General features: G+C 40.9%; 4 protein-coding genes across 5 annotated transcripts; all 4 read left to right on the top strand.

Annotated features, from left to right (window-relative positions):
* Positions 1-3856: 3856 nt before the first annotated feature.
* LOC119721938 lies at positions 3857-36635 on the top strand. The gene is made up of 12 exons (XM_038191894.1): positions 3857-3943; positions 15287-15564; positions 19576-19630; positions 21738-21820; positions 22990-23130; positions 24318-24415; positions 25250-25391; positions 26256-26323; positions 27083-27114; positions 28234-28278; positions 29420-29530; positions 32383-36635. Exons 2-12 carry the CDS (start codon positions 15446-15448, stop codon positions 32575-32577), a joined length of 1089 nt encoding a protein of 362 aa, XP_038047822.1. The 5' UTR covers positions 3857-3943; positions 15287-15445; the 3' UTR covers positions 32578-36635.
* A 1975-nt stretch (positions 36636-38610) lies between these two features.
* LOC119721937 (mitochondrial uncoupling protein 3-like) lies at positions 38611-57652 on the top strand. Its single transcript, XM_038191892.1, has 7 exons — positions 38611-39010; positions 45025-45255; positions 46562-46929; positions 48622-48850; positions 50740-50949; positions 52558-52840; positions 53974-57652. Exons 3-7 carry the CDS (start codon positions 46804-46806, stop codon positions 54068-54070), a joined length of 945 nt encoding a protein of 314 aa, XP_038047820.1. The 5' UTR covers positions 38611-39010; positions 45025-45255; positions 46562-46803; the 3' UTR covers positions 54071-57652.
* Positions 57653-57761: 109 nt separating this feature from the next.
* On the top strand, positions 57762-73136 carry LOC119721936 (sulfotransferase family cytosolic 1B member 1-like). 2 transcript variants are annotated; one of them, XM_038191890.1, is made up of 7 exons: positions 57762-58184; positions 68578-68823; positions 69652-69884; positions 70144-70267; positions 71066-71160; positions 71851-72043; positions 72750-73136. In XM_038191890.1, the coding sequence occupies exons 2-7, from the start codon at positions 68604-68606 to the stop codon at positions 72860-72862; spliced, it is 978 nt and encodes a 325-aa protein (XP_038047818.1). In that variant the 5' UTR covers positions 57762-58184; positions 68578-68603; the 3' UTR covers positions 72863-73136. The 2 variants fall into 2 exon arrangements, with proteins under 2 accessions (XP_038047818.1, XP_038047819.1); XM_038191891.1 differs by lacking the exon at positions 57762-58184 and adding an exon at positions 58576-58696.
* On the top strand, positions 61951-62928 carry LOC119722234 (uncharacterized protein K02A2.6-like). Its single transcript, XM_038192279.1, has one exon. It carries the CDS (start codon positions 61951-61953, stop codon positions 62926-62928), a length of 978 nt encoding a protein of 325 aa, XP_038048207.1.
* Positions 73137-121896: the final 48760 nt, after the last annotated feature.

Genomic DNA, 121896 nt, shown 5'->3' with positions numbered 1-121896 from the left:
TCTCGGACAGAGATCGGAGCTTCGTTGCACAGTCGGAGAGTGTCCAGATGGATGGGTGAAATTCCGAGATCATTCCTGCGTTAAGGTAAAACCAAAATACTCGTAACGGAAATTTATTGTTATTGAAGGGCCCATGCAATAATTTTTTGAAAATAAAAATCCTTTTAACCTCATTTTCAATTTTTGTTTTGCCATTTCAAGGGTATTTTGGTGCCTTTGTGGATTTTTATGCAATTTCCATATTCATGAGCAAAAGTGTGAGCAGAAACCTCAATGTTACAGCTATTTCAGTACCAAAAGTTGTCAGAATTTCATATTTTGCTGTCGTAAATTTAATATGTTCTTTGTTGATTCGTTGTTGTGTCAGTACATGGAGTCATAAGCCAGAGGGCAATTTTTTTTCATGGATGTTTTCAATGAGCAAAGTTTTGGGTTCACAATTTGAACAGAAAAACCTTAAACTGAACACTTTCTCCCCGAAATGACGCCACAGCAACAGTGCCCTTAATAGTTGTCCAGAAAAACATGGACGATTTGAAATGTTTAAAGTTTCTAAAAGGTGCTTTTTTCAAATTTTGATTTTCTTTTCCGAACGATATCTATAGGAATTGGTAATGTCCTATAACAAATACATTTTGCTTGTTTCTATTTGCAGGCCTTAGAGTTTTAAAAATTGGTTTTAAATGGCGCGCTCCAGTTAAGAAATTGCGCACATCAGGAACGTTTTAGGAACGTCCCGCTAAGTTACAATTCAAAAGTTAAAATTGATTCATTGATTACTTTTCATGGGCAGATTTTTTCGTTCGATGTCTCATTGGAAAGCTCATAAGTAATGTAGCCTAATACTGGAAAATTATCAATTCAATTTGAAAATCATTTTGCATGTGCCAAAGCACGTATTTTAACCAAAAATGGATGTCAAATTGTTTTCATATACATAAGAAGAGTAGAAAGTTGCGCAAAATAATTATGTTCCTTACAAAAATATATTTAATGAACCCTTCAAGGCTTTGGTCATGCTGCCCATTTCCCCAAAACTCAAGAAGCCGGGGGGGGGGGGGGGGATGGGGAGGGGCAGGCCACCCGTTCCACCCGGGTGAAACTATGGGGACTAGACGATTTAGAGCGTTAATAAGTTTAACTCTACTTTGGATTGAAATAATCTGAAAAGAAGAGGCAGGCTGGTCCCTAAACCTCCTGTGCAGTGGCGTAAATCTGTGCCGGCGAGTTGGGGGGGGGGGGGGGGTCGGGATGACCAAAATCCAAAAATTGCCCGGCTGTGGAAATTCGAAAAGCGGGGAAGGGGGGGGGGGGCTAGGGATGGACACCACAGCTTTTGTACTTTATTTCTCCACTTTTAATGCTATTGAATACGTTTTGGTTGTTGATGTTCGAAAAATACCTCAATCCGCATTTTTTTTTCTCATCACGAAAAGTGTGTATGTGTGTGTGTGGGGGGGATGATTCAGGCCCCCTGGTCAAAAAGTGGGGTGGGATATACCCCCCCCCCCCCCCCCCGCCCCCCCCCCCCCCCCCCCCCCCCAACCCAACCCACCCTCAGGATTTGCGCCCCTGTCCCTGTATAGTTTCAGTCGGTGGGAGTGAAATGTCACATGATTATGAAAAGGGTGAATCTTTAAATATTGGAAATAAGAGTGTATAGTATGTAGGCCTACTGATGACGTTGCTTTGAATAGGTGGTTTAGAGGAACAATAGAGTCATTAGCAAATGTTGTAAACAAAATCTATGCGCACTGGAGATTAGGCCTAAGGGGATATCACCATTAGCACGCCCCAGCAATTATGGGATCGCCGCCCCATGATGTAATATTCAAAGCTACCGTTTATTACTTCCTTAAGTGAAAAAAGGGTCATTCGTTCTTGTTCTATCTTCTAATCTTTTTACACCTTTCCACTTCTCCCCTCTTTCCATAAGATGTTCCTGGAGGTCGAGAAGACTTGGCCGGAGGCTGAGGCAATCTGCCGGCGAATCGGCCGAGGCTCCTATCTTATCAAGATCCTGGACGCCGCGGATAACGCGGCGCTCGCTAACCTGTTGCAGCCCCATGTCCCTGCACATATATTAACCTGGATTGGGCTCAATGATATCATACAGGAGGGAGAATTGAAGTGGGTAGGCGACCCGCAAGTTGGCATGGAGAACTTTGACAAATTTATACCTGGTGAACCCAACAATTACATGGGGTTGGAAGATTGCGTCGGCTTTTCACCTTACTATTGGAACGATTTCAGATGTGACGGCACACGTAAATTTATCTGCCAAAAGCCCCTGTATAATACCGTCTGAAGACTGAACTGATTTTCAAGAAAACAATACAGTCAAGCGGTGGACATTGTTGTGTCGTTTCATCAGCTAGGCTATACGATTAATTTTTTGTGAGTGCTGAAATCCAGCTATAATCATCCGTGTTTTCTATCTATAGTGCAACATTTTGTCTTCAAAAAATTCCCGGACGCGCGGCCTTTGCAAATTCGAAAAATCAGAACTTGACTTTAAAGAATTTCGTTGTTACTCTTTATCATTCGACAAATTTGGTTAAAACGTAATATCACAGTTTATGGCAATTTAAAATAATAATCAATACCTCATCAACAACTCAAGAAAACGATGGTACGGCCTATGTTTTAACGGTGAATGGAGAAAATTTCTAGTGCATCACAAAGTATTAAGCCTATAGCATAATGTTGACAGTAACATAATTGTCAGTAAGGGGTAACCATGGTAATCTTATTAAATAGTAACATGCTGTTCCTCCTCTTCACACCAGCGCGATAGTAAGGTTAACACCGATGGGTGGGATTCACACGAAGGGTAGGCCTAGATCCACTACCCTCAGGGGCGGACCCGGGGTGGGGGTGCATTTCCGGGGTCGACCCCCCCCCCCCCCCCCGCTCTGGCACAAAACAAATTATAAGAAACAATGTGCTGCATTACCTTTATGTCCGCCTGGCCGTAACATTCGGACATAAACAACATTTTGACGGGCCTGACCCCCCTGCAAACATGAATTCCTGGATCCGCCCCTGACCCTGGACCTGAAGTATGATCGATAGAATAGATTTATTTGAAACTGGGAATCAACATATAAAAATAGGCCTAACAATGAATGGATTTTAAAAAGAAAAGAAAAAGAAGAAATCATATTATTTATTTATTTATTTATTTATTGTTTATCCTGGGGAGACCTTTCAGTGGAACACTGTTTTTCAAAGGTGCCCGGCAGTTACAACATTATGCGATAGTATAAAAATAGAAAACAAACAATAAAAGCATTACAAAAATAAAATTAAGAAGATTAATAAGCAGTAGAATGAGACAAGGTTAATCACGGTTGTTACAATTCATTGGCCTGAAAAAGACAAAAACAAGACATACACGTACCATATAATATTAAAGTGTCAGGTTCCTGTAGAGGCGCTTAAAAAAGGCAAGAGTGGGGTGCAATGGATGCATCAATGGTTTACTTAATTATAAAGTTAATACAAAACTACTGCCCTCTGGCTCCGCCTTAACGTATAAGGTCTATTGAGATGAGATACCTCGACCATTTAATTATAGGCCTACATGCTTTATAAGTGATCTTATAGTTGGCATTTCGCACAAGTAGAAATGTTGAGGTGAGTTCTTGTTTTAGAGCCATCAGGCCAATTATTTAACCAAATTGGTAAAAAAAAAATGAAACGACAAGGCTCGTCAACGCGGTGCCATTTATCTTCAATAGCGCCCTCTTGTGGGCCCGTGATAATAATTAATTGGCTGTTGTCCATGTCCCATATGACGTCATCTCGGTATCACAACATTACACGCCGCCCACGAAATGCGTGATACTGATGTGTTTACAACACTGGATTTGGAACACACACAATTTCCTCTCTGTTGATTTTGATGCAACAGGATTGTCAACAATCATTGGTATTTGCAGTAAGTAAAAGTGTTATTTCGTCATGTTTGTATGAAATTTGTTATGTTTGTGTGCGATTTGAGCACCTACGCCACGCAACATGCGCTGAACATGCTGAAGCACGGCCACGGAGTTGGTTAGCTTAAGACGTTTGGTTTATCAATAAATAGCAACATGCTCCATGGTTTAGTGCAGTGGCATTGGCGCCTGGCCACAGAGAGTCCAGCGGTTTGGGACCTATACGCAAAATTAGTCAATTTAAAACCGTGATAATAAGTAATAAAGTATCAACATGACTCTAAAAATACAAAAAGTATCCTGACCTAGACCCGTGAACGTGGCTTGTAAACTACGCCACGCTGTTGTGTATTTCAGAACCTGGCGAAATTGTCCCTCTGACTCCCTCCATTACACACACTGGACGTTATTTTGTAAATGTAATAAGTACTCACAATCCATATGAAGCTGTATTGAAATCTGTTTGTACATCAAAACTTGCATTTGACGAAATTTGAAGAAGTCGGTTTATGAAGTCCTGCTCAGTGCTAGCTGCCATTTTCTCCCAAGTGACGCATGCGCATTGAGTTTTATTGTACTGTCCTTCGTATAATTCGACGGCTGTTTACTGTCGCAGCTAAAAGAGACATCGTTTTAGACAAGTTTCAAGTCCTTTCCTCTCTCACCGCACCGCACGCGGGTGCACGTGTGCCCACGTGCGTGTGCCCACGTGCGTGTGCGCACACGTACACGAGATGAGCCGAGCAGCCAATCGGGTGCGGGTTTTTTTTTCGGGGTTGCGACATGAAACAGCCGTCAATCTGTCCAAGCGACTCGTCCGGGGTCATTTGTCAGGGTCACTTGTCGGGTTAAAATGAAATTTCTACACGTTCATATGGGTCTTTACTGATGGGCAAATTTCGTCGAAATTACACAGCCTAAATAATCGGACGGGCAAATTTAGATTTCTAGGTGAGTACTCAACACCCATACGGAATTATGTATGTCGGATCGATTTTGCTAGGTTTTAAAATACACAACAACGTGGCGTTGTATACAACGCCACGTTCACGGGTCTACCTGATACCAAGAGAAATGCTGACTCCTATCATCAAAAACATTTATTCAGAACTTTGCATTCATTTGGATGGAAAAAAATGAATTCTTATTGAGAACTCGCACTTTTCATATCGACAGATGCCACAAACATTACCGCGTGAGCCAGCACTTTCACTTAAACCACCGTGTAAAATTAAAATCTTCTTGATAAATCGAACTGTTTTGATCATATCTTTATAAATAAAAAAGGTACGTACTGCATGGTACACTTGTACCCAGAAAGTTCAGACTTTTATTAAAACAGTGGTATAAAAAGAAATGATTAAAACTAAAAGCTTTCCACACCTTTCCGCAAAGCATTTTTAAAGGTCGGGGTACAGAGGCGGGCGATCAAGATTTTTTTATTACTGAAAAATGACATTGTCAACCTAACCCTCCTATGGAAACATGCATTGTCAGCCTGGTTATTACTTGGGTCAATATTGGTCAAGACCCCCATTGGTTTGTACACAGTATGCCAGGAGGTGAGATACAAACATTTTGACCATTGGTGACGTCTTAAATAGTAGGAGGCCAAGGAGGGCTAAGGCAGACTTCTCTCAATGTAATGACACCTTTTTGGTAATTTTTGAACATTTTTTTGGGGGTAGAAATTACGTTTTTTTAACGCGGTTTACGTGCCGGTTGGTGCCGTGCAGAGTGACTTGTATGCTCACAGTACATGTACATGGCGCGGTAATCGCCATCTTTATTTTTGTGTTGCGTTCTGTTGTCATCGTCATTTTCCCCCGAAATTTCCCTCAAAATTTGAAAACCTAACCCTTTATTTAAATCTATGACATACCTGTATGTTCTTAATGTCGTCAACTAGTTTGGCAGGTCAACTAATTCAAAAGTGGATTTTGTTCCCTGGCCCGTAGATACACAATTGCCCAGAGGCGAAACAAGAGAATTTTGTACAACGGCGAGACGCCATTGCATCCAGACTAGTCTACTACTGCATGTTATTGTACGCTGATGGCATTGGTGCCAGACTTGCATGTAGTCTGGCACACGGTAACAGTAATAACGCGTGCACGCAATTTGTTCCGTGTTGATGTGTTGTGTGGAGTTTTGCCCGTGCGTAACGGTAAAGTATTTCCGATCCCAATCCACACAACGCAGCACACAGAATATGTGTCTACGACTCCACGAATTATCCCTGTTATAAATACCACGTGCCAGACAAAGTCTGGCAATGGCCGATCCCACTCCAGTGGACAGTGCGAAGGTCCAGGCAAAAAAATGTAACTTTTTTGTTATGAATGGTAAAAACCTGATTCAAAAATCAACTTTATGTTTATTTTAAATGGGCATTCATATGATACCAAACATTTTGATAGGTTCGGAAAATAAGAAATTTATAAAAGATGCTTTATAATGTAAAGTAGTAAATCTTACTGAATTGAAACTCCAAATTCAGCCATTTAAATTGTTGTATTTTCAAAATACAAACACCTATGAAGCTGATTCAAACGTCATTGATTTTGTTGTGTAATTCTCTTTTCAGTGATACAAAACATGATATTTTTTTCGCTAAAAAATGAAATTCGCCGGACTCCCTACATCGAGTGCAGTGGGGCTATGGGCTATCGTAGCTTGAGCTGTTGAGTAACCGTTCTAGTTACCTCAGTCCTATATTTTATCATTGGGATGTTGTATTGGCAATCGTGAAGTGTAGGGCCCCTGTTTAGTTTCGATCAAATAAGAGTCGAGGGTGGTTTTTATTACTTAAAAATAACCTTTTTAACATAAAGCAGACTTCTCTCAAAAACACACTTTTTTGGTAATTTTTGAACAGTTGTAGAAATTACGATTTTTCTAAGCCGTTTACGGTGGTTGTGCCGTGCGATTCAGCGCGCCTTGCGGGTTCACGGTACATCGTGCGGTGATTGCCATCTTTATTTTCGTGTTGCGTTTTGTCGTTGTCGTTGTCGTTGTCATCGTCATTTTACCCCAACATTTCCCTCAAAAATTCAAAACCCTGCACTTCTATGGAAATGTTCTTAATGTGGCCAACTAGTTTGGCAGGTTAAATAATTTAAAAGTGGATTTTGTTCCCTTATAGGGACCGGGCCCCTAGATACATGTACATGATCGCCATTGTCATGGAATCCGTGTACAAGTACCCCATCAATGGCCAGAAAAGGAGAGTTGGGGGTGACTGGTTCCCAATCTATCCACTGCATATTTCGAATGTATCCAAAGTTATTGGAGGCAGGGATTAATCTCGGAGACCAACGCAAGTTGAATTCGAACGTATTCGCGCGCCGACGACGCCTGACGCACACGCGAAGACGCAGTGGCTATAGCTTTTGCACATTCAGGAAGTCGTGCGTACTTTGCGCATGAACCAGTACAGTTCAGAGGTAAAAATGCCCCTCTTTTGTTGGCGCACGGAGACCATAGGGCTGGAGGAAACTTTCAACAAGAATCTCTAAAAATTGAATTCCAAAATGTGCCATGTTGTGCCCGTGACACACTAATTCCCCTTGAGACTCACCCAAACCTTGTCAGGAATAACCACTACCCAGGTCCCTGAAGAAAATAATGATCCATGATGAAGATTCAGCCTACAATGGACCGATCCAGTAAGCACCGCCCCATGGTATTCTGACCAATCACAGCCGTTATTTATGTCCGACATGCGTGCACAAAAGTCCGACATGCGTGCACGCGCGTATGATGGGCGCGGCAGGAAAATGCAGTGTGGCATTGGAGAGAAGCTCGTGTTAATTTGCCCACGTGTGCAGTGGGAGGGGCTTACTGGATCGGTCCATTGCAGTGAAAAAGGAGGCATTACTGACAGCTGATCAAGGTGTGATCGCTGGCCAGAGTGGTCATTGGTTTTGTGTACAAACAAAATTTGGATACAAAGGAATGGCAATGCGCGGTTGATTACCACGCACAGGGTGCGCACCGGTCAAACTTGCCAACTGGGCGCTGAAGTGCACACCCGACGACTGTTTGATGTACTACTGCTGCACTAACTATGGCTTGTGTCACTCACATCACGGCTGCGGTAGAACGGTAGCCAAAGCCTTTTCATTTTGTACATATATGGAACTTTCCGTACAGAAAGAAACTTGTTATGGGACTTAATACCTAAACATCTGGCTATCATACCGGTACAAGCTTGAAATGTCACTTTATGTTTTTGGAATCATCTAGATAGTTCGCTAAGATACCATGTTGAATATCAGCTAGCTTAATTTTGTGGAAAGAGGGCAGGGTTTTGATTTATGAAGGGAACTTGTGAAACACGATTACCGAAAATACTTTGAAAATGCATTCAACCATGGCGACTCTCCACAGACTTTGAACACAACCACAGAAGTGGGGTCTGGATGATACAATCTTTCCCTACTTTGTAACGGGTAGGGCCTAGGTACTCTCAACGTGTACGAAGGACAATGTGTAGCACTTAATGAAATTGCACTTACTATGAAATTTGACGAAAACTTTTGCTGTAGTGAAGCACTAGAGGCGAGAAATTGAAAGTGTGCCATGTTAGGGCCGCACCACAAAATCTCAACTTAAAAGTGGAATTTCCAATACATTGACCTATCGCCGTTTGAGAGTTAGCCACGCCCTTTAGACAACCCTATGGAGTTTTTTGTACACTAATTTTTGTTTGTCTCAGATTTTGTGCGTTCCGCGTCCATTTGTATATCATGTACTTGGACCATATTTCACAAGCTGCGTTGACGCGATTCTCACGCGATTCTACCACGCTAGGTCAATTGTGCCTTTGAATTAGTTGTAATGGCCGAGGCCCTAACTTGGAACCGAATGAATCCCTAATGTTAATGTTAATCCCTAATTATGTTAATATTAGGCCTACAAAAAAAATACTACCGGAATGATTTACAATCTCACATAATTTATACAAGTACCGTATTATAAATGTGCTTTATTTGTTTTATCTTACATTTGTATTGCTGTTAGGCTAACTCTCACACCACGACTACCGGTATGTATACAAAAAATGAAAATCAGATTTCCAGAAAATCTCGACATACATGTGTAATAGTGGAATTCCCCATACACGAGTATAGCCTAACATTAACTTAGCTTGGGAAACCCCAGCTCTCGTGCTCATTGGAAATTGGACAATTAGAGCAACTGGGGGTAGATTAGCTTGGGAAACCCCAGCTCTGGTACTCAAGACATTGGAAATTTGCCAATCAGAGCTGGGGTAAAAACCACGCACAACCTTTTGATCACAAGACTTGATTTCGTCCATACCCAAAAGCCTGATTGTTGGAAATCACCAACCTTTCTTGATGTCTTGTTAAAGGTAGGGTACATCATTTGTCATTTGTGCGTTTCTTTCTTATGAAGCAACAAAAGTGCTCAAAATCTAAAGAAGGGTGCTTCACAACTAACCTGATGAAGTTTTAGCTCAGTGAATGCTGTGTATTCTGAGAAAACAGTATTCTAGGAACTCATTTTCTATTCAAAATTTGCCAAGTCATGTTTTGAACTGTGCCGGAAATCAGCGTCCAGGACTTGTTCTCATTCAGCCGATTGCAGCTACGCGGTGCCACGCACTGAACCGACGAATAATAGCAACCGCGTGCACGTGTTCGTCGGTCCACGGATTCGCCAGATTACAAACCAGTTACTAATGGAAATTTCCCCCAAAAATGTATCACCTGACCTGAGGCATCTTTGGAAATGGCCTTAGAACTTTGATTGTTTTCTTCAAAATGACAGCATGCCAGAACGAATAATTTCACAGGGATTTTATGGCCATATCTTTTAACCAAGTAAGCTTTTCAACAAAACATGTAATTTTGTCAGTTACTTTTTGGATAGCTGCAAATGATCTACTCTACATGTACCTTGACAGCATGCGATCTTTAATCCAAACAAGGTTTTTGATGATATATGGGTGAGTTATTTCTAAATTTATAAATGCAAATGATCCTATATCTTTAACTAATTTGAGTTAAGCAGCAACCTTTGGTACAAAATACCGAATAGGCTAATAGTAAATATATTTTACCTTATAAGCAAAAGTTTTCTCCTTTTTTTTGAAAATTGGTTTTAAAATAAATGTTTTCTTTTCAATTTACACTTGTTTGTTGAATAATAATAGGGCCTATTGATTTTTGATGGAGCCTCATTGAGGGATTTGAGGCAGTGTCTAGAACACAGGGTGCAACAGTGCAAAAAAATTCCCATAGACACTAGTGCTAAATGCCCATACTTCAAAATTCTTTTAAAGAATACTCGGAACTCTCATAGGTATTTAAGCTGCACAGAAAAATGATGATCAACATGTCATCTTTCAAATTCTTTTCATTTTTTGGTGGGTTGACCATTGGCTTTTCGAGAAATTCTCGCCCAAAGAAGACAACCCCTATTTTCCCCAAAGCAGAACGGTAGTCATCTTGAAAAACAATCCCTCCACAACATGGCAAAATAGTGGCACTTTCGAGCCCAATTGTATCCAAAATGCTCAGAATTGGAAGCCCTGAGTCTGGGCCAGAGCTTCATTGCCATTTCTCTTCAATTCCCCAATGTTATGGCTCTCAGAACTCTCTAATGTAGAGTATTTTGAGGGTATAACTTTTATTCATGAGCTCGGCGGATGGGTTTAGGCCTATTTACAGGTGTGCACCCCAAAGGGTTACCTTTAATTTGGGGTCAAAGGTCAATAGATTAAGTCCTGCATTTCAAAAGGCCAGGGATTTTTTCAACAGCTTCAGTGTTTGTACAATTAGGCTTTGAATAAAATCTAATGCTTTAACGTTTGGAATTCTCTAGACCATTCAGAATCCACTGGGAAAATTTGGGAGACTTTGCAGAATTTAAGAAAATATAACCAATCCAGTTTTGCTTTTTCATGGGGCTTGATGCTCCCTTAAATTGCGAGTAGAAACTATGGGCAATGAACGGGCCTTGTATATCAGAGGATTTTAGCTGGTTTAGGGCAGTTTCAGCATAAAGCTGAGAATATTACCCTGGTAGGGTTTATGATGAATTAGAGGGTTTGTGGTTTTAGTATGAACTTAAAGATAGTATTCATTTAACCCAACTTGTATTTTATGTCATCTTCAAGATTACATGTAAGGGATGTTTATCAAAGTATTCCAGTATTTTTGCAGCGTTTGCTGAAAATGCATTGAACAAATGAACTTATTTCATTGGACACGTGTTATTTTGTATCAAATGTAACGTGTCAATACACAAGAGCTTTTCCATTCCAGCTATTATCAGGACTTCAAACATGAGTGTTGGAGCTCCAATAAGATATTATTGGATCAACAGTAAATACATTTTTGAGATTAGCAGGTCACAAATGGCATTATCACAAAGTCTCCAGTAGGTTATCTGTAATGTAGCTGGAATAAACCAGTCTATGATCCAGTATTGATAATAGGTGTGTTTAGCTTTCCACATAATTGTGCTGTAGGGACTCAACTCCATTTTTTTTTAAGATAGTCTACTCCCAAAATAAATCCACACAAACACAAAGATCTGAGCACTGTAAATGTGCATTATCTTATTTTATCTCACTTCATCCTGCACAACTAGGTTTGTTTGACATACATTATGCAAGGTTCCTGCTCCATAGGCGTGCACACACGCAATTTTCTGTGTTGCTTGTTATTTTTTATTTGTCTGCTTAGTATGTAAAACATTGTGTTGCAGATGTGTCGATTTTTTTAAAGGTGGCCATGAAATGAATTTAACACTGGAACATACTTGTAGCCATTTTCCATTCCTCTTAAATCTATAAAAAAAACTATGAAACAAAAGTTTTGCAAAGCACTTTTCAACCATTTAACATGTTTCATGCTTTTCCAGACAACTGAGGGTGCTGTTGCTGTGATGTCACTTTAGGAATATATATATATACATGTATGCTCTTCAGATTAGAGGTTTTTTCTTCAAATTGTCAGCCCAAAATTCTGCTTAGTGAAAACATTTGTGCATGAATGTTCTCATTGTCTGTCATTTACTGAAACAACAATGAGCCACTGAAAGCAGGAAAATAACCACAGCAAACCTCTAAAATTCTGGTGACGTTTTATTTTGAAGCAGACATGAAACTAAAGTTTGTGCCTTGAATGATATCACAGTTTTGCTTATGAACATGGGAATTTGCATATTAGCATAAAAAAACAAAAAGGCACCAAAATGGCTATATGAAGAATACAAATAATGTTAAATAGCAGAGTGGTACATTTCAAGGATAACTTTAAAAAAAAAAAAAAAAATCCTGTTACATGGGCCCTTTAAGCATACATGTACATGTGTAACTCTGCTTTTACTGTCAAGTGCTATAGTCCTATTGAGACATTTAATAATTAAAACAAAATATTACGCCTTCTTTCCTTGTTGACAAATTCCACTTGGCAGTGACTTTCCTTTTCACTCAGGTTTCAAAACACACAGCTGAAGAATGTGAAGTTTGTATACAAAGAGAAACTCTTTAGTTCTATGGAGGTGATGCAGGAAATGCAGCTGGCACAGTGTGCGGTAATAATGCAGTGCAAGGACACACATTGTCTGCGTGCACTGGATAGCTACATGTACAAGTACAAATAGTAGAAAGTGTGAGCAAGCAGTTTTTAACTTAATGGGCGTAAATTCCTTTTCAGGCTATTCTGTAAATTCCTGCTCTTTTTGTACGTCCTCCAACCACATGATATTGCAAGGTCATAAAGGTGGAAGTGCTTTGGTTTGGCCCGTAATTGTTCTCTCTTCATGGGCGCTTTTTGGGCACTTTTATTTTTGTTTGAAGCAACAAACTCAGAAGAAGGGTGCATAAGAACTAACCAAAATGGATACTAATCTTGAGAAATCAGGGAAAATGTATGCACATTGTTGTATCTCTTGAGTGGATTCCTTTGTTGCCTCGTGGTCTGGAGCATTGAATTCGCAGTCTGGAGGTTGTGGGTTCGAATCCAGCCTGGGAGTTGTGGTGCGTGTGTGCCCTTGGGCAAGACACTTTCTCACTCATTACTTCTCCCCACCGAGGAGTACTTGGGTACCTGTGAGGGCAGAGGTGGTTATTGTAACTGATTTTAGCTGCTTTGCGCCGAAATGGCAGCATCGAGCTGTATATCCCCTGAGGAGCTGAGGTTATTTGGAATGTTTCACTGGCCCAATGATCAAGGGTGATAATAATGTAAAGTGCTTTGATCTTAGTTAAAAGTACCTGTCATTATTATTATTAGATGGTTCTGATTCCTAAATTGCAGTTTTCTATTTTGAATTGCACCCTCTAATCCCTTAAAATCAGCACTCGGGATATGATTCTCATTCAGCCAGTTTCTATGATCTTGAAGTCTCAGTGGACGGGTACTTCTTGAAAAATCTAACGAATATCAAATTAAAAAGAAAACACCTTCAAGTATTTTTTCCTTTACAACAAAGACTAATGGTGCAGGGTATGGTATACTGGCTGTATCTTCACTTTGAGCAAAGTTTCCTTATTAAATCTGTTGGTTCGTTTCCGGGTTCATATAATGACCAATGTTTCTACACATTTGAGAAATCCCCTTTGCGATAAAGTGAAACACCTCATTCAAGCAGCAGTTCCTGGTAATGTGAGTCAGTGCAGTTCTTCTATGGAAAATTTCAGCTGTGGGAAATTCCAGTATTGTTTTATATGGAGGTTCTTTTGATCAATCTGACTCGCGTAGGTATGCTGTGGTTTTTATTCTTAATAACTACAACATTTGTGTGGCTACTTTCAAGTCAAGCATTGTCATCTATGGTACATGTAGATCTGTTTGACATTTTTCAGAATTTGTTGAGGGAAGTTTCAATATTGGATTTGTTTACCCTTCGCTGGTGTAATTTTATAAACAGTGTAGGGGCCTATACTCGGTGTTCAAGGGCCCATGAGAAAAAAGTCACAAGCTTACTCGGGTTGGACTCGAACCCATGAAGTCCTGTATACTATAGTGCAGACGTCTTGCCACGCAATCACTGAGCTTTGCCATTGATTCTATACATGTAGCAGCACGTACCAAAACTGATGACTATTTTGTGTGATGGAACTTTGAATTTTTGCCCTTCACTAATATTATTTCAGTGGATGAATAGTAAGATGTCTGCATAGTAAGCAGGAGGTCATGGGTTTGCATTCCACCCTAGAAAGCTTGTGATTTTTAAGCTCTGGCAGGAGCTTCTACAAGTACATGTCACTTGGTGGTCAGTCGATCTGTCTGTCTGTCCCCGAAAATGGACCAAAAATAATTGAATAATTGACCAAATGCAATGCCGTGGTCATAAAATGCACTCTTGATGATGGTTTTCAGAACAGCGATTTTGTTTTAATTGATGTGCATACACGTTTATTTTGCACATGTCTGTCCCCGAACATTTACCAAAATGAGCCCCATAAGTTTCCCATTCTACCAAATTTTAATTTAAAAGAAAATAGCAAATAAAATAAATTAAATACTTAACAAAAAAATGTTTGTAACAATTGGGGAAGATGTTCATGAAATGTTTGAAAATGGAGGCAAAATATGTGCGGTAATGTTCATGAGGTATTTATCACAAATCGCTACAAATCTAGGTATACATCTAAAGTATGGTGTTCCACAGTGCCATCGGCGTGGCATTTTTAAGCTCTGGAAGGAATCAGTTTGATAGATTTCATAACAGACTCATATGAAAGACTTTCATGCAAGACGGCCAGAGCTCACATGTACATGTATTGTGCACTCGCACTTGTGATTCTTGCATAGCCCATGGACAACACTTAAGTATTTGGCATTTATTACGTCATTAATGGGAAAAACAATGATAAAAACTCATCATCTCCACAAAGCAGAAATTTTCCATCATGCAAATATAGAGAGAGAAGTTTTGTTAAAGTTAATCGACAGGAAGTCTCCCCCCTCTTCCTTTCAATAACATGTTTGTGAATGTACTTTGGAGTATCTGAAAATGGACTCTACCGCATCTTTACACATACATGTACACCCACGTTTGTTTATGGTGTAAATCAAGGATTTTCTATTGTTCCTCTTCCCTTTTCCTTTGTTTATACTCTAACTTTTTTGCAACAGCTCTCATTGATTTTGTACCGTACTTTTCTAATCGAGGTCGTCCTCGATTTGGTTCCTGTCCTCGATTCACCGATGATGTTGCACGTGTGTGTCCTCGATTTACACCATAAACAAACGCATGTAACTCCCCATGTCTAAAATGTTAAAAGGCATTTGCTGTATAATTTTTTTGAAACAGAGAATTGAACTTGTGTCTGCCATTATCTCTTGTCTTTAAATGTTCAGGTCTTATTTGAAGAGATAATTGGACATATCTGTAACTTGTACGTCTGGTGGCACGACACACTGAGATTTCTTCGGGACGGTCAAGATGTGAATGTATTGCATTGCCGTTGCGTGCATTATGTCTTGACATCATGATGTGAGCAATCCTCTGGGCCCAAGATGACTTCCACCATGGTGCCTGCCAATGGCATCTCTCCAGACCCGGTCAACACCAGTATCCATCCTGATGTTGTGCGTCAGGGATGCTTCTGTGACTTTGATGCTATCGCTTGCACAAGGTAAATGCTGCTCTGCTTGGTCAGTCCCGGCTGAATTGTCAAGGGCAACGTCTTGTTTATGGACAATTGTGTAGTTTTGGGCCCCTCTTTAGGCCAACAAAAAAAATAGTTATGCTTTTGGTTACCCTACCTACCCTATTTTGACAGCCCCCACCCTAAACAATTCAAAACCATCAATTACTACAATTTACCCTTGACTACACACCTCCATATGATCGTAAACGAAAAATGCCCAAAAAATTAAATTTCCCTACCTACCTACCCTATTTTCAGATGCCATGTAATCGGAAGCAGAACTATTTTTTTTGGCCTTAGTTTTGGTCAAGTTAGAGTCAAGAGTGTTTTTAATCATTCCAAAATGGCTTCTGCAACCTAAAGTAGAGTTACATGTATCTTAATTCTAGTGTCACTATTTTTTTATACTTTTAAACATTTTGGTAGAAAATGTGGTTTTCTCACGCATTTTACAGTTGATAGGGCCTATGCCCTGCAAAACAATGTGGTTTTTGCACATTCCCATGCGGTGATCGTCATCTTTACTTTCGTGTTGCGTTTTGTCATCTTCGTCATCGTCTTACCCCAACATTTCCCTCAAAAAATCACCCCGCCCTCTTTATGACATTCCTGTTGGTTTTAAATGTCGCTAAGTAGTTTGATAAGTCCAATAAACTTGGATTTTTATTCTGTAAAAACAGGGCCCATAACTACACAATTGCTTGATTATGCAGACAAACTGCTCAAGAAAATGTACTAGACTCAATAGATTTCTTTTCAACATGACCAAGTGAATGTTCAAACAAAAAAGTCTTTCAAACGATGGAGAACATACAATACATATATGTACATTTTGTATGTGTACTTTCTGAGACACCACACCAACTTGGCTTTTGAATGATTGCATGATTTATGTAAAGAAACGTGAGAAATTTGCGTTGCTTAAGCTACATACGTTCAAAAGTTCTTGGATATTTTGTGCTGTATGGTTCGGCCAATGAGATGTAGTCATCTTGTTGAGGAAACCTCCAAGACTATTTTTGTAATGATTTTTTTTTAGCAAGGCAGAGCAAGACAGAGAACTTCCCTGAGTTTAAATTAAGCATCTTAGTAAACCAGGCAACATATCACACACAAGTAAAAAAAACCTGTCTGTTTTTCCAGCCCAGATATTGTGTTCACTCTATATAATATATCGTTCGTTATCTGATCTTCTGCATTATAATTATATATCAGGCATTTATTATCCAATTTTGTTCCGGTTGTTTATTGTGATAGTTTTTTTTTTTTTTTTTTTTTACATGTATCATGCAAAACGTTTTGAAGGCATTTGTAGTGTTTACATGTATACATGTATGAAATGGTACATGTAATTTAGTTGTTCTTCAAAAAAAAATTTATCGTGTACATTGTGAAAATACAGGAGGTTTTTGAAATCTGCAACATCCATTGCTTTACTTATAAATTTAAGTTCACATAATTTCCAATTTGTTATTGCAAAATGGATCTTATTACAGTACATTGTTATTATGACACACTAGTACATGTACATGTACATTGTTATTATTGCTAGCAATAGCAGTCAGGAAGTTGATATGAAGGACAGCAGATTTGACAATGTGGGTCTTGACTTGAAAGAAATTCATGAAAGAACCGAACTTGTCATCTTTTTCTTCCTTTTTTTGCCCAAATAAAATGACGTGCCCAAAATGTCCATGACGTGCTTTCAGGGATGGTTGACTCGAGACGCTCCATACATGTTAATACCACTGGTGACCTCAGGAACAATAGACATTGCCAGGGTGTGTTGGCATGCAACAATGGAATTTTTTATTGATATTTTACAAGTACACTGAACTCAGAGTTTGCAGAAATAAAAATCAAGTTTGTGTGGTTCCATCATATACATGTATGACGCTATTATTTTTGGGCAGAAGCTACCCCATAGTACAATGCATGTAAAGAATTGTATCTTCTGTGTTTAATATTGGTTGCATTAATTTTCCTTTTAAGCTTTTTGTTTTGTTTTGTTTTGTTGTTAGATTCATGTAGGTTTTGGTGACTCCATAACAGAATTGCAAAGAGTTCAAAAGATTCAATAATAATAATAACAAGCATTTGTATAGCACTTTTAAATGGGGTATCAAAGCGCTTTACAATTGTTATTACCCCTGTTCAATGGGCAAACACTCCTGAAACCTTCTCAACTCCCTGGGGAGCATACACGGCTGGTAGGCAACCATTTCGGCGCTCTTGGACGTAATCAACATCTCACATTAACCATCTCTGCCGTCACAGCCCATCTATCATGTCTATTCCTGGGTGGGGAGAAGCAATGAGTGACAAAGTGCCTAGCCCAAGGGCACACGCACCATAACCCCAGGCTGGACTTGAACCCACGACCTGCAGAATTACCCAAAACCCACAAATTCAATGCTCTAGACCCCAAGGCCACAGCACTCCACAAATGAATTGAAAGGAATCCTGATTCCACCTTTTAATGAATAGACTCCAATTTTCCTGGAGATGTGATTTCATGCAGATCGACACATAAAACAAATTTTCTGTGGTAAACGAATAAAGAGAGAGATACAGTTTCGTGGCTCTGCAAACCACACAATACCGCGCTTTACGATCAGTAATTCTGTGCTAACAGTGCTAGTGAAAAAAAATTCTTTGCTAACCAGTCAGTACAGAATCCTCTAATAGTTACGGGACACTTGGGCATAGGCCAACATTCCTCCCTAACCAGGGAAATATGCTAATTGTATGCACATTTATATTTTCTTCTACGTTCATTTAAGCAGGGATTTTTTGCTAACGGATAAGCACCTAGCCAAGAAATTGCCCTGATTACACCTGAAGTGATATATATGTATGTAAAGTGAAGGGTTTTCACAACACTTTGTGCTGGTCAAATAGGGTATTGATTCCAAGAAGATGTGTGACTCCCAGACAAAATTGGAATCGAGTCAAAAGTATTTGCCCAGAAGCTTATTTTTATCGGGACATAATTATTCCTCCCCACAGTTATCATCACTTAAAACCCACTCATTGCATGCAAACATAGATTATATTTCCCAGAAACAATTTTTATAGGAAAAGAAAACAACTTAGTTTTTCAAGGTTTTGTACTAATTTTACATGGCTGGAAATTCCCTGTCATACACCGAGCAGATCTCAAGTACAAGGAAAAAAGCTATCTCTTACAATTGTACATGTATGTGGAAAGCCTTCCTACATACAATGTACGTGTACATCACACTTAGCATGGATTAACATGTACATGTACATGCTAGTGTAAACAATTGGGAAATTTTAAAGGGACGCTCAACTTCAAGAATCATGTTGTAAATTGGGGATCAAACAGTAAATGTACACGTAGTGAAGTGGTATGATTTTAAGTATTAAGAGGAGGCAATCTAAGTTCAATCATGATATTAAATCATATATTTTTCTTGTTTAAATATTGTGAGAGTTTGTGTTAAAAAATATGGTAAGATTATGGTCAGATCAACTACATGTATGTCATTTTTGTACAACCCTAACTCCCTAATAGTTCCCCAGGACTACCCTGCTAAACTATCCAACAGAGTCCGATGGTCACTCATATGACTTTCCCACACAACCCAACTTGCCAAGTTGTTGGATACCTGAACATATAAAATGACTGGCATGCTCAACCCAACAGAATCCATCTGTGCCTTATTTTTCTGCTTCCTGCTGGATCTGGATCCAACAGAGTCCAACTTGGCGTTTTTTACCAGTACCCAACAGAATCCGACTCTGAATGTTTTCAGTTGCCTGCTGAATCCAACAGATTTCAACAGGATTGTTTATGCAAGGGGTTTACTGCTCAATTCAACAGAATCCAACGGGTATGTAAAATAGCTGGATGCCGTTGGATTGAGCAGGGTAAGGGTTTGAATTCTAGTTAGAATGTTGAACATGTCGAAACGATTAAGTTATAGTCTCAATGATTTTGAACATAACGTAAATATTTCTGGTTTGTTTCAGGAATGGGATTTTGTCACTATTTGCTGGTGTGTTAACTATCCTGTGTATATATAAGGTGAGTGTGACAATATAAATTAAAGAGGTTGTGGAATGCTCGAAGACATTTCCGTCATTTTTTAGGTATATGTAGCCCAAGGTGTGATGAAATAAAAACGACTATTGTTTCTGTCATGAAATGAATACAAAATGTAATTTTGAGAGCTGTTTTTCAGGTCCTGTTTCGACCCGAACGTGCAATTTGTGTGAAAGTCGTCGTTGGGGGCAGCAAACAAAACATAGTAAATCGTGACGTAATAAACAGGACTTTCTATGCAGCGAAGTATAAACGAGTCCTGTTTGTTATGTCACAATTTTTCTGATTTTACGAAGAACCCGACGACTGTTGATTTCAATTATGCGCTCGCCGACCAACAAATTACTCGATGAATTTCAGTTTTATAAACATATAAACGCACATTACAAAAGAATGGGAGTTTGTCATTATGATATATTGGTCTACTCTACAATAAAAAAATATAAAAAACAAAATGACTTTCAGCTTTCCACAACCTCTTTAATGTACAACATGTTCATATATAGCTGTGTAATTTTTATATTCTAAAGCCGTGTTTACATTGAACTTATTTTTGTTTTAAAGATTTCATCGACATGATGGTAAAAACCAAATGGGTAATATCTTACTAATGTGCACACTTTGATGTTGACTTGGGAAAAAAAATTTCTGAGACTCTGGTTACAGGAACCAATCTGGGCATAAATAATTGTCCATGCAATGGGTCGTTCTATATCTGCATCCTAATGTTTGACATTATAGACGTTCACTAATGTCGGTGAATAATGCCTTGTTACCGAATACAGTAAAGTGAGTAAACTTTCGTTAACTCAAATTCGGATAACTCGAAAGTCTGTTTATCTCAAAGTAATACTCTATTCCTGCCTCAAGAATAGGATATATACGTACATGATTATCCCCGTAACCTGAAATGCCCACACCAGTACCTCCGCTTAACTCAAAAGTTTTGTTCGACTGGTCCATAGAAAATGTTGCCAAAACAGTCACAAAGAAGCGTAAAAAACATCCCCTAGGAACCTCGGCGTCATGTACACTAAATGACTGAATGAGGATCATGTTCCAAGTGCTGATCCGGGGATTTTACGTGAGAGGGTGCAATTCAAAATAGGAAACGGCAACTTTTGAATTGGGGCAATAGCAACGGAATCCACTTATGAAACTATAAAATTGTGCTGAGGTTTTCTCTGTTTTCTGAAAATGTATAGTATCCAACTTAAGAGGTTAGGGCCCATCTCAGTTCATATCCGGGATGAGTTCCGGACAAGTTGCGGACATTGTATCGGGTATAAGTTGCAGGATTCCCCGCAATCTTCGCGCCATGAAGTTATCAGTATTGGTGAGTCAAGCAGTCGCTAATGAAAATTTCCCCGGAACATTTATGGTGCAAATGCAGAGCTGCTTCTGGACAAAGTGAATGATTCTCCCTGCGACTTGTGTGGAACTCGTCCCCGGATATGAAATGAGGCGGGCCCTTGTATAGTACCCTTCTTAAAACAACAGTCCATTATTTGCACCTATCCAAAAAGTACTGTTGAAGAGCATACTTGGTTTAAAGATAGTAACTCCCTGTGAGTTTACTCTTTCCGGCTAGCTGTCGTTTTGAAGAAAACAATTAAAGAAGGCCATTTCCAACGATGCTTCTAAAGACACATTCTTGGAAATTTCCATTAGTAGTTCGTTTTTTAATTCGACAAAGCGCACGCAAGCATACATGACGCACACACGTGTGGTTGCTATAATTCGTTGCTTAGGTGCGCAACAACGCGTAGCTGCAATCGACTGAATGAGAACTTGTCCCAGACGCTGAACTCAGGTGCAATTCAAAACATGACTCGTCAACTTTTGATTTGAAATTGAGATCCTAGAATATTGTTTTCTCGAAACGTACAGCATTCGCTGAGCTAAAACTTCATCAGATTAGTTGTTAAGCACCCTTCTTTAGATTTTGAGCACTTTCATTACTTCAGTACTGTACTCTACCTTTAAGATGGAGCACAAAATGGAAAACGATCCTATGTACCATTAATGTTGTGGTGTGCTTCAAGTGAAGAAACCATTTGTAAATACCCTTGTCATTTTTCGCCCTCAGATTGTTCGTTTGCATCAGGCCTATGAGCAGTACTACCATCAACTCCTGGTGTTTTACTGTGCAACAGCAGAATGCCTTATTGTGTAAGTCAGGAGAAACCAACAGTCGGCCAAGAATCTCTTCATGACTTGCCAGCTGATGGCGGGGAATGGGGGAATGAGGGATGGGATACAGATTTATGATAGGCCCCCGTAGCTGTCGCTGCATTTACACTGAATCAAAGCAAGAGGGATTGAAGGGGGACTGGTGACCAGTGTTGTAGTCGAGTACATTTTATAGTACTTTGCCATGAGTCTGAGTGCAAGCTCTTTACAATGAGTACAAATACAAGTACGACTACAAGGCAATATTTTATATGAGTACATTACATTATCATGATTGTCAGTAGGCCCAAAAGAAATACTTGTATAAATGGTAAAGAATCCTTAAAAGAAATCCTGGATCAAGATCCAGATCCAAATCACTTCCAAAATCTAATCGATTTGTACTTGTACAAGGACCACCCCTTAAAAGATTTTCATGCAAATCTGTCCATAAGTTTTTGAGTTATCTTGTTAACGGATAAACCAATCAACCAACCAACCAACAAAATCCGATGAAATAATAACCTCCTGGGAGGAGGTAAAAATGTACTCGAGTATGGGCACCGGTACGAGTACAAATATAACAGCACTGCTGATGACTAGGTGTGATCAAGATCTGATCCAGCTAGAGCTTATCTGACTTTGATTTCCTTTCCTGGAAAGAACAGATCCATGGTTAATCTGGTATGAATTCCATCATGTTTGATTGTTAATGCAATCGCCGTATCGGGGCCGATTTTTATGGCCCTGCTAACCACAGAATTCTGTGCCTACCAAAATGAAGTAGTGCACATATTAGCCAAAGCTTACAAATAAAAAGGATTCATTAACCCTAACTCCCTAACATAATTTACTAGGAACCATACCCATCCTGGCAAATTCCAACACCATATGGTAAACTGCACACACGTATTTCTAACTTTGTTTCTGGAGGTGTGCCAACCAATGTAAAAGACTGTAGGTTTAGGGGTGCTGTACCCATCCTGACAGATTCCAACAAAACATGCCGTTGGGGTTCAATGGATTGACTTCTGTTAGGGTAAAAGAAGTAGGGGAAATAATGTTACCTAAGAATGTAATTATCACAAATATTTGAAATATCAGGTTAATAAGATTTTTTGTTTCTTTCTCTTTTTGAATTAATTTTTTTTTTTTTTAACCCTTTGTAGTATTGTCCATTGGGTGTATATCCACTACCCTCAGATGGAGTTAGCTGCAGAATATATGAAGATGCTACAACTCCTCATTGTGTGCCATTTTTATCTGTCTCGCTCAGTCAGACTGCTGCGAAGAGACTACCTCGGTATGAAGTAAGTGCATAAGGTTTAACAATGGGCCAAATTCTAAGGCCAATGGGGGCATTATAAAGACCATATTATCTGTTCACAAACTGTACAAACAGTTGTAACGAGTCACTGAATTTTGTGACTCGGGTCTAGTCATTTTAAGGAAGTGACTCGAATCAAGTCGAGTCATTAGGTCAAGAAGGTTGAGTGGAGTCACAGTGTGTGGTCGGGTCAGGTCGAGTCAAGTCAAGTCCAATTTGTGCCTGAGTCATTTTGACTCAATGATATTTGAACACCATCTAATAAATTAAAGAATGGAAGAAGGAACACAAGGCACTAGTGTATTATGAAGATGCAAAGAATGTAAAATGCTGTGTGGTACCCAATAGACATGTTCTGCTGGACGTTTCTACCATCAATCACTGGTTTAAAGATCTACATAACAACAATTAGCAAGAAGTGAAACTTCAGTTGTATCTCTGGTTTGGTTTCGGGTCTGGAATAATATTTATGCTGACAACATCAAAACCAAATTGCAACATACAAAACAGTACAGTTTGTGATTACATGTATATAGAAATGTAGGGCCTATCTAAATATTTTTTTTAAAGCAGGACATAAATTGTAGCCAGAATTATCCCAAGAATTGGGAAATGCGTTTAAAGTCTGGTTCCGGGATACATGAAGTGGTTTGTGAGCTACATATAAAACCACGAGGTGGGAATCTGTGATACAGGTATATATATGTGCGATAAGCGGCCACAACTTGGGGGTAACACGAAGTACGGGAACATAAATAACTTTGTACCGTAAGCCACTGAAAATATATTTTTGCACAGTTTTGGGACTCGATTCCTTTTATCCTTCGACTCGAGTCGAGTTAAGTTTTTTGACATAGCGGGGGGGGGGGGGGGGGGGTTTACCCCCTAATAATTTGTAAAAAGACTTCCTTTTTCCATTCAAATGCCCTTTTTTCAACGGGCTTACCCTGAGCAAGTGCCCTTTTCAAAAAAGAAGTGGTGCCCTTTTTTGTGGTATCTGCCGTTTTGGGTGCCTTTTTCAGAATTGGGCACATGTATCGCCCTGAAAAGCACCATATATTGGCCCTTTGATACAGTTTGATAAACACAACAGATATTTTTAGTTCAAATTCTGTTTGGAGGTTGATAAAGTTTTTCTTTTCCTTTTTTCCTTTTCTCTGTATCTCCTAGGCTTGTCCTTCCTGTCTTGGTATTCTTCTTTGCCTACTTCAGTGCTGTGGCTGTTACTGCCATCGCTGTTTCCAAAGACACAAACATGGAGTGCTTTGGTAAGTATGCAGCTGACCGACTGTTAAAACTGCCCAACACACACAGAACTTCATCTAATAACATTTTGTGATAGGGTTTGTTTTCATAGATGTGTAGTCGAGGTTGTCATTTAGTGGAACATCTCAATTATTATAAACCAAACTTAGCATACATTCTCGCATCTTGCCGAGTCCAGCTGCTAACGTAGAAATAAAAAGTCTTTTTGCTCAGTTTGAGTTTTTAAAAAGAAGACAAAAAGAGAAATACTTTCCACTTGAGCATGGTTGATTAAAGCAGGGTTAGGATCCATGAATGGGAGGTTTATGATAACACCATGTGAATGAAAGATATCTCTTAGTGAGTTGTTTGGTTCAGAGAAGAACCAGTTGTTTAAACTTCACGTTTCGAACAGTAGTATGCTCTGCTCATCATCAGGAGACTGCCGGACTCTTTCTGTTGTAGTGGTTTAAGTAGTGGATGGAGACCGGAGATTCTGACAGGATGCTGGGATGCTAAGGTGTTGGGTAGGATGCTGAAGTGGGCTGTGTGTGCTCAGTGCAGCAGATCAGAAGGATGGAGGTACAGCTATGGTGAACATCAAGCAGAGTGCTAATGGTATAGGGGACCCATAGGCCAAAACTAGTGAGGGGGGACTATTGTGATTGGATGGGCTCTGTGGGTATAGATACCCATTGGACCTATGATTAAGGAGTGGTCTCCATGTATCACTGATGTGAATCTCCTAATTCAAGATTTTTGTTCTGCATTTTATGAGGTGACTCTACTTTTGCACAAACTTGCATCCACCTTTTTTTCAAAGCAGCCTTTTTTGGTCCTGCATTGTTTTGTTGTAGATCCATATTGGGTGATGATGTCTGCCGCTGAATGCTTCCTAACACAGCTGTTCCTATTGGCTGGTATTCTGATCACCAAGAAGATGAATGAAGTCACAACATTGGAGAGTGCGAGATGGCAGCAGAAACGCAACTTATGGAGGTATCAAATATCTTGCCAAGTTTAGTTATTCTTTTTTACCCCTCAGCCGAGAGGCTCGAGGGGTATTGTCATCGCCTACGGCGTCTGTCCGTATGTCCGTCCGTCCGTGCTTACCACGGACTACTTGTGGGGTACCCGTCCTTTGTTCGTGGTACCCCGCAAATAAAATCTTTAGAAAAAAGGGTACCCAGCAATGAAATCTGTAGAAATTGGGACAATGGGACAACAATGGAGGTACCCGGAAGTCCATCTGGCTGGGATGTCTGTCCGGGCAGCTAAGTTTCCGGATAATAACTTGAGTTAGAAATGAGATTTTGGTGTCTAACTTTGGCAGGGGGTTGCCCTTGGGAGTAGGCAAGTTGGAATTGGTTTTGGGGTCAAAAGGTCAAAGGTCAAGGTCACCGTGGTGAGTTAAAGGTAAATGGTTTGTGGATGATAACTTGAGTTACAAATGAAATTTTGGTGTCTAACTTCAGTAGAGGGTTGCCCATTGGTACAGGCATATTGGGATTGGTTCTGGGGTCAACGGTCAAGGTCACCATGTTGAGTTGCTGAGGGGTTTCAACAGCAACGCTGTTATTTTTATAAAAGTGAAATCGCTGCAATTTATTATCACATTTTTATTCCATATATAAAAGTCCATAAATGGACTCTGTGCATGAACAATAGTTGTTATAACACCGTCTTGAATACTGTATTTTTATTGGCCCAGAACGATCACGTGTTAAGTTTATAAAAAGTGTACTTTATAAAAACTTGTGTACTTCGCCAATCCTCTGTGTTACAATTGTTTCAAACTTGTTCTTCCAGTGTAAATGTGGTATAATCGGTATTGATCAGTTGCACATATGTGTTTTGTTTCAGCATCATTATTGCCTTTGAATTGTCTTCCTTGACAACGATGCTGTTTGACATTGTTAACCTGGGCTTGGGTAAGTACTCATTGCTTTCTAAATACGTTACATTTCAACTTACACATATTATTTCTTACTAACTACAGAATTTGTCATTATTTGAAAATACATTTGATTTTTTTTATACAAATGGCACAATCAGGTTGACGATAAAGATTAAAGACGTCCTTTATTGACAAAATGTTTTATTTAGTGCACCTGTAGCAAATTTGAGTTGGCCAATACCAACCTTACCAGCTAGCTCAGTAGTCAAGTCCAATTTCTATGTCTATAATTGTAATCAAGAGGTTGTATTGAGAGATGCAAACTAAATGTGTAATTCTTCCGCAACCCAGTTGGGCCTGTAAAACTTAACGCTGTGGAGTGTTAAACTTACAATTGACACTTGACAATTGCAGCAGTGTACTAGCTGTCCGTGCTGGACTTAATTTGGTTAAGTTTTGCCCCCAAAAAGCCCAATGTGAGCATGGCTTTAGACTTCTTATCGTCGCGTCAGTGCAACAAGGTCGTAACTCGATTCTGCAACAAATTCGTATCTCGTGCGAATACGCTCCGTGCAACAAGGTCATATCTCGCGTATCGTGACGTCCATTGACTTTGTGTGTACATCTGGGTTATTTTAAGCAAGATACGACCTTTTGACATTGAAAACTCACATTTCATCTACATGACAAATTGATACTTTTGATTGGCCCCTAATTAAAAGAAAAGTTTCACTTAAAATACTGTTTCGTTCTTCACCCCCTAACGTTTATGGCTTTTTTAACCCCTTTTCAGATCCATGGAATGACAGTTGTGCTGATATTTACGTAAGTCAATCATAATATCATTTGAAAAAGACTAAGGGAACCACTGCGGAAAATATGTCTAAAAAGACAATATAATGAATGTGTGTGAGTGCAATGGTAAGAATAATTTCATGAGGTGACAGATGAAATGTTCCATTCCACGACGCGAAACCGAGTGGAATGGAACATTCCATCTGTCACCAAAAGAAATTATTCTTTCCATTGCACGAACGTGAAACATTCATTATTTGTTTTATATAACACCTGAATAAATCCTTGTCATCTGATTGGTTGACTTTTAATAGCAAATTTATTCAGGTTAAAAACTGTTTAAAAGTTCGACAAGTTCATCATATTAAATTTATGCAAACTGTTCAACAGGCTGAGAACAATCATATTCCATTTATCTCGATTTAAAACAGCGCCACCACCAGCAGCAGTGACACCGTGCAATGAAAGTTCTATTCAGCGTTAAATAGAACTTCCACTGTGCGCTGCATGCCACGCGTTGGGACGAATAATTCAATGACATGTGATTAACGATCCACCAATCAGATAACGGAGATTTATTCAGGTGTTGTATAATTATAGATAAAAAAAAAATGAAAATCCACTACTGGCAGTATCCAAGTTGCCAAAAACAACAAATTGCCAAGTGTAGATTTTGCTTTTGGATGTACCTGACCTTGGTGAAGAGAGATATGTACAGACAAATTTTCTTCGAATATATGTTTCACTAAGACTTGTCTCCTGAATTCTTTTTATGCTTAGATCCTGGCAATGTTTCCCCCAAAAGCATTATAGCGGAGCAGTCCCGCTATGCTTCACCAAATGGCTGCTACTTGTTCACTTTGAGCGCTACTCTTTGATTCTTACCACTATGCTATCAAAATGGTTACTCATTTCTTGAGAGAAAATTAAATATTAATGCCACGTTCACATTTGAAGTTCTGGCTGTAGCTGAAATCCATTCCAGCCTCAGCCCCACTGTGCTCCACCGGTACCCTCCTCGGCCCGTCCCTGACCTGACCCATACCCTCTGAGCTTTAACAAATTCACAGTGAAATACTGCCTGGGGTTTCACTGAGGAGCTAGCTATTCTAATAAAATTGTCTTTTCTGTTTTTATTTTTGTTCACAGAATCGTAACCAGGTTGTCTACAGCATTATCTACCTGTTCCTGATGGTAAGGAAAGTCAATTAATCTTGTCACCTGAGCTAAGAACTTCAATTAAAACCTTAAACTGGGCAGAATCAGATTGGAAAGGTTTCACTAGCAGTTAGTGTGCCTTATACATGTCAGTGAGAAATGTATTATGAATTGTAAATTTTCACCCTCTTCTGTGTTAAATTATTTAATCATGTATAATTTGCTTGGAAGAGGATGAAATGCTGAACGTATATGTGCAGGGTTCGACCTTAACTTTTTTGTTCACTAGCCAGCCAGGCTACTGAAACGGACTCTTAACTAGCCCACGGGCATTTTCACCAGCCCGCATTTTTTTTTCTGATCTCAAATAAAAAATGGGGTATTTTCAGGCTCAATTCTGAGGCAATTTTGTTTTTTGATTAACAGATCTAATAATTTAACCCTTTAAAACAATTGATAAAATTAGACACAAATTGATGGGGTTTTCTTTTTGAATTTAATGATTTATTTCTTCCTGTACGTTCATCTTTGCCGTATCCCAGTAATTGATCACTCACCAGCCGGGCTAGTTAAAGAATAGTTTGACTAGCCCACTGCTGTTTTGACTAGCATTTGATTAGCGGGCTACCGCTAATTTCGAACCCTGATATGTGCCATTTGTCTGTGTTTCAAAGCTGCAGACGAGGCTTTCTTTGCAGGCTGGCATTTTGGATCACTGGTTTTATTGGTAATGGTGCCTGGCTCAATGAGTAGGCCATAACATTGTTAGTAGGCCATAACTAGGAACTCGACGGGCTCAGCGTGGTTTGATGACTGTCTGTGTGTGGTCGATCGGTCAACCGGGGGGCCATTGAGCGATCATAATAGCACGCTGTAGCTAACTAGCTCTGTGCGTGTATTGTACAATACATTGGGTTTGCTTCAGTCCACGAGCCTCAGTCCACAAAGGGAATGAGATAAGTCCCAACATTGGTGACCCCACCCCTCCCCTATGGTAACGCTAAATATTCGCTTATTACATAATTTGCCATGTAATTATTTTCTGCATACTAGCTTCATGAAATCAGGCCTTATAATTTTCTAGTGTAACCTGAGTGCCTTCCTTGCTTCATGTTTTCCCTCAGTGTTTCTGTATTCATCTGTGTTTTTGTATGTTTCTTTCTTTTCCCCATTACAGCTTTTCAAGATAGTGGTGCCTATTGTGACGCTTCTTGCCGTCTTTCATCCCGTGTCTAGACACAGCAATGGTAACCAGGACGAATTCTTAACCAGTGATACACAATATGGGGTGAGTTCACTTAAACACCTCAAATTTGAACTTGGTTGTCTTCAGGGAGAGGCTATTGGAGGAACTCATTAATTGTGGCTGTGTCATTGGGGGAGAATGGTCCTGCTAATCTGATGCTCAAAATGGCCATCTTGTGCCAGCAGGGAGGACAAATTACCTTCTATCTAGTTATACATTCCCGACACAAATATTGTCACTCTGGCCACAACTACAGACAACAAACGGGGCTCAAAATCATGGCACTGCTTAGCACACAATTGTCTGACTAATCAGTAAGAATAGCAAAAATCCTGTTTACCTCAGAGAAAAAAATTGCTGAAAGATATAGTCCATTATTTGCAGTTATCCAAGAAGTGCTGGGTTAAAAATTAGTAATGGGACTAAATTCCCTGTGAAAATATTCTTTCTGGCAAGCTGTCATTTTGAAGGAAACAATGAAGAAAGGCCATCCAACGATGCATCTAAAGACACATTTTTGGATATTTCCGTTAGTAGTTCGTTTTTAATTCGGCGAAGCGCGCACAAGCATTGACACAATGCACACGCTCGCGCGGTTGCGATAATTTGTGGTTTCAGTGTCCGACATCGCATAGCTGCAATCATCTAAATGAGAACGTGTCCTAGACGCTGAATTCGGGCGCAATTCAAAACATGACTTGGCAACTTCTTATTTGAAATCAAGATCGTAGAATATTGTTTTCTCAGGATATACTGCATGCACTGAGCTAAGACTTCTTCAGGTTAGTTGTTCAGCACCCATCTTTAGATTTTGAGCACTTTTGTTGCTTCAAACGAACATAATGCACAAATTACAAATGGTGTACTCTACCTTTGAATTGTGCCATAACAATAGAAATCTCCACGGGTGTGCAACTGTTAGCACATCCATTTTGTGAAAAAGTGCGTAAGATTAGCACAATAGGTCTCTCTCAAAGACGGCCATCTCTGTAGGAGAACTGCAACTGCGTATTTTACGCAATCAAGCACGCATTGCGCAGTGTTGAAAATGTTCCAAGCACGCGCGCTCGTTGAAATGTGTTCGAAATACGATGCAGCTGATGCGCGTTTTGCAAGTTGAGGCTCAAAATGCCGATTGCACGTGGCATGGTCTGTAGGAAATGACGTCACTTGAGAGAGACCTATAGACCATTATCATGTTGCGGCCATTTGGATTTTTCCCATTCAAAACAACGTAACCAAAGCGAGGCTGGAAGGAAAAATAGTCTGGTTCCTTTTTGCACAACAAACACTATCATTTATTACTGTTATTGGAGACAGGGAACATAACGGGAATGGTGGCAGCATGATAAAGGTCTTGTGCAAAAACATGTGCGCCTCTTCAATGCCACACTGCATGTTCCAGGGACATGCATCATACACATGTGTATGTATTTCAGTTTTTGTGTGCAGGCATGCCAGACATTAATCACGGCTGTGATTGGGCAAAACAGAGAGGGGCAGAGCTTAATGGATCAGTCTGTTTTCAGCTATAGTTGGTACAACTCTTCTGCTAACCTGTTAAGAATTGCCATGAAATTTGCTCCAACTCCTGGCCATGATTTTATGATTGCCACCAGTTCATTGTAACTACCAGTTCATTCTGGCCACCACATCATTCTAGCCATCAGTTCATTCTGGCCACCAGTTAATGCTCAGGCTCAGCTCCAGTTCATTCTGGCTGCCAGTTCATTTTGGTCAGCAGTTCATTCTAGCAACCAGTTCATTCTGGCCGGCAGTTCATTCTGGCCGGCAGTTCATTCTGGCCGGCAGTTCATTCTGGCCGGCAGTTCATTCTAGCCGGCAGTTCATTCTGACTGCCACTTCATTCTGGCCGGCAGTTCATTCTGACCGCCACTTCATTCTGACCGCCACTTCATTCTGACCGCCACTTCATTCTGGCCGGCAGTTCATTCTGACAACCACTTCATTCTGGCCACCAGTTCATTCTGGCCACCAGTTCTCTCTTGCTACCAGGGGCCATATTCATGAAACCTTACTAAATTAGCAGCCAACTAGGCCTTTGTATGATACTAAAATGCCTAGTGGTCTACTATGGAGTTGACAACTAAATTGTTATTCATGAAACCTTACTAAGAACCTTGCTAACTAGTTACATACTATTATTATTATTGATGCGAAGCATAAAGATGCAAACACTAACAAGAAAAAAAGAAAGATGCATGGGCAGCTTTTCTCAGCCAACACCGTGCAAGATTTCCACAGGTTGAAAGATCATTGGATGATTTAAAATTAGATTATCCAAATTAAAATCTGAGTCAAGAGAATTCCTGTCAAGTATGAGAAAGTCCAAGAAGGCAACCAGAGGGGGAAAACCACCTAAAAAGCCAAGTCTGGCACAACAAAAAATGATATAGTTGCTGACTAGTGACTTGGGGTTGCCCTGGATCTACACTAACTTAAGTAAGAAACTTAGAATGAAACTAGCATTAGCAATGTTTCATGAATATCAATTAGTTTCCAACTAGGCTTAGTTAGCAACTACATGCCTATTTAGTAAGCAACTAGGCTTAGTAAGATTTCATGAATATGGCCCCAGCTCATTCTCGATGCCAGTTCAATCTGGCCACCAGTTCATTCTGATGAACAGCTTTTTCATGTCACCAGATCATTCTGGCTACCAGTTCTTTCTGGCCATCAGCTCATTTTGGCCGTCAGTTCAAGAAGCCAACAGTTCATTCTAGCCGCTACTTTTTTTCACATAATTAGATTATTCTGGCCACACACTCATTTGACCAACAGCTCATTCTGGCAATATATCAAGTGCATATTTAGTGGCTTTTATCCAATTTCAACATTTTAATGTAATTTTCCTTTTTTTCTCTCTCTCTCAGGCATTCCAACCCCGTTTCACATCTCTGGGCAGCTACCGTCGCCTATATCAACCAGGCACAGATGACCATGGTATACCCTGGGTACCACCCTCACAGTACGCCAGCCCTGCACGCAGGTCTCAGTCCTTTCCTAAGATGCCAAGTATCAGGGAGGAACATGAACCAGCGAGCCTGTCGCTACCGGTAACCGCATAAATGATATGGAACCCTGGGATTGGCTGGATAGTTGTGAAAGCAACCATTTCAAGAGACCTTTTTAAGGGGAGGATGAGTACCGCAAATATGATTGACGTCGAGTCAATATTGCGTTAAACATGGAATTAGTGCAACTTATTTATCCAGGTGCTTTTGCCAAAGGCCGCTTTCATTTTTATACCAATGTAAAACATTTTATAAAAAAATGGCTTTTTTAGTTTTCAAAAAGCCTTTGTCATGGATTTTTGAAAGAACTGTACTGTTTTAAGGCTGTAATGTGATCTATGGTGAATTAAGCATGAAAAGGAAATCAGAACAATTACTGCTAAAAATGCCTTGTCTGTTTATATATTTTGTTTTTGTTTGTTTTTGTTTTTTCAAGAAAAATTTACCGTACAAAGGCTTTGAGTGCCTCGATGGAGCACCTTGAGCACCAAATACTGGTGGATACTTGGACTTTAAAAATACACATTGTTTAAGGCAGTTACTCAAAAAGATAAGCAGAACTAGTTTTGCTACAACCAGTTTGGTTGTATGACTGCACACGTTTTCATATATTCAGATTTTACGATTTTAATCTTGGTGAACACGGCAGTGTACTCAGATCTACATGTATTGGGGATAATGCTACAAATATCAATCAAAATTTTAAATAGAAGATGAAAAGACAGTTCACACACAAGTAAGAGAATAAAAAGTACTGTAAAATGTCGTGCGGTCTAAAGCCACGTTCGCAGTGGACTCAAGTTTGTAAAAAGTTACCGCAAATGATTGTTAACATTCTATCGTGGTTACACTTCCGTGCATTCTCACTTACATTAATGTCGGACTTCGCAAAGTCATTTGTTATGTAAACTATGCCCTACCATGCTCTCTCAGCATCTCGTCATTTGCTGTACATATCATCTATCAAGCGCAGTCTACAAGTTGGTCATATGATCACAACGTAAATTTTACATAGTAGTGGCCGTCGGCACATGACTTTTCAGTGATGTAAAACCTACATTGTAATTCTCTGTAACCCAATTTGCTCTGTAAAATTCTGCTGTGAAGCGCAAGACTTACAATCGACAATTGTCACTTGACATTTTTGTGAAGTGTACTGTCTGTCAGCACTGGACTTAATTTGGTTAAGTTGACAACAGTCTTTGTAAGTTTTACCCAAAAAAGGTCCAATGGCAACACGGCCAATGGTTTTCATACTTTTTTTTTATAATTTTTTTTTTATTTTGCTGACACCCGTTATGCTCATAATCATTACTTTGTGTTTCCCCAAGTGAAAATTGTCAAATGATGATTTGTGCTCATGCAGTTGGAATACTGAACTTGATGTTTGAGATCGTTTGTAGCTAGTATTTTTGTAAGTGTAGGATCTCTTTGCACACTTAGCATCCTGGGCAAATGCAGTGGAACGCCACTATAACGGACATCGCGGGATCCACAGAAATTGTTCGTAATAGCGATCGTTCGGTATAGCGATTTTAAAGCTGCCGGTGCTCCGGTACTCACTTTCCTGCTCGCCCTGGTAGTTACTGAAAGACGACTTTGAACACGTGCCGACTATTGAATCATGCAATTACATAGTTTTTTAGCTTACTACCTACACTGTACAGCAATGGGTGGCTTTCCCCTTCCATTCCTTGGGAAAATAACAGCCACTTGTCGCTCTTCTGTGGACATTTTTCAACAACAGTGTTCAGTACACGGGAGCCAAACACGATGTTTGGTATAGCCGAATGTTTGGTATAGCGGTGTTCGGTTTAGCGACATTCCACTGTAGTTCAATTTATTTGAAATTCAGCTGAACTACTTAGAACCTTTGCAACTTTTTATGCGCTTGTTTTCTTTGACACTAAAAGAAAGTAAGACAAACCAATGCGTTATATACACAAGCGAGCTGTTTTGATTTAAAACCCAAGCACTTGGAAAATAGGTAGGTTCAGATGTATGTTTTTGCCTGTACAGTATTTTAATGTACAATAATTATCATAATGTAAATTTCTTTTATACAAAATAGAGTGCAAAACTGATGAGTACTTTTAAGTGAGCCAAAAAGACAATCAAAATCCATCCCCCCCCCCCCCATTTTGGGGGATTTTGGCAGATAAGCTATGTGTAACAAGTCCATCAAAATCCAGGAGCACCAGTGGTGGATTTCAATGGATTTGGTCCTGAAGCATTATGGTGAAGCAGAGTCAGTGATGGATTTTGATGGACATGGTTTTCTACTTAGTAAAACTAAGTAGGGAGTTAGGATTTCTAAAAAAAAATGTAAAAAAAAAAAAGATAACAAGATTGTGTTAGGTACCATTTGTTTTGCCATTTCTGGAAATGATTCTTGATAAAAATCATTTTACAATCACAAAGATTTTATTTGAGACTTAGTAAATATTTTTTTTTATATATTGTAACTTATTTGAGAGTAAACTGGGCAATGATTGTAGCTCGCACATCTTGGTTTTTTTTTACTTTTATTGTTTTATTTTACCAGGGTAGCCCCATCAGTTATCTAAGAACTGTTCTCCCTGTGGGCCCTGGATGAACCTCTATAGTCAATTATTTTGTTGAACATTTGAAAAAAAAATACAAAGACAGTATAAAGGGTATGACAGCACAGCTCTTATAATCACATGGACATTGCCCCTAAAGGTTACAAAGTGTTAAACATTAACAGAACTCTTTACAATTTCTCCAACTTTTCACATGTACATCTTTTTAGGTTTTTGGTCAGTTTTAAAAATAACACTGATAACTAAGAAGATATATTAAGAGAATTTTTGTTTTACCTTTCAGTGTGTGTGTATATAAATTCACTGTTGGAAAGTACAGTTGCCTTATCTTTTTGGTCACACCTCTACTGCTAAAAAAATATTTTAAAAAGACTCCAAGGGTTAAGCACTGCTTAGGAGATAGAGACATTATATATAGCTCCTGTTACTTCTTATGTATATCACTTTTTGGTTGTATTTGGATTAGATGTATTTGGATTAGATGTATTTTTACTTTATTGTATATATATATTCGAACTAAGAACTCGGGCAGCTTGTTTTACAAAAGTGTCTAAATACTGATTTAAGAAAATGTTTATGAAGAAATGTACATGTATATAAAAGCTGAACAATTATATTTTGCAACCAGATTTTCCCCTAGCCCCATACCCAGATAGCATGGTGAGTTCATTTTAAGGCAAAGGTAATTCAACAGTTGAGATTATAGAACTAAAAAACCTTCACTTTTTTTTTTATTTGTTGCACTGACAGTTTTAGAAAGGAAGAAAGGCAAAACGCATCCTTTCAATTTAATTTAAATGTCTTAAAGTAGAAACTTCTGAAGGCCTTAATTGTAATCACCTGCATATGCAAAACAAAATAGATTTAAAAAAATCATTTTTAGATTTGGGTAACTGTTTTATTGATACTCATTCACAAATAGTTACTACATTTGGTGTTTATTACTTGTTATATTTACTCAAGAATTACATTTTTTTCTCACTTTACTTGTGTATAACCCTGAATTACCTCCCCAATTCACTGAAAACAAAATTATGGTAATATAATCACAAGTACGTGTATAATTTAATGTATATAGCGAAATATGTTTTGTACAGTTTTTACATGTCCAATTGAATTAAGTGCACACAGGACATGTACATTTACTCATTTGTATCGACGTCCGTAGGCCTACGTTATCACAAAAAGTGGAAATGTGGAATACGCTTTTGGGGTACCTCGGTGCTTGAGTCAAATGTACTGCGCTACGAGGAAATGTTACTCTCAAAAGAAGACTGGTTAAATATTAAACAAATAATCTAAATTGCCCAAATGCACTTCATAAATTGTTTGAAACTTCTTCAGAAACCATGTCGCAAGAATAAAACAAATCTTAGAAATACTAAGTTACAATTGACCTAAAATGTATTTATTGTATATTTGTAGAAAATATGATTTTATAAGCTTGTACTGTCATTTGACATTATTGAGGGCGTACTTTCTCAGTATTGCATTTTAACAAAATAAACGAATGGGCAGTATGCTGCTATATTTAGTTTTGTTGAGGTACGTGCACGTGTTGAAATGGGCGTTTGAGTTGTTGAAGTAAATGAATCTGTAATCGCTAATCCCATTTTTAGATGGATTACACTTCAGACTTGATGACTGTACTTCGTGCCGAAAACAAAATACTCATTTCGTGGCTGTAATGCTTATAAATCCCAGTTATTCCCAGAAGAAATTAATACATGTATAATTATATTTCAATGCTAAATCCCAAATATGCTATCATCACACTTAAAATAGCCAGGAGATTTTTTTTTTTTAACTGGCAATGACCAGGAACATTTTACTTTCGCCCGCCACTTTTTCTTGCGAAAACGGAAGAAATGTATTGAGAATGCTGGTATACCCGCTCATATAATTTTTTTTTAAATCTACGTGGGTCTCAGTACTGCGCGGTTATGCAGGCGGGTGCATACCTATCAGGGGTGTGAAATCTTTAAAGCTGATTTCAGCTTTTTTTGTTTTGGATTTCAGCTTTTTCCCCTCACTTGCTGTGAACAAAAGTATATGAAATTTCCAAAGTTCAGCTTTTTTACACCCTTTTCAGCTGTTTTCAGCTATTTTTATCAGTGGTCACTCACACCCCTGCCTATGTTCCCCAATACCGATGTTTCCCGAAATCCCTACCATATACCCTAGCCCTAACCCTAATCCTGAGGATTTCGGGGAACATCGGTAGTGGGGAACATCGGGTAGATACCATGCAGGCGGCATGTTTGCCTTTTGGTGCATGATTGAAGAAACCCGAATCCACATATCAAACTGTGAATTTTTTTTAAAGGAGATTCAGGGGAAGGGTGGTTGGGGTGGCGAACTCCTTCCCCCGCCCCCTCTCCCAAAATGTTTGATCCACCGCAAAAAAAAATGTGGAAGAAAAGAACTGACTTTCAGAAGTAACCTCCAGCAAGGGGCTCCGGGAGCCCCTTGCTGTCTAGTCGGAGTATCATCCGTTGGACAACGGATGATACTCCGACTAGACAGCGTATTAACGAATGGCGGGAAAAAAGATGGGTGACTCTCAGAAAATCCCCTCGGCAGCCCCCCCCCCCCACCCCACCCACCCACAAAGATCAAACAAAATCATCCGTGACTCGACTCGAGGAAGGACTCACTTGGTAGGCCTACTTGGTACTTGGTGGTTATCCTCCTGAATACTCCACGTGGAAGTCTAACAAGGAGGCCTTTACCTTTACCTTGTGGATAATCATGACTAGTCTCTTTTTTTTATGGGGAATGTGAATTTATGGGGGGAAAATCCAAGTTCAAAATATCTTTTTTGGTTACTGAACTAGGATACTTCCAAAGCTCTTTAATGGAAGAAAATCTACCTTGAATTCCTCAAATTAAAGAAGTATTATATGTATAGCACATGTATTCAATTAGACCCACATTAAACGTATTATGTCGAGAATTGTTTTGAAAAAAATGCTGCAACGTTATTATATACTGAGTGGAATATTTACGAACGGATTACATTTTTTTAAAAATAATTTCATGGATTTGATTGGCTTAAAGGGGATAATTCCCTTGTGCCTGAGCAATGTGTTGGTAGCTACTTGGGAAAAAATAACGGAACTGACAAGCAGGCATGATGTGATTTTTTTTGCATGCGGCGCGGGTATATGTGGCGTAATACTAAGAAAAACACTATGACTGTTCGTATCGTACGCGAACCATATTATGATGTCGGCCATTTAAGAAGTAAATTCCGTTATTGCATCATTCCAGATGTGGCAATTGTGAAATATCGGCATTGTCATTGTCCTGCATGGTTCGATGTCAGGCGAGCGCGAGTTGTTCAATTTTTGGACCCCCCACTCGGATGTAGCTATGACGATCGTGTGAGCGGGGGTGTGACGAGGCCTAATGTTTGCCAATTGCCATTCACGAAATTCTGCGCATATAAACCTTTGGTCGGCGGTAAAATATGATTCGATTTTTATCGCAGTAATTTGTAAAAAGTCATTTCTGTTGCAAAAAAAAATTGCAGTCTGTAACGACAAGTCAAATTTCAACAAGCACTTCTACGTATCGGCTATCTTTTGTATGCAGATTACATCCGGAAGTGTTGACATTATGTTGACAGTGACGTCAACGCCCACAAATCCTGAGCGATGATTGGTCAATCGGGGACACACCTCCAAAATCCTCTTGTATCCGGGCCAGCTGTTGAACCGCAGACATACTGGTACCCGCGTTGTACGGTACGCATAGGCCGTGACGTGAGACCAACGCGGAGAGAATGCTATGCAATCGCCATGCAATCGCCATGCACATCGATCACTGAGCTTTCAGTCGACTAGTCCACGCAGCTGTAACGACACGAATCAGCTTTTTATCCCTGATATTTTGCTGTCAACACTCAAAGGACGGAGGAGGTAAATATCTTTGTGTATATGCTTGTACATAATTTTTCTAAAATCATTGATTTGTTGGAAAGAATGCAGTATGATCCAGCTTTTTCGACATTCGTAACGCGTAACGCATGATCTTGGCCTATCTAGCTAGTCAACCATGTTATTGTTAATGCTGGAGGACGGAATCCTAAACCATGACTTGCAAGTTGCAAGTTTCATATTGCCTAAGCAATGCGGATATACGGATCCTGCACAATATAGGAAGTGTGGTATTTAGATGCTGTTCTCAACCTGGGTATTCAAACGAAATTCATTGTTAGAAACTTAAAATTCATGAAATTGTGAAAATATTCTCTCTTTTTTGGTTAAACCTCCCCGACCCCAGTCCCTCATAAATTGTCATATTTTTCCTCTCTTGCTTAAAGTTAATTGTGCCTGCACTTCCTCTGGACATGTGCACGTAGTCCCAAAGTTTAAAAGTAGATTTTCGTTCTCTATAGGAACGGGGTCCGCAACTACAAAAACGCCATAAATGTGGCCTATTTACTGGACTACCTCCGTAAATAAAGACCACACTAGCAGATTTACTCACAACGTTAGCACTTGTTACCAAATTTATTTTCACATTCAGACTGCCGTGCATAGTTGATTTATGCTTTAAAAACACACTCATCTTGTAAATAACAAATAAAAATTGATGCGCAAGTGTTCAACTCTCCAGTTTTCGTGTCTTTTCCAGCTCCATTTGGAGGCTTCTTGGCAGCCGTTAAACTCAATTGCAACCATGTTCCAAATGAACAATGCTCTCGCGCAATACCTGATGGGATACATGGATCGTTCACCTGTCAGTCACGCGCCGCGCCGCATGCCTGATGGCTATTGTGTATGTAACAGTATCTAGAATGCAGCATGATAATGATAAACATTGAGCATTATCTTTTTGCAAGGTTTCTATCTATCTATCTATCTACGCGGGTACTCAGCAAAGTCCACTTCTGGATGTTAACGCTGAGGTGAAGTTTAAGGTGCATGTGAAGCTTCTCCCACTTTGCGGGGGAGGCTTTTTGCCGCATTGCTGATTTCTTGAACACATACACACACCTCTTCCGCTTTATTGTATACATGTAGCTGTGACTGTAAGGCCGAATAAAAAAAAAACATGTTTCTCGTCCGGGTTTTCAAAAAAAAGGAGGAAGCGGGGCTTTTATTTTTTATTTGTTTCAAGATGGCCGCCATTTAAAATTTCCTGCAATTGTTGGTGTTTCCACTGTTCAAAGAAACTTTTAAAATGAAAGATAAGTTGGACAAGAGAACTGAACATATTTACAGTGTCATTTAGACTTGTATTGGTCTACAATTTATTTCCCGATGAATTTGTGGACTTTTTCGGTGTTTTTCAACTGCATTTTTCAAAAATAAAAAATAATAAAAAAATCCAGGCGGCCTCCAAAAAGGAAGCGGGCGGGCGGTTTCAATTCAACAAACAACCCCCCAAATTAACACATTGTTAGTTTATACAGATCTCAAATTAAGAAATTGTACAGATGATTGAATTGTTCTGGGAAAAAAAGTCTAATGTCTAAGTTGAATTTAGTGTTGAACCATGGATATCGTACTGTGATGATGACTGAATGCCAGATTTATTTGGTCTGTGTCTGGTTGTCTGTGTCTTATCCTAGAAATGTTGACTGTGAAGCTATGTGCACAATACAAGTCAGGGTCAGCACAGAATTGTTGGTCGATCCACTCATAATATATCATTTGCAGGAAGCTTCATCCACAGCTCAGTTAGATTTTTCCAATTTCTTAAAATGTACATGTACATGTATGACTCAAGCTCAAAAGCAGTAGTTTAGAATGTTGCCTTTTTGAAATCTTTCCCTGGACTTAAAGTTGTTGTGCATATAAATCACACTTATTCTGAAACCAGATTTAAACATCATCTGGCAAGAGCTACATGTATTGTAGATAGAACTACATGCTGATAATACCCTCTTAAATTATTAAACATTATTACGGGATACATGTATGTGGCTTGGAAAAGTCCCCTATATGAAATCACTATTTTGTGTTGTTTTTCATCACTATCAGTATCAGAAATGTGCCGGTACATGTCACAACACAATATTGAATTGTCAAATGGTGATTTCATCTAGGCAACATTTTCTGAATGGTGTTTGTATCCTTCAAGGGTATCATTTCTCACGGTCCCTGTTATCCACTGGTAAATGCACGCATACACATGCGGGTAGCAAAACTGCAACAGGTGAATTTGTTTCTGTTTGTCTAGATCCCATATTTGACACAGCTTAACTGACAGCTGTTTGCTAAAAAGTTAACATCCAACTATTCAGGTCATCCTTACAAGCGCAGCAAAACATTCAATATTTAATTGATAAAATACACAGGGCAATACAGGCAGATCTAAGCTATAAAAGCAGTATGGTGCTGGCAAACATACAGACTGTAACGTACATTGCAGTTGGCAGAATTGCAGCAGTTTATGAGCTGTACTGTTATTAGTTTGCTATCTTTTTATAATCAGCTATTTGTTCGTAAATGTGTGCAGATAATTGATAGGGATCTATAGTGCAAGGTTTAACAACAGTGATAGTGCAACAGGGATAGACAGACATGACATTTCTGCTGGCATGATGTACCGCCAACCTATGGCTAGTCTCGATTCCAAGACGTCTTTGTGGTGCGATGTTTCAGCGAGCATGGATTATTGGACTGTGCAGCGATTCACCGAAGCAGGCACCCGCAACACACACGCTAATAGCTACAGGCTGCAAAGGATGTCTTGGGAATTTCGTATTTCTGCTTGGGAAATTTCGGACAGAATTGTGTGTGCATAAATTTGCATATAGGCCTATGCGCTTGACGTAAGCATGTCCGGTTTACCATGCCTGTACAGCATGCAAGCGAGCTGTTGAATAAAAAAAGTCAACCATGTGGACGAGCAATCAATTTGGCAGCAAAGTAGGAAGGCTAAAAATCATTGCTCTCCATCAATTTGGACGTGGCCATGATTCAACAGAACTGGTAGAAATTGCACGTGTACTGTACGTCGCCTGACTAATAGTTTTCGTAACAGCTCTTTGTTTCCACCGATGCGCATGTGCTGCTATTTTACATGAAGTCACACACTGTTGCAATGCGAAATTCTCAAGACGTCCGAGTGGTTTGTGAATGTGAACATGTACATGCATGCTGTTTCACGGAATACAAAAGCTGTACCATCTATCGTGAACTACCCCGCTATAAGAACATCTTGCACCCAGACTAACTTATGGCAAGGCCAATTGTGGGAAGTCCATGGGCAGTGGGAGGGGGGGGGGCCTCCCCCATCAGATATGAACCAAAAAAGGAGTGAGGGAATAAGATGTGAACATTGAAAATCAGTAGTGTTGTTGATTTACAAATTAAATAGATGCTGGAAAGGGGCTTAAAATGCTACCAAGCATACCAGTAGTAAATAATTTGAACAACACCTTTTAGAATTGTCCACAGCCAGAGATTTCTTGGTGCGCCACATGCTTATTCAGTACTTTGTCCTCCCTCTAGAAAAAAAATTCTGGTGATACCTGTGAGTGTGACCATGTCACTTGAGTTCTGTTGTGACTGTTATTCTTAAGTGCTTTTTAATCCGGGGCCACTGACCAATAAAAAAAAATGCAATTTATTTGTAAATAGAACATCAATAATGTGTATGTTTTTTTTTAATTCAACACCTGGTTTAAAGATTTATGATGCTTCTAGACACATACTAGCTTAAAATGCTTTTACAGAACACAGATGTACTTGAACTTTTCATCCAGCAGCAAACTTTGGTCTGACTCACAAACATGCAAAATTGTTCTGCCCGAAATGCATCACAGTGTGTGTGCATGAGTATTTAAAGTACGTGCAGTACGTGCAGCTACATGTACATGTATTGGAAATAATAGATAGTCAACTGAATGAGCAGGACTACTTGATGTCTTTGTTGAAAGGAAATGCAGCGATGCATGCATATTCTATACAAGTTAGAGTCGGGAAAGGATTTGAATAATTATGCAGGAATAGCAGTTGTTTTGCAACTATTCATCCAGAATAAGAATTCACAACATTAATTCCTCAGCAGTGGTTCATGCTTCATAAGCAACATGCGTTCTGTTGACTTACAGCACAATAATAAGCCTCTGTACTGATGATGTCACACTTAGTTTACATGTGTGCTTTCTTATGGGAGCCTGGTGGGGACGATGGTTTCGTAGCCGCATAAACAAAGTGTGAGGTCATCAGTACAGAGGCTTATAAAATCAACACGTCTAAATGTTCACACTTTAGAGGGTGCCAGGCGGGTTGCCTGTTTTCTGAAGGGTGCAGACCTGCAAATCAACTCCCATAGATCCCAATGGTAATTACGCATACTTCCAAAATTTATAACAAAAAAAAATACTCACAACTCTCCATGGTGTTTGAGACACTCATCAAATTATAGCTTGTTTCATCATCTTTCAGTTTCTGTTAAATTTTTTGGGGGTAATCTGATAACTTGGGAGAAATTGCTACTCGAAGATGACCACCCTCTAAAAGTAGTGGTGAAGCCCATCGCCATCTTGAAAAATGATGCCTACACTCCATTGCAAAATAGAGCCATTTTAACGGCCCGATTCCATTCAAATTACAGAGAATTAAAAGCTTGATATCACTGGCACGGCTTCTGCCCTTCTTTTCTACAAACCTTCAAGTTCATGGCCCACAAAATGCTGTAAATAATAGCAAAGATTTTGAGGGTACACAAATTGTGATTTGGCTCACGTAGGCACCCTGAAGCCAGAAAACCAAAATACAAAATAGGCTTTACTAAGCAGTACGTGATACATCATGACTGTGCTGTACTTATTATAGTGTAATATGTTGGACAAAATGTAAGAGCCATGTCATGTCTGCAGTGTGCCATAGTACTTTGGCTTTGTCTGGAAGTGGGCACAATATGCATTACACAGCTGTAACTAATGTTCTATTGTGTGATATTGCGCACTCTCTGACCTGTACCAGGCTACTAGCTTTCACGTTATGATAACCCTTACCCTCAATCCTCCAAAATCCTCACTGTGGTTTAAAAAAAGGGGGACTCATTATGCCCACCTCGAAACGGTTGTTACCACCTGTCAATTTTCTGAAAATTTTGCTGGTATCCTCCATTTGAACATAAGTGCAAAGAGGCCCTAGGGGGTAAGGGTTCGCGCAGCAAGGAACACAGCCGAAAGATGATGCAATCTTGACCTGGGTCATGTATAATGCCATGGGACCGTCTACTCTTAGCCAATCTGCTCTGAACAACAATAATGATACACCATTGCAGCCAACTGCTGAACACACACGTGTGCAGTTAGTGAAACGGTGATTTTGACAGCACTATGGTATGTTGGGCTTCACATAAAAATGAACAGCATTTTTAATAAGGTTGAACTCTTAACAATATATGACAAGTATAGACTTAATGCTTCCTGTCAATGGCCTTGCATGAATTGTGCAGATTATACAGCTAGTGCGAAGATATGCCTAGTGTACGTGTACGTCACTACATGTATAGGTAAATAGCTGCACAGCCTTCCAAGTAATCTTGTTTTCTAATAAAAAAGGAAAATGACTCCCTGCAGTGCTAGTGCTGAGGCCAAAAACAAAAAATAGTTCTGCTTCTGATTACATGGCATTTAAAAACAGGGTAGTACACATTTGGGGGGGGGGGCAATTTTTTGTGTACGATCATATGGAGGTGTCTGCATGTAGTCAAGGGTAAAAGGTAGTGATTGATGATTTTCAGGGTTTTTTTCTCATTTTTTCCCCCCCCAAAAATTAGGGTACTAGCTGTCAGAATACCCGGTAGGCAAGGTAGCCAGAAGCAGAACTATTATTTTTTGTGGCCTGAAGTAATTAGCCTGTGATCAGTGTGATGTGAATGAACCATGGCGCGTTTACAGTGCATGGCTAGATATGATATGATATGTAATTAAAAATGGGCATCTTTGATATTTCTTATTCAGAACGTTCATCAGCCAAGCTTGGGGAAAGATATGAGTGCAACTTCAATGGCACGGACGGGGAGACATCAAAATTGCAGCGAGGAATTTGACCGTACGAACTCTAGACAAAGTGATCAAAAGTCACAGGAATCAGAAAGTAATTGCCAGGAGAATAGTCGACAGTGAGCGGTTATCTTCATCAGTGTGACGGTGTACCTCATCTGTATATAGATTTTTACCTTTGTATATTTGGTAGGTAATACCCTTACTTTCATTATAATTCCTTCAAAGTTTGCTTCTATTTTTTTTTCTTTTTTATATGTATACTGATACTGACCATTCCTTTTTTCACTTTTTTTCTTCTAAATTTCTGTAAATATTATTACAGAAAAAAGAGTTCCTCTTTTTTCAATCAATTATTAAAATCAAACATTTAAATTACTCTGCAAGATATACAGGTCCCGCAAAAAATCTAACGGTTGAATCGGGCAAGTTTTCAGAAAAGTGGGGGTAGTATTCAAAATCGTATCTTATGTATTGCTGAGTAAAATAATTGGTCTTCCAAATGTTTTTTAGTTGGTCTCATTAGGATGTTTTGTTTAAAAGATACAGCAATCACAATACGGGACTTGAAAAACCACTTGGGCCACTTTTTTTATTTATATCTCCTGGTCTTCCAAAAAAATCCTTTGTCCTAATGATAAACTGATAAGCTGCACTAACACATTTGACCCATCTTTTGTGTGTTTCTCTAACTGCGCTTTCTCACTTTCAAGGAAAGTGGCCCAAGAAGATTTTCAACCCTTTAGTTCGATGAAGCATTGCGTTTGTTCCAATGCATCGATTTGAGTGAAATAAAGTTTGTATGGTAGATTAGACAAATCTTACTTTAAGAGGTAATTTGAAAATATTCCAAAACTCACATGCAATATACCTTTATTAAAAACCCTAACCCTCCCAAATCCTCCCAAATCCTCTTTGCAAAATGGAGGATTTTGCAGGATTGAGGTAACATGGCAAAATTGTGTTGTTGATTTCGCAGGATGCACTGTTTCAAGTTCTTGAGCCGGACCTTGTGTTGTTTATGCTCAGCCGTGCATACATTTAGGCCTAGATTATACTTGCAATCCTCCGCACTGCTCCAGGATGTCACTGGCTCTGCCTCAACAAATTGACAGTGATTGTCAGAGGATTTTGCAGGATTGAGGCAGTGGTCACCCCTCTAAGAACCACATTCAAGAAATAACAGAGGATTTTGCAGTATTGAGGCTATATTCTGTTTTTAAATGGAGGCAGTTGGAAGATTTTGCAGGATTGAGGTTACATCCTTGCAAAAGTGCCAGGGAGTTAGGGTTAATTGTTTTTCGACTGTTTAAAGGTTCTTTGTGGGACAGGCTGTATGTGTAAGCATTATTTTCTAACAGATTTATTCATAAAAGTTTGACATCTCTTAAATCTAAAAAATAATCAAATATCCAGAAATATATACATGCTCAGTCATTTCTAAACAGAAATACTTATTCTAATATTAGCTGATGTCTTTCTTTTTGCTCTGCAGGACAAAGCTTCGTGCCTGAAATCCGTGCAATACCAAACTTTTGTACCAGAAAATATAAATTTTGTGAGGAAATTTCTCATGCCTAGAATTATTGATCAGATTTGGGTCTTTTCTGAGCATATGTAAAATCCTGGTTGTTGTTTTTTTATAAGTGAAGGGAGCTTTGAGCGTATAATCTTTTTTTGAAATTTCAAAAATAAAACGGTTGGGTTTTTGTTTTTGGGTGTCATTCCTCAATCAAAATGGTTGGGTTTCAACCCACCGAGATACCACCCACATTGGGTATGAAATTTATCAGTGCCGGCCTGGCAGCATGTATTGCTGACGCAGGAACGTTTCCCTTGGACACAGCAAAAGTACGACTACAGGTGAGATTGTAAAAACATTGTCTTGCAGTTTGTTACATGGTATACAAATATAACATGGTCTGAGGGTGGACAGTCGATATTAGCTCCCGAGGTATTGGTAGTTGACAAAGAGGGAACTAGTTTGTCAACTTCCAATGCCAAGGGGAGCTAATATCGATTATCTACCCGAACTTAACCATGTTACATTTGTTTTACTATACCTCATACATATTCAGTTGCTGAATGTTCCCATTTCAGTACGTACCTCGTGGGCATAAAATCTTTAGAGAAACTTGTCCAAATCACCTCGGAAAAGTTCAGTTCTTTTGCAAAACAGTAACTCCTAAGAGTTTATACTGCATTGTAGACTACTTTTTAGTTGGGGAGGCATCTTTATTGTCCACAATATTTTTCAGTTCGGCATCATTAAGCTCTAGAAAACGCTAATTAACATTATGTGTAGCCATCATAATTATGTAGCCAGCTAGGGCAATGTTCGCACGTGCGTACATCCCTGCAACAGTTCCACGACTGCATCGTAATGCACATACAAAGTAAACTGTCCCACAGGTAGCCTGTGCGACAGTCTACTACATAGGCGCCGCGTATAAACCATGCGTGAATACTCGCGTGTGCCGTTTTTAAACAGCAAAAATAGCATCCAGCACGTGATGGTGAATGGAGTGGACCCAGTGAGAATTGGCTCTTGATCATGAATATGTATGAGGTATAGTAATATGTGTATAACATAACTTAATGGGAATGGGAAATACTATTCAACAGATAGGATAATTCTTGTTCCATGACAACGTATTTGTGTGCAAATGCATGCTGGTGTGCGCATTAAACAATTGTTGACTGGTGTGATGTGGAATATGACATTTTGAAAACCCGAGGGGCGCATAGCACCTGAGGCGAAGCCAAGGGTGCTTTGCGCCCCACGAAAACAAACAGCAGTAAACACAACAATCATGACAATCGAACGTCAACTCACATGCATGTCGCGTGCTCGAAACAGCTTATAGTTTCCAAGTTCGCTGCGTTTTACGTGTGAAACACGTATGTGTACCTACCATACGCACAAAAGTCATAGCACACTCCCTGTGGGATATCCCACAGTGAGCGTGCTATGACTTTTTATAAACTAAACACATGATTGTTCTAGGTCAATGAAAATACAGTATTCAAGACAGAGGTATAACAATCAGTGTTGCGCGTAGCGCGTATTGTTCCAAAGAGCCAGCGCTATAGCGTTCGGTTCAAACATTTTCGTGAAGGGGTGGTGTGTAAGAGAGAAATACAAGTCCCACCAATTTTGTATTGAAATAAAAGTTCAAATATATCAAATGACAAGGATCTGTATGTCAGTTATATAAAACAAATATTGACTGGCTTTAAATTGTGAAATGGGAGGAATTTTATCGCTCGGTAAAATCTGGACTTTCCAGTTCACTCGGCTTTCCCTCGTGAAATGGAAAAGTCCAGATATTACCTTGCGATAATATCCCTCCCATTTTACTCTGAGCTGCTCAATATTTGTGTACTATGACCATCCTGCCTCTCACCTCCAAAATACACAAAAGCTATTTTCACTGTACGTATGCATGTCCCACTCAATCCAACAAGTCAGGAAGAGATAAATAATGCAACTCCCACTCAACAAAAATTAAATCTTTTTATAATGACATTTTCCTTTTCTCATGATTTTATAAGATTCAAGGTGAGAGTTCTTCGGCACAGAAGCAGGGTTTCTCCTTTTCCAAAGCCAAAGAAGAGAAAGCTAAATTCAAGTACCGTGGAATCTTCGGCACTATCACCACCATCATACGACAGGAGGGGCCTCGCAGCCTATACAACGGTCTGGTACCCGGACTGCAGCGGCAAATGTGCTTCGCATCAGTCCGGATTGGACTGTACGATTCAGTGAAGCAGTTGTACACAGGTAGACACTTCGGCAACTCCGGTGGGTTTATTCTAGTCCTTGTTCTCTGTCATCATTGCGCTTGATTTCCAACACCAAGCTTTTCCAATACCACGCTTTTCCAATCATGGAAACATTGCATCAGTGACCGACGGTGATCAGTGACCGACGGTGCAGTGATCCAAGCTTGAGTTCTGTGTCAAAGGTCAAGCACACCTTCCATCATTGTGTAATGTGTGACCGATTTCCAAATCGAAATTGACGTGCCTTGGGATGCGTAATTCCTGTGCATTGGTTCCAAGATTCATATTGAAAGAACTGAAATTGATTTGTCAACATTACAGAAAATTGTAACTTAATCATCAGATGGCGTGCTTTGAGCATCTTTATTTGACTCCTGTAAATTAACGAGACATACTTTCAGCTATGCGTGTCTGAAGACATTGCAAAATCCATTGCTACAGAAAATGTCGGCTTGTAACATATATCCATTCATTTATGGAGACTTAAGAAAAAGGTCTTCGTTCATTGACCATACATATGTGTATCCACACATTTTCAGTGAATATGATATTTCATGCCAACCTCAACAACTAATCCACTGCTTACAAAAAGTAAAAAATCATGTCATATTGGAACTATGGAGGTAGTCACGTTTATAATTGACCAATGACAGCGCATTGTGGTGAAGATAAAGGATTTTGATAAACCTGTTTTTGTATTCTTGTGTTAAACTATATTTTCAATTGAACTTTTTTTTTTTTTCATTTCAGCACATATTTTCCAAGGAAGACACTTCAAATTGACAAATTTAATGGTCAGACAAGGGTACTTACAAAATGGCAAAGGGTTTATCATGAGAGTGAAATAAATGTAAATGAAACATGGCAAAAGAATCAACTTATTATTTAATTTTGGGAGATCTACTTGTATATTTCAAAAAGAGTATTTTGAAGTAAGAATACTCAATGCCAAAATAAAAACCGCCACAAAAAAAAGTCCACACTCATTGGAGGGGTCACAATTTTGAATCTGATCATCTCATGATGACGTCATTTATATAGACCTTTGGGAATGTTGTTAGCTACATTTTGATACCCCATTTGCTACCAAAGACTGTAAATCATTCAACACCAACAACGGTTTATGAACATTGATGCAGTTTGAAAAGTCGAGTGGAAATTGCTGCGTGACAATGTGACACTGCCTGAAACGAACGGCAGGGAATATGAATCGCACCGTGCTTGTATGCATGGAAGCACGTGGAATTGTTGGGGCACTGTGCAGTCGATAGGGGCCAATGAATTACTGGCATGTTTGTTGGCGCTTAGCAATTTCTCCTCGTGTTTCTCTTAAATTGCAACTTTTCAAACTGCATCTCTTTTTAATAAACCGTTGTCAATCTTGGACAATGTACAGTTTTTGGTAGCAAACGGGGTATCAAAATGTAGCTAACATAATTCTCTCTATAAAGGTCCATATAAATGACATCAGTAATAAGACATTCAGATTCAAACTTATGACCTCTCCACTGAGTGTGGACTTTCTTTTTTTCCGGTGTTTATCCGAGAATGAGAAAAGTGTGGAGATTTCATCCAAATGTCCGTTAGTCACCGGACAGTTTTCTAAGTGAAATGACACGGAATTATCTGGCAGCAGATGTATTTCATATATGCATGAAATCTGAAGCTTATTACATGCTTCATCTCTGTGTAACACTGGTTGCATTATATCACTGTTGCATTACATGGCCTTACTTATTTAAGACTCACCAACTTTGGATTTACATTCAGACATTTGTTAAAAAGTTTTTTGAAGACATGTTTTGAAAAAGAGTGCAACGATGCTGTTGTCCTTTTCCCTTATTTATTCTATTGGTGACTTTTATTCTGCTTCTGGTTTGTTTAAAGGTTACATGGGAATGCACATTGTGACGAGAATTTTAGCCGGTATAACAACTGGGGCCTTGGCAGTGTCATTGGCTCAGCCGACAGATGTGGTGAAAGTACGCATGCAAGCACAGACTAACATTGATCCCACCAAACCCAAGCGGTATACAGGAGCTGTGCATGCGTACCGGACGATAGCCCGGACTGAAGGCGTCAGGGGGCTTTGGAAAGGTGAGCAGTCTGTTGACTATAGGCCTGACCTCAAATCACACATGTTTATATAACTGACATACAGATCCTTGTCATTTGATTGGTAGAACTCACATCACATGACATTCATTATTGCTCATAAAGGTCAAGTCGAGTCGAGTCACAGTGTGTTTTCGAGTCGTCGAGTCAAGTATTTAGCTCGAGTCAATACGAGTCACAAATATTTGAACTCTATACAATAAATAAACACAAGAGAGAAAGTAATTTTTTTGGCTTTCTTTAATTTTACATTCGGGCTACTACATGTGGTGACATCATATTTGACTCTTAATGAAAATAAAAAGGGGGTGCCAGCTGATCGCCATTCAACTAATGGGGATACTGATCAAACACGTATGTATACGCGAACATACTATATGTGACGTAAACAGAAACCGGCACCGGCGTAAGTCATTGCAAATATTTTTCGCAAAGTTTTGGTTTTATTTTTAGGACTTGAGTCTTATTAGCCTTCCTCGAGTCGAGTCGAGTCATTCTGATGAGGGACGCGAGTCGAGTCAAGTCATTTGCCCGCAGTGACTCAAGTCGAGTCGAGTCATTTGCCTGTCGGGACTCGAGTCGAGTCGCCAGAAATTGTGACTCGAGTCGGACTCGAGTCGAGTCATTGACTCGAGACATTACAACTCTGTACCATTCACGCAGGGCTCAAAAAGTGCCATTCGCCCATGGTGAATGGGATTTACTATTCAACAGTTAGGATCATCTTTGAGTGCAAGTGCATGTTGGTGTGCACATTGAGCATTGCGCGTAGCGTGTATTGTTCCTAATAGCCAGTAGCTATACAGAGTTGGGTTCGAGCATTTCGTGAAGGGGTGGTTTGGAAGAGAGAAATACATTTCTCACCAAGTTTGTATTGAAATAAGAGTTCATTTTAACTTTAAATCAAATGATAAGGATCTATATGTCAGTCATATAAAACAAATATTGGTGGCTTTAAATTGTGAAGTTAGAGGAATATTATCGCTCAGTAAAATCTGGACTTCACGAGGCGAAGCCGAGTGAAATAGAAAAGTCTGGATTTTACCTTGCGATAATATTCCTCCCATTCCACTCTGAGCCACTCAATACTAATCCATGATTTGCTATAGCCCGAATTCCACCTTCTTTATGTTTTGGGGCAAAAACTCCAGCATTCCATCCTTCATAAGCCGGAAAAATAAATCCTTGTATTGCGGGCTTGGAGAGAAAAACATGATAATAAAACCAAACAACCGCATGTTGTAATTTAGCCACTCTGCTGTGCATTGTTTGATCGTCGCTCATGAGCCAATAAGAAAATTGGTTATGTGCTACGTTTTGTCATACTAGACTCATACCAAGTGCACTCAATCAAAGGTTTTTTCCTACATGGACACACAACATTCACATGTGTGCAGTAAACGATAGTGTCAAAATTAGGTTCTTGAGCAGAAACCCACTGGACTAGTCTCAGACTCTAAATCAGCAGTTAGAAATTTTTTAGCTGATCTTATGGGGAAATACCGCACAGGGCAGGTGGTTGTATTCTCAATATTTATCGTAAGTCCGAAGTGCCTTGTTACATTATTCGATGACCTCTTATCTTTGCAGGAACAATGCCCAATATTACGCGGAATGCTATTGTCAACGCTAGCGAATTGGTGGCCTATGACATGATCAAAGAGCGCATTCTCAAGACGGGGCTTTTAGCCGACATGTTCCCCCTCCACTTCATCTCAGCGTTTGGTGCCGGGTTTGTCACTACGTGTGTTGCCTCCCCTGTGGATGTGGTCAAAACCAGGTACATGAACTCCCCACCAGGCCAGTACAAAGGAGCCATTGATGTAGCAGTCAAGATGTTTAGGGAAGGTGGTCCTCTGGCGTTTTATAAAGGGTAAGGTGGACTCTTAGGTCCATTACACTTAAGTTTTTACCTTTTGGGGGTACTTTTACTTTTTGCAAGTTGTCATGAATTCTAGGTTGATAGGCCATATCTTAATTACTTGGCACAGCCAGGAATAACATGCACATCTATGGAAGCCATAGGCTAGTGCTACAGCCACTTCCATTAGACTTGTGTGTTATTTTCGGCCTTAGCCAAGTGATTCCATCTTAGCCGTAGTCTTGGTCAGCGGCTGGATTTGGATTTTGTTCCCCTAAGGCAGCTGGTCCGTGACAAACATGGTCAAGCTGCTGTAGTGGCAAAGGTGCTATCAACAAGAAAAATCAAAGCCAGTATTGGGAATGTGGGCACTTGGACCCGGGAAAAATTCCAAGCATACCTCATTAGATTGATTTAGATTAGATTGATTTTAGCACGCATGAGATGAGGCAAGCTCAGAATTTGTTAGGTTCGGTGTCAAGGCTGCCAGGACTGGATATGATTTATCCTGTTGATAGTGCCCTCTACCAGCACAGTGGCTTGACTGTGCTAATCAGGGACCATGCAGCCGCATTAGCTGAGCAAAATCGGACCATGCTTGTTGGGGATCAGGACCGGCTATATTTGGGGAGCGTGTTGTCACGTCCTCTGGCGCGAACTGGATAAATAGAGTAGAATAAGAAGGTTTCAGCTGTGTGCATTGCAGTCGACCCATTGCAAGTCTAAATACATTCAAAGTGATGGACTAATCAGAAGTTGGATTGGGAAAAGGCTCGAACACAGATTCCAAAGAAAGAAACAATTTTTTTCCTATATGGACAGCAAAAACTAGGTGTGATGAAACTGCATTTTCAGTTTCTATTCATACATCTTTAAACTATGAATATGAACCTGGGTAAAGACACAAGAAGATCCGACGGAAATTATTAACGGTGCTTCTTAAGACGCACCGTTGGAAAGGCCTTCTTTCGTTGATTTCTTCAAAATGACAGCTTGCCAGAAAGAATAATTTCACAGGGAATTTAGTCCCCTTACTATCTTTCAACCAAGTTTTTCAACAATAAATATGCCAGTTACTTTTTGGATAAATGCAAATGATGGACTCTGGCTTTAAAATTGCTATATCACCCTTTTCACCTTTCTAGATTCATGCCGAATTTTGTACGTCTTGGCTCCTGGAACATCGCCATGTTTGTTTGCTATGAGCAACTGAAGCGAGGCTGCGTAATCATGTTCAACTAGTCCCACCTGGCCTAGATGACCCCTGGGTCATTAGAGGTCAGTGACCTTCAGCTAGCAACATTCAAAGAGGTCCAACAAGTTGATTTATCAGTTAAAACCTAAACAAAGGTGAAGCATTTGGGAGGAATGAAGTTTTTAAAAAGCATTGTGCTGGATTGCTAGCTGAAATGTACTCGCTGTAATGTTGTGCTAATTGTAATGAGTGTACACTCAATGATGAAAGGGGCAATGGTTCTCAAGCTGATTTATGGAGTGTACTTTACCAGAGAGACACAACACCGGAAGTTGCTGGAATGTTGGCTGGCTGACATTGGACAGTGTAGACACTACTTTGGTCAATCAGTTTAGAATCTGTGTCCTGTGAATGCGAGTATTTCGATGAACTCCCAATGTGACTTCTAAATTCTTCCATTTAAAAGCCATGCAACTCTGAAATTAGCTACTGAAAAAGCCATTTGCGAGTCAAATTTAAATAAAATCTTGGAACGCTGACTTAATCCAATGCTTTGCACACTTTAACTTTGCATTCTCCTGACCAAAGAGACTGTTACTATATCACTTGCTCGGGGCAAGCCTTACGCTAGCAACCCCAGCTCCGGCATGGTCAGGTGTCTTTGGGCCCATTGTGAACATATTGTATTGTATAAAATATTGGTGCTAAGCGTTTTATGTCACTATGCAAGAGCTTGCCCTGCATCATGTGATGCAAGAACAGTGTCTTAGGTCTGGAGATATTCAAAGTTAAAATGTGCCAAGCATTCTGAGCAAGTCAGTGTACCAGATGTTTTTCAAATTTAAATCCCAAAGGGTATAGGTCACTCGCAATGGCTTATTGGATTACACATACATGTAAGACATCAAAATTGATGTTTTTGGAGTTAAAATATGCCTGATTTCCTTTCCCGAGACGTTGGAAAGCAGGGAAGCAAAATTGACTTGTGTACTGTATTTCCCCACCAAGAAACTATACCATGGCTAATACCTTAGGCTAATCTTAGCAATGGATATCCCATAATAAAACCAGGGCTGCTATTTGAATTGACCTCTATCAATGTGACTGTCGTAGGTGGGTGCTGGTTGCCTGAGTTGCTGGCTCCAAGCTCCAACAGAATATTTGGTGATTTGTTGGAAAATACTTCTTGGCTTTAATAAAGAAGTCAGAGAAAAGTTTGCAAACACAAGTCAAAATATTCAATGCCTCTTTAATTTTCAACATCAAAGTTGACGTTTAGCAGCCTCAGTTGTATAGTAGCTTTGATTTGTGACCCTATTTTTAAATTTGGAAAGGGAAGGGGTTTTTTTTAGTGGTGATTTTGTTGTTTTTATTTTCAAACGTATGCCGGGGAGTACTGGAAGAATTGTATTGGAATATGATCTAGCAAAAGGGGATTCTTTTCTCATTTGTATCTAAATAATACCCAGAATGAGCTATTTTTCGTACAAATGCACTGTGCTGAATATTTCAATTGGAATGTCTAATTTACTCATTGTAGACGGCCGGCACCAAAAGCAAACTTCAGGATTTGAATGTAAAATGTTTTCATTAGAGTTAACACATTTTTTTTTTTTGGACTTATAGCAGCTTTGAATCACTGCAAGAATGTTTACGTAAATTGGAGCGCCTCAAGTGCCTGTAATTTGCATAATCATTTGGATATTTTGTAAATGGATCAATTTAATGGCATCAGGAATCAGTGCTGCAGTTACAGGCAGTACTCGTATTGATTTTTGTAGATTTGTACCTAATGAAGATTAATGTAAATTATATTGTTCAGAAAAGTTAGTGTAAAAGTTATGCAGATATTTGTAAATATAAACAAAGAGGCTTCGCCTCGCCTTACTACGTGGGGGAGGTGACATCACCGCCTGTCATCCGCTCCGTGTCCTCAGGCAAGTTCCCGGGCAACTCGTGAACACTCACACTCATACACGTGTACTCGTACCGCTGTATTATAGCGATGATTGAAGATGAAGTACATGTACATGTATGTATATGCACTTAACATAAGCACAAACAAGAGAGTTTTGACGATTGTTATAGACCATTTCATCGCCAACCAAGAACGCTTATTTCATGAAGCCATCTAGCAATGCTCTTGAACTTTCTTTGAAACAACAATGTTACAACAGTGCATGCTTGTGCATCTCTACATTAAAAAGACATTCACCCTTATTTGGTTATGGGCTCTGTGAGCCAACAAAAGAGAGTCCTGAGGACGGTACACACATCGTGTAACTGGTTCACACGCGAAGTGCGCATGACTGCATGAGTAGGCCAAAGCTATTAGCTACAGCCTCTTCACTTAAGCGTCAGGCGTCATCGGCGTTTGAATAAATTCGTATTTAACTTGCGATGGTCTCCCAGACTAATCCCCGCCCCCAATAACTTTGGACCATTCCAAATATGCAGTGAATGGACCAGAAACCAATCTGGGTCTCTCACAACTCCCTTTTCTGACCGTTGAAGGGGTATAGGTGCACGGAGCCCATACTAAGCCACCCACATGTATCTGGCTAAATTTACCAGATGATTTGTGAGAAGTGTGTTATGTGTGGCTGTGAAATAACTGAACTTGATGAAGTGGTCTACAGCAAGAATGTAAACTATAGTCTGTTTTAGTAACCAACTTAGTTTTATCCCGATACTACATTTATTACTGGCTGATATTTCAGAAACCATTCGGGCTTCATGATGCTGAAATTCATCAACAAAAATAAAGAAACCTTCTATTTTGACATAGAAGGCCAGTGCCCTCTTCGCCTTCCATGCATTTTATTAACATTCACCTAGCCTCAGCTTCTGAGCAGAGGTTTTTTAGAAAATAAAATAGTGGTGCATGTATATTAATTTAACAGATATTTTTGTAATCTTCTTATATTGTACAGCTGATCTGTTTTTTTTCTTCACTTGAATGGATTGTTGAGAAAGGGATTTCTCATTCTCAGATTGTTTACTTCATTGCCACTTATTTTGGCTATGGTGTGATTCACATGTGTCTCTCCATGGTCAACTTGTTAGACTAATTTTTTTAATCCTAAGACAAAATATAGAAACACAACTGTCATGGGAGACATATATAACTACAGCATTTATCCAAGAATAAATTTATTTATTAATATAAATTTTTTGTTCTCTCGATTTTAACAGGGCAAATTTGTTTTACAAACCTAGTGCCACTAAACTGGTACGACAGACCAACATCCCAAATGTCAAAAAAGGAGTTCTAGCGCCCCAGTTGGTGGGACTATTGCAAACCAATAGTCAGTTTTAACTTAACATTGTAAAAAAAACTGTATTAGTACACATGTATTATTATTATTTTGCTGAAATTTGAAGTAACTTGAGATGGTACAAATTAATAGTGTAGCTGAAATTCCGGTGGCATCATTTTTCTATGGGGAACATGTGTTCAAATTTGTCTTCTTTTTTTCATTGTACAGTCATTCAAATATGCCCTGACTTAGGTTCGCTAGTAAGGTAGGGCCATAGTCTATATATAGTTGTCTAGAGTCGTCCTGTTATTATCTGATTATGTCCGAATGGGTGTGTTGAAATGAATTAACACATAACTTCAAAAGTTAGCATTTCGCTGTCAAGGTTTGACATATGTTCTTATCGCGTGTCTTGTGTTGTTATTAATATAAAGACAAAAGAAGTAGCTATTTCTTTATAACTTTGCGATCAACAGAGGGCGCTCTTACAAATTATAAGCAGTTAATTTGGCACCAAAATGTATTTATTGGGATGAAATTATGGAACATAGAAAAAAAGGCGGCGATTTCTTACACATTTTGGTAGTCTTGGTTTCAAGACCTTCGTGTTTATGTTTACCAAAATTTCTAGAAAGAATATATAGGTTTTCCCGGCCAATTTCCTAAAATGTTTATTCGCTTCTGAAACTCATTAATTTTCGTCTGAATTTGGGAATCACTCTGAACATGCGTGTAGCGATTCCATCTAATCGATGCATTGTAGCAAGTCTAATCCATGTATCCCAGCATGCATCACTCCTAACATGGCCGCTCACTGTTCGTACGTGAACTCGTGTTGTCGTCCAATAAACCTGGAATAGTTCCCAACATATCGGAGTCTATAATTTTCTTCATGGTGTCAGTAAGTACAGGATTCGTTTCTTAATACATCATGGCTACTTTCGGCAATATTGGAGAGTTTTGTGAAAAGAAAGAGACGTGGGAAATGTACACTGATCGTCTCGGCGAATATGGGTCGCACTAAACAGCGTCAACACAGCGTCAACACAGCGTCAACACATGACAGAAGCGTCAACACACCGTCAACACATCCAAAACACATTCTGAATTGACAAAAAGGGCATATAATTGTGAAACATACAATAAAAGAGAATTTCCATTGGATTGAGTTTCCATTTCGTTGTGAAAAATATCGTATTTTCACGCGAAAAAAATGACCTTAACTTGCACGGCCGTTGTCCGCCATCTTGACTTCGCACAAAGCTTGGACTACACCATTTCAAGTAGGGGTGTGAAGGTAATGACATTATCTTGTCATAAACAACAGAGGGCGCCTTGCTGCAGACTAGACAGAGGGATACCAGATCTGTGTGAGGACTAATTAGGATCGGAGGAGTGGCAGATCATTATTTTGTGAGTTGTGTTTATGTTTTGGTCTTTGCAGATATTTTTAACACTGGCGACCCCGGCCGCGTCCCTCTCTGTTGGTTTATTGTACAACGCTATCACCCTTTAGAATAATGGTATGGTCCGCGCTGCCACTGAGGCAACATGGCGGGTGTTCGGCAGCTGATTTCGGAGCGGCACGGAGAGCCAATTTTCTTGAACTAAAAATCGCGATTTTCAGACGTTTAACCTATTGATTTTAAGCACAAATCTTGTTTCTGTCCATACTGTATGGGTTACATACTGCTTTTGTCAATTTTAATGCATTTTGGATGTGTTGACGCTGTGTTGACGCTGTGTTGACGCTTTGGAGTGTGTTGACGCTGTGTTGACGCTGTTTAGTATGACCGGCGAATATTTCGCGGCGAACAATATCTCCGACGCAGCACGCAAAAGGGCCATACTCAACTCTGTCGTTGGTTCACAAACATATAAGCTGATTAGCGATCTTCTTGCCCCTAAGAAACCAAACGAAGCTACATATCAAGAACTAGTGGACAGACTTGAGAAGCATTTCAAACCCACAAAGTCTAGCATCATTGCTCGCTTTCAATTCAACAGCCGCTGTCGGCGATGTGGTGAATCAATCGCCGAATATTTAGCTGCACTACGTGCACTGGCCAGTGACTGCAAGTTTGGCCAAAACCTTGATGAAATGCTGAGAGACAGACTTGTGTGTGGCGTGCAGAATGAACGCATCCAGAAATCCCTGCTTGCCCAACCAGAGGACAAACTTGACCTCAAGCGCACAGTGGAACTTGCACAATCAATGCAGCTCGCAGGTGATCAGGCAAAGATGTTGTCAGCCTCTACCAGCACAATGGCTGAATCAAATACCACTGTCAACGCTTTCAAAAAGAAACAAGCTCAACGCCTAAACAGACCAACATGGTCAAATCAACGGCAGACATCTGCACGCAGTAGTTCTACACAGCAGCAAAAGCCCAGAAAACCTTGTGGAAATTGTGGAACTTTTCACAAGAGGCGCGAATGCCCAGCCTATGGCAAGACTTGCCACAAATGTAACAAAAAGAATCACTATGCTGATTACTGCAGAAGCAGCCGCCACGTCTACACAGTAAACCCCGATTCATACTCGGAGGAAGATGAACCTGCCGTGGATGAGCAAGAATTATTTTACGTTCGAGCCGTGGACAACACCAACTTGAACTTGAAACATGACATCCACGCTACGCTTGTGGTGAATAACACACACGTTCCTGTCCAACTTGACACTGGTGCACGTTGTAACGTCCTGCCCATGAATGTTTACAACGTCATCGCACCACCTAAGTCCATTGATAATTCAAAGTCAACCAAGCTAATCGCTTATGGAGGAACCGAGCTCCACACAGTTGGACTAGCTACACTGCCATGTCGCATTGACTCATCGCAGACTGAACACAATATTGACTTTCACATTGTTGACACACAAGTGAAAGCTATCCTCGGCTTAACCGATTGCCTCCGTCTAGGCCTGCTGTCTGTCAATAACTTGGTTTACCATGTCTCCAATGACACCACATCGCCTCAAGTCTTCAAAGACTACGAAGACCTGTTTGACAGCTCGCTCGGGTCACTACCAGTCATCTACACCATGACCATAGACCCCAATGCTACGCCGGTTGTCCGACCCCCACGTCGCATCCCTGCTGCAATGCAAGACAAGGTCAAGTCCGAACTGCAACGGATGACTACCTTAGGCGTGATCACTCCAGTCTCCGAACCGACAGACTGGGTTTCCTCCATGGTCGCGACTCATAAGAAAAACAGCGAAGAAATCCGCTTATGCATCGACCCTCGCGACCTTAACGGAGCACTGAAACGCCCACACCACCCTACCCGAACAGTAGAGGAAGTCGCTGCCAAGATGGATGGTGCGACAGTTTTCTCAGTGCTTGATGCTAAATGCTCGTTCTGGCAGATCCCCTTGGATTACGAATCATCACTGCTGACTACATTCAGCACGCCATATGGCAGATACCGCTATCTTCGCATGCCCTACGGCCTCTGTTCTGCCTCCGATGTGTACCAGAGAACCATGGAGCAGATATTCGCCGATCTGCCATGCTCCATCATCGTAGATGACATACTAGTTGGTGGACGCACTAAAGAGGAACATGATCGAAACCTCAAAACTGTCCTTGATCGGATACGCAAAATCAACATGCGCCTCAACCCCACAAAGTGCCGCTTCGGTCTTGAACAAGTCTCATATGTCGGTCACGTCTTCACCGCCAGTGGACTTAAGCCTGACCCAGCTAAAGTCAGTGCTATCACCGACATGCCTCCACCCACTGACGTTACTGCCCTACAACGCTTCCTTGGCATGGTGACATACCTGGCCAAGTTTGTACCCAACTTGAGCGACTTAACAGCCCCACTACGCGAGCTCACACATAGTGACATCCATTGGTGCTGGCTAGAGCAACACAATGCCGCATTTCTAGCAATCAAGGACAAGATTGCTAATGCGCCGACACTCATGTACTTTGATGTCCGCAAGCCAGTCACGTTGACCTGCGATGCCTCCAAGTTTGGCCTTGGCACAGCCTGCCTACAAGAGGGTGCCCCTGTCGCGTATGCTTCACGTACCATGAGTGACACTGAACAACGCTACGCACAGATTGAAAAAGAACTGCTTGCAGTTGTGTTTGCCTGCACCAAGTTCCACGACTACATATACGGTAAAGACATCGTAGTCGAAACTGACCACCAACTATTGGTCACCATCGTCAAAAAGCCTCTGCTGAGTGCCCCTGCGCGGCTTCAACGCATGCTTCTCCGGTTACAGAGGTATAACATCACCCTCGTGTACAAGAAAGGAAAAGAATTGTTCCTTGCCGACACTTTGTCACGTGCACCCTTGACAACGACCGGTACTGAAACTGATGACCTGCAAGTCATGACCCTCCTGCCAATCTCTGACATGCGACTTGAACAGCTCAAGAAAGCAACTGCCTGTGACTCTGCCATGCAACAGCTCACTGTTGTCATCAGTCGCGGATGGCCTTCGCATATCAACAATGCCCCACCAAAGGCCCACCCCTACTTCGCGTTCAGAGATGAACTGGCTTCTCGACCGCGGTATCATCTTAAAGGGACATAAGGCCATCATTCCCAAGTCACTACGCGCAGAATACATCCAAATACTGCATGAAGGTCACCCGGGCATCGAGGCTACCAAACGCAGAGCCAGAGATGTAGTTTACTGGCCATCAATGTGCCTTGATATCGAACAGTCCGTCTCTGGATGCACAGTTTGCAACGCTACCAAAGCCCATCAACAGAAAGAACCACTGAAAAGCTACCCCCCACCCAGCCTACCATGGGAACACATTGGAGTTGACCTATTCCATTGGAACGGTATGGATTACCTAGCCCTTGGTGACTCATACTCCGGCTGGTTTGACTTCGCTTCACTCGACAACACCTGTGCCTCTACAGTCATTGAGGTACTCAAGAGACAATTTTCCATCCATGGAATCCCCCGCATCGTTATCAGTGACAACGCGCGACAATTTGATTGCTTCGCCTTCAAACAATTCGCACAGTCATGGGGCTTCCAGCATACAACCAGCAGTCCCCATTTTCCCCAGTCCAATGGCCTTGCAGAAAGCTCTGTCAAGCGCGCCAAACAACTCCTCGAGAAGACAAAACGCGACGGTTCAGACCTCTACCGAAACCTGCTGAACATTCGCAATGTCCCAACCAACCCCCAGCTTGGCTCACCTTCCCAACGTCTCATGTCACGGCGTCTTCGCACAACCATCCCTACCCCGACGCCACTCCTTAAACCCGCCATTTACACACGCGTCACAGCACAGTTACGCAAGAGGCAACAGCAACAGAAGTCTACATACGACAAATCAGCCAAGCCCCTCCGACCACTGAAACCAGGGCAAGTTGTTCGTCTACAATCACCCAAAGGGCACGACCAGCTTGGAATTGTCCAAAAGCATTCCAGAAACCCCAGATCGTACATCGTCAATGCCCAAGGCACACTCTACCGCCGCAATCGGAGACACTTATTGCCAGTCCCTGAACCACCTCCACAGCAACAACACTCACCTGACTTCTACTTACCGCCACAGGATCCACTGCCTCAGCCTGCCATCCCCCACGCACCTCCACCACAGCCAGTTCTCACTCGCTCCGGTCGCATCTCGAAGCCAAATCCTAAATACATGTACACTTAACAGTTTTGTGTGACTGTTATTGCTTTGCCCGCACTGGATTTGTGTTGTTGATCCAAATTTTAAGCTGATAACTTTGGACTGTCCCCGACTACTGGACTGTTAGTAACTCCATTTGCCTACTCAACATGTGTTATGTGTTGTACACTACAGAGATGAGGGCAGAATAATCCCTTGTACACACATCGAGTACTGAGGGCATTTGAGTTTTGTTTTTGTTTTTTTTACTATATTATTGGTTTAACCCTCTGTTTGTTTTTTAGAGGAAAGGATAGTAATTGTTTATCTTGGTACATTTACATAACCAGTGTGTTTTTTAAATATTCATTAAGTGTTTTCAAATCAGTGAAATACTCGGACTTTAAATTACCAGACTCCAGTTTACAAATTCACTGATCAAACAAATGTTTATTTCATAAAGCTGTTTTATTCAAAATGTTAAAACTAAACTTAGAAGAGAGGATGTAGCGATTCCCATCTAATCGATGCATTGTAGCAAGTCTAATCCATGTATCCCAGCATGCATCACTCCTAACATGGCCGCTCACTGTTCGTACGTGAACTCGTGTTGTCCAATAAACCTGGAATAGTTCCCAACATATCGGAGTCTATAACTTTCTTCAATGCGTTTCATTTTCGCTACCAGAGCATTCGATTCCATTTCAGTTCAATCAATTAAGGGATTGAGCAGCACCTTTCGTTTATGGTCATTCAGATTCGTTTAAAAGACTTCGTTTTCGCTTTTAGAGGACGATTTCAGACATTGACCATTCAGGGCACTTTGATTGGTCACCTGGATTGGTGACTAATCAAAAGTGCCCTATGATTGGTCTGTCTGATGCTTGCCAGGAAACAGTGTAGCCAGAGCTATGAACAAGTCTGCTTTTCCTGAATTCAAAGGTATTTGTATTTTCACTTCCCACTGAAGCCTATAGGGGCGCATAAGGCAGTTTGAAGACCGTTTTGGGGGTGAAATCTGACGATTTTGATTGGGGGTACGAGTGAAAATGGTAAAAAAAAAATATTAGTAACCGCAATACGGCCATCGATCTCAGACTCTACTATCGCCCGACCATGTCCAAATGATGAAAAGCGATCCGTGTGAAAGTATACATAATGCATACGTAACTTGTCTTGGTTCATAAAATCGCCCTTTTAGGTTTAAACGAAACCGAGGTTTCATAACCCTTCCGAGTTCCATCAATCCGGGAGCGTTCATCAAGGGTCACTTTTTTTTTTTTAAACTTGTTGATCTCGTCCTTAACAAAAGCCTTTGTTGATAGAATACTGTACTGTTGAATTTAGAAATTGAAATCAACAAAAATAGGTTAACTGAATGGGGATTCATTTAAGCGCCTCCCACCAAAACCAAATGACCAATCTAAAGCCTCAGCTGGTTTCATCGGATGTACAACTGGCACTGGTTTCTCTTTACTCATCCATCTTTGCAGCGGCGGCGGAACGGTTTTCAAACTTGGGGGGGGGGGTGATCTCCAAAATGGGGCAGTTTGCTCAGTAAAAGGCATCTTCCGTCGGTGCAACAGCGTATTTAGCTTTTTGGGGGGGGGGGGGGGCACATCCGTGCTGAAATGTCGACACGAGTTTTCACCGGACAATCTTCCAAAATAGGGGGCGCTCTTCAAAACCGGCCATTATGCAAACTAGCTATGCATTATGTGCCCATTCAAGTTTCAGGGCGCATTATAAGGGTTTTGGGAATTGGTTTTCATATAACTCGTTTATATCAGAACTCTCTCTACCATTTTGGGAAATGGTTACTTTTACTGAAAACAAATTATCCGAAATTTTGGGGCCAGTTTTGTTTTCATGGTAAGCGGGAAAATGTAGTGTTCGAGGGGGCACATCATGTCCGCAACGGAGAGGCACTTGGGTAAATCTGGGCCTGGGCATGGGCGTCGCGAGGGGGGGGGGGGGGGGGGGGGGCCCCCCCCCCCCCCCCGGAAAAGCGCCCCCCCCCCAAAAAAAAAAGGGGAAAAGGAAGAAAAAAAGAAAAGAAAAAGAGGCGCGAAGTCATAGTGGTGTAAATTTAATGAGTAGCGGGGGGGGGGGCAAAATGTCCCTGCCCCCTCTAAACTGATAAATCGAGAATTTGTCGAGAAATACATGATTTTTTTGGGAAAAATATGTTTTGCCCCCCCTCTAGAAAAAAATCCTGGCGACGCGCATGGCCGGGGGGGGGGGGGAAAGTGCAACCCCCCCCCCCCCCCCACAATGTTTCAAATTGGCAAAGGCCAAGAAAGAACACTATTGCACATCATATTTTCAATCAATGCATAACTTATACAAGGTCATCCGCTTTTCATGCATTTTGTTCGTTTCTAATAATAACATCACACAAATTCCAAAGAAGAACATCAAAGCCTATATAACCAGTTAATATGTTGACGGTTCAGCTCATCGGGGGCTATTATGCTTTTCGAGAAAACAGTGAAAACAATATTTGATTTGATCACGAAACACAATTTCGTCAAAGGAACTCTTTATTTCTAACGATGAGTCACTTGATTAATCGTTTGAAATCACCTATATACATTTCTTTATTTCTTCTGGTGTTTTTTTTTTATACCAGTACGTACGATCTTTAATATAAATAAGTTTTTTTGATAATAATTCGGTAGGTTACTTTTTGGATCAATGCTATTGATCATAATATATGCCTTTAATATTATAATGCTTTGCTTACAGTACACAGGCCATAATTAAGTGTTTCGTAGGCCCTAGGCACCAGTGTTCCGTAGGCAGCTACTCCGTCCTATGCTATTAATGTACAAAGCACTGTATAGCCTTGGTCAAGGCGCTAGTTGTTATTCATCCGGCTGTAACGCGGTAAACGATATCTTCGCTAGCGCTATGCATGCAATCATAATTATGTCTATGCATGCAGTGCATTAAATACAGCGGGAACAGCGACCTCACGCGGCCACTATTTTTATGCAAATCAGTTGGACCCAATCTAGCGCCTTGGTTCAATCGTCCATGTGAGGTTTTGGGGGTGTGTTCATTATGTTAATAGCCTTAGCTGACTTTAAATGTCGTTTTCTTATTGGTTGCGTGGAAACTTGCATAGTGAAACGTGGCACCGTACATAATCCATACACGTACACGTTGTGTGTCTCTGCACACGGCACCAATGCACAAAAACTGTGGTTCCTGTCACGTCCGCAAAAGATGAATAGCTGCAAATACAACCTCGTCCCCAGGGTGTCGACCAGTATGCGCCCACCACTACCTGCTCTCTCACCCTGGTATTGGATGTGCCAGATTGCATGTGCCAGATTTTTGCACACGTATGCAAATTAGGAACAGTCTGGTGCCTGGATATGCGTTACACATTAGCGTTTGTTTTTGTATGCGGTGTCTGGGGTAAAAACAGAGTCAATTCGTAGCAGCGCGAGCACGGCGTGAGTTACGAAAACACGATTTTTGAAATCAAACTGTTACGATCTAATCGAGAAAACATGCAGTATCATATTTCATATTAATATGAGCAAATTGGAAAGGAAATTAGTATTTTCGAGAAGGCGTGGACGAATGATCGCGAAAACACGTACTGCACGTTGTGAATATATAGCACCAAGTACACAATAAAAATCCATTACTAGCCAATTGCGGTATCCAATCAGGATACAGGAAGAAAGTTTCCTATCCAGGGTTTACTATTGGAAACACGGTTGGAAATAAAGTAAGCACTGGGGACGAGGTTGCTGCAAATAATTTGATGACGTCCGGATTTACCAAGGTGTGATTGGACACTCCACATATTAGCCCCGCCTACACTTATCTGTATTCGCATACGAGGTCGTGCGCTAGAAATCCAGCGCAAAATAAAGAAAAACATAAGCTTTTGCCGACGATTGAACCAAGGCGCTAGATTGGGTCCAACTGATTTGCATAGAAATGGTGGTCGCGTGAGGTCGCTGTTCGCGCTGTATTTTTAATGCACCGCATGCATAGCGCTAGCGAGGATATCGTTTATCGCTCTACGGCCAGGATGAATAACAACTAGCGCCTTGACCAAGGCTAAGCACTGTACAAATCAAGCCAGGCCAAACTGGTATAGGTCATAGCTCTAAAAGCCTGTTTTCATAAAAGGCGTCATTCGCTTCTCAAAAGTGGGGATAGTAGGCATACATGCAATCCCCATTGTGTATCTTGATCAGAACTTATGCGAGTGTGAAGCCTAAACGGCGTGTGGTTCGGGGCCCGCTTATTGGATTCTAGAGGCTCTGTACGTGGTGCGATCAGAGGCAATTTTTGACCACTTTTAACCCAATTTGTTTCATCATTTAAACATCATTTTCGAGTTTGGAGACATTTAATTAGCTATTTGGAGCTATTGAATCAAATGTATGCCACAATTTATTACTCGGGAACGAAAATAGTTGGGGGACGACATGTCCCCCCGTCCCCCACCGATCGACACCCGTGGTTGTCTCCGTGCTTCAGAACGACAGACTAGACTTTACACGTAAATATTATACTCCCGTATACCTACATGTAGGGCCTATGCCAAGATGCTGTACAGCGTCAGTTGGTGAAATCGAAAATTCTGAAAGAGAAACCTTAACAAAAAGTTTTCTCTGTGTAAGGCGTTGGTATTCGTGTTCATGGTGTAAATCGAGGACACGCACGTACAACATCATCGATGAATTGAGGACAGGAACCAAATCGAGAACGACCTCGATTAGAAAACGTGTACAAAACCAATGAGAGCTGTTGCAAAAAAGTTAGAGTATAAACAAAGGAAAAGGGGAGAGGATCAATAGAAAATCCTCGAGTTACACCATAAACAAACCTGCGTGTGTGTGTGAGTTTGTTTCTGCATTCCGGGGGACGTTGAACAATAGATGACAAAATAATAGGGTCCCCAATTCCCAAAGGTCCCCAATTTGGCAATCGTGCACAAAATATAATGGGAGGTCTTCCTAAAAAAAGTACAAACAAAAGAGGGGCAATAGGGGTCCCGATTGCAAGCAAATACACACTTGTGTGTGTAGGTCCTTTTTATGTGCTTTATGGCATACCGCGGTATTTTCGTAGGCCCCCAAATGTTTTCGTAGGCCCCCCAATATTTCGTAGGCCCTAGGCACAGTGCCTGCTGTGCCTATTGGGTAATCCGGGCCTGACGGGACAGGGCTCGCGTTATTGTTATCAATAATTGTTTTGGGGGGTTAATATATATATACACATGGTAATAATTTAGGTAAGCTGCCGGCAGTTCGTTCCAATTAACGTTTCGATAAGACAGTGGGCTCTCGGGACGCGGTCCGTGACTAATCTACACGTTTTTATCTTTCATACTGGAATCTTTCTCCAACCTTTGCATTGTTGCTAAAAATGGTGAGCATTATGTAACATCTGTATACATTGGCAGATCACCGAACATACACCAAGTGATGTTTAACCACTGCAAGATGCCAGAAATAACATCAGAAAAGTTGATAGCCATCGTTTAATCCTGTTTTTTTAGCATTACGAAGATAAGACTCGATGTACATGTACAATGTATATCTGTATGCAAACGCGCATAGGCTCTGAGTGAAGCGCATACTCAGTGCCATATTAGCACCGGTTCACATCAGTTTTCCCTTCCCAGATTCATCTCTCTCCCTTTGTCTCTCGATCCTGAAGCTGAAGCTTCATCAAACCACGTAGAAATGGCTGCCAATCCCTTGCTGTCGCTGCTTCCTGCAACCATCAACGGTAAGACCCATACCGAACTGCTGCAGGAGATCCAGGAATTCAATGCATTGAGGGGCGTACATGAACTCGACGGTAATCACTACGCTTGGCTCATGCCAAGAGATAACTTCGATGCACTCAAAACCTTCCAAGTTCGAGATGATGACATTTACATGGTGACATTCCCAAAGTCAGGTAAGCTAAATGCCCATGGGAGCTCTTGTCCCTATTGACCGACGGGCCCCTGCTCCGGGCACGGTGCACCCTCCCTAGCCCTCCGCCCCTCTTTGTTACTCGTGGGCAAATTATAATCCACTAACGTGAGACAGCCGCTCTTTATCAGTTACAGAATGACTGACACACTCAGAATCGGGACTGAATTTCCTCCAAAACGAATTTAGGCCTACTTGTATTTAAAACGGTTCTCGTTTTATTTTAAACTGAAACCAAATCCGTTTATTACCTCCACCAGTGCACCACGGAGGTTATGTTTTCATAGGATTTGGTTAGTTTGTTGGTTGGTTTGTTGGTTGGTTGGTTTGACTGTTAACAAGATAGCTCAAGATAGTATGGACGGATTTGCAAGACATTTTTTAGGGGTTGGTCCTTGGGTACAAGTACAAATCGATTTGATTTTGGAAGTGATCCGGATCTGGGTCTGGATCCAGGATTTTTTAATGATTCTTCACCATTAATATTCGAGTATTTTTTTGGTAGTACTGACAATATGGCAGGGAATTGTTGGTGGAGGTTTGCACTCTTTGAGTGCTTTCTAGTTAGACATCTTACCATCTTGTTAAAAGGACTGTTCGTGCTCATTAACGACGTTTATGTAGTTTTCACTTTGTCTGTTTTATCTTAACGATTCATCTTTTTAACAAAGTAATCCCCTGCGAGTAGACTTGTTTGCTGTCCCACATTATAAGGGACGGCAACTGACACTGGCAGCCCACCCTGCGCGAACTGATTTATCATCAGGCCTCAAACTCATTCGAAAATAAAAGTACATTTTTCTCCTAAAAGGGACTCACTGGCTCGGAGAGATAATTGACTACGTCATGAGCGAAGGACGGGACGATTTTGACCGCACCAACATGTCGGCTGTGCTTGAGATCACCATGGAAGCCGACCCGTCGAAATTTGCAAGTGCCACTCCTGGTTACAAGATCTTAGAAACGATGGCATCGCCTCGGATAATGGGTACGCACTGCCTGCCGAACCTGCTTCCTCCACAGGTCATGGACAAAAAACCCAAGGTAACTTCTGCGGCCATTCTTTGGACGCGTTACAACTTACACCCCAAATTTAGCAATGGCCCAAACTATAGTGGAACCACCCATAAATTATAGCTAGGACGACTGCTATAAGTTTAGTTGTAACAGACTCATTCCAACGACAATAGTTCGATGTTGGGAACCCTTCACCTCTCAATCATGATGACCTAATTGTCAAAAGCTATAGGTATAACACTGGCGTAAATACATGTTGTTTCCAATATTGTTGTTCTTTACCCAGATGTTTTACTTGGCTCGGAACCCCAAGGATTTGATGGTATCCTACTTCATCTTCATCAAACCATTCCTGACTCCTACACTTCAGACGTGGGAGGGATTTCTGTTTATGTTGGTTGCTGGACAGAGTAAGTAGACCTCTTACTGTGGTTTTGCGTCGTCGGTTTTCCTCATTTCGCCTTTATACAATATATTGTTAGGCCTTAGTGCAGCGCTGCGTAGCTAGGGGCGGGGGGAGGTCGTTGGGGGGGGGGGCACTAACGCCCCATAAATAATAATCGCCCCCCCCCCTCCGGTCGGCCCACACTGGAAATTTGGCAATCGGAGAAAATGTGCAGAAATCAGCAATACATTGTCTTACAGTGACCGTGAACTAGTTTTAAACAGCGCCCTCATTGAAAGATGGTGTCCAGAGGCCCCCGCTATTTTAATTTATTGAGGACGGGTGTCCGGTGAAAAAAACCTGTCTACCTTTCAGCACGGATGAAATTGGGCTCCCCTCCACAGTAACATCCATCCAGTCCCCCCGCACTCCTTCCCCTCCCCCCCCCCCCCCCCCCCCCCCCCCCCCCGGATAAGAACCCTGGCTACGCCGCGCCGCTGCCTAAGATAAGTGCCGTTAAAAACTGCAGCCTTGGATCTAGACACTATAATAGTCGATGATTTGCCAACAACTGCATGGTATACAGCAGAAAGGTTCATTCATTAATAGCAAAACTTCGTCTAGTCAGCGTGGTTTTTTTTTACAGATGTTAAAGCTCAGCGAGCAATTATTGAAAGAAAAACGGATTATTGCTTTCACATTGTTTCATTGATTGTTGTGCTAAGCGTGATTGATCGTGTTAGCAGATATCCTTACATTTTTCTTTCTAATCGAGCAACGTGACTGTACGTCTTAATGTAGCGCCCTCGTTTTCTTGCCTCAGTGGTCGGCGGGTCTTGGTTTGATCACGTGCTAAGTTACTGGGAACGTCGGAATGATGACAATTTGCTGTTCCTAAAATATGAAGATCTTCACAAGGTAAATGTAATTCGATTTAAATTGGGTTTCCCTTTGTGAACTCTGCCAAGGAGGTTATGTTTTCCCCGGCGTTGGTTGGTTTTTCCCCGGCGTTGGTTGGTTTTTCCCCGGCGTTGGTTGGTTTGAGGATAACTCAAAAAGGTATGGACGGATTTTCATGAAAACAATTTTGGGGTGGTCCTTGGTACAATTATAAATCGATAAGATTTTGGAAGTGATCTGAGTCTGGATACAGATTTCTTATCCCAGAATTTTTCACCCATCATTATGGATATTTTTCACCCTGTGTGATCGACCAGCTTCGTGGGCGTGGCACTGACCCGGTGACCCTGTATGCCTTATCACCCACCTAATCTAACCACACAGGTCAATGGACTAGACCATTTTATACAATGGGGGAGTGGAAAAGTAGACCAACACAGGCATATACATGTAAACTACAACATGTTTGAGTTTAGGGATGTGTTTTAGAGACCAAATTTGTGCATTGGTGCTGTGCGTATAATGGCGGGAAATTGTTTAGCCTTGGCGGAGGTGTGCACTCTCTGAGTGCATTATTTTGGTGGTTTTCCGTTCATTGAAATGTTTTGCCGATAATGTTGAATTCGTTTTAAAGGCCATAATCGAGTACACAATAATTGATCGCACATATGCCGGCACGTTTATTTTTCTAATCATTTATTACCACAGGATCTGAAAGGAAATATTCGCAAAGTTGCCGCCCACTTGGGGAAGAATTTGTCTGATGACGTCATCGATAAGATTGCAGAACGTGTGACCTTAGCCGGGATGCAGAAAACGTATAAAAATATAGAGGAAGCCCATGGCGAAAAGGGGAAAAAGATGACACACTTGTTTGGAATGGCGCCATACTTGAGGAAAGGTGAGGTCTTACAGAAACTAAAATCCAGGGTTTTTATATGTCTTAATTCTGTGGTAACAGGTGGTACATGTATATGGAATATTTTATATATGAGATTTTAGTTTGCAATGAACTGTCGAGATACGTGATCAACAGGTACAGCTTTACATTCTACAGGTTGTCCCACACAAAAAATATCAGTTGAAAAAAAAACAATTCATAAAGGTATATTGCATGCAGGTTTGGGACTAATTTCAAATTGCATTTGAAAGTCAGTTAATCCAATCTATCTACCATACAAACTTTATTTCATTCAAATCGATGCATTGGCACAAACGCCATGCTTCATTGAACTCAAGGGTTGAAAATCGTCTTGGGCCACTTTCCTTGAAAGTGAGAACGGGCAGTTAGAGAAACACACAAAGAATGTATTTCCTTTGTTCAACAATCGTGACTTATTCTACCGACTTTGATCTGTAAACTTGATAAATAAAAAAATGTTGCGCAAGTGGTTTTTCAAAACCCGTATTGCGATTGCTGTATCTTTTGAACAAAACATCCTATTGAAACCAACAAAAAAAGCATTTGGAAGACCAATGATTCTGCTCAGCAATTACATTAGACAAACATGCCCGATTCGACTGTTATGATTATAGGGTAATTGAAAAAAGATGGACATTTCTTTGTTGATATTAGCATGATATCTCTTCTTTTGTTCTTGCAATAGGTAAAGTTGGGGGCTGGAAGGAGGTCTTTACGGCTGAGCAGAGCGCCCTCTTTGACATGATTTACGCAGAAAAGATGAAGGGATCTGGTCTTGACTTCGACTTTGAGCTTTGATGCTCTGCCCTTGAACTAGAAATTTGCAGTCTTTTTTTGCAACAACTATACTTTATGTCGAAAAGTCAGTTATGAATTCTCAACAATATTTGTAACTTTAATAATGCGTAAAAACAATGGTAACTTTCATTATTTGCTCAATATTTTGAACGCCAATATTACAGACGTGCAACTTTATTTGTAAATAAACTATAAAAAAAGGCAACCGTTAACCCTGAAGGGGCCGGGTTATTTTGACCATCTCTCAGCCGGGGGGGGGGGGGGGATTCCGCCCCCCCCCCCCCCAAGATCTCGGCCATAAAGTGACGAAAAATTTTGAAAACTTGGCACATGCATAGAGCAACTCTTCCTAAACATACCCAAGAAATTTCATGACTATAGGCCAAAGGGTTTTGGAATTATGGTTAATTAATTATTCATATGTACGAATGGCAATTCTGCTCTGTGTACACGACGTATATGCGAAAATTCAGTTTTCACGGCGCGTAGCGCCGGAAAATTTTTCGCTACGCGGCAACCCGTGGTCCGATTTTTATGTTTTTGGTATCAAAAGATGCGCAAAGCTCGAGGCTAAAAAGTCATAACAGCTCGGGTCGCGAAAATTTTTTTTAGAAGCTATCACGGAAAATGTTGAGGGGGGGGGGGCGGATTCCGCCCCCCCGGCCCCTTTAGGGTTAAGGACGATGGTCGACATTATTCCTAACTAGCAGGAGCGTAACAAAATCTAGAGGTAATTTGCTCAACTTTGATGATTCAGTTAATATCAACATATCCCTCGTGAGCCAATTTGCGTATACACATTGTGCAAGAAGAATGTGAAAAAGTACATGTTCATAATATTCATTTTAATGGTTTCTAGATTTTACATTGCCTTCTTATGTATACTACCCAAAGGCAAGGGTGGCTCCAATTTTTTTGGGGGTGCCAAAAACATTCTGTTCCTCCAAAACAATTACGGCGTGCAGTGGGCTTCTGGGCCCGTTTTTTGGGATGCTCAGTAGTGTATTTTCTTTTTGGGGGGGGGGATGACCCACGTTGACCCCCCTTACCTGGATCCGCCTTTGCCCATAGGTAGATAGATTATCTAAAATATTTTCTAAAATAGCTTGGATTGATGAATATGGGTCTGTCAGAATCAATCATCAAAGACACAAATATTCATGGGTGACCGGTACAAGGCACCGGTATAGATTTACTGATAGGCCAACTATTTCACGCAGTATGAGTGTGTGAATTTCGGCACACATCACCCTATCAGCTTTGGTCCAAGATTTAGTGAACAATAAATAACACACAAAAACACGTTTTGCTAAGAAACAAGCTTCTATTATTTATCTTGCTTTCAGACAAAGGGCATTGGAAAGGAAATTAAAAAAGAAACAATTGCTTACAGAAGGAATAACATGATATTTCCGCAATAGTATATTTGGAATTAAATCAGACAATGAAGGATATAGTCACCATGTAGATTGCTCCTTGTGACGCAGTCTGATCCATCTTTTGAAGCCCTCATTCCCCGTTGAAAGTTGTCAATTAGAAGCTTAATGTTGAGTATGTTTTTTTTTCGGAGGCAACTCACTTTTACAACAAGGTGTTAGGGGGGGGGGCAAGATTTTACTACATCATGGGCGTCGCAAGGGGGGGGGGGTGCTGGGGCGCTTTTCTCCATCCCCTGGAAAAGCAAAAAGAGAGAGAGATATGAAGTATTTTATTTGCTAATAATAATTTAATACAAATTTAACAAAAATGGGCTTCTGCGGGGGGTCAATGGAGATGGGGTGGGCAAATGTGCCCCGCTGCCACCCATAGTTTTTTCACACCTTCAAGTTCATGGTCTACGAAATGCTCCGACATCAAACGGGGGGAGGGGGGCAACTATTCCGGAGGGCGGGGGCAAATGTGCCCCTTCAGGAAGTGTCATTCGATGAATCTGTCCACCTCTTTTACGAGGAGAAAGCCTTTCAGGATCTCTGATGCCACCATTACCCTAAACAAAATCAACTTCATGGATATCACTTCTAACATGTTGGAGTAGGACCACCTTTATAGGTGGAAGTGACTGCATCATTTGGCACGCCCTTTCTTCGTAAACAGATGCATTCTTGCCACATCTATATTAACCCAAGTTGCTGGTTCTGTCATGTAAAATGATTGCCAACCTCTCCACTGCAGCAATATCTGAATCGTGTATATCCTGAGAAACCTTTAAAAGAAAGCTGTAAATTCTTCAAACACATTATATTGCCTCCCCCCAACAGATCCAAAGCTAAGGCAGATGCAGTGTCGCAACCGGTTAAAGTATGAAATATTGTCAGGGCTGCTGACAGTTTCCTGGATTTTGGTTGGGGGTATAAAACACTCATCAGATATTTTGATATGCCATATGCCTTCCCAGGAAAAATCAAAGGAAAGAGAGAAAGGTGGGAATAAAATTAGGAAAAAAAGAAACTAAAGAAGAAAAAAAAGAAAAGATTGAAGAGATTCAAAGTCAATATTCTATTGCACATGGAATGCATAATTGAAGCCATGAAGCCCTTGGCAAGGGCCCTAAACTGCGGCAATATACAAACTATGTGGTTTTGAACAGTGCGCCCAAAAGTCACAGTAAATTCAGCCCCCCCCCCTATTATTTCTTTGCCCCTCACTGCCCCCCCCCAAAAAAAATAATAAGTCTGGCATTGCCACGTCTGCTGTGTATGTACTTGTGATTATGAGATCACTGTTGATCCAAGCTGGAAGGTACATTATATAATGGGTTACCAGCTTACCAACGTTGCAAGAAATCGGCCACAGAATATGAGTATTACCATTTTTTAATTATTTTTTTTGTAATGGCTGCCACGCCTCTAAAAGGGTGAGTTAGCGATGGCGCAACACCAGACGTTTTGTTTCTCATGAATATATTATAAATGTGTATGTGAAGCTTAATGCGTTTAAGAAAGGTAGGCACAATGTTTCCACAGTGGGCTGCATAATGAGTGCCCCCTCTCAGTTTTTAAAAGGTTACCACGTCTTTAAAGGGAAGATACAACATTTGCAAACATCAAAAAACGAAATGATCAAATTATCACGAAATACCTTACTGGATTGTTAGGGAATGACAGTCTAAAGCAACCTCGTCCCCAGTGCTTACTTTATTTCCAACCGCGTTTCCAATAGTAAACCCTGGATAGGAAACTTTCTTCCTGTATCCTGATTGGATACCGCAATTGGCTAGTAATGGGATTTTTATCGTGTACTTGGTGCTATTATTCACAACGTGCAGTACGTGTTTTCGCGATCATTTTCCACGCCTTCTCGAAAATACTAATTTCCTTTCCAATTTGCTCATATTAATATGAAATATGATACTGCATGTTGTCTCGATAAGATCGTACCAGTTTGATTTCAAAAATCGTGTTTTCGTAACTCACGTCATGCTCGCGCTGCTACGAATTGACTCTGTTTTTAACCCAGACACCGCATACAAAAACAAACGCTAATGTGTAACGCATATCCAGGCACCAGACTGTTCCTCATTTGCATACGTGTTCAAAAATCTTGCACCGTGCAAATGATCCAATACCAGGGTGAGAGAGCAGGTAGTGGTGGGCGCGTACTGCTCGACACCGTGGGGACGAGGTTGAGTCTAAAGCATCCTGTAAAATTGTGGCTCCTGGTGTGCTGACATTTTCAAGAAAAGTTGTATTTTTCCAACGCTGGTCGGCCGACCGGCGTTGGAAAAAACTGGCTAATTTAAAAAAACTGCTCATAATTTTTCATATTTAATTATTCCGCATTTGCTTTGCAATTGATTACACACCTGAAAAGGGGTACAAGCCTGCCAGACTGATTCCCTGACTTTACAATTCCCCTAAGTCTACAAATTGCTCCATTTCATCTTAAGTGGGGTCAGGGAACCAGACTACAAAAACATGATTGGTTTTCTTGGTTTTTTCAGCATCAACAAGCCCAAAACGTGAAACAAGTCAGTTAAACAATATTTGCTATAACATTCTAATCCTCCAAATCCATTTATTTCTGAAAATTGCAGCAAAAGCAAATGTTGTACATTCCCTTTAAAGGGAATGTACATCATTGGCTTTTGCTGTAATTTTAAAAAATGAACTATTTGAGGGGTTAGTATAATAGATCAAATATTGTTAAACTGACATGTATGAAATTTTGTGTTCGAAAATGCTGGAAAAACCAAGAAAAACAAAACTGTTCGAGTAGTCTGGTTCCCTGACTCCACTACAGATAAAAAGGATAAAAATGCCGGAAATTGTAAGGTAAGGGAACCAGTCTAGCTGGCCTGCACCCATTCATGAACATGGAACCAATAGCAAACAAAATTTGGACTGAATTAATGGTAAATTTGGAGCAGCAGTTGAAAAATAGTTAGGTTTTTCCAACGGTGGTCGGCCGACAACCGTTGGAAATGTATACAAAAGTACCATTTGAAAATGACTTTTTCGGTATTTTAAAGGTATTTCGTAACAACTTGGTAGTTTTATTTTTCGATGTTTGCAAATGTTGTATTTCCCTTTAAAAGGGTGAGTGAGTGATATGATGGCTACCACACATGATTTGTTTTCTCATGAACACATGCATGCTGGAATTTGTATCCTTGTGGAGTCATTTCTTTGTTCTCGTGTACTAAAGTTTTCGAGTTTGAAGGTGTACTTGTAAAATGCGCCTATTTTAACCAGAATTAATATCCTGGGTTGAAATTCGGACTTAATATCCCTTACATAAAATACTTCAATTTGCGATTTGAAATTCCTAGGTTTTGAGCAAAATCCATATACAATGTATCTCATTTCGTGATAACCTTTTGGAGATTCACCTATAGAAATTGCTCTGTGGAGACGTATACAATCTTTTGTGCACATGTCTCCACAGGGTACCGTGTACCAGATCAAACATTTGTGTGAAGTTTAATGCGTTTATCAAACGTAGGCACGATCTTTACATGGTGGATATGACGACCCCCCATATTTAAAGTGGCTGTCACGATTAATTCTAAAGGGGGTGAGTTCAAGTGCAGTGGCTCCCCTTTTTCCATGAATGTAAATGTACATGTTAGGTTTCATAATTTATGACAGGTGGGCACAATTTTTCCACGGTGGCCTAATGAGTGCCCCGCCCCCCACTTTTAAAAGGCAAAAAATGCACCACAATTTTAGTAGAACATGGACTATTTATTCTTTTAAAAATATTATCTATCATATTCTGGTTTCAAAACTTACTCACCTTTTACCTAGCAGCATTTTGAAACGATAATGGCCCTCGGCCCATAGCCTAATACCACGCCTCTAAAAGGGTGAGTTAATGATGGCTTCATATCTGATTTTTTTGTTCTCATGAACATGAGTCTGTATGAAGTTTAATTCATTTAGAAAAGGTAGGCACAATTTTTTTCACGGTGGGCAAAAAGAGTCACCCCCATTAAAAAAAAAAAAGACTGCTACGCCTCTTTCAGGGACAAATTATCTTATGAATATAATTAAGCGTAAAGTTTTACGCTTAATATGAATAGAATAAGTTCACATTTCATCAGTATTTTTGTCACATATCCGCTGGACTATGAGTGGTGATACTAATCTATACATATACAGGACAAACGTTCACACCAAAGTTTGTTCAACAACAAAAATACGGGAAAATGTGGAATCAGTCTTGGGCAGGTTGACGAACTTCGGGTCGTCGTCGTTTTCGCACACGGAGCGATTTTTATTTCAGTGGCCGTCGTGTGGCTGTTACACAAATCGTGTCTCTGCCCTCTGCTGTGACTGTCAGTTCCTCCTCCCTGCGCGTTGTTATCGCCAGAAACAGAGGGGTTGTGTTTCAGTGTGATACTTCGTTGGTCCGTCCTTTACTATTATGGTCAAAGTCAGCTGGGCACAAAACAGCTGTACGGAATGCGCAAACGTTGTTTACTAATGCCATAATGGCTGTTGCACGTGGAGTTAGCTGCAGTGAACTTTCACCGTGGCGGTTGGAAGAAAAATACGAAAGCACACACGTTGGAGCTGTTTGCTTGAAAGTTCAAAGGTGCTTTTTCCCCGACTTTTTCAAGTAAGTATCTGTAGGAAGGGAACTTCTTCGTGGACGAGTACGACATTGACAATTTTTCGTTAAAAAATCGTTTGCATCAAAACAGGAGGTGGTGTCCGGAAATTGGGCAATAGGCCTACGTGTGTGACACCGATTTTAGTTCGGTCTGTTTTTCTTGTGTATTCCCCCATATACTAGTATTAGGTCAGTTCATCTGTGTTTTTGTAATTCTTTTAATTTTGTGGTTTATCAAAAGTATTAGGCTGCATGAAAGACTGTCGAAGCGCCCACAAGTATAGGACTTAAAGGTCATAACGGTCCGCGCCACGTCAACCGCGGAGGAAGGAACACTTTCTTCACGGGTCAACATACTCCTAGAACTATAAGGCTCCAGGTAGTGGAGCCTCATAGGTTCAGAACCCCGCAAAATTGTTGTCGGCACAAAACACTAATTAAGTACAAAAACGTCCATCCCAACCAAGCTTTTTCCCACAGAACCGCTGCACAGTTTGCCCCTAAACTCCGTACAATACCTCATGACATACTCACGTTATGTGCACCCAACAAACATCGGTGGATTCTGTCTGTTTTCGGCAAAAATGATGAAAAATATGCCCTTTCCGCACTGAGCCAACGTAACACTTGAAACGAGCACGCGCGCAGAATGATCGCAGTCATTTTCGGGTTCGATCGCTCGGATTTTAGATTATAAAACTGAGATTGATCAGAGCAGAAAGTTGTTTTTCCTTTATCTTTACCTATTTCAACACTTAGATTAAGTTTTTGGCAGAAAATATTTCAGTAGGCAATTATTTACCGAAATTTGCAGTGATTTCGTCTGCCAAGGCCTGAAATGCTTCATGAATATTCATGAGTATGACATCACTGGATTTTTGTCAATGAAATTAGGTCATGTTTACGTTCAGTCACGAACTTTGTTTTTGCCTTATTGTGAGAAATCTGGGGAAATCTGTTGTTCTGTTTTCAGTGTAAATGAAAGCTTAGGATTTAAGGATTATTTGTATACTTTGAGTGATGGATGTACAGTATAAATTATTGATTTTTCAGATGAATGAAAACTTTGTTGTGTATCCGGTTCGTTAGTGTGACGTCACCTCCAGCACTTTCTGCAAGACTGGAACCGGAAGTTAACGCAGTTCGAGCGTTTGCAGCCAATGGGCGCAAGTAATCAGTGGTGGGTGCGCGTGTATGACGTTTTTACTAACGAGCCGGATAGTAATTTTTGCTAGTTTACAACTTGTGGGCGTGGCTTATTTACTACGCGTACGCGCAGGCTGTGTGTAAGGCAGATTTTTGTGAATTCGGGGTTCGGGTGATTTAGTTAACTGAGTTTGCATTTGTCGAGTTGTAGTACTGCTGATCTCTGAGACGTTGAGGAGCTGAGGAGCTAAGGAGCAGAGGAGCTAGTGAAGGAGCTAATAGGCACGTACAGAGCTGGTTTTAATGTTTACATTAGCGTGCAGATTCACTGGGGAGAAATAGTCATTATAAATTAAGTTAGGGAGGTTTGGAATTAAGAAGTTGAGGAGTAATTGAGGAGCTGAGGAGCCAGCTGAGGAGCCAGTTAAGGAGCTCTTAGGCACAAACGGAGCCAGGTTGTTATTCGCCTATTCGCTAGGGGAAAGTGGTTTACTTAAATCTTAATTTAAATTAGGGAGGGTTGGAATTAAGAAACTGAGGAGTAAGTGAGGAGCTGAGGAGCCAGCCGAGGAGCAGAGGAGCCAGTTAAGGAGTTGAGGAGCAGAGGAGCCAATTGAGGAGCTGAATTTGGAGGACACCTTGTAAGTCACTTATTATTGGAATGGAGGAGCTGGATAAACTAATCTAAGGTCATCCAAGTTATCTCAGGAGCTAAGCAGATTCAAGAAACTACTGGCAGACCCGTCAGAGGCCTTGACTTAGCGAGACATTTGGACTGGCAGACGGAATTGCCTAGTCGTGTTTATATTTGGGAAACTACCGGCAGACGGCCTACCGTAGTGATTTTTGTTTTTGAACAGGCAGACGTAATTGCCTATTGTCGTATTGTTTTTATAAGGGCATAGGGTTTGCCCGTTGTTAAGTTTATAGTAAAGTTTAGGGAATAACTTAGAGACTGATTGTTTTGCCTCCCAGTGCAGAGAGCACTATCCTTTAAAGGTATTCCTCCCCCCTTCGGGTAAATAAATTCCAGAGATTCGGCCCATAGACTCGTTCCTCACCAGTGCAAAGTGCACTGTCATTTACTGTATTTTCTCAGCTTTGAATTAATTTAAGTTTAAGCTAATCCTTGGCATTGTTCTTTTGATTGTGGTTCAGTTTTGAATTAAATTTCTAGTTTTCGAGTTGTGCTGAAGATTTGCCTGAGGTGTATCTTTCTTGAGTCAGTCCTTAGGAACTAGTTAGACTGTTTGTCACTTCACTTAACTTCTTCACTGGGTCATATATTTTGACTACGAACTTTAGACGCAGATTAAGAAATACTAAACCGGTGAGGCGGAACTCCGGGGGTTTAGGGCCTATAAATTTTCCGCCTGGTGGCAGCGCTATCGTCCTGGTAACATCTTGGACAGGTTTGACGGACCGCGAATCATACGGATAGATCACACTTTTCAAATTTCCGCCACAGTATTCAAATGTATCCTCGACCGTCCATTATCTGCGCAGCATACGCGCACGCGTTGTCACACACAAATTGAAGGTAAATGCGTAGAAAAAGGACCGCGTAGTTTTCCTTACGTTAGTGCTGATTAATGTGACAGGCCTCTATTTTCCCTAGAACTTCTTTTGATCGAATGACAAATTCTCTGTTACTGGAATTTCTTGAATAAAGTCTTAATTAGGTACTGAAAATAATGATAGTGCTCGTTAAATTTCGGGACCAGTGAATTTTGTTTTCAACCGGGATCCCGAACATGTCGTAAGTCCAGAGATTTTTGTTTTATGAACGGAGCATGACTACGATTTATGAATTGTACTTTTTTTGTAGCCACGTTTACAGGCTGAGGTGAAGCGGTAGCCCCATGGTCTCCTCCTTCCTCCATGGTCTCCTGGCGTTGTTTTACGGCTTTTTTTTGGGTAAACAATAAAGTTAACAATTTCAAAATTCAAGTAAATTCGTAATTATCGTTTCAGGATGTTAAAACAAGGGTTAAAATGCACAAGGAAAGAAAAGAGAAGAGGACTGATTTTTTTTGTGGCGAACGTATACATAAAAAGCACCTGGCAACGCAAGGTACTTGACCGGGGCCCGCGACGCTGCTAACCGTACAACATTAGTTCTGGACACGGTCGACCACATCCACTGCCGTGATGCGTTATACGTGCCGTACGCGTATCATTCGAAAACAACCTGACGATTTGTCGTCTCTTTGGACTGAATATTCACCAGAATAACGTTTGAGATTGTCTGTAAATCACGAAGAAAGTTGCGGTAAGACTGTTGATGCTCATCTAAAAATGTTATCATGAACATAATACTTTTAGTCCTTGGATAAAACACAGCTGTTCCTTAACGTGGCGCACTTCGACGTTTACCTCGACTTTCCTCATGTAGTGTTGCCAAACTTCTTTGTTGACAAGCTTCAAATTCATTCAGTGAAATACTGGTACTATTTCCTTATTCATAAATACCTCAGACAGTTTAGCTATTCCTATTGGTCGAGAGCCCGTCACGCGGCCGGTATTAAACGGATGATAAAGACATGGCTAGCTGGTCTTAAACACTTTTCCAGTGTCACAATAAAATGTGGACTCCTAAAAATCCAGTGCCTCTTACCGTTTCATTGGTTGAACGTTCACAATCCTCACGTAGGCATGCGCAACACTACAAGCGAGTCAGAATTTTATAGTTCTAAATTCAAAACGCAACGCCCCAGGTGCGTTCTGCGTGACATCGCGCAGAACATGTTACGCGCGCGTCAATCTCCATAAAAGGGTTGTTTACATCTTACTCGCCAGCTGAACACTCCATTATTTTGCTAGAGGGATGTTTCAAAAAGCATGAAGTGAACTTGTTGAACAAAATCGGGATTTTTTGAACGAATTATTTGAATTTTTTTACGGATAAGGTATTTATGAATGGGAATAAATATGTGCTCGGTCGGTATTTATCACTCGTTTAATACCGCTTAGAGTCTGGGTGTTGATAATTACCCTCGCCTCCGGCTCGGGTAATTATCAGCACCCAGACTCTAAGCGGTATTAAACGAGTGATAAAAACCTCCGGAGCACACATTTATTCCCTTATTGATGCCTGCTAACGATTTCGGTGTCATGAAATTTAATCCAAAATTCAAAAACGGTGGCGTCTGGAAATTGGGCACAAATTTACTCGGCTGAGTGTTCCCTGACGCGTCATGACGTGGCGCACAGGAACAAATCTTGGAAAATTCCAAATTCACATTGAAGAATTTCTGTAAAGTTGTTAAACTCTGATAAGCCATTATTATCTCTACTTACTACCCAATTACAAGTTTGTCAGAAAATAATTTTCTTATTTCGGGGTGACATTTTCAATGAGTTCACTGTGCACTTCGAAATAAACTCGGAAAATCACGCCGAAATAAATGTTTCTTCTAATTTTACCAGTAAATGAACTCGTGATTTATGAACGGAAGTGTTAAAAACTTCATGACATTTCACTTTCTATGAAATTTCAGTTAAATTAGGCCTCATTTTGCTCTAGCTAGGCGCTATCAGGCGAAAAATCACAGTGCGCCACGTTAGGGGCCGCGCCACATGGGTACGTACGTCAACAATACTTCCAGTGGCCGTCGTCTAGCTGTTACATGAATCGCGTCTCTGCCATCTGCTATACACTTCCAGTTCCTCCTCGCTGCGCGTTGTTACCGCCAGAAACAGAGGGGGTGTGTTCGTCAGTCCGGCAGTGTTTAATTCTGTTGCACGCACGTGGAGTTAGTTCGCTGCAGTAATATCCAGTGGTGGTTGTAATATATTGTTGGACTCAGACGATAATCACGTTAGTGGAGCTGTTTGCTTGAAAGTTGGAAGGTGCTTTTCCTCGACTTTTACAAGACATTAGTAAGATCCTGTAAAAGAGAACTTGTTTGTTGACGAGTCCGACACTGACGATTTAAATTTCGTTTGAATCAAAAATAACAGGAGATGGTGTCCGGAAATTGGGCACGCAGTTTGGCCTACGGTTGCTACGTGTGTTAACTAGAACTGCGGCCAGGCCCAGACTTCGGGTCAACAATGATCTGGCGCAACGACAGAAGGCAGAAATCCGTTCGTTTCGGCATTGTCGCCATTTTCATTTTGTGCCGTGACTTTGCCGTCATTGTCTTCATATTAAACCCAATTATTTATCTTACAAAAATAAATCTGCCCTCTCTATCCACTACAAATTTTCTGCCAACTTCCAACATAAATTATGTCTTCGGTTAGCTGAACAGTTAAAGTGTTATTGAAATTATTATCCCAAACTATACACAATCGGCCTGCGCCTGTTTTATGACCCTTTGTTCCAGTTTTGTAGTTTTTTTGGTGGCCTTATAGCAAACTACAGTCTTTCAACTAAAGTTTTCCACATATGACAATTCCTAGCAAAATATTTAATAACTGCATGTGACAGGAAAATCTATACATGGAGCTTCAGGGTCCATTATTACTCTGGTTCCAGTTCGGGTGAGCTTGTCTTACATACGCAGTGTGGACTTCCGAACAAAAGACGTCCACATAATGTAGGTAGCAGCGACGAAGTGTGGACTTGCCCACGTCCACACAGTGTTTCCCCATTTCTGGAAAAAAAGGTTTAGAGGCATTTTTGGGTTAGGTTTATCTGTAGCAGAATGAAGAGAAACACTAAAGGGAATCATTGAAAAAAAAATTGGGTTGTAAGAGTTTTCACAGTTTGAGAAAAATGAGTTTTTCCACTGGTGTTCCTTAACTACACGAAAAGAAAGGAAAGTCCACACTAGGTATGTGAAACAAGTCTGGGTGTGTTTGTGTGTGTGTGTGTGGGGGGGGGGGTGGTACCTTTATTTCTCACAAACTGCAAAACTTTCATTTTGACTGTTACAGGAAAATCTACCCATTTTGTTTTAGCCTAATATGGGTTTAGAGTTCTTATTCTGTATCTCTTGCACTTGCATCTCCATAGGAATTACCGTATTCTCAACCAGTTTACCCCTTACTCTTCCCCAAACCCCAACATAGGCCATAACCGATCATGATCGAGTGAATTATCTTGTCGGGGAATAAACTGCTTTGTAATGTAACATGTATGTAAAAAAAGTTTAGGTTTTAGTTGCACAACACGTTGAGTGACCACAGCAAATGTGTTTTTTACCTACCAGGAACGTGGCGGCGCCCTTCCTCATTAGCAGCTACTTCCCGTTTCAATTTTTTTTTTTTTTTTTGCAGCGGAGCCTAGTTCTGGAAGGAAGGAACAGCAGACAGAATTTGATGTGGAAGAAAACAGAAACACGAAAACCGATCTTCCCCTTCTGTAACAAACAAAACAAAAACGAATGATAAAACAACCCCAACAAACCAAGTGTTTAAATCGCGATTTAAATCGGTGATTGTTTAAATCAATGTGGTTTGCATGAAAAAAAAAACGTCCAACGCCTATATCTGATTTGTCTCCGTTTTCACTTCTGTGATGTCGTGAACTTGGAAGGGACATAACTTTGCCGATGAAATATTCAATTACAAAACTATTTGTGACTAGCATCTCAAAAACTCTGTAATTCAGAAATATTAGTCGACCCTCCCCAATTACACAAATCCCAGGTGCGCAAATTAATTGTTTAATTTTTTTTTAATATGAGGGGTAGGCCTAACAATTTGTGGGAAAACCTTGATTTTTATTCATCTGGAGACTCTTAAAATGGCCATGTTTGGAACAAGGGTAAATTGTGCAGTAAAGAAAAAGACATGGGCCAGGACATAACCGATGCACAGAGACATCATTAGAGGGTCAATGTGGTGAAATTTGTTACAGCTTCTTGCATGGGTTTAGATATTTTCTTTTATTTTGTTACTGTTCACAGTTTCAAAGCCACGTTACTTGCCACGTTACGATAAGGGGGTATCCCCCCAATATTTTGTGAAGACTGCCCTTTTAAAAGCCCTTTTTGCACCCGCTTTACCCCCCTCCCCGCCCCCAGTGCCATTCTTTTGTTGACAAGTGGCTTTTTTTCTGGAAAAGTGCCCTTTTTAAAAACAAAATAAGGCCTTTTTTGTGCCAGCGGCCTTTACGAGTGCCTTTTTTAAAATTAAATGTCGCCCTGAAAAGTGCAAATTATGTTGGTGTGCATACTCGTCGGTTTTGATCAGCGCCCCCAGGCCAAAGTGTCTGGAGAAAAAAACGTGTTAACATTTCAGCACGGAGTGTGCAAGTGCCTCTACAAAAACAATCTCCCCCTCCCAAAAAAAGCCCTTGCTACGCCCCTGAATTCTATTATTAAATTCTCACGCTTTTAACAAAATAACTCAGTTTTAAAGTTGGAGCAATAAGTACCTCTTTAATCACCGGGTCCAGAACATTCGTCATTACAGATCGTTCTCGTCTAACCTCCCGATTTGAAGCATTCATTGAATTCGTCTATTTGAATCAATTTGACGAATTTGATTTCTGAATAACAAGGTTGGCATATAGGCAAGACGAAATTGAATACCCCGGGACGAAAACGAGTGCTCATTTTGCTTGATTCGCTGACGGACGAAATTAAACATTGGAAGTGCACTTAGGTTTTTCAGGCTATTTTGAAACATTTTTTATTCAAATTCAACAACTGTAATATTCAATTTCGTCCACAAATATTTCGCACGCTTTTACCATGGAGGAATATATGCTTTGACCAAGACCAATTTGGTCATTTATACCATTCAATTTTAAAGCAAATTCAAACAATGAGCAAGTTTTCGTCCCCGGGATTGAACTTCGTCTCGTCTACGCCAAACCATGTTATTCAGAACTCGAATTCCTCTAATTGATTTAAATTGTATGAGGCGAATTCGATCTCTGAATGATGCCATTTGGCAACATCTTATTTTAGACGAATTTGATCTGAAATGACGAATATTCTCGACCCAGTGGCTAAGGAGGGTGGACTGGAATGCTCAGCTGTTTCGGCCACGCATAGGCCTTCTAATGAATTATTGTCTACGTTGGCGAGATCTCCACTTGCAGATGTTTAAAGCAGTCATGTCTTGTTTTGTTTCTTTTTGTGTATTGTTCGCTTAGCACAATACACGGTATGTCAACTGCGTGACTACCCACGTGTACAGGTGATACTATGAATAATAAGCAAGTGGCTTTCCCAGCCCCAACTTGATGCAGGATAGCGTTTCCTGCCGAGACCTACCCCAAGTTTTACTGCCATTCGGTTGCATGCAAGTATTTTTTATCTTCATTTGGATATAAATATTACTTCTCTCTTTCATTATAACCTGTTAAATGTTGGATCTTATTGGTGAGTTTTCGGCATATTGCTTTTGTTGATTTATTTGTTGTTTGACGAACAACCTGAGGTGAACGTTACACGAAAACGCGGCAAACGCCATCTTGGATTTGAATATGAAATCGATCATCAACACATGTGTATATCCCTTGGACCTCTTGGAAGGATTTCACGGTCATCGGAGTCCTCATAGTGAATGGTGTATGAAGGATATAACTTCTAACATCACCGAAGCACATTGAGCATTATCTAAAAAAAAAAAACAGTCCCCAAAAATGAAACTTTTATGTAAGTATTAAAAAGTTAGTGACTAATTGGAGTCAGAAAATCGCTCGGCCAAGAATGTAGGCCTACGTGTTTGGTTGTGTACACCGTCTTTGGGAAGTTGCGTTCAGATTCAGAGAGCATATTTCAACAAATTCGGATTTTTTTCAGTCTGAGATTCATGTCTTTTCAAAACGTTTTTTGATTGGAAAAAAGGTGGCGTCAGGATGCAACATTCTTTCCTTTGGGAGAGAAGGTAGAATCCTGATGCCACTTCTTTGGTTGAAACGAAATCTGTGGAAAGTTGAGTGCATTTCAAGGTAACTTATAGAATCGACAATGTTCCTCAGTCTCATCAGATTCATGTCTTTTCAACATTTTTGCAATGACTGACCTTCAGTCATTAAAGAGGCGTGAGGATGCAACATTCTTTCCTTTTTGGGTTTGATGTCTCATTCAAAAGTGAATAAACATTTAAAGCACCATCGATTTTTCAAAGGAAAATCATTCAAAAAGAACAGCGGCAAAAATCCTCCAATTGCCTCCATGTAAAAACTACAAACAGCCTAGCAGCCTCAATCCTCCAAAATCATCTGTTCATTCTTGAATGTGGCCCTTTTGAAGGATGACCACTGCTTCAATGAATCCTGCAAATTCTTCTCTGTCGGTCGAAATGTATGTACGGCTGAGCATAAACAATACAAGGTCCGGCTCAAGACCTCCTTGACAAAGTGCACCCTTCAAAATCAGCCGCATATTTTTGCCAAATAGCATCAATCCTGCAGAATCCTACATTATGCAAATAAAAAGGAGTTTTGTGGATTTAGGAATGTATGGTTAAAACATGAACTGATGACAATAAAAGGAGTTTTACCGGTAGCGGACCGTGGCTTTTGCCCTGCCTTGACATGCTGTTGTGATGGGGGGGGGGGGGTTCAATGTCGCGTCATATCCATACTGAACTTCTGAAAACCTAAAACCACCATTTTTGTGATGTCCAAATAATTGTACCAGTTTCATGTGTGTGTCTGTTCACAGATACGTGACCTGTAATCGGTTTGATCTCCGATCACCTTTCCTTTATTTTTTGGTTCCTGGTTACTTTTTCAAAGAATGAAGAGGTACAATGGAAACCCATTCTTGAGAGAAAGTGGTCCTGAAATTTCATTTTAAAAAGAAAAAAAAGTACAATTTGTTCTTGTTTCCATTTTGTTTAGTTTCAATTTTGTTAATTGTGTTGTGGGAAGATACCAGATATATAGTCCCCAACATTATAGCGGGGAGGGGATGCAACTTCAAAGTTACTTTGTTTGGTATTTTTAACATTTACGTGCATAATTATATTTGCATCCACCTCCAAACTCGGATCGGTATACTTTTGATCGCTGGTTATTACCATAATTCAACGTTTACGGCGTTTCCTCGAAAAAAATAAAAACCAGAAGATACGTACATTTTCCATTGCATGTAGGCCTAATTTGGGCTATTTGCAGCATGGATTATGTTCAAGCTGGACCGACAAAGGAAAGAATGCTGCAACCTGACGCTATTTTTTTCATATATCGTCTCAAAGAAGGTCAGTCATTGCAAAAATGATGATAAGACATGAATCTGGGACTGAAAATCATTTCAAATTTTGTTAGGAAATACTTCAAAAATTGTCTTGCCTCTCCATAGACTTTGTACACAACTGCCAAGTAGCGTCACTGTTGCAACATTCTTTCCCCGATGGGTCATATTTAAATTTTTCGGGATGGCTGGTCTGGTCTTTGGGTTTTTCGGCGAAGCCGAAGGGGCATACTATTTCCGCCTTGTCCTTCCGTGGGTGGGGTGGGGGGGGGGGGGGTGAGCGTGGGTGTGTGTGTCTGAGTTTGTCTTACATGTGGACTTGTGAACAAAAGATGTCCACATAATGCAGGTTGTGTTGACGTTATGTGGACTAAGCCGTGTCCACATAACGTTTTGCCCTTTCTGGAAAACAGGTTAAGAGGCATTTTTGGGTTAGGTTTATCGGTAGCAGATTGAAGAGAAACACTATAGGGAATCATTAAAAAAAATTTGGGTTGAAAGAGTTTTCACAGTTTAAGTAAAGTTATTTTTTGTACCGAGTTTTCTTAACTACACGAAAACAAAGGAATGTCCACATAGCGTATGTAAAACAAACATGGGTGTGTGTGTGTGTGTCCGGATAAATCTTGTCAGCGCGATAACTTGAGAAATACTTAACATATGAACTTCAAATTTGGTTTGTGTATTGTTCTTCGTAATCCTAAGAAGCTTATTGCATTTGGGGCCGAAAGGTCAAGGGTCAAGGTCACAGTGGCTAAAACGATAGAAATTTTGTCAGCGCGATAACTTGAGAAATACTTTACATGTGAACTTCAAATTTGGTTTGTGGACTGTCCTTGGCAATCCTAAGAAGCCTATTGCAATTGGGGCCGAAAGGTCAAAGTCACAGTGGCTAAATAATAGAAATCTTGTATTTGTTCTGAGATCATAGAGATTAATTCATATAAAACTTTAGAAAACACTAATGCTGTCAATGAACGTTCCCTGTTACCAAGGTACACTGTACATGTAAGTTGATGTTAAAAGAGTGGTGTTATGTCGTGGGAACAGTCACGGTTGTGGGACATTTGTGTTTGTAAACACACCTGACTTGTTTTTTTTATCATATGTCATCTCAATAAAGGTCAGCCATTGCAGCAAAAGACATGAATTTCGGACAGAGAAACTGTTCGAATTTAATGCACTCAACACCCCACATAGACTTTGTACATAACCATAGGAGTAACGTCAGGATACTACATTTAATTGTTTCCAGTGCCCATGTTAACAGTGTCAACTGAACTAAACGTCGACGCAGCAATAATTAACGAATAATTTTGACATGAAATTGCTCTTTCATGCAGAGAACTTTTTTAAAATTCTGGTCTTCTGGTTTGAAACCCCTTGTTACAAAAATGTGTCATGTTGCAAACCGGTAATTGGACCAAAAATTGCCTACGCCAGGCAAATCACGATTTGCATGCCCTCAAATTCTCTAGTTTTAAAGACATTTGTGGGCCATCAACTTGAGGATTTGTAAATAAGAATGGCGGAAGCCGTGCACACGACTGAGAGCTTGTGGGTGCACTGAACTAATTCAAGCGAAAATTTCTACTCGAGCTGATTAGCATAAAAAGTGCCCCCACAATTTCTTTTGAAAACGGAGACCGTTTGGCTTTAAAAACGGTGGAATTGTTTAAATATACCCAAAGACCAACTCCCTGGTTTTGGGGCTTCCATGTGAGGGCAGGCTTGATGAAATCACGGATGAAAAATGGGTCCTATTTGCCTGTGAAAGTGGAAGGATGCCACTTGTAAAATGGCTACATGCAGGCTCGGGAACTATCACTTTTCGGGAGGTGATTTTATTTGGGTGTGAATATTTTAAAATGTAATCGGCTAATGTACCTAAAATTGAAAAGAAATGAAAACATGTAAGACAAGACAATAATTTAATTTTTGTTTCAGAAACCCCAGTGATGTTGGCTTGCATGTTACTTACCCCTGAACTTTGTTGATTTTACACTGTTTTCAATGGGGCTTGAATTAGTACAGTGGACCCTTGTATTTCTTGGACCTTGAAAGTGCTCTATGAATGGAGCGTAGGCATCGTTTTTCAAAATGGCGATGGGCTGCAGAACTTTTTTTTAGGGGTGATCTGGGAAGTAATATAGGCGTTCTCCTGTCAATGTGATGGAATGTGATGGGCTCTGGTGAGCAGCTTTCATGTGTCCTGTGCAGGTCCACGAAGAAGAAGATGAGGGTCTCTGGTGCAGAAGAAGACGCCGGGCAGCTTTCGTCGATTTAAAAGTTAAGTACTTGTAAATGTTACCCCCTCTTGAACTCAGGTCTGAAAAGTTGGATTACTGTCCTCTTTTCAGATCTGGGGGCAGGACAACCGTGTTGTTTTGTTTGATGTAATGTGGGCCCTTGTCTCTGTGTTGAAGTCAAAGAATTCATTTCCGATGCCCGCGATCTAGCCACTTGGAACACTTGCGCCAAATGTCTGAAATTATGCAACTGAAAGTTCTTATATTTTGGGAGCTTATTGTATTGTATGACAACAAGTCGAAATTGAGTGCGCGCAGCATGAAAAGAGTAACAAAATAGCATCGCGTCTGGCTGGAAATGAAGTCTTTCTTTGTATGTGTATGTGTTATTTATGTGGAATTTTGAAAGATGTACATTTGTGACTGGCATTAACATTGCTCTTGCTGCTGTTGCGCAGTTTCTTTTTTGTCTTTTTTGTCCGTGTGTCCTGTGCAGGTCCACGAAGAAGAAGATGAGGGTCTCTGGTGCAGAAGAAGACGCCGGGCAGCTTTCGTCGATTTAAAAGTTAAGTACTTGTAAATGTTACCCCCTCTTGAACTCAGGTCTGAAAAGTTGGATTACTGTCCTCTTTTCAGATCTGGGGGCAGGACAACCGTGTTGTTTTGTTTGATGTAATGTGGGCCCTTGTCTCTGTGTTGAAGTCAAAGAATTCATTTCCGATGCCCGCGATCTAGCCACTTGGAACACTTGCGCCAAATGTCTGAAATTATGCAACTGAAAGTTCTTATATTTTGGGAGCTTATTGTATTGTATGACAACAAGTCGAAATTGAGTGCGCGCAGCATGAAAAGAGTAACAAAATAGCATCGCGTCTGGCTGGAAATGAAGTCTTTCTTTGTATGTGTATGTGTTATTTATGTGGAATTTTGAAAGATGTACATTTGTGACTGGCATTAACATTGCTCTTGCTGCTGTTGCGCAGTTTCTTTTTTGTCTTTTTTGTCCGTGTGTCCTGTGCAGGTCCACGAAGAAGAAGATGAGGTCTCTGGTGCAGAAGAAGACGCCGGGCAGCTTTCGTCGATTTAAAAGTTAAGTACTTGTAAATGTTACCCCCTCTTGAACTCAGGTCTGAAAAGTTGGATTACTGTCCTCTTTTCAGATCTGGGGGCAGGACAACCGTGTTGTTTTGTTTGATGTAATGTGGGCCCTTGTCTCTGTGTTGAAGTCAAAGAATTCATTTCCGATGCCCGCGATCTAGCCACTTGGAACACTTGCGCCAAATGTCTGAAATTATGCAACTGAAAGTTCTTATATTTTGGGAGCTTATTGTATTGTATGACAACAAGTCGAAATTGAGTGCGCGCAGCATGAAAAGAGTAACAAAATAGCATCGCGTCTGGCTGGAAATGAAGTCTTTCTTTGTATGTGTATGTGTTATTTATGTGGAATTTTGAAAGATGTACATTTGTGACTGGCATTAACATTGCTCTTGCTGCTGTTGCGCAGTTTCTTTTTTGTCTTTTTTGTCCGTGTGTCCTGTGCAGGTCCACGAAGAAGAAGATGAGGGTCTCTGGTGCAGAAGAAGACGCCGGGCAGCTTTCGTCGATTTAAAAGTTAAGTACTTGTAAATGTTACCCCCTCTTGAACTCAGGTCTGAAAAGTTGGATTACTGTCCTCTTTTCAGATCTGGGGGCAGGACAACCGTGTTGTTTTGTTTGATGTAATGTGGGCCCTTGTCTCTGTGTTGAAGTCAAAGAATTCATTTCCGATGCCCGCGATCTAGCCACTTGGAACACTTGCGCCAAATGTCTGAAATTATGCAACTGAAAGTTCTTATATTTTGGGAGCTTATTGTATTGTATGACAACAAGTCGAAATTGAGTGCGCGCAGCATGAAAAGAGTAACAAAATAGCATCGCGTCTGGCTGGAAATGAAGTCTTTCTTTGTATGTGTATGTGTTATTTATGTGGAATTTTGAAAGATGTACATTTGTGACTGGCATTAACATTGCTCTTGCTGCTGTTGCGCAGTTTCTTTTTGTCTTTTTGTCCGTGTGTCCTGTGCAGGTCCACGAAGAAGAAGATGAGGGTCTCTGGTGCAGAAGAAGACGCCGGGCAGCTTTCGTCGATTTAAAAGTTAAGTACTTGTAAATGTTACCCCCTCTTGAACTCAGGTCTGAAAAGTTGGATTACTGTCCTCTTTTCAGATCTGGGGGCAGGACAACCGTGTTGTTTTGTTTGATGTAATGTGGGCCCTTGTCTCTGTGTTGAAGTCAAAGAATTCATTTCCGATGCCCGCGATCTAGCCACTTGGAACACTTGCGCCAAATGTCTGAAATTATGCAACTGAAAGTTCTTATATTTTGGGAGCTTATTGTATTGTATGACAACAAGTCGAAATTGAGTGCGCGCAGCATGAAAAGAGTAACAAAATAGCATCGCGTCTGGCTGGAAATGAAGTCTTTCTTTGTATGTGTAGGTGTTATTTATGTGGAATTTTGAAAGATGTACATTTGTGACTGGCATTAACATTGCTCTTGCTGCTGTTGCGCAGTTTCTTTTTTGTCTTTTTGTCCGTGTGTCCTGTGCAGGTCCACGAAGAAGAAGATGAGGGTCTCTGGTGCAGAAGAAGACGCCGGGCAGCTTTCGTCGATTTAAAAGTTAAGTACTTGTAAATGTTACCCCCTCTTGAACTCAGGTCTGAAAAGTTGGATTACTGTCCTCTTTTCAGATCTGGGGGCAGGACAACCGTGTTGTTTTGTTTGATGTAATGTGGGCCCTTGTCTCTGTGTTGAAGTCAAAGAATTCATTTCCGATGCCCGCGATCTAGCCACTTGGAACACTTGCGCCAAATGTCTGAAATTATGCAACTGAAAGTTCTTATATTTTGGGAGCTTATTGTATTGTATGACAACAAGTCGAAATTGAGTGCGCGCAGCATGAAAAGAGTAACAAAATAGCATCGCGTCTGGCTGGAAATGAAGTCTTTCTTTGTATGTGTATGTGTTATTTATGTGGAATTTTGAAAGATGTACATTTGTGACTGGCATTAACATTGCTCTTGCTGCTGTTGCGCAGTTTCTTTTTTGTCTTTTTGTCCGTGTGTCCTGTGCAGGTCCAGAAGAAGAAGATGAGGGTCTCTGGTGCAGAAGAAGACGCCGGGCAGCTTTCGTCGATTTAAAAGTTAAGTACTTGTAAATGTTACCCCCTCTTGAACTCAGGTCTGAAAAGTTGGATTACTGTCCTCTTTTCAGATCTGGGGGCAGGACAACCGTGTTGTTTTGTTTGATGTAATGTGGGCCCTTGTCTCTGTGTTGAAGTCAAAGAATTCATTTCCGATGCCCGCGATCTAGCCACTTGGAACACTTGCGCCAAATGTCTGAAATTATGCAACTGAAAGTTCTTATATTTTGGGAGCTTATTGTATTGTATGACAACAAGTCGAAATTGAGTGCGCGCAGCATGAAAAGAGTAACAAATAGCATCGCGTCTGGCTGGAAATGAAGTCTTTCTTTGTATGTGTATGTGTTATTTATGTGGAATTTTGAAAGATGTACATTTGTGACTGGCATTAACATTGCTCTTGCTGCTGTTGCGCAGTTTCTTTTTTGTCTTTTTGTCCGTGTGTCCTGTGCAGGTCCACGAAGAAGAAGATGAGGGTCTCTGGTGCAGAAGAAGACGCCGGGCAGCTTTCGTCGATTTAAAAGTTAAGTACTTGTAAATGTTACCCCCTCTTGAACTCAGGTCTGAAAAGTTGGATTACTGTCCTCTTTTCAGATCTGGGGGCAGGACAACCGTGTTGTTTTGTTTGATGTAATGTGGGCCCTTGTCTCTGTGTTGAAGTCAAAGAATTCATTTCCGATGCCCGCGATCTAGCCACTTGGAACACTTGCGCCAAATGTCTGAAATTATGCAACTGAAAGTTCTTATATTTTGGGAGCTTATTGTATTGTATGACAACAAGTCGAAATTGAGTGCGCGCAGCATGAAAAGAGTAACAAAATAGCATCGCGTCTGGCTGGAAATGAAGTCTTTCTTTGTATGTGTATGTGTTATTTATGTGGAATTTTGAAAGATGTACATTTGTGACTGGCATTAACATTGCTCTTGCTGCTGTTGCGCAGTTTCTTTTTTGTCTTTTTGTCCGTGTGTCCTGTGCAGGTCCACGAAGAAGAAGATGAGGGTCTCTGGTGCAGAAGAAGACGCCGGGCAGCTTTCGTCGATTTAAAAGTTAAGTACTTGTAAATGTTACCCCCTCTTGAACTCAGGTCTGAAAAGTTGGATTACTGTCCTCTTTTCAGATCTGGGGGCAGGACAACCGTGTTGTTTTGTTTGATGTAATGTGGGCCCTTGTCTCTGTGTTGAAGTCAAAGAATTCATTTCCGATGCCCGCGATCTAGCCACTTGGAACACTTGCGCCAAATGTCTGAAATTATGCAACTGAAAGTTCTTATATTTTGGGAGCTTATTGTATTGTATGACAACAAGTCGAAATTGAGTGCGCGCAGCATGAAAAGAGTAACAAAATAGCATCGCGTCTGGCTGGAAATGAAGTCTTTCTTTGTATGTGTATGTGTTATTTATGTGGAATTTTGAAAGATGTACATTTGTGACTGGCATTAACATTGCTCTTGCTGCTGTTGCGCAGTTTCTTTGTCTTTTTGTCCGTGTGTCCTGTGCAGGTCCACGAAGAAGAAGATGAGGGTCTCTGGTGCAGAAGAAGACGCCGGGCAGCTTTCGTCGATTTAAAAGTTAAGTACTTGTAAATGTTACCCCCTCTTGAACTCAGGTCTGAAAAGTTGGATTACTGTCCTCTTTTCAGATCTGGGGGCAGGACAACCGTGTTGTTTTGTTTGATGTAATGTGGGCCCTTGTCTCTGTGTTGAAGTCAAAGAATTCATTTCCGATGCCCGCGATCTAGCCACTTGGAACACTTGCGCCAAATGTCTGAAATTATGCAACTGAAAGTTCTTATATTTTGGGAGCTTATTGTATTGTATGACAACAAGTCGAAATTGAGTGCGCGCAGCATGAAAAGAGTAACAAAATAGCATCGCGTCTGGCTGGAAATGAAGTCTTTCTTTGTATGTGTATGTGTTATTTATGTGGAATTTTGAAAGATGTACATTTGTGACTGGCATTAACATTGCTCTTGCTGCTGTTGCGCAGTTTCTTTTTTGTCTTTTTGTCCGTGTGTCCTGTGCAGGTCCACGAAGAAGAAGATGAGGGTCTCTGGTGCAGAAGAAGACGCCGGGCAGCTTTCGTCGATTTAAAAGTTAAGTACTTGTAAATGTTACCCCCTCTTGAACTCAGGTCTGAAAAGTTGGATTACTGTCCTCTTTTCAGATCTGGGGGCAGGACAACCGTGTTGTTTTGTTTGATGTAATGTGGGCCCTTGTCTCTGTGTTGAAGTCAAAGAATTCATTTCCGATGCCCGCGATCTAGCCACTTGGAACACTTGCGCCAAATGTCTGAAATTATGCAACTGAAAGTTCTTATATTTTGGGAGCTTATTGTATTGTATGACAACAAGTCGAAATTGAGTGCGCGCAGCATGAAAAGAGTAACAAAATAGCATCGCGTCTGGCTGGAAATGAAGTCTTTCTTTGTATGTGTATGTGTTATTTATGTGGAATTTTGAAAGATGTACATTTGTGACTGGCATTAACATTGCTCTTGCTGCTGTTGCGCAGTTTCTTTTTTGTCTTTTTGTCCGTGTGTCCTGTGCAGGTCCACGAAGAAGAAGATGAGGGTCTCTGGTGCAGAAGAAGACGCCGGGCAGCTTTCGTCGATTTAAAAGTTAAGTACTTGTAAATGTTACCCCCTCTTGAACTCAGGTCTGAAAAGTTGGATTACTGTCCTCTTTTCAGATCTGGGGGCAGGACAACCGTGTTGTTTTGTTTGATGTAATGTGGGCCCTTGTCTCTGTGTTGAAGTCAAAGAATTCATTTCCGATGCCCGCGATCTAGCCACTTGGAACACTTGCGCCAAATGTCTGAAATTATGCAACTGAAAGTTCTTATATTTTGGGAGCTTATTGTATTGTATGACAACAAGTCGAAATTGAGTGCGCGCAGCATGAAAAGAGTAACAAAATAGCATCGCGTCTGGCTGGAAATGAAGTCTTTCTTTGTATGTGTATGTGTTATTTATGTGGAATTTTGAAAGATGTACATTTGTGACTGGCATTAACATTGCTCTTGCTGCTGTTGCGCAGTTTCTTTTTTGTCTTTTTGTCCGTGTGTCCTGTGCAGGTCCACGAAGAAGAAGATGAGGGTCTCTGGTGCAGAAGAAGACGCCGGGCAGCTTTCGTCGATTTAAAAGTTAAGTACTTGTAAATGTTACCCCCTCTTGAACTCAGGTCTGAAAAGTTGGATTACTGTCCTCTTTTCAGATCTGGGGGCAGGACAACCGTGTTGTTTTGTTTGATGTAATGTGGGCCCTTGTCTCTGTGTTGAAGTCAAAGAATTCATTTCCGATGCCCGCGATCTAGCCACTTGGAACACTTGCGCCAAATGTCTGAAATTATGCAACTGAAAGTTCTTATATTTTGGGAGCTTATTGTATTGTATGACAACAAGTCGAAATTGAGTGCGCGCAGCATGAAAAGAGTAACAAAATAGCATCGCGTCTGGCTGGAAATGAAGTCTTTCTTTGTATGTGTATGTGTTATTTATGTGGAATTTTGAAAGATGTACATTTGTGACTGGCATTAACATTGCTCTTGCTGCTGTTGCGCAGTTTCTTTTTTGTCTTTTTGTCCGTGTGTCCTGTGCAGGTCCACGAAGAAGAAGATGAGGGTCTCTGGTGCAGAAGAAGACGCCGGGCAGCTTTCGTCGATTTAAAAGTTAAGTACTTGTAAATGTTACCCCCTCTTGAACTCAGGTCTGAAAAGTTGGATTACTGTCCTCTTTTCAGATCTGGGGGCAGGACAACCGTGTTGTTTTGTTTGATGTAATGTGGGCCCTTGTCTCTGTGTTGAAGTCAAAGAATTCATTTCCGATGCCCGCGATCTAGCCACTTGGAACACTTGCGCCAAATGTCTGAAATTATGCAACTGAAAGTTCTTATATTTTGGGAGCTTATTGTATTGTATGACAACAAGTCGAAATTGAGTGCGCGCAGCATGAAAAGAGTAACAAAATAGCATCGCGTCTGGCTGGAAATGAAGTCTTTCTTTGTATGTGTATGTGTTATTTATGTGGAATTTTGAAAGATGTACATTTGTGACTGGCATTAACATTGCTCTTGCTGCTGTTGCGCAGTTTCTTTTTTGTCTTTTTGTCCGTGTGTCCTGTGCAGGTCCACGAAGAAGAAGATGAGGGTCTCTGGTGCAGAAGAAGACGCCGGGCAGCTTTCGTCGATTTAAAAGTTAAGTACTTGTAAATGTTACCCCCTCTTGAACTCAGGTCTGAAAAGTTGGATTACTGTCCTCTTTTCAGATCTGGGGGCAGGACAACCGTGTTGTTTTGTTTGATGTAATGTGGGCCCTTGTCTCTGTGTTGAAGTCAAAGAATTCATTTCCGATGCCCGCGATCTAGCCACTTGGAACACTTGCGCCAAATGTCTGAAATTATGCAACTGAAAGTTCTTATATTTTGGGAGCTTATTGTATTGTATGACAACAAGTCGAAATTGAGTGCGCGCAGCATGAAAAGAGTAACAAAATAGCATCGCGTCTGGCTGGAAATGAAGTCTTTCTTTGTATGTGTATGTGTTATTTATGTGGAATTTTGAAAGATGTACATTTGTGACTGGCATTAACATTGCTCTTGCTGCTGTTGCGCAGTTTCTTTTTTGTCTTTTTGTCCGTGTGTCCTGTGCAGGTCCACGAAGAAGAAGATGAGGGTCTCTGGTGCAGAAGAAGACGCCGGGCAGCTTTCGTCGATTTAAAAGTTAAGTACTTGTAAATGTTACCCCCTCTTGAACTCAGGTCTGAAAAGTTGGATTACTGTCCTCTTTTCAGATCTGGGGGCAGGACAACCGTGTTGTTTTGTTTGATGTAATGTGGGCCCTTGTCTCTGTGTTGAAGTCAAAGAATTCATTTCCGATGCCCGCGATCTAGCCACTTGGAACACTTGCGCCAAATGTCTGAAATTATGCAACTGAAAGTTCTTATATTTTGGGAGCTTATTGTATTGTATGACAACAAGTCGAAATTGAGTGCGCGCAGCATGAAAAGAGTAACAAAATAGCATCGCGTCTGGCTGGAAATGAAGTCTTTCTTTGTATGTGTATGTGTTATTTATGTGGAATTTTGAAAGATGTACATTTGTGACTGGCATTAACATTGCTCTTGCTGCTGTTGCGCAGTTTCTTTTTTGTCTTTTTGTCCGTGTGTCCTGTGCAGGTCCACGAAGAAGAAGATGAGGGTCTCTGGTGCAGAAGAAGACGCCGGGCAGCTTTCGTCGATTTAAAAGTTAAGTACTTGTAAATGTTACCCCCTCTTGAACTCAGGTCTGAAAAGTTGGATTACTGTCCTCTTTTCAGATCTGGGGGCAGGACAACCGTGTTGTTTTGTTTGATGTAATGTGGGCCCTTGTCTCTGTGTTGAAGTCAAAGAATTCATTTCCGATGCCCGCGATCTAGCCACTTGGAACACTTGCGCCAAATGTCTGAAATTATGCAACTGAAAGTTCTTATATTTTGGGAGCTTATTGTATTGTATGACAACAAGTCGAAATTGAGTGCGCGCAGCATGAAAAGAGTAACAAAATAGCATCGCGTCTGGCTGGAAATGAAGTCTTTCTTTGTATGTGTATGTGTTATTTATGTGGAATTTTGAAAGATGTACATTTGTGACTGGCATTAACATTGCTCTTGCTGCTGTTGCGCAGTTTCTTTTTTGTCTTTTTGTCCGTGTGTCCTGTGCAGGTCCACGAAGAAGAAGATGAGGGTCTCTGGTGCAGAAGAAGACGCCGGGCAGCTTTCGTCGATTTAAAAGTTAAGTACTTGTAAATGTTACCCCCTCTTGAACTCAGGTCTGAAAAGTTGGATTACTGTCCTCTTTTCAGATCTGGGGGCAGGACAACCGTGTTGTTTTGTTTGATGTAATGTGGGCCCTTGTCTCTGTGTTGAAGTCAAAGAATTCATTTCCGATGCCCGCGATCTAGCCACTTGGAACACTTGCGCCAAATGTCTGAAATTATGCAACTGAAAGTTCTTATATTTTGGGAGCTTATTGTATTGTATGACAACAAGTCGAAATTGAGTGCGCGCAGCATGAAAAGAGTAACAAAATAGCATCGCGTCTGGCTGGAAATGAAGTCTTTCTTTGTATGTGTATGTGTTATTTATGTGGAATTTTGAAAGATGTACATTTGTGACTGGCATTAACATTGCTCTTGCTGCTGTTGCGCAGTTTCTTTTTTGTCTTTTTGTCCGTGTGTCCTGTGCAGGTCCACGAAGAAGAAGATGAGGGTCTCTGGTGCAGAAGAAGACGCCGGGCAGCTTTCGTCGATTTAAAAGTTAAGTACTTGTAAATGTTACCCCCTCTTGAACTCAGGTCTGAAAAGTTGGATTACTGTCCTCTTTTCAGATCTGGGGGCAGGACAACCGTGTTGTTTTGTTTGATGTAATGTGGGCCCTTGTCTCTGTGTTGAAGTCAAAGAATTCATTTCCGATGCCCGCGATCTAGCCACTTGGAACACTTGCGCCAAATGTCTGAAATTATGCAACTGAAAGTTCTTATATTTTGGGAGCTTATTGTATTGTATGACAACAAGTCGAAATTGAGTGCGCGCAGCATGAAAAGAGTAACAAAATAGCATCGCGTCTGGCTGGAAATGAAGTCTTTCTTTGTATGTGTATGTGTTATTTATGTGGAATTTTGAAAGATGTACATTTGTGACTGGCATTAACATTGCTCTTGCTGCTGTTGCGCAGTTTCTTTTTTGTCTTTTTGTCCGTGTGTCCTGTGCAGGTCCACGAAGAAGAAGATGAGGGTCTCTGGTGCAGAAGAAGACGCCGGGCAGCTTTCGTCGATTTAAAAGTTAAGTACTTGTAAATGTTACCCCCTCTTGAACTCAGGTCTGAAAAGTTGGATTACTGTCCTCTTTTCAGATCTGGGGGCAGGACAACCGTGTTGTTTTGTTTGATGTAATGTGGGCCCTTGTCTCTGTGTTGAAGTCAAAGAATTCATTTCCGATGCCCGCGATCTAGCCACTTGGAACACTTGCGCCAAATGTCTGAAATTATGCAACTGAAAGTTCTTATATTTTGGGAGCTTATTGTATTGTATGACAACAAGTCGAAATTGAGTGCGCGCAGCATGAAAAGAGTAACAAAAGCATCGCGTCTGGCTGGAAATGAAGTCTTTCTTTGTATGTGTATGTGTTATTTATGTGGAATTTTGAAAGATGTACATTTGTGACTGGCATTAACATTGCTCTTGCTGCTGTTGCGCAGTTTCTTTTTTGTCTTTTTGTCCGTGTGTCCTGTGCAGGTCCACGAAGAAGAAGATGAGGGTCTCTGGTGCAGAAGAAGACGCCGGGCAGCTTTCGTCGATTTAAAAGTTAAGTACTTGTAAATGTTACCCCCTCTTGAACTCAGGTCTGAAAAGTTGGATTACTGTCCTCTTTTCAGATCTGGGGGCAGGACAACCGTGTTGTTTTGTTTGATGTAATGTGGGCCCTTGTCTCTGTGTTGAAGTCAAAGAATTCATTTCCGATGCCCGCGATCTAGCCACTTGGAACACTTGCGCCAAATGTCTGAAATTATGCAACTGAAAGTTCTTATATTTTGGGAGCTTATTGTATTGTATGACAACAAGTCGAAATTGAGTGCGCGCAGCATGAAAAGAGTAACAAAATAGCATCGCGTCTGGCTGGAAATGAAGTCTTTCTTTGTATGTGTATGTGTTATTTATGTGGAATTTTGAAAGATGTACATTTGTGACTGGCATTAACATTGCTCTTGCTGCTGTTGCGCAGTTTCTTTTTTGTCTTTTTGTCCGTGTGTCCTGTGCAGGTCCACGAAGAAGAAGATGAGGGTCTCTGGTGCAGAAGAAGACGCCGGGCAGCTTTCGTCGATTTAAAAGTTAAGTACTTGTAAATGTTACCCCCTCTTGAACTCAGGTCTGAAAAGTTGGATTACTGTCCTCTTTTCAGATCTGGGGGCAGGACAACCGTGTTGTTTTGTTTGATGTAATGTGGGCCCTTGTCTCTGTGTTGAAGTCAAAGAATTCATTTCCGATGCCCGCGATCTAGCCACTTGGAACACTTGCGCCAAATGTCTGAAATTATGCAACTGAAAGTTCTTATATTTTGGGAGCTTATTGTATTGTATGACAACAAGTCGAAATTGAGTGCGCGCAGCATGAAAAGAGTAACAAAATAGCATCGCGTCTGGCTGGAAATGAAGTCTTTCTTTGTATGTGTATGTGTTATTTATGTGGAATTTTGAAAGATGTACATTTGTGACTGGCATTAACATTGCTCTTGCTGCTGTTGCGCAGTTTCTTTTTTGTCTTTTTGTCCGTGTGTCCTGTGCAGGTCCACGAAGAAGAAGATGAGGGTCTCTGGTGCAGAAGAAGACGCCGGGCAGCTTTCGTCGATTTAAAAGTTAAGTACTTGTAAATGTTACCCCCTCTTGAACTCAGGTCTGAAAAGTTGGATTACTGTCCTCTTTTCAGATCTGGGGGCAGGACAACCGTGTTGTTTTGTTTGATGTAATGTGGGCCCTTGTCTCTGTGTTGAAGTCAAAGAATTCATTTCCGATGCCCGCGATCTAGCCACTTGGAACACTTGCGCCAAATGTCTGAAATTATGCAACTGAAAGTTCTTATATTTTGGGAGCTTATTGTATTGTATGACAACAAGTCGAAATTGAGTGCGCGCAGCATGAAAAGAGTAACAAAATAGCATCGCGTCTGGCTGGAAATGAAGTCTTTCTTTGTATGTGTATGTGTTATTTATGTGGAATTTTGAAAGATGTACATTTGTGACTGGCATTAACATTGCTCTTGCTGCTGTTGCGCAGTTTCTTTTTTGTCTTTTTGTCCGTGTGTCCTGTGCAGGTCCACGAAGAAGAAGATGAGGGTCTCTGGTGCAGAAGAAGACGCCGGGCAGCTTTCGTCGATTTAAAAGTTAAGTACTTGTAAATGTTACCCCCTCTTGAACTCAGGTCTGAAAAGTTGGATTACTGTCCTCTTTTCAGATCTGGGGGCAGGACAACCGTGTTGTTTTGTTTGATGTAATGTGGGCCCTTGTCTCTGTGTTGAAGTCAAAGAATTCATTTCCGATGCCCGCGATCTAGCCACTTGGAACACTTGCGCCAAATGTCTGAAATTATGCAACTGAAAGTTCTTATATTTTGGGAGCTTATTGTATTGTATGACAACAAGTCGAAATTGAGTGCGCGCAGCATGAAAAGAGTAACAAAATAGCATCGCGTCTGGCTGGAAATGAAGTCTTTCTTTGTATGTGTATGTGTTATTTATGTGGAATTTTGAAAGATGTACATTTGTGACTGGCATTAACATTGCTCTTGCTGCTGTTGCGCAGTTTCTTTTTTGTCTTTTTGTCCGTGTGTCCTGTGCAGGTCCACGAAGAAGAAGATGAGGGTCTCTGGTGCAGAAGAAGACGCCGGGCAGCTTTCGTCGATTTAAAAGTTAAGTACTTGTAAATGTTACCCCCTCTTGAACTCAGGTCTGAAAAGTTGGATTACTGTCCTCTTTTCAGATCTGGGGGCAGGACAACCGTGTTGTTTTGTTTGATGTAATGTGGGCCCTTGTCTCTGTGTTGAAGTCAAAGAATTCATTTCCGATGCCCGCGATCTAGCCACTTGGAACACTTGCGCCAAATGTCTGAAATTATGCAACTGAAAGTTCTTATATTTTGGGAGCTTATTGTATTGTATGACAACAAGTCGAAATTGAGTGCGCGCAGCATGAAAAGAGTAACAAAATAGCATCGCGTCTGGCTGGAAATGAAGTCTTTCTTTGTATGTGTATGTGTTATTTATGTGGAATTTTGAAAGATGTACATTTGTGACTGGCATTAACATTGCTCTTGCTGCTGTTGCGCAGTTTCTTTTTTGTCTTTTTGTCCGTGTGTCCTGTGCAGGTCCACGAAGAAGAAGATGAGGGTCTCTGGTGCAGAAGAAGACGCCGGGCAGCTTTCGTCGATTTAAAAGTTAAGTACTTGTAAATGTTACCCCCTCTTGAACTCAGGTCTGAAAAGTTGGATTACTGTCCTCTTTTCAGATCTGGGGGCAGGACAACCGTGTTGTTTTGTTTGATGTAATGTGGGCCCTTGTCTCTGTGTTGAAGTCAAAGAATTCATTTCCGATGCCCGCGATCTAGCCACTTGGAACACTTGCGCCAAATGTCTGAAATTATGCAACTGAAAGTTCTTATATTTTGGGAGCTTATTGTATTGTATGACAACAAGTCGAAATTGAGTGCGCGCAGCATGAAAAGAGTAACAAAATAGCATCGCGTCTGGCTGGAAATGAAGTCTTTCTTTGTATGTGTATGTGTTATTTATGTGGAATTTTGAAAGATGTACATTTGTGACTGGCATTAACATTGCTCTTGCTGCTGTTGCGCAGTTTCTTTTTTGTCTTTTTGTCCGTGTGTCCTGTGCAGGTCCACGAAGAAGAAGATGAGGGTCTCTGGTGCAGAAGAAGACGCCGGGCAGCTTTCGTCGATTTAAAAGTTAAGTACTTGTAAATGTTACCCCCTCTTGAACTCAGGTCTGAAAAGTTGGATTACTGTCCTCTTTTCAGATCTGGGGGCAGGACAACCGTGTTGTTTTGTTTGATGTAATGTGGGCCCTTGTCTCTGTGTTGAAGTCAAAGAATTCATTTCCGATGCCCGCGATCTAGCCACTTGGAACACTTGCGCCAAATGTCTGAAATTATGCAACTGAAAGTTCTTATATTTTGGGAGCTTATTGTATTGTATGACAACAAGTCGAAATTGAGTGCGCGCAGCATGAAAAGAGTAACAAAATAGCATCGCGTCTGGCTGGAAATGAAGTCTTTCTTTGTATGTGTATGTGTTATTTATGTGGAATTTTGAAAGATGTACATTTGTGACTGGCATTAACATTGCTCTTGCTGCTGTTGCGCAGTTTCTTTTTTGTCTTTTTGTCCGTGTGTCCTGTGCAGGTCCACGAAGAAGAAGATGAGGGTCTCTGGTGCAGAAGAAGACGCCGGGCAGCTTTCGTCGATTTAAAAGTTAAGTACTTGTAAATGTTACCCCCTCTTGAACTCAGGTCTGAAAAGTTGGATTACTGTCCTCTTTTCAGATCTGGGGGCAGGACAACCGTGTTGTTTTGTTTGATGTAATGTGGGCCCTTGTCTCTGTGTTGAAGTCAAAGAATTCATTTCCGATGCCCGCGATCTAGCCACTTGGAACACTTGCGCCAAATGTCTGAAATTATGCAACTGAAAGTTCTTATATTTTGGGAGCTTATTGTATTGTATGACAACAAGTCGAAATTGAGTGCGCGCAGCATGAAAAGAGTAACAAAATAGCATCGCGTCTGGCTGGAAATGAAGTCTTTCTTTGTATGTGTATGTGTTATTTATGTGGAATTTTGAAAGATGTACATTTGTGACTGGCATTAACATTGCTCTTGCTGCTGTTGCGCAGTTTCTTTTTTGTCTTTTTGTCCGTGTGTCCTGTGCAGGTCCACGAAGAAGAAGATGAGGGTCTCTGGTGCAGAAGAAGACGCCGGGCAGCTTTCGTCGATTTAAAAGTTAAGTACTTGTAAATGTTACCCCCTCTTGAACTCAGGTCTGAAAAGTTGGATTACTGTCCTCTTTTCAGATCTGGGGGCAGGACAACCGTGTTGTTTTGTTTGATGTAATGTGGGCCCTTGTCTCTGTGTTGAAGTCAAAGAATTCATTTCCGATGCCCGCGATCTAGCCACTTGGAACACTTGCGCCAAATGTCTGAAATTATGCAACTGAAAGTTCTTATATTTTGGGAGCTTATTGTATTGTATGACAACAAGTCGAAATTGAGTGCGCGCAGCATGAAAAGAGTAACAAAATAGCATCGCGTCTGGCTGGAAATGAAGTCTTTCTTTGTATGTGTATGTGTTATTTATGTGGAATTTTGAAAGATGTACATTTGTGACTGGCATTAACATTGCTCTTGCTGCTGTTGCGCAGTTTCTTTTTTGTCTTTTTGTCCGTGTGTCCTGTGCAGGTCCACGAAGAAGAAGATGAGGGTCTCTGGTGCAGAAGAAGACGCCGGGCAGCTTTCGTCGATTTAAAAGTTAAGTACTTGTAAATGTTACCCCCTCTTGAACTCAGGTCTGAAAAGTTGGATTACTGTCCTCTTTTCAGATCTGGGGGCAGGACAACCGTGTTGTTTTGTTTGATGTAATGTGGGCCCTTGTCTCTGTGTTGAAGTCAAAGAATTCATTTCCGATGCCCGCGATCTAGCCACTTGGAACACTTGCGCCAAATGTCTGAAATTATGCAACTGAAAGTTCTTATATTTTGGGAGCTTATTGTATTGTATGACAACAAGTCGAAATTGAGTGCGCGCAGCATGAAAAGAGTAACAAAATAGCATCGCGTCTGGCTGGAAATGAAGTCTTTCTTTGTATGTGTATGTGTTATTTATGTGGAATTTTGAAAGATGTACATTTGTGACTGGCATTAACATTGCTCTTGCTGCTGTTGCGCAGTTTCTTTTTTGTCTTTTTGTCCGTGTGTCCTGTGCAGGTCCACGAAGAAGAAGATGAGGGTCTCTGGTGCAGAAGAAGACGCCGGGCAGCTTTCGTCGATTTAAAAGTTAAGTACTTGTAAATGTTACCCCCTCTTGAACTCAGGTCTGAAAAGTTGGATTACTGTCCTCTTTTCAGATCTGGGGGCAGGACAACCGTGTTGTTTTGTTTGATGTAATGTGGGCCCTTGTCTCTGTGTTGAAGTCAAAGAATTCATTTCCGATGCCCGCGATCTAGCCACTTGGAACACTTGCGCCAAATGTCTGAAATTATGCAACTGAAAGTTCTTATATTTTGGGAGCTTATTGTATTGTATGACAACAAGTCGAAATTGAGTGCGCGCAGCATGAAAAGAGTAACAAAATAGCATCGCGTCTGGCTGGAAATGAAGTCTTTCTTTGTATGTGTATGTGTTATTTATGTGGAATTTTGAAAGATGTACATTTGTGACTGGCATTAACATTGCTCTTGCTGCTGTTGCGCAGTTTCTTTTTTGTCTTTTTGTCCGTGTGTCCTGTGCAGGTCCACGAAGAAGAAGATGAGGGTCTCTGGTGCAGAAGAAGACGCCGGGCAGCTTTCGTCGATTTAAAAGTTAAGTACTTGTAAATGTTACCCCCTCTTGAACTCAGGTCTGAAAAGTTGGATTACTGTCCTCTTTTCAGATCTGGGGGCAGGACAACCGTGTTGTTTTGTTTGATGTAATGTGGGCCCTTGTCTCTGTGTTGAAGTCAAAGAATTCATTTCCGATGCCCGCGATCTAGCCACTTGGAACACTTGCGCCAAATGTCTGAAATTATGCAACTGAAAGTTCTTATATTTTGGGAGCTTATTGTATTGTATGACAACAAGTCGAAATTGAGTGCGCGCAGCATGAAAAGAGTAACAAAATAGCATCGCGTCTGGCTGGAAATGAAGTCTTTCTTTGTATGTGTATGTGTTATTTATGTGGAATTTTGAAAGATGTACATTTGTGACTGGCATTAACATTGCTCTTGCTGCTGTTGCGCAGTTTCTTTTTTGTCTTTTTGTCCGTGTGTCCTGTGCAGGTCCACGAAGAAGAAGATGAGGGTCTCTGGTGCAGAAGAAGACGCCGGGCAGCTTTCGTCGATTTAAAAGTTAAGTACTTGTAAATGTTACCCCCTCTTGAACTCAGGTCTGAAAAGTTGGATTACTGTCCTCTTTTCAGATCTGGGGGCAGGACAACCGTGTTGTTTTGTTTGATGTAATGTGGGCCCTTGTCTCTGTGTTGAAGTCAAAGAATTCATTTCCGATGCCCGCGATCTAGCCACTTGGAACACTTGCGCCAAATGTCTGAAATTATGCAACTGAAAGTTCTTATATTTTGGGAGCTTATTGTATTGTATGACAACAAGTCGAAATTGAGTGCGCGCAGCATGAAAAGAGTAACAAAATAGCATCGCGTCTGGCTGGAAATGAAGTCTTTCTTTGTATGTGTATGTGTTATTTATGTGGAATTTTGAAAGATGTACATTTGTGACTGGCATTAACATTGCTCTTGCTGCTGTTGCGCAGTTTCTTTTTTGTCTTTTTGTCCGTGTGTCCTGTGCAGGTCCACGAAGAAGAAGATGAGGGTCTCTGGTGCAGAAGAAGACGCCGGGCAGCTTTCGTCGATTTAAAAGTTAAGTACTTGTAAATGTTACCCCCTCTTGAACTCAGGTCTGAAAAGTTGGATTACTGTCCTCTTTTCAGATCTGGGGGCAGGACAACCGTGTTGTTTTGTTTGATGTAATGTGGGCCCTTGTCTCTGTGTTGAAGTCAAAGAATTCATTTCCGATGCCCGCGATCTAGCCACTTGGAACACTTGCGCCAAATGTCTGAAATTATGCAACTGAAAGTTCTTATATTTTGGGAGCTTATTGTATTGTATGACAACAAGTCGAAATTGAGTGCGCGCAGCATGAAAAGAGTAACAAAATAGCATCGCGTCTGGCTGGAAATGAAGTCTTTCTTTGTATGTGTATGTGTTATTTATGTGGAATTTTGAAAGATGTACATTTGTGACTGGCATTAACATTGCTCTTGCTGCTGTTGCGCAGTTTCTTTTTTGTCTTTTTGTCCGTGTGTCCTGTGCAGGTCCACGAAGAAGAAGATGAGGGTCTCTGGTGCAGAAGAAGACGCCGGGCAGCTTTCGTCGATTTAAAAGTTAAGTACTTGTAAATGTTACCCCCTCTTGAACTCAGGTCTGAAAAGTTGGATTACTGTCCTCTTTTCAGATCTGGGGGCAGGACAACCGTGTTGTTTTGTTTGATGTAATGTGGGCCCTTGTCTCTGTGTTGAAGTCAAAGAATTCATTTCCGATGCCCGCGATCTAGCCACTTGGAACACTTGCGCCAAATGTCTGAAATTATGCAACTGAAAGTTCTTATATTTTGGGAGCTTATTGTATTGTATGACAACAAGTCGAAATTGAGTGCGCGCAGCATGAAAAGAGTAACAAAATAGCATCGCGTCTGGCTGGAAATGAAGTCTTTCTTTGTATGTGTATGTGTTATTTATGTGGAATTTTGAAAGATGTACATTTGTGACTGGCATTAACATTGCTCTTGCTGCTGTTGCGCAGTTTCTTTTTTGTCTTTTTGTCCGTGTGTCCTGTGCAGGTCCACGAAGAAGAAGATGAGGGTCTCTGGTGCAGAAGAAGACGCCGGGCAGCTTTCGTCGATTTAAAAGTTAAGTACTTGTAAATGTTACCCCCTCTTGAACTCAGGTCTGAAAAGTTGGATTACTGTCCTCTTTTCAGATCTGGGGGCAGGACAACCGTGTTGTTTTGTTTGATGTAATGTGGGCCCTTGTCTCTGTGTTGAAGTCAAAGAATTCATTTCCGATGCCCGCGATCTAGCCACTTGGAACACTTGCGCCAAATGTCTGAAATTATGCAACTGAAAGTTCTTATATTTTGGGAGCTTATTGTATTGTATGACAACAAGTCGAAATTGAGTGCGCGCAGCATGAAAAGAGTAACAAAATAGCATCGCGTCTGGCTGGAAATGAAGTCTTTCTTTGTATGTGTATGTGTTATTTATGTGGAATTTTGAAAGATGTACATTTGTGACTGGCATTAACATTGCTCTTGCTGCTGTTGCGCAGTTTCTTTTTTGTCTTTTTGTCCGTGTGTCCTGTGCAGGTCCACGAAGAAGAAGATGAGGGTCTCTGGTGCAGAAGAAGACGCCGGGCAGCTTTCGTCGATTTAAAAGTTAAGTACTTGTAAATGTTACCCCCTCTTGAACTCAGGTCTGAAAAGTTGGATTACTGTCCTCTTTTCAGATCTGGGGGCAGGACAACCGTGTTGTTTTGTTTGATGTAATGTGGGCCCTTGTCTCTGTGTTGAAGTCAAAGAATTCATTTCCGATGCCCGCGATCTAGCCACTTGGAACACTTGCGCCAAATGTCTGAAATTATGCAACTGAAAGTTCTTATATTTTGGGAGCTTATTGTATTGTATGACAACAAGTCGAAATTGAGTGCGCGCAGCATGAAAAGAGTAACAAAATAGCATCGCGTCTGGCTGGAAATGAAGTCTTTCTTTGTATGTGTATGTGTTATTTATGTGGAATTTTGAAAGATGTACATTTGTGACTGGCATTAACATTGCTCTTGCTGCTGTTGCGCAGTTTCTTTTTTGTCTTTTTGTCCGTGTGTCCTGTGCAGGTCCACGAAGAAGAAGATGAGGGTCTCTGGTGCAGAAGAAGACGCCGGGCAGCTTTCGTCGATTTAAAAGTTAAGTACTTGTAAATGTTACCCCCTCTTGAACTCAGGTCTGAAAAGTTGGATTACTGTCCTCTTTTCAGATCTGGGGGCAGGACAACCGTGTTGTTTTGTTTGATGTAATGTGGGCCCTTGTCTCTGTGTTGAAGTCAAAGAATTCATTTCCGATGCCCGCGATCTAGCCACTTGGAACACTTGCGCCAAATGTCTGAAATTATGCAACTGAAAGTTCTTATATTTTGGGAGCTTATTGTATTGTATGACAACAAGTCGAAATTGAGTGCGCGCAGCATGAAAAGAGTAACAAAATAGCATCGCGTCTGGCTGGAAATGAAGTCTTTCTTTGTATGTGTATGTGTTATTTATGTGGAATTTTGAAAGATGTACATTTGTGACTGGCATTAACATTGCTCTTGCTGCTGTTGCGCAGTTTCTTTTTTGTCTTTTTGTCCGTGTGTCCTGTGCAGGTCCACGAAGAAGAAGATGAGGGTCTCTGGTGCAGAAGAAGACGCCGGGCAGCTTTCGTCGATTTAAAAGTTAAGTACTTGTAAATGTTACCCCCTCTTGAACTCAGGTCTGAAAAGTTGGATTACTGTCCTCTTTTCAGATCTGGGGGCAGGACAACCGTGTTGTTTTGTTTGATGTAATGTGGGCCCTTGTCTCTGTGTTGAAGTCAAAGAATTCATTTCCGATGCCCGCGATCTAGCCACTTGGAACACTTGCGCCAAATGTCTGAAATTATGCAACTGAAAGTTCTTATATTTTGGGAGCTTATTGTATTGTATGACAACAAGTCGAAATTGAGTGCGCGCAGCATGAAAAGAGTAACAAAATAGCATCGCGTCTGGCTGGAAATGAAGTCTTTCTTTGTATGTGTATGTGTTATTTATGTGGAATTTTGAAAGATGTACATTTGTGACTGGCATTAACATTGCTCTTGCTGCTGTTGCGCAGTTTCTTTTTTGTCTTTTTGTCCGTGTGTCCTGTGCAGGTCCACGAAGAAGAAGATGAGGGTCTCTGGTGCAGAAGAAGACGCCGGGCAGCTTTCGTCGATTTAAAAGTTAAGTACTTGTAAATGTTACCCCCTCTTGAACTCAGGTCTGAAAAGTTGGATTACTGTCCTCTTTTCAGATCTGGGGGCAGGACAACCGTGTTGTTTTGTTTGATGTAATGTGGGCCCTTGTCTCTGTGTTGAAGTCAAAGAATTCATTTCCGATGCCCGCGATCTAGCCACTTGGAACACTTGCGCCAAATGTCTGAAATTATGCAACTGAAAGTTCTTATATTTTGGGAGCTTATTGTATTGTATGACAACAAGTCGAAATTGAGTGCGCGCAGCATGAAAAGAGTAACAAAATAGCATCGCGTCTGGCTGGAAATGAAGTCTTTCTTTGTATGTGTATGTGTTATTTATGTGGAATTTTGAAAGATGTACATTTGTGACTGGCATTAACATTGCTCTTGCTGCTGTTGCGCAGTTTCTTTTTTGTCTTTTTGTCCGTGTGTCCTGTGCAGGTCCACGAAGAAGAAGATGAGGGTCTCTGGTGCAGAAGAAGACGCCGGGCAGCTTTCGTCGATTTAAAAGTTAAGTACTTGTAAATGTTACCCCCTCTTGAACTCAGGTCTGAAAAGTTGGATTACTGTCCTCTTTTCAGATCTGGGGGCAGGACAACCGTGTTGTTTTGTTTGATGTAATGTGGGCCCTTGTCTCTGTGTTGAAGTCAAAGAATTCATTTCCGATGCCCGCGATCTAGCCACTTGGAACACTTGCGCCAAATGTCTGAAATTATGCAACTGAAAGTTCTTATATTTTGGGAGCTTATTGTATTGTATGACAACAAGTCGAAATTGAGTGCGCGCAGCATGAAAAGAGTAACAAAATAGCATCGCGTCTGGCTGGAAATGAAGTCTTTCTTTGTATGTGTATGTGTTATTTATGTGGAATTTTGAAAGATGTACATTTGTGACTGGCATTAACATTGCTCTTGCTGCTGTTGCGCAGTTTCTTTTTTGTCTTTTTGTCCGTGTGTCCTGTGCAGGTCCACGAAGAAGAAGATGAGGGTCTCTGGTGCAGAAGAAGACGCCGGGCAGCTTTCGTCGATTTAAAAGTTAAGTACTTGTAAATGTTACCCCCTCTTGAACTCAGGTCTGAAAAGTTGGATTACTGTCCTCTTTTCAGATCTGGGGGCAGGACAACCGTGTTGTTTTGTTTGATGTAATGTGGGCCCTTGTCTCTGTGTTGAAGTCAAAGAATTCATTTCCGATGCCCGCGATCTAGCCACTTGGAACACTTGCGCCAAATGTCTGAAATTATGCAACTGAAAGTTCTTATATTTTGGGAGCTTATTGTATTGTATGACAACAAGTCGAAATTGAGTGCGCGCAGCATGAAAAGAGTAACAAAATAGCATCGCGTCTGGCTGGAAATGAAGTCTTTCTTTGTATGTGTATGTGTTATTTATGTGGAATTTTGAAAGATGTACATTTGTGACTGGCATTAACATTGCTCTTGCTGCTGTTGCGCAGTTTCTTTTTTGTCTTTTTGTCCGTGTGTCCTGTGCAGGTCCACGAAGAAGAAGATGAGGGTCTCTGGTGCAGAAGAAGACGCCGGGCAGCTTTCGTCGATTTAAAAGTTAAGTACTTGTAAATGTTACCCCCTCTTGAACTCAGGTCTGAAAAGTTGGATTACTGTCCTCTTTTCAGATCTGGGGGCAGGACAACCGTGTTGTTTTGTTTGATGTAATGTGGGCCCTTGTCTCTGTGTTGAAGTCAAAGAATTCATTTCCGATGCCCGCGATCTAGCCACTTGGAACACTTGCGCCAAATGTCTGAAATTATGCAACTGAAAGTTCTTATATTTTGGGAGCTTATTGTATTGTATGACAACAAGTCGAAATTGAGTGCGCGCAGCATGAAAAGAGTAACAAAATAGCATCGCGTCTGGCTGGAAATGAAGTCTTTCTTTGTATGTGTATGTGTTATTTATGTGGAATTTTGAAAGATGTACATTTGTGACTGGCATTAACATTGCTCTTGCTGCTGTTGCGCAGTTTCTTTTTTGTCTTTTTGTCCGTGTGTCCTGTGCAGGTCCACGAAGAAGAAGATGAGGGTCTCTGGTGCAGAAGAAGACGCCGGGCAGCTTTCGTCGATTTAAAAGTTAAGTACTTGTAAATGTTACCCCCTCTTGAACTCAGGTCTGAAAAGTTGGATTACTGTCCTCTTTTCAGATCTGGGGGCAGGACAACCGTGTTGTTTTGTTTGATGTAATGTGGGCCCTTGTCTCTGTGTTGAAGTCAAAGAATTCATTTCCGATGCCCGCGATCTAGCCACTTGGAACACTTGCGCCAAATGTCTGAAATTATGCAACTGAAAGTTCTTATATTTTGGGAGCTTATTGTATTGTATGACAACAAGTCGAAATTGAGTGCGCGCAGCATGAAAAGAGTAACAAAATAGCATCGCGTCTGGCTGGAAATGAAGTCTTTCTTTGTATGTGTATGTGTTATTTATGTGGAATTTTGAAAGATGTACATTTGTGACTGGCATTAACATTGCTCTTGCTGCTGTTGCGCAGTTTCTTTTTTGTCTTTTTGTCCGTGTGTCCTGTGCAGGTCCACGAAGAAGAAGATGAGGGTCTCTGGTGCAGAAGAAGACGCCGGGCAGCTTTCGTCGATTTAAAAGTTAAGTACTTGTAAATGTTACCCCCTCTTGAACTCAGGTCTGAAAAGTTGGATTACTGTCCTCTTTTCAGATCTGGGGGCAGGACAACCGTGTTGTTTTGTTTGATGTAATGTGGGCCCTTGTCTCTGTGTTGAAGTCAAAGAATTCATTTCCGATGCCCGCGATCTAGCCACTTGGAACACTTGCGCCAAATGTCTGAAATTATGCAACTGAAAGTTCTTATATTTTGGGAGCTTATTGTATTGTATGACAACAAGTCGAAATTGAGTGCGCGCAGCATGAAAAGAGTAACAAAATAGCATCGCGTCTGGCTGGAAATGAAGTCTTTCTTTGTATGTGTATGTGTTATTTATGTGGAATTTTGAAAGATGTACATTTGTGACTGGCATTAACATTGCTCTTGCTGCTGTTGCGCAGTTTCTTTTTTGTCTTTTTGTCCGTGTGTCCTGTGCAGGTCCACGAAGAAGAAGATGAGGGTCTCTGGTGCAGAAGAAGACGCCGGGCAGCTTTCGTCGATTTAAAAGTTAAGTACTTGTAAATGTTACCCCCTCTTGAACTCAGGTCTGAAAAGTTGGATTACTGTCCTCTTTTCAGATCTGGGGGCAGGACAACCGTGTTGTTTTGTTTGATGTAATGTGGGCCCTTGTCTCTGTGTTGAAGTCAAAGAATTCATTTCCGATGCCCGCGATCTAGCCACTTGGAACACTTGCGCCAAATGTCTGAAATTATGCAACTGAAAGTTCTTATATTTTGGGAGCTTATTGTATTGTATGACAACAAGTCGAAATTGAGTGCGCGCAGCATGAAAAGAGTAACAAAATAGCATCGCGTCTGGCTGGAAATGAAGTCTTTCTTTGTATGTGTATGTGTTATTTATGTGGAATTTTGAAAGATGTACATTTGTGACTGGCATTAACATTGCTCTTGCTGCTGTTGCGCAGTTTCTTTTTTGTCTTTTTGTCCGTGTGTCCTGTGCAGGTCCACGAAGAAGAAGATGAGGGTCTCTGGTGCAGAAGAAGACGCCGGGCAGCTTTCGTCGATTTAAAAGTTAAGTACTTGTAAATGTTACCCCCTCTTGAACTCAGGTCTGAAAAGTTGGATCACTGTCCTCTTTTCAGATCTGGGGGCAGGACAACCGTGTTGTTTTGTTTGATGTAATGTGGGCCCTTGTCTCTGTGTTGAAGTCAAAGAATTCATTTCCGATGCCCGCGATCTAGCCACTTGGAACACTTGCGCCAAATGTCTGAAATTATGCAACTGAAAGTTCTTATATTTTGGGAGCTTATTGTATTGTATGACAACAAGTCGAAATTGAGTGCGCGCAGCATGAAAAGAGTAACAAAATAGCATCGCGTCTGGCTGGAAATGAAGTCTTTCTTTGTATGTGTATGTGTTATTTATGTGGAATTTTGAAAGATGTACATTTGTGACTGGCATTAACATTGCTCTTGCTGCTGTTGCGCAGTTTCTTTTTTGTCTTTTTGTCCGTGTGTCCTGTGCAGGTCCACGAAGAAGAAGATGAGGGTCTCTGGTGCAGAAGAAGACGCCGGGCAGCTTTCGTCGATTTAAAAGTTAAGTACTTGTAAATGTTACCCCCTCTTGAACTCAGGTCTGAAAAGTTGGATTACTGTCCTCTTTTCAGATCTGGGGGCAGGACAACCGTGTTGTTTTGTTTGATGTAATGTGGGCCCTTGTCTCTGTGTTGAAGTCAAAGAATTCATTTCCGATGCCCGCGATCTAGCCACTTGGAACACTTGCGCCAAATGTCTGAAATTATGCAACTGAAAGTTCTTATATTTTGGGAGCTTATTGTATTGTATGACAACAAGTCGAAATTGAGTGCGCGCAGCATGAAAAGAGTAACAAAATAGCATCGCGTCTGGCTGGAAATGAAGTCTTTCTTTGTATGTGTATGTGTTATTTATGTGGAATTTTGAAAGATGTACATTTGTGACTGGCATTAACATTGCTCTTGCTGCTGTTGCGCAGTTTCTTTTTTGTCTTTTTGTCCGTGTGTCCTGTGCAGGTCCACGAAGAAGAAGATGAGGGTCTCTGGTGCAGAAGAAGACGCCGGGCAGCTTTCGTCGATTTAAAAGTTAAGTACTTGTAAATGTTACCCCCTCTTGAACTCAGGTCTGAAAAGTTGGATTACTGTCCTCTTTTCAGATCTGGGGGCAGGACAACCGTGTTGTTTTGTTTGATGTAATGTGGGCCCTTGTCTCTGTGTTGAAGTCAAAGAATTCATTTCCGATGCCCGCGATCTAGCCACTTGGAACACTTGCGCCAAATGTCTGAAATTATGCAACTGAAAGTTCTTATATTTTGGGAGCTTATTGTATTGTATGACAACAAGTCGAAATTGAGTGCGCGCAGCATGAAAAGAGTAACAAAATAGCATCGCGTCTGGCTGGAAATGAAGTCTTTCTTTGTATGTGTATGTGTTATTTATGTGGAATTTTGAAAGATGTACATTTGTGACTGGCATTAACATTGCTCTTGCTGCTGTTGCGCAGTTTCTTTTTTGTCTTTTTGTCCGTGTGTCCTGTGCAGGTCCACGAAGAAGAAGATGAGGGTCTCTGGTGCAGAAGAAGACGCCGGGCAGCTTTCGTCGATTTAAAAGTTAAGTACTTGTAAATGTTACCCCCTCTTGAACTCAGGTCTGAAAAGTTGGATTACTGTCCTCTTTTCAGATCTGGGGGCAGGACAACCGTGTTGTTTTGTTTGATGTAATGTGGGCCCTTGTCTCTGTGTTGAAGTCAAAGAATTCATTTCCGATGCCCGCGATCTAGCCACTTGGAACACTTGCGCCAAATGTCTGAAATTATGCAACTGAAAGTTCTTATATTTTGGGAGCTTATTGTATTGTATGACAACAAGTCGAAATTGAGTGCGCGCAGCATGAAAAGAGTAACAAAATAGCATCGCGTCTGGCTGGAAATGAAGTCTTTCTTTGTATGTGTATGTGTTATTTATGTGGAATTTTGAAAGATGTACATTTGTGACTGGCATTAACATTGCTCTTGCTGCTGTTGCGCAGTTTCTTTTTGTCTTTTTGTCCGTGTGTCCTGTGCAGGTCCACGAAGAAGAAGATGAGGGTCTCTGGTGCAGAAGAAGACGCCGGGCAGCTTTCGTCGATTTAAAAGTTAAGTACTTGTAAATGTTACCCCCTCTTGAACTCAGGTCTGAAAAGTTGGATTACTGTCCTCTTTTCAGATCTGGGGGCAGGACAACCGTGTTGTTTTGTTTGATGTAATGTGGGCCCTTGTCTCTGTGTTGAAGTCAAAGAATTCATTTCCGATGCCCGCGATCTAGCCACTTGGAACACTTGCGCCAAATGTCTGAAATTATGCAACTGAAAGTTCTTATATTTTGGGAGCTTATTGTATTGTATGACAACAAGTCGAAATTGAGTGCGCGCAGCATGAAAAGAGTAACAAAATAGCATCGCGTCTGGCTGGAAATGAAGTCTTTCTTTGTATGTGTATGTGTTATTTATGTGGAATTTTGAAAGATGTACATTTGTGACTGGCATTAACATTGCTCTTGCTGCTGTTGCGCAGTTTCTTTTTTGTCTTTTTGTCCGTGTGTCCTGTGCAGGTCCACGAAGAAGAAGATGAGGGTCTCTGGTGCAGAAGAAGACGCCGGGCAGCTTTCGTCGATTTAAAAGTTAAGTACTTGTAAATGTTACCCCCTCTTGAACTCAGGTCTGAAAAGTTGGATTACTGTCCTCTTTTCAGATCTGGGGGCAGGACAACCGTGTTGTTTTGTTTGATGTAATGTGGGCCCTTGTCTCTGTGTTGAAGTCAAAGAATTCATTTCCGATGCCCGCGATCTAGCCACTTGGAACACTTGCGCCAAATGTCTGAAATTATGCAACTGAAAGTTCTTATATTTTGGGAGCTTATTGTATTGTATGACAACAAGTCGAAATTGAGTGCGCGCAGCATGAAAAGAGTAACAAAATAGCATCGCGTCTGGCTGGAAATGAAGTCTTTCTTTGTATGTGTATGTGTTATTTATGTGGAATTTTGAAAGATGTACATTTGTGACTGGCATTAACATTGCTCTTGCTGCTGTTGCGCAGTTTCTTTTTTGTCTTTTTGTCCGTGTGTCCTGTGCAGGTCCACGAAGAAGAAGATGAGGGTCTCTGGTGCAGAAGAAGACGCCGGGCAGCTTTCGTCGATTTAAAAGTTAAGTACTTGTAAATGTTACCCCCTCTTGAACTCAGGTCTGAAAAGTTGGATTACTGTCCTCTTTTCAGATCTGGGGGCAGGACAACCGTGTTGTTTTGTTTGATGTAATGTGGGCCCTTGTCTCTGTGTTGAAGTCAAAGAATTCATTTCCGATGCCCGCGATCTAGCCACTTGGAACACTTGCGCCAAATGTCTGAAATTATGCAACTGAAAGTTCTTATATTTTGGGAGCTTATTGTATTGTATGACAACAAGTCGAAATTGAGTGCGCGCAGCATGAAAAGAGTAACAAAATAGCATCGCGTCTGGCTGGAAATGAAGTCTTTCTTTGTATGTGTATGTGTTATTTATGTGGAATTTTGAAAGATGTACATTTGTGACTGGCATTAACATTGCTCTTGCTGCTGTTGCGCAGTTTCTTTTTTGTCTTTTTGTCCGTGTGTCCTGTGCAGGTCCACGAAGAAGAAGATGAGGGTCTCTGGTGCAGAAGAAGACGCCGGGCAGCTTTCGTCGATTTAAAAGTTAAGTACTTGTAAATGTTACCCCCTCTTGAACTCAGGTCTGAAAAGTTGGATTACTGTCCTCTTTTCAGATCTGGGGGCAGGACAACCGTGTTGTTTTGTTTGATGTAATGTGGGCCCTTGTCTCTGTGTTGAAGTCAAAGAATTCATTTCCGATGCCCGCGATCTAGCCACTTGGAACACTTGCGCCAAATGTCTGAAATTATGCAACTGAAAGTTCTTATATTTTGGGAGCTTATTGTATTGTATGACAACAAGTCGAAATTGAGTGCGCGCAGCATGAAAAGAGTAACAAAATAGCATCGCGTCTGGCTGGAAATGAAGTCTTTCTTTGTATGTGTATGTGTTATTTATGTGGAATTTTGAAAGATGTACATTTGTGACTGGCATTAACATTGCTCTTGCTGCTGTTGCGCAGTTTCTTTTTGTCTTTTTGTCCGTGTGTCCTGTGCAGGTCCACGAAGAAGAAGATGAGGGTCTCTGGTGCAGAAGAAGACGCCGGGCAGCTTTCGTCGATTTAAAAGTTAAGTACTTGTAAATGTTACCCCCTCTTGAACTCAGGTCTGAAAAGTTGGATTACTGTCCTCTTTTCAGATCTGGGGGCAGGACAACCGTGTTGTTTTGTTTGATGTAATGTGGGCCCTTGTCTCTGTGTTGAAGTCAAAGAATTCATTTCCGATGCCCGCGATCTAGCCACTTGGAACACTTGCGCCAAATGTCTGAAATTATGCAACTGAAAGTTCTTATATTTTGGGAGCTTATTGTATTGTATGACAACAAGTCGAAATTGAGTGCGCGCAGCATGAAAAGAGTAACAAAATAGCATCGCGTCTGGCTGGAAATGAAGTCTTTCTTTGTATGTGTATGTGTTATTTATGTGGAATTTTGAAAGATGTACATTTGTGACTGGCATTAACATTGCTCTTGCTGCTGTTGCGCAGTTTCTTTTTTGTCTTTTTGTCCGTGTGTCCTGTGCAGGTCCACGAAGAAGAAGATGAGGGTCTCTGGTGCAGAAGAAGACGCCGGGCAGCTTTCGTCGATTTAAAAGTTAAGTACTTGTAAATGTTACCCCCTCTTGAACTCAGGTCTGAAAAGTTGGATTACTGTCCTCTTTTCAGATCTGGGGGCAGGACAACCGTGTTGTTTTGTTTGATGTAATGTGGGCCCTTGTCTCTGTGTTGAAGTCAAAGAATTCATTTCCGATGCCCGCGATCTAGCCACTTGGAACACTTGCGCCAAATGTCTGAAATTATGCAACTGAAAGTTCTTATATTTTGGGAGCTTATTGTATTGTATGACAACAAGTCGAAATTGAGTGCGCGCAGCATGAAAAGAGTAACAAAATAGCATCGCGTCTGGCTGGAAATGAAGTCTTTCTTTGTATGTGTATGTGTTATTTATGTGGAATTTTGAAAGATGTACATTTGTGACTGGCATTAACATTGCTCTTGCTGCTGTTGCGCAGTTTCTTTTTTGTCTTTTTGTCCGTGTGTCCTGTGCAGGTCCACGAAGAAGAAGATGAGGGTCTCTGGTGCAGAAGAAGACGCCGGGCAGCTTTCGTCGATTTAAAAGTTAAGTACTTGTAAATGTTACCCCCTCTTGAACTCAGGTCTGAAAAGTTGGATTACTGTCCTCTTTTCAGATCTGGGGGCAGGACAACCGTGTTGTTTTGTTTGATGTAATGTGGGCCCTTGTCTCTGTGTTGAAGTCAAAGAATTCATTTCCGATGCCCGCGATCTAGCCACTTGGAACACTTGCGCCAAATGTCTGAAATTATGCAACTGAAAGTTCTTATATTTTGGGAGCTTATTGTATTGTATGACAACAAGTCGAAATTGAGTGCGCGCAGCATGAAAAGAGTAACAAAATAGCATCGCGTCTGGCTGGAAATGAAGTCTTTCTTTGTATGTGTATGTGTTATTTATGTGGAATTTTGAAAGATGTACATTTGTGACTGGCATTAACATTGCTCTTGCTGCTGTTGCGCAGTTTCTTTTTTGTCTTTTTGTCCGTGTGTCCTGTGCAGGTCCACGAAGAAGAAGATGAGGGTCTCTGGTGCAGAAGAAGACGCCGGGCAGCTTTCGTCGATTTAAAAGTTAAGTACTTGTAAATGTTACCCCCTCTTGAACTCAGGTCTGAAAAGTTGGATTACTGTCCTCTTTTCAGATCTGGGGGCAGGACAACCGTGTTGTTTTGTTTGATGTAATGTGGGCCCTTGTCTCTGTGTTGAAGTCAAAGAATTCATTTCCGATGCCCGCGATCTAGCCACTTGGAACACTTGCGCCAAATGTCTGAAATTATGCAACTGAAAGTTCTTATATTTTGGGAGCTTATTGTATTGTATGACAACAAGTCGAAATTGAGTGCGCGCAGCATGAAAAGAGTAACAAAATAGCATCGCGTCTGGCTGGAAATGAAGTCTTTCTTTGTATGTGTATGTGTTATTTATGTGGAATTTTGAAAGATGTACATTTGTGACTGGCATTAACATTGCTCTTGCTGCTGTTGCGCAGTTTCTTTTTTGTCTTTTTGTCCGTGTGTCCTGTGCAGGTCCACGAAGAAGAAGATGAGGGTCTCTGGTGCAGAAGAAGACGCCGGGCAGCTTTCGTCGATTTAAAAGTTAAGTACTTGTAAATGTTACCCCCTCTTGAACTCAGGTCTGAAAAGTTGGATTAC

The sequence above is a fragment of the Patiria miniata genome, unplaced genomic scaffold, assembly GCF_015706575.1.
Source record: "Patiria miniata isolate m_02_andy unplaced genomic scaffold, ASM1570657v1 HiC_scaffold_14, whole genome shotgun sequence".
Taxonomy (NCBI): domain Eukaryota; kingdom Metazoa; phylum Echinodermata; class Asteroidea; order Valvatida; family Asterinidae; genus Patiria; species Patiria miniata.
Note: the sequence above shows the minus strand (reverse complement) of the source record. Positions and strands in the feature narration are given on the sequence as shown.

Excerpts from the sequence above, each read along its gene's own strand:
- LOC119721938 (XM_038191894.1), top strand. The coding sequence starts at position 15,446 with ATGACTTCCACCATGGTGCCTGCCAATGGCATCTCTCCAGACCCGGTC. Across the intron at positions 19,631-21,737 it reads CTATCCTGTGTATATATAAG|ATTGTTCGTTTGCATCAGGC; the intron begins GTGAGTGTGACA and ends TTTCGCCCTCAG. Across the intron at positions 27,115-28,233 it reads ACAGTTGTGCTGATATTTAC|AATCGTAACCAGGTTGTCTA; the intron begins GTAAGTCAATCA and ends TTTTGTTCACAG.
- LOC119721937 (XM_038191892.1), top strand. The coding sequence starts at position 46,804 with ATGGTTGGGTTTCAACCCACCGAGATACCACCCACATTGGGTATGAAA. Across the intron at positions 48,851-50,739 it reads AGTGAAGCAGTTGTACACAG|GTTACATGGGAATGCACATT; the intron begins GTAGACACTTCG and ends GTTTGTTTAAAG. Across the intron at positions 50,950-52,557 it reads CGTCAGGGGGCTTTGGAAAG|GAACAATGCCCAATATTACG; the intron begins GTGAGCAGTCTG and ends TTATCTTTGCAG.
- LOC119722234 (XM_038192279.1), top strand. The coding sequence starts at position 61,951 with ATGTGCCTTGATATCGAACAGTCCGTCTCTGGATGCACAGTTTGCAAC.
- LOC119721936 (XM_038191890.1), top strand. The coding sequence starts at position 68,604 with ATGGCTGCCAATCCCTTGCTGTCGCTGCTTCCTGCAACCATCAACGGT. Across the intron at positions 69,885-70,143 it reads TCATGGACAAAAAACCCAAG|ATGTTTTACTTGGCTCGGAA; the intron begins GTAACTTCTGCG and ends TTCTTTACCCAG. Across the intron at positions 70,268-71,065 it reads TATGTTGGTTGCTGGACAGA|TGGTCGGCGGGTCTTGGTTT; the intron begins GTAAGTAGACCT and ends TTCTTGCCTCAG.